At 38.5% G+C, this 135,614-nt stretch overlaps 6 protein-coding genes and 3 long non-coding RNA genes across 10 annotated transcripts in view; 4 read left to right on the top strand and 5 right to left on the bottom strand.

Moving 5' to 3' along the window:
- Window positions 1-5,111: 5,111 nt before the first annotated feature.
- Window positions 5,112-9,570, top strand: LOC124645446. The gene is made up of 4 exons (XR_006986230.1): window positions 5,112-5,281; window positions 5,361-7,309; window positions 7,393-7,667; window positions 7,762-9,570. It is a non-coding gene; the product is annotated as an uncharacterized LOC124645446 (long non-coding RNA).
- A 4,371-nt stretch (window positions 9,571-13,941) lies between these two features.
- On the top strand, window positions 13,942-14,908 carry LOC124645427. The gene is made up of 3 exons (XR_006986221.1): window positions 13,942-14,018; window positions 14,144-14,294; window positions 14,701-14,908. It is a non-coding gene; the product is annotated as an uncharacterized LOC124645427 (long non-coding RNA).
- Window positions 14,909-18,194: 3,286 nt separating this feature from the next.
- On the top strand, window positions 18,195-22,731 carry LOC124645426. Its single transcript, XM_047185230.1, has 2 exons — window positions 18,195-20,272; window positions 20,373-22,731. Exon 2 carries the CDS (start codon window positions 20,430-20,432, stop codon window positions 22,707-22,709), a length of 2,280 nt encoding a protein of 759 aa, XP_047041186.1. The 5' UTR covers window positions 18,195-20,272; window positions 20,373-20,429; the 3' UTR covers window positions 22,710-22,731.
- Window positions 22,732-27,668: 4,937 nt separating this feature from the next.
- On the bottom strand, window positions 27,669-80,664 carry LOC124645425 (laminin subunit alpha). Its single transcript, XM_047185229.1, has 63 exons — window positions 80,458-80,664; window positions 76,637-76,783; window positions 71,697-71,824; window positions 71,481-71,589; window positions 68,157-68,327; window positions 67,009-67,225; window positions 66,290-66,499; window positions 65,538-65,731; window positions 65,111-65,186; window positions 64,637-64,774; window positions 63,788-63,899; window positions 63,283-63,458; window positions 62,757-62,933; window positions 62,288-62,410; window positions 61,989-62,147; window positions 61,422-61,675; window positions 61,162-61,298; window positions 60,508-60,646; window positions 59,767-59,955; window positions 59,127-59,489; window positions 58,326-58,478; window positions 57,725-57,899; window positions 56,854-57,014; window positions 56,269-56,428; window positions 55,765-55,998; window positions 55,331-55,493; window positions 54,656-54,818; window positions 53,770-53,892; window positions 52,814-52,988; window positions 52,046-52,157; window positions 51,001-51,192; window positions 50,640-50,862; window positions 50,143-50,270; window positions 49,548-49,672; window positions 48,924-49,097; window positions 48,213-48,414; window positions 47,190-47,269; window positions 46,769-46,877; window positions 46,223-46,337; window positions 45,562-45,723; window positions 44,866-45,085; window positions 43,966-44,075; window positions 43,468-43,589; window positions 42,798-43,071; window positions 42,365-42,526; window positions 41,723-41,910; window positions 41,151-41,347; window positions 40,580-40,713; window positions 40,006-40,203; window positions 39,383-39,531; window positions 38,639-38,920; window positions 38,131-38,344; window positions 37,376-37,699; window positions 36,709-36,892; window positions 36,091-36,229; window positions 33,913-34,145; window positions 33,393-33,479; window positions 32,360-32,554; window positions 31,606-31,778; window positions 31,031-31,270; window positions 29,773-29,934; window positions 29,116-29,347; window positions 27,669-28,230 (listed from the first exon to the last, which is right to left on the bottom strand). The coding sequence occupies exons 1-63, from the start codon at window positions 80,656-80,658 to the stop codon at window positions 27,968-27,970; spliced, it is 11,031 nt and encodes a 3,676-aa protein (XP_047041185.1). The 5' UTR covers window positions 80,659-80,664; the 3' UTR covers window positions 27,669-27,967.
- A 4,318-nt stretch (window positions 80,665-84,982) lies between these two features.
- On the bottom strand, window positions 84,983-86,838 carry LOC124645351. The gene is made up of 4 exons (XM_047185159.1): window positions 86,834-86,838; window positions 86,354-86,475; window positions 85,196-85,690; window positions 84,983-85,053 (listed from the first exon to the last, which is right to left on the bottom strand). Exons 1-4 carry the CDS (start codon window positions 86,836-86,838, stop codon window positions 84,983-84,985), a joined length of 693 nt encoding a protein of 230 aa, XP_047041115.1.
- Window positions 86,839-95,136: 8,298 nt separating this feature from the next.
- LOC124645320 lies at window positions 95,137-98,252 on the bottom strand. Of its 2 annotated transcripts, none has more exons than XR_006986208.1 (3): window positions 97,433-98,252; window positions 96,007-96,139; window positions 95,137-95,265 (listed from the first exon to the last, which is right to left on the bottom strand). It is a non-coding gene; the product is annotated as an uncharacterized LOC124645320 (long non-coding RNA). The 2 variants fall into 2 exon arrangements; XR_006986209.1 differs by lacking the exon at window positions 97,433-98,252 and adding an exon at window positions 97,138-97,153.
- Window positions 98,253-102,163: 3,911 nt separating this feature from the next.
- Window positions 102,164-105,426, bottom strand: LOC124645348 (cell wall protein DAN4-like). Its single transcript, XM_047185158.1, has 2 exons — window positions 105,225-105,426; window positions 102,164-104,073 (listed from the first exon to the last, which is right to left on the bottom strand). The coding sequence occupies exons 1-2, from the start codon at window positions 105,397-105,399 to the stop codon at window positions 102,164-102,166; spliced, it is 2,085 nt and encodes a 694-aa protein (XP_047041114.1). The 5' UTR covers window positions 105,400-105,426.
- A 2,573-nt stretch (window positions 105,427-107,999) lies between these two features.
- LOC124645388 lies at window positions 108,000-113,412 on the top strand. Its single transcript, XM_047185190.1, has 3 exons — window positions 108,000-108,168; window positions 110,297-111,265; window positions 113,064-113,412. The coding sequence occupies exons 1-3, from the start codon at window positions 108,000-108,002 to the stop codon at window positions 113,363-113,365; spliced, it is 1,440 nt and encodes a 479-aa protein (XP_047041146.1). The 3' UTR covers window positions 113,366-113,412.
- A 6,010-nt stretch (window positions 113,413-119,422) lies between these two features.
- The window catches only part of LOC124645455 (transmembrane channel-like protein), a 17,375-nt gene continuing 1,183 nt past the window's right edge, over window positions 119,423-135,614 (bottom strand). The window contains exons 2-12 of the mRNA XM_047185263.1: window positions 134,254-134,425; window positions 133,424-133,568; window positions 132,881-132,985; window positions 132,335-132,523; window positions 131,550-131,782; window positions 130,300-130,491; window positions 127,899-128,147; window positions 122,309-123,680; window positions 121,050-121,646; window positions 120,575-120,791; window positions 119,423-120,160 (exon numbers count right to left, since the gene is read on the bottom strand). Coding sequence (XP_047041219.1) covers window positions 119,469-120,160; window positions 120,575-120,791; window positions 121,050-121,646; window positions 122,309-123,680; window positions 127,899-128,147; window positions 130,300-130,491; window positions 131,550-131,782; window positions 132,335-132,523; window positions 132,881-132,985; window positions 133,424-133,568; window positions 134,254-134,425 — 4,163 coding nt within the window. The 3' untranslated portion in view covers window positions 119,423-119,468. The remainder of the gene's footprint in view (window positions 120,161-120,574; window positions 120,792-121,049; window positions 121,647-122,308; window positions 123,681-127,898; window positions 128,148-130,299; window positions 130,492-131,549; window positions 131,783-132,334; window positions 132,524-132,880; window positions 132,986-133,423; window positions 133,569-134,253; window positions 134,426-135,614) is intronic.

Here is a 135,614-nt window from a genome sequence, read left to right as displayed (position 1 = left end):
ATCTATATCGGTTCAGTCGTTCTTGCAGAAAAGCTGTGGATTATAAGAGTCGCCTATTTCCTTCCTCGGAGTTTTATGTAGTCTGTTTAGTAGCTTTGTTTTGAAAGTTTGACAAAGAGACACAGTTACTTTCGCATTTTTAGTATTAGTAAAGCAAATGATAAGTTTTGTCAATAATACTTATCGGAATTAGCTAGGTACTCATATTTAAACCCAGGATACAACTTCGAAATTCTCTTCCTAGTCTCTCAATAGTCAAATTAATTCATTTTTATTATAATATTATCCTGTTGGCACTGTGGAGTTATTCGACCTTCGAGGGAGAACACCAGACTACGAGAAGTGCTGTTGCTTCGTTGACTGCTTGCCAAATAAGTATCTATGTATGTAGGTGCCAAATAACACTCGAAACATCTCAACTATTCACAATACACCTAATATTAAGGATAGTCTGAAATAATATAGTTTTATACTTACAAATTATAAACTAACCCTTTTTCCGCGGTTCCAGTCGCGTCCCGTGGGAACTACTGCCCGGACCGGGATAAAATATAACCTATGAGACTCGGGAAGAGTAGCTTTCCGACAGTGATAGAATTTTTCAAATCGGTTCAACAGTTTCGGAGCTTTTACTGTAGATACAAACAAACAAAAAAATCCTTCTATTATTAAAACAAATAATCTTCTATATATTAGAAAAGATATTAGACAAGTTATTATAGTAATGGAAAGATTCTCTAAATCTTTTTTGTTCATTAGTTCGATTCTTCTCATCGTACTTTTGATGACCTTAACATGTACCTGATTGCTAACAAAATAAAATAGTACCACACTATAGGTACATGCAATATTTGGAACATTTTAATATATCTGACTGAATAGAATAGAAAATAGCACGAATTTTCAATTTTGTACGAATCGTTTTTAAACGAAAATAGTTTTAATAAACATGTTAAATATTGAAAGAGAAAATTCGTGCTAGGACCTCAATCTCACACCTATGTCATACGCTGTAATAAGATTATGGAAGTTTAGGCCCGTATAAATATATCCCATTCACGAAATTTGCGAGTTGGTACTTCAATATTTGTGAATACTGAAGTTACAGCTAACGTACATAGAAAACTGTTCACCATTCAAGACATGGTTTCCACCCCAAATTAAGTAATTTGGTACCCCACTGATACGACTTCGTTTGTCATCTGCACACGCTGAATGAGCGATCTACACTTATAGCTAATGCCATTCACTCTGGGAACTTCCTAGGCTAAAAAACAAATGAACGTTTTACGTAGGTACCTATAAGGCATCGTTCAGACCAAACGTATTGTCGGCCGCTGACTGTGAGCGCGCGTTACGCAGTTTATTGCTTTTCCATATATATTGAAATTGTCGTTCACACCGAACCGACTATACGCTATTACGTCGTCTGTTGTCGCTGACTCTCAGTGGCCGATTATTTTACTACGCGACTATGCACGGCGGACGCGGATTGGCTACGCGGACGCAGTTGCCGAATAGCGCCGCTCCGCCGCGCCCGCACCGCCGCGCGCCTCGGCCGCAATACACTCGAGAAACAAACTTCAATGAGGACAGACGTGACACGTGACACCTCGCGATGTTCGACACCGAAAAGTTTATTGCAGAAGTACATTCTAGAGAATGTATTTGGAATGCGAATTCAGAAGAATTTAGTGATAGAAACTTACGAAGATGCGCTTGGGAAGACATAGCATCTGTTATGTATGAAGATTGGGGGGTTCAAATACTGAGCTCTTTTATGTGTAGAATAGTCAGCCGCTCAGCGTACGCATCTAGTGTGAACCCACACGAGCCTATTCTTTTGTTCACACATGTAGCGCATCGTACGCTATAGCTTATTGTCGGCTTGGTGAGTACGCGTACTGCAGATTGAGTCGACGTTCACACTGGGGCAGACAGTGAGTATACTCACAGTCAGCGGCGGACAATACTTTTGGTGTGAACAATCCCTAAATAAATAACAGGTACAGGGTGATAGGTGCCACGCAGAGCGGCAGAGAGCAGTCGACAGCGGCGACAGCAAACCTGATGGTATGGGGAGTACGCCGACGGGCAGCTACCAGACTGTAAGGGAGCGTCTACACGGTGCAAGTAGCTTGCGCATGTTGAGGCGCAGGTTAAAAACATGCGGGTCCAGCGACTCGCGCATTTACCAAAGCTGAATATCGTGCTCTTGTCACTTGCGCACGTTAACTTGCTCCAGCTACATGCACCGTATAGATGCACCCTAATAACGTGTAGGTATTCTAAACAAAAATGACGTTACATGAAAAGAATCCTTATCGCGTCTAGGAGCAAATATTTCTCTCGTTTACTACAAAACGTTGCCTGTAGTTTTCTTAAAGGCGCGTCTTCTTAATCTTTATTATGATATCATCTAAATCGGTTCAGTCGTTTTCGATGTGCATGAAGCATGTACCTCTATTTCTATGTTTAATTCTTGTCTCTAGAAGATGGGGCCCTGAACTAGACATGATATAATTAAGTGCCTAGAAATGACATGGTTGCTATATAATATGTAAATGCATTGCAAAAAATGTTGGTAATTATTGGCCTTGGATGGTGAATAAGACACTAAAAATATGACAATAATAAATATTCATATGGGCCTGAAGACAGGGAATCGGCCAAGGAAATTTTAAGCCTTACCTTGATACTTTTAATTTGTAGGCATGTTTGTTAACCTGGCAAGTCTTACTGATTCAGGTTTCTCAAAATCTTAACGACTTCTGTCGATGTTGCAGGAGAAGTCAGAGACTACAGAGCTTTAAAAGTTCCTTGGCAGAGATCGAAATATATTTCACTTAGTTAAGATAGCTGCTGCACCAGATACCGTGGTGATTGAGGTTCTACATGAATGTTCCACAATTTTGTTTTCGTTTGACTTGCCTGGCCGGCCGGACAAACTTATCATAACTAATTGTTGAACATTCACGTTGGCCTCGACACCTGTATTCATCGTGGGAAGAGAAGATTACGTGTCATGTGCACTACGAAGAAGCATTCAACCTACCAATCCTTAGGACGAGGAACTTTTACGCATTAAAAGTTTGTCGGATTTGTCGCAAAAAATGCACTCACAAAGTCTTAATTTGTATGTATCAAAAAGAAATTTGTTCCGCGGCCTGGGGACAATAGCGCTTTGAAGGTCCATGATGTTACTTAAACACTTTTTGATCATGTGTGTTCAATGTGTGTCATGGTACAAAATAATTTTATCTTGAATCGTTAACAATGTATGTATTATAGAGCTTTAAAACTTCCTTCACTGAGATCAAACTATATTTAGATAGCTGCTGCACCAGATACCGTGGTGATTGAGGTTCTACATGAATGTTCCACAATTTTGTTTTCGTTTGACTTGCCTGGCCGGCCGGACAAACTTATCATAACTAATTGTTGAACATTCACGTTGGCCTCGACACCTGTATTCATCGTGGGAAGAGAAGAGATGGGAGAGGAACGAAATCTTGACGGATGTATCTTTTGCAGTTTATTTATTTATATTGAATGCGCATTTACTTACTGTATACACTAACTTGTAATTTACCTAATTCTCGTATGTCTTTATTAAATTACACTAGTCAACAGCATTTTCGTATCCAAGGTGAAACATATAAATTTTTGCAGATTATCTATCACAGAATCGAAGTCTAGAACACTGGACTGCTCTAGCACGTCTAGTTTTGGAGAAAAACCAATCTGAAAATGCCTAAAAACGCTTTTTTAACGATATTTAAAGCCATTTTTCTACAGACACAATTTTTTTTTTCGTATTTTCTAACTAAAGAATCATTTAGTACTGCTCTTCTCAATTCAAATCCAGTTACTTTACATCATTACGAGTTTTCTTTCTCAAGATATACCATTTTACATTTACGGTGTATTTTGTCCATACTAAAATGTCAATTAGTAATGCAAGGAAATTCGTACGACGTAGCTGAAAAAAAATATCACGAGAATGGAAACTCGTACTGATGTAAAGTAAACTTCACCTTGGATACAATAAAAAAGGAAAATGTTGCGTAGTGTTATTATTTCTATTTGTAAGTGTAAAACATTGGCCTCCCGTGGTGCATCTCACAGTGTGGTAGTGAAGGTTGATGTAAATAGTTAACAAATTCATGCATACTTCGATAAATACGAGCCGTTTCCAAGTATTATGCCCCAAATTATTGTAGACTATTTACGTTGATCTCTGCACCCTGACATCGCGGGAAGAGAAGACGGCGTGACGACTTAGTGGAAAATGTATGTGTAATTGTATTTCTGTGACCTAAAACAATGTCGTAGGTTCTAACTGCTTACCGTTAGGATGTTGTTATGAAAAGGAATCTTTGTTGTTCTTTTGATGCTTTTAAATAATTACTTGGTACCTTGTTTTGTTGTATGGTGTTTTAATTTGTCTTTTTCAGATAAATTTGCATTTTTTTGAATAGTTTTGTGTGTCGTTTGTTTTAAAATATGTACAGGTGTTCTACGGAAGATGTTGAAAGTAGATTAGCAAAGAACAGAGGTAGATCCAGCTGTCAGATTGTGGGCACATCTTTCCGACATACTTGAAAATCACATACACCATTAACTTAAGGTACTTGCGTCAACACAGTGGCCGCTACAGTAGATCCAAACTGGCGAAGAGGAGAAAAGTAATAGTGTTATGGACGAAAGTACTATCATACTCATCTGGATGGAAATTTTGCGCATTACTCAAGAATGAAGACCAAGCTAAAAACTACCAATTCAAAAGGTGAATGTAACACTGCCTTTGGATGTTTATTCTGGCTGACTTGCAAGAAAATGCACCGAATGTAAATAGGCAAATATTTAAAAATTTGTTTTGTTTCTATTTGCAAAACTGTTTTTAAATATGGAAGGTAATGTGTCCCGCTTGCACCTCTGGTAACTGAGGTAAATTAGAACATAATGCCGTTTCTTGAAAGCATTGCAGGTACAAGATGCGGCATTTTGTTGTAAAGAGGTTATTAGTTTGGTAATGAGGTGTCAAGCGGTCAAGGTATCATGCTATTAGTTCAAGTGCATTTTCTTGCAAGAGGTAGTGTTCCATTCCGGTCATCTCTGATGGCACATTTTTTTTTTCGGTTGGCGAGTATCCTGCGGCAGTCGGCTACTCCAGGTCAGCGCCTAAGCGTCATATACGAAGGCCGTTCTTCGTCAACTTCACAGAGGACGTTGTGGCGTAATAAGTAGCAGCTTCATGATCTTCTCAAATAAAGGCTTGGTAAGACTAAATGGTATAGAATTTGCTATAAAATAGGTACCATTCGATTTCGATTTTTAAAATGCGATTTTTGTTTCAGGTTTTATAAACATGGGTCGCATTATTGCCTAAAAGTCCAAACCCAAAAGTCTAATTTAATAAAAAAATCCAAAAACCCAAATTGTCCACTTGATTGATCGTTAAGGAGCTTCCCAATAAAGCATTAGAATATTGGACTTTCTTTGTCATCTTTTTTCCAGTTTGCATTTGTTTGCTTTATTTGCAATGGCTATTGGGTAAGTAGGTAAAGGTATTTACAAAGAAAGTAAGTATCGAGTTTTTCTCAAAAATCGGCTCGAAGTATTTTACCATTAAAAGTACATGGGTAAGTAAAGCATTGGTAAGTTGGTGTATTAACAATAAGATGCGAAGTAAATAATTGGTAATAGGTATATTATTAGGTTATATGTATATAAAAAATACATTGGTAAAGAATGGTAAGTAAAACATTGGTAAGTAGCCTATATTAAAAATACATTGGTAAGTAAATAATATAAATAAATAAGTTTATTTTTACGTCATGTAAATATGTACATATATTTCAGTAAATAAAATGTTGTTTTGACGATTTAAAAATAGTAAATAATTTGTAAGAGGTACAGTAAATAAGTGTTTTATAGCGGTAAGTCCCTTGGTAATTAGAAAACAAAGAAAAACCATTTATTCTACACACAATTACTATGACTTCAGGTAAAGATCTAATATGAACTTGTTTTGTATTACAGAGAGGTCAACAGGTGTCGAATACGACGAATCTATGCTAAGATTATTTCGATTTCTTGAGAAATTATCACTAAAACCACATAAAATAACCAAACTAAATAAGCCTAAAATTCGTTAAAATTATAAATGCTTTGTAAATTGTAAACTATGTTGGTATTGCTGTCGAAATGTTGTCATAGGAGATTGATGTTCTAGAACTGTTTATTTCGTTTGATGGTTACGATTATCGGGGTAAATGTATGAACGTTTTACACTTAACTAGCGACCCGCTCCGGCTTCGCACGGGATAACAGTATTTCCCCACTATTTAATGTATGTTATTATACATACAAACCTTCCTCTTTAATCACTCTATCAATTAAAAAAACCGCATGAAAATCGGTTGCGTAGTTTTAAAATTTTTGGAGTACAAAGGGACATAGGGACAGAAAAAGCGACTTTGTTTTATATTATGTAGTGATGTACCTACTCTGAATGAAATATGTAGTGTATATACCCACCATACTTAGTACCTAATCATTGCGTATCATTTGTGCCAAAAACTAATTGATTATCGAGCACACGCATCCCTCTACATAACCGTAATTGCAATTAATTTTTAGAGACTTGGAACTAAAAGCTTTAATATTTATGCGAGGGATTTTTTTATGTTTCAGGTTAATTTTATTGAAAACTATGCTCTGCGAATCTGTATTATCATTTAGCTAGAATTCTGAGAGATGAATCTTCAGATTAGGTACAGAAATATTGTAGTTTCCTGGAATTCTATCTAAAAGGCACTGTTGTTATATTTCTTAAGCGTTAATTTTGTTTATTTTTATCGTATTTGTAGAGGTAGGTTATGTAACACCATGGCGCACCAAGTTTAAAGGCACAAAAGACAAAGTACATACACAATTGGCATTGCTAAGTTTTATACTTAATATCCAATCTTTCGTGGCTCCGGTTTGGACCACTGTTCATTAAAAACAATTCCCGCGAAGAATCATCAAATCATCTTTATGAATAAAATATAGTTAGTTACATACAGATACAGAAACACGGTTTGAATTTATTGTATTTAGTGAGCAGTGGTGCAAAATTACTAGCATTTAAGCAAGCCGGCCCTTGCTTAAGTGCTGGTAATTTTGGTTTTATTTCATAAAGGTAATTTGGTTGGTATTTTATTAGATAGGGGCCCGAACTGGCAATCATTGAAGGGAAACGAAGTACCAATGGACGTGCTGGGTAACAACTGCTATTTGAATACATTGAAATTAATGGGAGGTGCGTACGCAGAAAACAAACCACAGTACATATAATTTTTTACAGACATTTCACGTACCTACTTATTTTTTTCTTGTTTTTAGGAATGCTTGCCTAAGCAAATGGAAGTCAGGCCTAAACACATCAGCGGGGCGCAGCAGGGCCAAGGTCTGCCGGAACTGCGGGATTGTTCGAAACAGTTACCGCGGCCCTGATACATAAAAGGCCTACGACGGAACACGACGGTTTTTAGTCAGTAAGAGTCTGACACTCCCTCACCGCTGCTAACCCAGCGGGAGGAGTCATTTGATGATTATTGACGTCGTTAAAAAAAGACCTAAACACATGAAAGCAATATCTAAACAAATGAATGCCTCAGGTAAATATTAACAACTTCTAAATAAACATTTGACACTCGATGTTACTTATTATGTATTTATATAGCTTTATCATCGTTGCTAATTTGTTCACAGCAATTCGGGACATCTATACTAAACATACCAATAAACTATATACAACACCTTTAAAATAACGAAAAATAAGAAAAAAATTGAATCAGGTAGAAAACCTCGTGACAGAGAAGCCAAATAAACTATGTTTATAACAAATTCCAAAAACGTTACAAATATAATGAAACATTAAGAAGAAAATGGAACATTTTTTGCGTGACTACGAAACCAAGAAAACTAAGTTACAAAGTGTGCTGGTAAAGGACAAAACATTATATTATAAGTACGTACCTATCACAGAAGCTGAAACGATACCAATTTACCAATGTATTTTTCATTTATATTTTTATTTATGAATTTGATTAGATAATTACTTATTTTGTTATCTATAATTATCAGTAGGTTTGACATTCTCGGCTTTATGTTGATTTTGTTAGAGGTATATAGCCCGAACCTTTTGATTGTACATTGAAGTTATAAAACGTTAATTTCTGTGGTTCTTCTGTCGACAACGTTCTCTAACATTATTAATTACGGTTTAAATTATATTTATTTGACTATACTTATAAATAATAGTTATATGTAGCTATACACAAACTTGAAAAAAAATCCTATTCCATGGACTCTATGGAATATGGTTTTAATGACATAGACTAAATGGGTCAAAATGTACTTTAATTCAAGAAATGATGAGCTCGAGATTCGTTCTATATTAGGTACCTACGGGTCAAAAAATATTTTTTATAAAGGTTTTTACACTTAGACATAAAAAAAGAGTTAGTTGCACCATTTAACTATAACCCCGCACCCTTATACTTACTTCCGTAAAAATACGTAAGCAACTTCTGTAATTGAAAAAAGTTTTATCAAATTACTATAAGCGACCTACGAAGGGGTTATGAATTCTTAAATATATAAGTTATATAATTACTTAAGCTACTTACGTGAGTAAAAGTTACAAGTTTGGTCAAATGGATCATTTGACAACCGAAAATTTTCTGTTATCGTTGTAGTTTAATGGTGCTAACCATCGTAATATTTTTTATATTTTACACTGTTAAAATTTTTGATGAATAGTTAACATAATAGGGGTCTTGTGTACCATACAAGTGATTACTTATACACGACTCCTGGCCAAGTTTTAGCCCTTTGGCGACTTGTATAGGGCGACTGGTAATTCATCACCGATACTTGAACACATCTCATCGGAGAAATGAAATTAATTATGCCTAACAAGTAATTTCAGGTACAGAAAGTTGTTTGCTATGGTGATTAAGGTATAAAAAAAAATTAATGGGGAAAAAAATGTTTATAATCATGAGTAGAATCACGTTTTCAAATACCGGTCATTAATTACCAGTTTTATTTGTTTTTGTATGTTTATATATATATTTAGATTAACTACGCTCTGATAATGCTGCGCGCAGACTGTGATTGAACATATATTTTGAAAAATATATAAACTTTTGACTGATGTTTAGAAGTTGTTACAAAGTAAAGATATTTTTGATACTGATGTATTTTTATGTTCGTTTTTAATATAAAACAGACCGTTTTAAGGGACGGCATCTACATGTGATTTATATGTAATCATCACCTGCCTAGCCCTTTTGCTAAGCAGCTCGTGTTCGATGACGATATTTTTAAATATACCTACATTTTTGATATTGATGTTTTTTAACCCCTTTTTAGTAAGCACGAAGTAAAGTTAATTCAAGAAAAATGAATGGTTATTCCTCTCTTATTCCTTGGTGTAACTTTATCAGTGTTTATTAATAAGAGGGCAAGTGTATGTGAAAAGTTAATTTTACACAATAAATAATGTTATTTACAGCTCTTGTTATAAATTAAATTCACACCTTTACGATAATCCCTTACCGGAATCAGGTAAGCAGCCTTCTATTGATTTTCCATATACGTTCCCGTGCACTAATTAATTCATATATTTTCAGGCAAGACTGCTAACGCAGACGTACCAACGTTATGACCAATAAATGCACACTACAAGATTATAAAAGTGGATAGCCAAGATGACACCCTCCTGACTCCCGACAGAAATTAACTAATTGGTTTTAGAGGTTGGTATTATTTCTTTTTTTATATAAAATTTCCCGGCTTAACATTAACCGCTTGTAAATATTGAGGCAAAGCTAACTTTCTTAAACTTTAAATGTGTTTTTAGGCTAGACTGAAGATCGTGCAGCAATTCACTTTGGTTTTCAGCGGGTACCCTGATTACGTCGGTATGGGGTTGCCCAATGAATTATCCCTCCGACTAATCAGGCTTCCCGCTTTATACCTCAATTCATCGACTGGTGACGCCATCACCAGAAAGAAAGCTACCTCAGACGTACTGGTGTTGTTAATCCCACTATAAGATAAGAGTGGATAGCCAAGATGACTACCCCCTGACTCCCAATGGAAGAGGAGTAATATATTTCATTATTGAGACTTGGTTTTTAGTGGTTGGTACTTTTCCTTTTTTGTATAACATTTCTCTATTTAACATCAACTGCTTGTAATTATTGTCGATTTTTTTTTAAACGTGTTTTTTAGGCTACACCGAAGATAAAGTGCAGCAACTCACTCTGGTTTTCAGTGGGTACCCTGATTACGTCGGTATGGGGTTTCCCAATGAATTATCCCTCCGACTAATCAGGCTTCCCGCTTTAAACCTCAATTCTTCGAACGGTGGCCGCCATCACAGGATTTAGTAACATCAGCAGGCTTTACTGAATTTATACATTATTGAGTTCATAAGACCAATAAATGCACACTACTAGATAAGAGTGGATAGCCAGGATGATACCCTTGTGACTTCCATCGAAGAACAGCTAGTTTGTCGTGTGGACCCTGTACTTCCGGAGGACATTAGCAACACTATATTATGTACTCGGATGTACTGGTTCCATATTATAAACGGCATTACATCGAGCAGTCGCTGGACCTTTTTTACGTCGTTTTGGTCCGAAACTTCTTGGTTAGGGGTGAGTTCTAAGTAGGTACAGTCAACTTCAGGTCAGTGGTAACAGTTTTATAGGAAAATCGTACTTATTACTATTGAGTTAAGGTGCATGATAGTTACCACTGATGTGCAGTCTACCGTACGTTTTTATTTTTGGGATGATCTGTTGTTAAAAGATGTGCTTTTAACTAATCAAATAAATTGTTATCTTTACTTCCAGTAACGTAATGGTTATATGGTGTTCTATACATGTTCCTAATCTTCTTTAATTCGACAGATAGACGAGAGAAGTTCTTCGTCTTTCTACCTGGTTAATAACACGCACCCTGTATCTCCGAGTTCCAATGGACTTGAAAAATTGGACTTGGAGGTACAGGCTCCCTGTTATTAACGAAATCAGCACACGAGCAGCGACGACATCGTTCTTGTGTAAATTCTGTGCTTGTCTTGTTGGTAATCGGTTCTTTCAGTAATATACTATATCATAATCATCATCAGCTTCCTTATCATACTGATGCTGGGCACGATAAATTATATTGTATATCTATTTGTAAACCATGTCAACGCTTTCACGCTAGCGGATTTCCATTTCAACTGAGCTGCAGATTTTTCGGAATGTGACGCGCGTATAGATTTAGCTATGCACGAGCTTAATCCGCTAGTATGAAAGCGCTGAAAGACATTAAAATATATTCTTTTTATAATTTCTAATATAATGTTATCTTCCAATTAGACTAGTATGTACTCAAACTAGTATGTGCTAACCGACCGTGTGTGAAAAGGTGTCGCGACATTATTATGTCGCGACATTATTACTCAAGGCATTATGAAGAATAACGGACTATTGTGATGTGGTCCCTGTACATCCGAAGGTTATTTGATGCAGATATAAATGGCTTTGGCTGCACAGGTTCCATGTTATAAATAATTTGGTCTTCACATCAAAGGGGTTTCGGTAAGATTGAATAACTATAACATATTTTATTTAACGTAGGCAACTGATATTACCTACAACATATTGTGATTACTTGTGTATATTTATATGTACTATCTTTCTTAGCAATTGAATATTTCAGTAAATATGGTGTTTACAGGTCTCCAGGCCTGCGGTTGTGGACTGTTTGCGAGTTGGTCCTGTAAAAGTCATATAGGTGTATATTAAGTCAAAGATATGACCGTATCTCTACAGGTTCCTACATTGTGAACAGCGATGCGACCACTTCTACAAATACCTATGACTTTGTTCGTCAATCTTCGATAAACCAATAACCACACCCGTTTTGTTTTGGATGTTCCCATCGAGTTCAGTTCTAGTGTACCTACCTAATTATCTTACCTATGAGCTCGTCAGGGAGAAGCAATACATTTTTCCTAATTGTTTTAAGATGTTCGTAGTTCTTCTTTTCTGTATAAAATTCTTCTTAACGTCAACCGCTTGTAAATATTGACGCAAAGTCAACTTCTGTTATGTTTTTATTTAAACGTGTTCTTTAGGCTGGACCGAAGATATCGTGCAGCAACTCGCTTTGGTTTTCAGCGGGTACCCTGTTGTCGTCGGTATGGGGTTCCCCCAAAGAATTATCCCTCCGACGGAACAGGCGTCCCGCTTTAAACCACAATCCATCGAGTGGAGGCTCCGTCACAACGGCTTTACTGTATCTTTAAATATTATCGTATAATCATTCGGCAAGGATATTGAGCCCTGACCTTCACCTGTGCAGAAATGATCTATTGGTTTATTGCCATAAGTGTACAGTGCGCAAAGCGATCCCCACTCTTCCGCCGAGAGCTCATTATCCGTGCCGATAACTATACATAATGTGTAAATGTGTTGGTCTGCGGGTTAAAAATAAATGCTTTTTATATGCAACTTGAATTTTATTTGGTCTCAGTTGCTACTGCCGACTGGTTGAAATAGCCAACCAATCGAACGTGTGATTGAACAGCGTTGTTCAGTCAGAGGGCTTGCTGTCTGATTGGTCGACTATTTCGTTCCGTTGGCTGCGACGGCGACTTGGCTGCAACATAATAGGATCACTTTTCATTATTATATGAGTTGCATGTCTGATTATTTGTATTAAACAGCAACTTAGCTATTTTGACAAGATATGCTGCCACGGCGAAATACTTCTTGGAATATGGTTTTTAACATTTACCCTGTAATACCGGTACCGTATTAGCAATATGATAATCCCACCGGTCCTATAGGCAACATGTTATCAACTGCAATACATCATTCGCCGGCAGACAGATGCTATTTTTAAGTCTAGAATTGGTTTTATGTACATTTTTGCATGTAATTTGTATGTATGGATTGGCCAGATGATTTAATTAGCTGTTTCTGATTGCAGGTATACCTTATACATTGTGGCACTTCTAGTTCTCGTGATGTGGTCCCTGTAGCTATCCAGGAATATAAACGGCGCCAATGGACGCTATGCTACAGGTTACAGGCGTCAATGGCCAAACTGCGAGCGATGCGTAATAGTATTTTAAGACCTATATATGTAACCATTTTTCAAGCAAATAAACGATATTCTACTCTATCCTATTCTTACAATGTTCCATAGAAAACCTTTTTGATAACAGTATTGAAATATTATGATTAAGATGTAATTTTTTCTTGACCATTTATTGTAATATGTTTTACCTAACTAGCTCATGCTGTCAAGTGTAAACCTATATATGTATGTAAATGATAATGGTGTTTTTAATGTGTAACTTCGAATACAATTTTTAAGTAAACACGTTTCAATTGTTTGTAATAACCCATTAGAGTTCATGACATCATGAAACTTGTTTGGGATATTTGTTTTACCTTTGTACGTGTTACTTATAATATTTGCTGTGTATTTCAACGAATGTATGTACTATTTATACCTATACAATATTTCCGTGTGATTTTATAGCAGAACTGTAAAGAAAAAGTGTTCCCAACGTGGTCCCTGTAGAAATCCGGGTATGTACGTACCAGAAAATGAGTCATATATCCGTATTCCACAGGCCCCATGTTATGAACATCGTTACAACAACGAAAGCGGCGAGCAGCTAAATCTATTTATACTTTCTGTATTCAATGTACTGTGTAGTTACCTAACTATGTTATATACCTGCATGTAGGTAGTCGAACCGAAGACTACCTGAAGACGTATGCTACGTATTCAAAAGTTTTCAACGTGTACCCTGTAGGGCCATGTGGGATAGTTCTTAACACTATCCACCCGGCTGTACAGGTCTCACGTTTTAAACTACTAATCATCAGCTAAAGGCGGGAAGACGCAGTTAACGTGAAGAAATATATCCACGTTATCGCGTGGTGAGTTTTTTGCTAGACAACTGAATTACTAAAGTTTTATTTTGCAGTATTGATATTCTATAATCAATAAACTGAGAACGTGTATCTAAGCTATTGTAGAATTTTCCCATGTGTGTCTTCCTTAGGTACATGAAGGTATACCTACCGTTGCTGACCTGCCCGAGTCTGTCACTGGGCGACATCAGCTACTCGCCAGCTCCTTCACAACGGTAGCTTCGGAACCTAAACGAGGTTTACGTGAAACTAAACCTGGCCTTTAGATCACGTGCTAAGCGTGTAAGTAATCAACCTAATAATTTTATTACAAACTCAAAATGAATGTCAATCTATCTCTCTAATCTTCTTTTCTTTGGTCACCACGGTCATTTTCAAAATTAATATTTTTCCGTATAGGCTCTTAGGTATTATTTCTCCATGTCCTGAAAGAATACACTTCACAAACCCAGTAGTTTAAATATCTACAATAATAATTAATTAATAAGCAATTTGATTGCCTCGTTGGTCTAGTGGTCGCAAGTGCGACAGCTGTGCACGAGGTATCTGGTTCAATTCCCGGAATATTTAATTCTTGTAATTTCCTTTATGACTTTAGATACAATACAACTTCATAAAACATACACATATTTATTACACAATGCAAGCTTCATGAGCTCCTCGTATTAAGTGGATGTTTAATCTACAGGACAGACACCGATGTGGGTGTTCCTGCCGGCGGCGGTGAGAGGTATCTTGACGGGCGACTCTCCGATGACAATGTTCTTGATGCAGCCGGTGAAGCCGCGACGAGAGCGAACTCCGCGCACCCGGTGTAATGGCTTTTCGTGCCCGCCGATGTACAGAGACGACCGAGTGTCGGTGGAAGCGTACGCGCCCAGACCCGGCTTAAAGAAGTGCCCGTCGCACTGTGCACTGCAAACAGATAAATGCTTATTAATACAAAGTAAATCAAATAAATAAATGTACAAAATGAGTGTTATTTGTTTTATTTACCTACTCGCTTCCGTCCAAGGCTTCTCCGCGTCTTGTGTTGTGTCGTGTTAAAAGCTACCTATGTTTCAATCCAGGGTATCAGCTATCTACATAGGTACATACCAAATTTCAACCAAATCGGTTCAGGCGGTTTTGCGCATTTATAAATAATATTAGTAGGATAGTATGAGAAGGATAAGGCCTCCATTCTTCATTGCTGAAGGCGGGATAGTATCAAATGAATAAGCAATAAAACAAGCACACTTTCCCACGTAAATAAATAGTAAATCGTAGGTGTATCTTATCAAGACCATCTTTTTAAAATCGACTACTGTAAGACTACCCTGCTTGACCCATTTATCTGGTGTTAATAAACCATGCGATCGTGGTGACATCTTCGACAGTCTTGCAAAAATTTGGGTAGAGTGCAAAGAACTGAAATGAAATACAAGTCTCGCAACTGTTTAGTGAAATCTATAAACGTCTCGACTTTTAAATAAAAATAAAAGTTCCAACAAAGATAGTTTTGAGGCGTTTAAGTCGAGATCAGTAACAAGTATTTTATGTATAAGATTACAAACGGCTTCAGCATTTTATAAACATGAAGCGTTATACAAATTAGTTAATGAATGAATGAATCATCTAACATGTACTTGCCTTAAACATCAAAGACTTCATTATCTATTTCTATGGCAATAAGTTCCATAGAATTGCTAGAAAAATCTTTACATTTCACAAGCAGGGAAGTCACAGACTCACAATAGGGTATACATATATATATACATGGCGACAGACCGGCATAAAATACAAACAGTAGTGGACCCCTAATTTCTGTAAAAATAAGATACCAAACTTGAAAGCGACATCTGTTGAGTGTCACAAGGTTGCTAGCGACATCTATTGTACTACTTGTGAACAACGTAGCGATACTATCCGACTGACTTCTCCTGCCACCTGGTGAGTGTAACCGGAGAGTGTTGAGCGTAATCGGTTTTTACAGTTGATTTATATTTTTTTGTGGAGAGTAATTATGATATCGTAATACTATGCAAAAATTCAAATTTCTGCTATTTTTTAGGGTTCCGTACCTCGAAAGGAAAAAACGGAACCCTTATAGGATCACTTTGTTGTCCGTCTGTCTGTCTGTCTGTCTGTCTGTCTGTCTGTCTGTCTGTCTGTCTGTCAAGACCCTTTATCTTAAGAACGCGTGGACGTATCAAGCTGAAATTCACATAAAATACTCGGGTCTATTGTCCCTTTAGGCTGTGAAAATATCAAGCTTCTAAGCCAAGCCAATCAAAAGATACAACCGATTATGTCGATATTTTCAACAAATTCTCGACACTCGCAAAGGAATCAAAACCTACAGGGTACTTCCCGTAAACTCAGAATCTTGAAATTTGGCATAAAGCATTGTTATATAATGCAAATATAGGAAAAATTGCGAAAATCTCATTTTTTTTGTTATATAATATAATAAAAATATTTTAATAAAATGAAACTCACTACCTTATTTCTCACGAACGAATAAAGGTACCAAATTGAAATTTATACCAAATACCTAGGTCTATTGTCCCTTTAAGCAATGAAAAAATCAAACTTCTAAGTTAACGCGATCAAAAGATACAGCAGTTTTACCAACACCTTAGACGAATTTCCGTCACACGCTAGGGAATCAAAACCTACAAGGTACTTCCCGTGAACTCAGAATCTTAAAATTCGGCACGAAGCAACGTTATATAGTACAGATAAAGGAAAAATTGCGAAAATGATAAATTTGAAGTTACATAAAATATTAAAATATTATTTTTGCTTACATGACATAAAATATTTTTTTAATAATTATAAACTTTCCTACCCTTTTTCACATGAACGCGTAGAGATATTAAAGTTTTGAATAAAAAGTGAAATTCATATCAAACACTTCTTAAATATAATGGCCTCTAAACTGTGAAAAATTTTAAATCATTCAAAGGTCATTGGGCACCTTAGTATGAAAACCATACCCACGGCGGATACGAACGAAATATAGCACAGTATAATGATAAAGGCTCTGATTTACTATGGCATTAGTCGCATCAATGTGAACCATGGGAATCTAGAGAAAATCAGGTGTAAACATCAAATATTTTCCTCATTTCAATGGGGAATTTAAACGACCAAGTTTGACGGATTTGAGAAATCATTTCTTTGTAGTGAAAGAGTATACTCGCCGTTTATTTCCATTGTCATCAGGTCAGGATCTGATGATGGAAATCCTGAGAAATCGAGGGCAACTATCAGAAATTGTAGGCATGCATAGGATTAAAACTTGATTCTCAGATGTATGTCTGGTGATACTATCAAACAGTGAAGGTTTAGAGCTTATCTGATGATGGAGACGTGAGAAAGTCTCATCACCTAAAATAAGCTCCAACACAAGGTTACGTTATAAATTGTAAAGGAGTTCCCATAACTATATCTGATCTTAGCTGTCGATCCCACAATGGCAGTCAAACCTATCTTTGTGGAAAGTCTTCGCCAATACGAATAAAATAAGCCCAAACACGTGGTAGTTGCAACATACCGTTCGGGAGTTCCCTTGACTCTCTGTAGTCTGCATAATCAAATCAGCTCCAAACCTTCACTGTTTACCAGTACCCTCAAAAATACACTCACATGTCTGGTTATGACTCGATGCGTGCCTACAATATTCAAGAGTTGCCCTCGATTTCTCAGGGTTTCCAGATCCTCATCAGATCCTGGTCATCCGGATTGGCACCTTCCTTCTTTATGAAATGTCTTTAACAATAAAAACTAGCATTGCAACCTGTACAATCCTCTGAAACTGCTTATCTTTTATATTTTTCAAACGATCCTGGACATTCGTCTCCATGGAATTTTAATAAAATATTTATATTCAAAGAAACGTCATACCATTCTCTACGATTTAAAACTACTTTGATTCATGTCCGCCACTTTTTACAAAGCGGGTCAGATATGCCCCATGACTAGGGAATGCAATCCCGACTCGAGATTGCAAATTCGGGATCCCGCGGGATAAGAAATATCAATCCCGCGGGATCCCGGAATTTTCGGGATCCCGTCTAATTTAAAAAAAAAATGAATCCAGATGACTGAAAAAGCTAATAACTGCTTGTTTGTGATAGTGAGGTTAATTAAAATAACATATTACTCGAAGGAAAATAAAAACCTTTAAGGACGCGTTTGCAGTTTGAGCAAAATTAAGCTGTTTTTCGGTACATTTTGCGACTAAACCAAGCCAAATCAAATATGACAAATAACTCCTAGTTATAGCTTGGGTCTTCAACTATAAACGCGAGGAAGGTTTTTTTTGAAAAAATAAATTTTTGATATCATAAAAAAGTTATTTCGTAACCCCTTTCTACAAAATTCATGATTCCGGGTCAAGTTTAGGTACAATTTTCTACTAAGAATAAAGTAATTTAATATTGATTTATTTTTTGTAAATAGGCAAACATAGTCAAGATTAAATGTGAGGAAAAAAAATACAGTATTGTGCTATGAATAAGGTTAGAAAAAATAAAAACAAAACCAATTTTTTTCACATATTTTGCTACTAACGATGAGTCTTAACAGCTTGAAATAGGGGTTATTTTATTTGTATTCCTTCCGACCCACGATTGTGCGAAAGCCTCATTCTGAGTCAGTCTGCGCTCGGCCGCCGTCGTGAGAGGACACTGTATCGCTCGTTTCCAGCTGCTCGTGTTGAAAAAGATCGCTGTATAAATACAAAATATTCGACTAACCAAATTTGATCCTTCTAAGGTAAGATTATTGATTTTTATCATTACACCAAAATATTATGCAATATTGTAAATATTTCACTAAAAAATAACGTTTCATCGCACGTGATCATGAAGTACTTTGGTGACTGCTAACGTGGAGTGACCTGAAGGTATATCCTCGGTGTCTGCTACTGGAACTCCGCGACGAATATATCTAGGTGTACCGAGTTTGGGCTCGTTTTGTTAGCTATGATGAGACCTTACCACCGGACTTGATGGAGTGACCTGAAGGTATACCCTCGGTGTCTGCTACTGGAACTCCGCGACGAATTGAGTCAGATGTACCGAGTTTGGACTCGTTTTGTGTGTTATGAAGAGACTTTACCACCGGACTTGATGGAGTAACCTGAAGGTATACCCTCGGTGTCTGCTACTGGAACTCCGCGACGAATAGATCTAGGTGTACCGAGTTTGGGCTCGTTTTGTTAGCTATGATGAGACCTTACCACCGGACTTGGTGAAGTGACCTGAAGGTATACCCTCGGTGTCTGCTACTGGAACTCCGCGACGAATAGATCTAGGTGTACCGAGTTTGGGCTCGTTTTGTTAGCTATGATGAGACCTTACCACCGGACTTGATGAAGTGACCTGAAGGTATACCCTCGGTGTCTGCTACTGGAACTCCGTGACGAATAGATCTAGGTGTACCGAGTTTGGGCTCGTTTTGTTAGCTATGATGAGACCTTACCACCGGACTTGATGAAGTGACCTGAAGGTATACCCTCGGTGTCTGCTACTGGAACTCCGTGACGAATAGATCTAGGTGTACCGAGTTTGGGCTCGTTTTGTTAGCTATGATGAGACCTTACCACCGGACTTGATGAAGTGACCTGAAGGTATACCCTCGGTGTCTGCTACTGGAACTCCGTGACAAATAGATCTAGGTGTACCGAGTTTGGGCTCGTTTTGTTAGCTATGATGAGACCTTACCACCGGACTTGATGGAGTGACCTGAAGGTATACCCTCGGTGTCTGCTACTGGAACTCCGCGACGAATAGATCTAGGTGTACCGAGTTTGGGCTCGTTTTGTTAGCTATGATGAGACCTTACCACCGGACTAGATGAAGTGACCTGAAGGTATACCCTCGGTGTCTGCTACTGAAACTCTGCGACGAATAGAGTTAGGTGTACCGAGTTTGGACTCGTTTTTTTATTATTTTTTTTTTTTTTTTTTATAATAAAATGTTTGAGTACATAATAACTATGAATATTCAATTGTTGTTATAGATGCCGAGAAGTCGAACGTTTGGCAAAAGCTCTCGTAAACAAGTGCTTTCCAGAAAAAATGCATTGGAAAATATAAGACGGTAATCATTTGTTTATGGAATGCTCATCATAATTGAGAACTGTCAAATTAATTCGTTTGTTTTCACAGACTTCGAGAAGTGAGTCGCAATTCTAGTGACATAAGTGAGGTGCATTCAGAAGAAACAGATTGTAGTACTTCCAATAACAATGACTTGGAGACATCTTACGTAAGTTATCATATTTCTTTACTACGACTTGTACATGTACTATTATTGTGTTTTGCTAACGTCCTTTGGTACAAATGACAAATTAAATATTTTTTTCTAGACCGCTGTGGATGAAGAAAAAGTAACCTATCAGATTTCAGGAAGAAGGCTTATTGAAATGGCTTATTTTATGGAGCAATTACAAGGAATCAGCAATCATAAGTCTATGTTTAATTGTAATTTGAGTACAATTGAACTATTGAGTGAAAAAAGGTCTGGGCTTCACTCGACCTTTTCAATTAAATGCAAAATGTGTGGTGCTGAATTCACGTTAGAATCATCCAAAAAAACTGAAAATAAAATGGACGTGAATGAAGAAATTGTCGCTGGTATAATGACGATTGGTGCTGGGGTTACACAGCTTAATACTGTTTTGTGTCATGTAAATATGCCACCAATGTCAGTACGATTGTACCAAGCTAAGCATGACATAATAAGTCGGTGGTGGAAAAAGGCTGCGCAGCACTACATGATCGAGGCGGGTAAAGAGGAGAAAGACAATGCTTTAGCTATTGGAAGTGTAAATACAGATGGGTTAGCTATGATACCTGTATCGGGTGATGCATGTTGGTCCAAGCGCTCTTATGGAACCAATTACAGTGCTTCCTCCGGTGTTGGTGCAATCGTAGGCATGCACTCAAAAAAAGTATTATATTATGGTGTCAAAAATAAATTCTGCAATATCTGTGCACGAGCAGAAAATAAAGGGGCATTACCTAGGAAACATGCTTGTTTTAAAAATTTTCAAGGTCCTTCTACCGCTATAGAAGCAGTTGTAATAACAGAGGGCTTCAAAAAGTCCATTGGTATGCATGGACTTATCTACCACCAGTTTATAGCAGATGGTGATTCAAGCACTTATGCTAGCATTAGGAACGCAAGGCCTTATGATAACATAACTGTGGGTAAAATCGAATGTAAAAATCATTTACTAAGAAATTACTGCAAAGGCCTGCTAGCAATTTGTAGTAATACTTCTTTCCACATAAGGGGCCGAAAGATTCTGAAAGAAAATTATTTGCGTATACGTTGGGGCATTGATAGTAGCGTCAAATATTGGTCCAATAAAAACGTTGCTTTCGAAGAAAAGGCAAGAGGTATCAAAAATGATATAATAAATGGTCCCTATCATATATTTGGTGATCACTCCAACTGCGCAACTTATTTTTGTAGTGATGACGTCAAAAAACGCAACGTGAATAATATGGTGCCAGAACTGACAGCTTACGGGGTCTTTCAAAAAGTTGAAGATTTGGCCCAACGTCTTTCACTGCATTCCTGTAGTTTTGTTTACAATGAAACAAATAATGCAGTGGAAAGTTTTAATGCACGAGTTGCAAAATTTATAGGAGGCAAAAGAGTGAACTTTACCCAGCGGGGGTCCTATCTTGCTCGTTGTGCTGCAGCCGTGGTGTCCTATAACACGGGTGTCCTTCAGTCGGCAGTACACAAATATATTTTTGGCACAGATGCCAATCCCGAAATTGTTCGGCTAGAAAAATTACGCCAAAATTTAAATCAAAAAAGGCACAACAGAAAAATTAAAAAGAAAAAGAATCCAAAGCCATCTGCATCTAAAGATGCCTATTATGGTGAAAGTTGCCAAAAGGTGGACATGAACGAGGAAGAATTTGAAGAGGCCAAAAATAAATTTTTAAATGCATTAGAACTTTCGGAGACTGAAAAGGTAAATTTAGAAAGGGACACAGTTTTGCAGAGTGGCAGTACATTATGGCTAGAAACTAGAAGGAAACTGCTGACAGCGTCGTGGTTCGCAGCAGTCTGTAAACGTCGCATAACCACTGAGTGTGGACCACTAATAAAACAAATATTGTATCAGAAAGACTTAAGCAATATCCCGTCAATAAAACATGGCAGAAGCAATGAAGCGACTGCCATCCGCGAACTTGCAGCGATCTTGAATATGCCCATTGAAAAGTGCGGGTTGTTCATAGACCGAGAATTTCCCTTTCTTGGAGCAACCCCCGACGGAAAGTGTGAGATTGGAATAATAGAAATAAAATGTCCATCTTCGGCATATGGTTTGGAGCCAGACGATGCCATTAAACTCAAAAAAGTTGATTTTTGGTTGCCTAGTGATAATTTATTTACGGTAAACAAAAAACATAAATGGTATTACCAAATACAAGGACAGCTACGCATTACTAGGCAAGACACTTGCGTGTTTGCTATTTGGACGGGCCCTGGCAAAGTCAAATATGAGTACATACAAAGAGATGAACAATTTTGGAAGGAAAAAATGGAGATAAATTTAATTAGTTTTTACCAAAATTGTCTTCTTCCAGAATTGATTGACCCAAGAATGTCACGGAATATGAAGCTGAGGGTACATTCCTCGCACTTAAAAAAAAATATTCTAGGGCTGAAAAATTTGTGAATAAATTAAAATGAATCCAAAACCTTCTTTTATTTCACATGAAACCATCACTTGTATTAAATAAAATATATATTTATTCATTCTCATCATAACTTACAAAACGAGCCCAAACTCGGTATACCTAGATCTATTCGTCGCGGAGTTCCAGTAGCAGACACCGAGGGTATACCTTCAGGTTACTCCATAAGTCCGCCGGTAAAGTCTCTTCATAACACACAAAACGAGTCCAAACTCGGTACACCTGACTCTATTCGTCACGGAGTTCCAGTAGCAGACACCGAGGGTATACCTTCAGGTCACTTCATCAAGTCCGGTGGTAAGGTCTCATCATAGCTAACAAAACGAGCCCAAACTCGGTACACCTAGATCTATTCGTCGCGGAGTTCCAGTAGCAGACACCGAGGGTATACCTTCAGGTTACTCCATCAAGTCCGGTGGTAAAGTCTCTTCATAACACACAAAACGAGTCCAAACTCGGTACATCTGACTCTATTCGTCGCGGAGTTCCAGTAGCAGACACCGAGGGTATACCTTCAGGTTACTCCATCAAGTCCGGTGGTAAAGTCTCTTCATAACACACAAAACGAGTCCAAACTCGGTACATCTGAATCTATTCGTCGCGGAGTTCCAGTAGCAGACACCGAGGGTATACCTTCAGGTTACTCCATCAAGTCCGGTGGTAAGGTCTCATCATAGCTAACAAAACGAGCCCAAACTCGGTACACCTAGATCTATTCGTCGCGGAGTTCCAGTAGCAGACACCGAGGGTATACCTTCAGGTCACTTCATCAAGTCCGGTGGTAAGGTCTCATCATAGCTAACAAAACGTGCCCAAACTCGGTACACCTAGATCTATTCGTAGCGGAGTTCCAGTAGCAGACACCGAGGATATACCTTCAGGTCACTGCATCAAGTCCGGTGGTCAGGTCTCATCATAGCTAACAAAACGAGCCCAAACTCGGTACACCTAACTCTATTCGTCGCGGAGTTCCAGTAGCAGACACCGACGATATACATTCAGGTCACTCCATCAAGACCGGAGGTAAAGTTTCATCATAGTCATCATACATAACCAACAAAACCAGTAAAATTTTTATGGTTATCTAAACGCAGATAAGTACTTGAGTACATAAAAAACAAAATAAATTATCCAAGTTTCAAAATTTGTTTATTTGACTATATTCTTGCAGCTAACAATGCCTACATTTGTGTGAGTGGGCCGTGTCAATGTAGTAGTTCGATTTCATGCCTATCAATTTTGCAAACGCGTCCTTAATTCTTTAATCTTACCAACTAAATAATAATCAGGTTGTAAGGAAATTAACGTAGGTAAATTAGGTAATCAAAACAATAAGCTTATTTCAAGGGAATTAGGAAAAAGGGTGATTTTGAAAATGACTCCTTAAAAAACAAAGGGTATTAATAGTTTCATCTGCTAAACGGCATCTAATGTGCGTTGCAATGTACCCCGCTGCTGAGAATGCCCTTTAATACCGAAAGGCATTCGCGTTGAAGCGTTGACGCTGGTTGGCAACAGCGTGGCGAAGCAATCATATGCAAACTGCAAAAATCGCCCCCTTGTTCCTCCACACTCAAACAAATCCATTTCTTTTTTAATGGTAGATTCTAATTTGTCTAAGCTTGTGAACGTAGATATACGTGCAAAAGGACTTGGTTGTGTGTGTGTTGCGTCGCTGACCACTGCCGCCCAATCCCGTCAATCTCGAACGGGATCTCGTCATATGATGCGTCGGGATTGATCCCGAAAAATTACACGAGATCTCGCGAGATCGGGATCCCGTGGGATCGGGATTGCATTCCCTACCCATGACCTTTAAGACATAATTAGTTATTTTCAATCAGATTTCTGAATGATGACTATAAAATGTTGTATATAAATAACTTCAATAAAATAACTTTTACAAGGTACTGGCCTACTATTTTAGTTATATTATAAAATAAAAAATATTAACTATTTTGACTCTCACGAAATTACCATAACTATGATTGTTCTAAACTGAACGGTTGGCGCGAAACTCACTTTTTATCTATACAGCATTTGTACGGAACCCTCGGTGCGCGAGTCCGACTCGCACTTGGCCGGTTTATTACACTTAATTATATCTTCTACGTTACAGATCTACCATAGAAGAACAACTTAAGACTAACAAAGGTCGCTTACAGATATGCCGACCATATTTTTTTATTAGACGTGACAATTGTTTGTATAAACATCATTAGAGTTCATAATATACATAATATACATTTTGCACGACATTTGTTACTTATAATATTTGCTGTACTTACTGTATGTATTATATAATTATACCTGTACAATATACCCGTGTGATTTTACAGCTGAACTGCCAAGAAAAAGTGTCCCTAACGTGGTTCCTGTAGAAGACCGGGTTTATAGGTACCAAAACTGTGTCATATATCCGTATTCCACAGGAGCCATGTTTTGGCCATCGTTACGTCAACAAGAGCGGCGAGCAGCTAAATCTATTTTATACTTTTTGGCACTTTTTGTATACTTTATATATATATATGTAGGTAGGAATATGAACCGACGACTACCTACTACCTGAAGATATGTTACTTAGTCAATGGTTTTCAACGTGTACCCTGTATTGCCATACCGGGCTAGTTGTTAATTCTATCCACTTGGCTGTACAGGTGTTACGTTTTAAACTACGAATCATCAGCTGGAGGCGGGAAGATGCAGTTAACGTGAAGATTAAGAAACCATCAATTAAGATTATGTAGTTATACATTTCCAGTGTCTATTTCTATTGGAGATATATCCTCAGTAGCACAGTATGATTTTTTTTATAAAGGCCACTACACACATGCCGGCGGCAACGCCGCCGGGTTCATGCTGAGCGGCTATGCCGCCGGCAATACAAGCCGCACAAAGCCGTCAAGCATCATTCCGGTTGTGACAGTCACATAGAACGCTACTGAGTGAAGGAACTGATGCCGATAAGCCGACAAAGCCGGCGGCTTTGCATACCGCCGGGTACACGGCACTGTGTATAGTAGCCTTTAAACACGTGTCAATTGTTTGTAATAATACTAATAGAGTTCATGACATGAAGAAACTCTGCATGTTTGATTTTGTGTGGGATATTTGTTTCAACTTTGTACGACATTTGTTAGTTATAATATTTGCTGTACTACTTTATGTATTACATATTTATGCCTGTACAATATTCCCGTGTAATTTTACAGCTGAATTGCCAAGAAAAAGTGTCCCTAACGTGGTACCTGTAGAAGTCCGGGTGTAGGTACCAAAAATGTGTCATATATCCGTATTCCACAGGAGCCATGTTTTGGACATCGTTACGCCAACGAGTGCGGCGAGCAGCGAAATTATTTATACTGTCTGAATTCACTATACTGTGTACGTACCTTACTATGTTATATACATGCAGGTAGATGAACCGAAGACTACCTGAAGATATGCTACTTACTCAATAATTTTCAACGTGTACCCTGTATTGCCATACCGGGCTAGTTGTTAATTCTATCCACTTGGCTGTACAGGGTCTCATGTTTTAAACTACTAATCATCAGCTGAAGGTGGGAAGATGCAGTGAACGTGAATTTATCTCCGCGTTATCGTGTAAATTTTTTGATACCTGAAGTCTAAACTGCTGTTGCATTGTTCAATGTGTGTCTTCCCTTCACGTATAGCTACCGTACGTACCTACTATGTTATATGTAGGCAGATGAACCGAAGATGATGAAATGAGAATGCTGAGATGGATGTGTGGTGTTGCAAGAATGGATAAAGTGAGGAATGATTACATTAGAGGAAGTCTGAAAGTAGCGCCAGTTATAGAAAAGATGCGAAGTAGAAGATTGTCATGGTATGGGCATGTAATGAGGAGAGATGATACGCATGCATGCATGGAAGATGACAGGGAAGAGAGTTAGTGTCAGTATGACGATGCTAGGGAAAAATAGTAGAGGATTACTAATTGCGCCGACCCCATATAAAATTAGGAACAGGGCAGGAGGAAGAAGATGAACCGAATACTACCTGAAGATATGCTACTTACTCAATAGTTTTCAACGTGTACCCTGTATTGCCATACCGGGCTAGTTATTAATTCTATCCACTTGGCTGTACAGGGTCTCATGTTTTAAACTACTTATCATCAGCTGAAGGCGGGAAGATGCAGTTAACGTGAAGAAATATGTCTTCTTCAAACGTACTAAGGTGATATTTTGCAGAAGATTGATTTGAAATTCTACGATGGCTACAACTAGAATACCAATCTAATTGAAGCCACTGTAGCGTTTTTCAATACACCACGTATAGCTACCAGCATTCGTCCGTCGTACCAGGTTCAGCATTCGTCCTGAGATACTGTTTCATTTATTGTTTTAACTTGCATTTAGCTGACCTTCCCAAGTCTGTCACTGGGCGACATCAGCTACGCGTCGGCTCCTTCAGAGCAGTGGCTCGTAAACTTAAAAGCAAGGCTTACATAAAACTAAACCTGGTCTAAGGTTCACATGCTAAGCTTGTAAGTAATCAACCTCGTAATTTTATTACAAACTCAAAGGTATGTCAATCTATCCATCTCTTTTTTGGTCATCACGGTCATTTTCAAAATTAATATCTATCTGAATAGGCACTTATTATTTGTCTATGTCCTGAAGGAATGTACTTCACGCACCCAGTAGTTTAAATCATCGATAATATTTTATTTGACCATTCCGAATTGAATCTCAGTGGATTCTGTCATTCTACCTCGAGAGCTAAAATATGTAAGATAAGACCACAGATTATATAATAGTTACTACGTAAATAAGACTATAATATTAACACACTTTGAATGTTTTGTGTTCAGGTTCTGCATTCAAGGGTGCAGTTCTACGGTCAACGATGGCACTCTACTTCGGAAGCTACAACAAGAGGAAGAGGAGTGCCAAGAAAAAAAACTGATATATTGGTTTGTATGATTTATATTCTGATCTGATATTTTATAATGTGTATGGAAGACAGATTTACAACGTATAAAAGGCACTTGGGGTCAATAAAGACTAGTTACAAAAAAGTGGACATACACTTTCACCTAAACATTTATATTATGATATTACTGATTTTAAAATAACATTCAAAAGTCCGATTATTTGCCTATTTCCTTTATGATTATAGATATACGACTTCATAATACATAAACATATTTATTTGGTTCAAGATTACACAATGAAAGCTTCATGAGCTCCTCGTATTAAGTGGATGTTTAATCTACAGGACAGACACCGATGTGGGTGTTCCTGCCGGCGGCGGTGAGAGGTATCTTGACGGGCGACTCTCCGATGACAATGTTCTTGATGCAGCCGGTGAAGCCGCGACGAGAGCGAACTCCGCGCACCCGGTGTAATGGCTTCTCGTGCCCGCCGATGTACAGAGACGACCGAGTGTCGGTGGAAGCGTACGCGCCCAGACCCGGCTTAGAGAAGTGCCCGTCGACGCCCACCGATACTACGTACAGAGACTTCACCACTGCAAACAGACAAATAGGTATAATTAGAAGGAAAATCAAATAAATAAATGTACAAAATGAGTGCTGTTTGTTTTATTATCTTATCTATGAGATCAATATGAAAATTAAAGTGACTGCCAATGTGTTTTATTTACCTATACATAATGATAGACGAGGTCAACAATAGACTAGCTAATACATACATAATACATAAATAAATCTAAAGGACCTCCATTCTTCAGATGCTACAGAAAGCATGATACCAAGTATATTCGTACTGCGTAGGAGTATATAATCCAGACTATCTTGAAAATCGACGACGATGGAGAATTAGAGACCTTAGACCTTCTTATCTGGTGTTAATATATCCATGCGCTCGTGGTGACATCTTCGACAGTCAGCTATATCCGGTCAGACAGTAAGCCGACCCCCACATAGTTGGAAACTGGGCTCGTGAGATGATGATGATAGTATCATAGACTCATGTGGTGGACATTAATCAGACTATAATAGGTGTTACCGTGTCATTGAGCATCCTTGGCACTCGTTATGGGTAGTCAGAAGCTAGTAAGTCTGGCACCAGTCTAACCAAGGGGTATTAGGTAACTGGGTTGAGAAGGTCAGGTAGCGCAGTCGCTTCTTGTAAAACGCTGGTACTCAGCTGCATCCAGTTAGCCTGGAAGCCAACCTCAACATAGTTGGGAAAAAGGCTCTGAAGATGATGATGATGATGTCCTTTTAGCCAATTATCGGCTACGGCGGCTGTTCTAATGTAAGGAGATTAGCCAACTGCACAGGACATATGTGCACTCACTATTCCTTCACTCTCATAGCCCGATGGGATGGCAATCAGACACGACCGGAGGTAACGATGATGAAAGATGATGATGTATGATAGGCCTTACCGTGTATCTTGTGCCAGTTGCCATCGCAGAGCGCGAACTTGTTCCCGAGCGAGTAGCTGGCGCGGAAGGGTCCGTGGCCGTTCTCGACGTTGGCGACGACTTCGTTCTCGAGCAGCTCGAGCACGAGGTAGTCGCGCTTGCCGTGCACGCTCAGCAAGAGTCCCGTGCTGTTGCGGGGACGGATCTCCATGGAGATCGACACCTCATCTCCTACTTTGAAGTTCTCTAAGAGCTGGGATAGGAAAAAAAAGAATTGATGTAACAGGCGAGTTTGTTGCGAGATAACTCTTACTTGAGCGTAAGTGCTGGTAGGTAAAATGCATTGAATCTCGTTATCTCGTAATATCAGGGAGATGGCTTTTTAAAAATGATGGAAACCCAAGTGTTTATCGCTATACTTAATAATTATAAGCATTTTATCGAATATGTCTGAGTAGCAACAAATCAACTTAAGAACGACTGAACTGATTTGGTTGACATTTTTAGGGGATTTTTAGTTAGCTTAGAACCAGAGAATATGTTTGTAATATCTTTTATACCCATCTAGGTAAGGGAAGGTGAGTCCGACCAACTTCCGATGACAGTCTTTACTAAATAAACAATTCTAAGATTATTTCTACGCGATTAAGTGGTATGATAATTTCGTGAATATATTACCTTCAAATAGTTGCTCTGCATGTTGTTGGAGGCGCCGAAGTAGACGCCCTCCTCGACGGTGTCGGTACAGCGCAGGGAGTTGACGCGGTACGATACGTCCGTCACGCGCTGCCCATTCATCAGGAGACCCTTCAGGCAACCCTTGAACGGCTGGTAGAAGCCCTGTACACATAATTACACATTAGGTATATTACAGTACTGCAGGAAACTCCCGAGTTACTATCGTCATGATATTTGGTTATCCGATTATAGTTCGGCCATTCAGAGAATGCGTTCCTGACACGTCGCGATTGAACTGACGACGTAACTTTGCAATGGCGTTGCAGTTACGATAAAAATATTTTTGCTGGTTGTTTACCGTTTTAACAATTGAGGAGCATTAAAACAACATTATTATATCAATAATCAATGAATGTTATAATTCAGTCAGTTCAATCGCGACGTGTCAGGAACGCATTCTCTGAATGGCCGAACTATAAAAAGGAAATTGGATCTGATTAAATTGATACGTTATCGTTAGCTTTGTCCCATTCGCGCACGATGACTTCAATCATTCAGATTTCAGTATTCACTTTGATTCAATATAAATAATTAACGAAAGAAGGTTTTTTCACAACTGCCTCTCTCTCTCTCTTAGTGAAATAGAGCTTAAGAATTACACTATGTGAAGTCTTAATACTCAGTATAAGTAGCGTGTTCATTCGAGTGAGTAGGCCACGCTGGCTTCTCCAATAGACTGGAGTCGACCTAACCACATCCACACAGCTAAGATTGAACGTATCCCTTAAAGAGTATACAATATGTATTAAAATTACTGTCCGTCCCATGAACGGATGGAGCACATCGGTCACAAGGGCAAACAAAATCCTTGTTGTCTTCAAACATGTTGTAACTTTTTTTGAATTTACCCAATTTAAGGGCAGTCGTGATTATTTTGGGGGAAAATAAATCAAAATGTATTATTATTGTGGGGTACTTGTTACTATGATGAATAGATAAAGTGTGACATTTTATTGAGCCATGTGAATATCTGACCTGTCCTGTGTATTGTCATCCTTTCGGGACTGACGGGAAAATGATTACATATTGTATATTTACTACCTCGAAGTCGTATAGGGCTTAGTGGGTAAAGCACCAACCTCTCATGTACGAGTGTGTGGGTTCGATTCCAGATTAGGCAAGTACCAATGCAAGTTTTCTATGTAATTTCTAAGTACGTATATGTATCTTGGACAGGCAGTAACTGTATATTTATTACCTCAAGGTTACTGCTGATCTGAGCATCCAAGTCCCTGAGCCCACCGTAGTAGTAGGGTGCTGCGAGACCCGCAGGTGAGTTGCAGACCACACTGGTTTCTCCAACCAGTTCGGAGTCGACAGCGAGCTTCCCGTGGCCGCCGCTGCGGGAGAGAGTGACGCTATGCCACTCCGTATCATTGTACGTAGTGGAAGATGAAATGATAGCGGTCTCGCCACCGCAGTTGAATTTGAAGTGGAGCTGAAATAGAATATTTTAGATCAGAATATGTTGAGTACTCGACCATCATCTCCCGAGCGTTTTCCCAACTAAGTTGGGCTCGGAAACAAGGCTTTGCCAGATGGCGAACTTAATTTAGTGATCTATCAGACAGAAAGCTGTGTCACACGGTCGAGCGTTCTGCGTTCGAGCTCTACTACTACTTGACCGACGCGGTCAGAATGCCTCCTTTGTGAGATTATCTATGTAACGAAATATGACACAAAGAAGGCAAAACTGATCGCTTGAACGCTTGACCGCTTGACCCCGTCTGATAGATCCCTAAGAACTGCGGATGCTGAAACTAGTCAAGGTACCTTGGCGTCCTTCATGTAGAAGGCGAGGAACTGCGTGGGGTCCCGTTCGGCGGCGGCGTAGAACACGAGGCCGCCGTGCCGGTCGAACGTGCGCAGTGATATGCTCAGGTCCATACCCTGCAGGTGACGACCCGGCAGCTTCGAGTACTCGATGCGACTGTCGTTGCGGGTACCTGATAAGAATTAATAGTCATTAGATAGGTAACTTGCGACTCGCTCCGGCTTCGCATGGGATAACATTTCCCCACTATTTAATGTATGTTACTATACGCATAAACATTTTTCTTTAATCACACTATCTATTAAAAAAAAAACGCATGAAAATCGGTTGCGTTGTTCTGAAGATTTAAGCGTACAATGGGACATATGGATATAGTGATGATGGGGATTCGGGCTTCATATCTTGCGGGTATTGAGTGCACAAATCACAGGGATTTCATACTCAGCAACGTGTTGCTGCAATTTGAATTGCGAATGAAATTTTGTTAAAAACAAGTTTACTATCAACACGAGGCTTTACCCAGTCGTCTGTTTAGCAGTCATGCAATACTCAATACACAATATCTGATTGCACTCCATAAGCTTCATACAGTTGTCACATAGGTTATTTTGGACCACGTGGGTCACGACAGTGTAGAAGAGGGGAGGAATCTTGGTTTATAGAATACACGGTGCTCATTCGACAATTGGATCATCATTTACCGAAATTATAGGCCAATTTGAAATAAAATTTTACTTTGACACATTAGCTTACCGAATCTGTATCCGATATCAGGGTCTCCCGCTGTGTAGAAGGGATCGTAGGCGAGGTGACAGCCTGGCTCAGGCTTGGGTGGTGGGCGTCGCGTGGTGGTGGTGGGACGAGGCGTGGTGGTGGTGCTCTGTGGGGCCGCTGTAGTGTCCGGCTCCGGCCCTGGCAGCACCACGTTGTGCAGTAACGGCTCTTCGCCTGGACAAGATATATAACGTTGTGTTATTGTCTTAAGGAAATTCTTCCGAAACTTAGGTAGTGCATAAAAACGGATACTCTAGAGGTGAAAAAGTCGTGGTGGCCTAGTGGGTAAAGGACCAACCTCTCACGTATGAGGGCGCGTGTTCGATCCCAGGTCAGGCAAGTACCAATACAACTTTTCTAAGTTTGTATGTACTTTCTAAGTATATCTTAGACACCAAGGACTGTGTTTCGGATGGCACGTTAAACTGTAGGTCCCGGTTGTCATTGAACATCCTTGGCAGTCGTTACGGGTAGTCAGAAGCCAGTAAGTCTGACACCAGTCTAACCAAGGGGTATCGGGTTGCCCGGGTATAGGAACCGGGTCGGGTTGAGGAGGTCAGATAGGCAGTCGCTTCTTGTAAAGCACTGGTACTCAGCTGAATCCGGTTAGACTGGAAGCCGACCACAACATGATTGGGAAAAGGCTCGGAGGATGACTCTAGAGGCTAAACTCAAATTTTAACAACAAACCCACGATATTTTGAAAAATGTTTTTAATGTTTTATGATCAAAATCAAGATACGCCACAAATACCGATTTGTAAGTTGAGGCAACATAAACAATTGTTAAAGTTACTCAATTATGCATTATATTTTTGGCTTCACTAGAAACTAAAAGTCATTCGATTGCCGATCTATCTGATATTATATTCATCAACATCATCTCCTAGGCCTTTTCCCAACTGGGGAAAAGGGTCGGCTTCCAGTCTAACCGGATTCAGCCCAGTACTAGTGTTTTACTGTTAAAATGCAAGTTATTAAAAAGCTAGGTACTAATGTTGAGGGTAACGTACCGTGGCCCGGCGGCGGCTCCGTGGCGCCCGGCAGTCCCGGCGTCGGCAGAACGTCAGTGGGCGGCGTCGCGGCCCACTGCGCTTGATCTGAACACGAATAGTACAGTTAGTTGTTAACAAGCTCTATCATAGTAAAGATAGAAAGAGAAAGAAATAAAAAATATTTATTAACACAACACAAGATATACATAACATAGGAATAGAAAATACGAAAGTTACAAAAGGTTGCGCTAAATAGATCCAGTCTAGCGTTTTGCCAGACAGCTAGTGTCTGACGCTGGTTTTCAACTGGACCTATGAGGAGTTGCGGGTGTCAACCCCGTGCATCTTATTCGGAATTTGGTAAATATTAATAGTAGTTACTATAATAGAACAAACTGACAATTTTGTTTCGACGGCTTGATATGATAAGATAACCTCACAAGTATTTAAAAAAATGGTGAGCGGTCTCATAAAGTTATTTCGTACATAATGTCTAATTTATAAGAGTATAACATAAGTACTGTAAAGCTAAACGTACCTGGACTGACACCGCCAGTGGTGGTGGTGGCACCGCACCTTCCGAAGGTGGTGCTGCTATTGCTGTAGGGCTCCAGCAAGTTGAGCACCTGTCCGTTGATGGTGGCGTCGGCGATGCATCCAGTGAAGGGCGCCTTGGAGCCAACCTTCCCTCCCACCACGTACCCTGGCTGTACCCCCCCAACGAAGAGTACTCCGTCGAGGATATGGAGCGGAGCAGGTGCGGTGTCCGTGCTGAACAGATAAAGTAAAATAGAGCTGTTTGCAACAAAATGTCTTGTGTTACTGATCCATTAGGGCAGCGGTTCCCGAATTCTTTTGGCTTCGGAACCCTTTTCGTTTCACCATTTTTCGGCGGAACCTTAGCTTAAGTAAGAAGTAAACTAAAGACGTAAATACACTTAGGTACGGCTCATAGCGTGTGGTAGCGCACCAAATGGTTATATGGTTAGAGACATATTCAGTATACTCAGGCGTAGCATGGCTATCTGCCACACGGGCCAGAAAACAATTTAGCCGCCCTTGACTTTGTGCATTATGTGAATAGTTTTCAGTTTAAAAACTGACAAAGTAAACGCAAAAAGAAATAGATTGGGTTTGTACAGGTGCGAGGCGAGCGAGCGCGATTTTTTTAACTAAAAGAAGAAGTTCCAAACACCCGCTAGCATTGAAAGACATACAGTGGTAGCCAACATCGCGAGCGAAGCGAGCGCGAATTTTTTTTAGTTTTAGTATCTACACAAAATAAACAAAACCACTGTAAATTAATAAGGTCTCAAAAAGTATAATATCCACACAAAAAAGCAAATGCAAATGAATAAAAAGCAGAAGAAAGCGCTATTGCTTTTTCTGAACCAGAGGAATAAAAAATAAACATCAAAAGAAACCTCGACGGAAAAGCGCGAAATTTTTTCGGTGTTGGATACCTGAGCTATTAAACGAACATAAAAGCATCACAGGTAATATGGAGTCGCGAGCGAAGCGAGCGCGAAATTTTCGGATTCGCGGAGGTGCAAAAATTGGAAATAATGACACTTTTTGATTCATGGTAAAAATAGCCACTGGAAATACTCGTATGCCGTGTCATTTCACGTCCTGTCAAATGTATGAAAACGTATAATCCTGGCAATGAGATAAGTCCAAAAAAGGCGGTGATTTTTGGCCGACTCGCTTCCTATTTTTGCCGATTGCCGAAGACCTGGAGTTATTAAGTTAATCTACAATTTGTAAAAAACGGAATTAAATTATCTGCTGCTGTGGCCTTCCCCCGCCACTTGTCGTGAACTCGTACTTACAGTCCCGAGTGGTACCCACCTACATGGTGCCTAAATGGAATTTTGGAATGTATATTTAAAACAATTTGATTGAAAATGATTAATAATGTAATATTATCAAAAGTGAAACAATTTACCATATGGAAATCTTGAATTTTCCACGGAACCCCTGAGGGCCTGTCACGGAACCCCAGGGTTCCGCGGAACCCCATTTGGGAACCGCTGCATTAGGGTTTAAACAACTTCGTCAAAAGAAACATGAAAATATATTAGATAAGTGCACTCTATGATAGTACACACATGGCAGTCTTTGAATGAAGTTAATAATATAATAATGATAGTCTATCGGCCATTTCTATCTATCTGTTGTTTACCAGATGTTTTTCAATTTTAAAATTTAAATAGGAATTGACATAAGTTCCATGATGCAAATGATATTGTTAGACGGAATATAGAGAACAGCCGTCAGTTAAGATGAAGGGAGACATCCTGAGGAGTCATATTAGATTTCAAAGTGATTTATTTCATATGTAGTGTGGGGCGATAAGGCTGAGTTAGAAGATGGAGTATTATCTGAAGTGATGAAGGAAAATATCCTGAGGAGTCGTAGATTTAAAAATGATTTATTTCATACTAGTTTCCGCCCGCGGCTTCGCCCACGTAAAACGACTGCGACTGCAGGGAAACACGTTTCTAAGAGAACTGTTCAAAAGTCCGGGATAAAAACTATCCTATGTTCTTTCTCAAGGTCAACTCTATCTCTGTACCAAATTTTATTAATATCAGTTGAGTGGTTTAGACTGAAAGCGTAATAGATAGACAGACAGACAGAGTTACTTTCGCATTTATAATATTAGTAGGGATGTAGTGGGGTGATAAGGCTGAGTTAGAAGATGGAGCATTACCTGAAGTAGTCGAAGTCATCGACGACGAGCCGCAGGGCGTTGTTGTTGTGCGTGACGGTGACCACGTGCCACTGCGAGTCGTTGTACGTGTTCAGTCCCGTGTTCAGCTCCTCGCGCTGACTCATCAGCACCAGTGTACCTGCCGTAACGACCAAATTTTATCACCACAGGAAAATAATTACTTAATAGGAAGTTCAGGAATTGGCACTCGAAAGGCGTAGAATAAGTCGTAATCGCATTCTTATAATATTCCTGAACTTTCGGTGACTTATTCTACCAGTGACTAGAAAAAGATTCCATTTCGGCCCTAAATATTAGCATAGTCTGTAGTCAATCATTTATGGGCAGTTGAAAAAATGTTGACTTAAATATGTGGTCTTCTTCTTCTTCTTTAATTGAAGAGCCTACCTCTTGTCGGTTGAACTTCTTTCATGCACTTAGCTTTAATCATAAAACCAATTGCAAAAAAATTACTAGGAGAACTGGCATCATCATCTTCCGAGTCTTTTCCCAACTATGTTGGGATCGGCTTCCAGTCTAACCTGATGTAGCTGTGTACCAGTCTAGGAAAATCGGCATGTCATTTCAAAAAATGAATTGGCATATCAAGTGTCTCACCGTTGATAAGTGACAGGGAGATGCTGTCAGGCATAGCTGCGGTCTGCGTCCGGCTGACGTACACGAACAGCAAGCCGTCGGGCGCCGACGTCTTGAACTTGAGCGTGAGCTGCAGGCTCTGCGCCGTCACGTCCACGTAGCGAAGGTAGCTGTCCTTGCCTGATAGTGATACTAGCGATGCGAACTGGAATGTGTACAATATATTGTTAAATAAACTGGGTTACGAAAGAGCCAATATGTGTCACTGGGGTGTTTGTTTCGCCACTTCTTCTTCCCAGCAGAACACAGGAAGTGGTGAATCGTCTTTTGTAATTTTTTGATGTTTGAAAAGTGCTGTTTTGCAGCCAAGTTTGAATAAATGATTTTTGATTTTGAGCCTATCACTAGAACGTTGAATTTGGGGTCAATCTCAATACAAAGAAAGGTGGGGAGAGAAATGATCATAATGTTCCCTATATTCTGTCTATCTATTGTTTCGGTTACTGGAGAGAGGTATTTGTTATTACTTGTATGGGTCAATGGAAATTATCTCTAATAATTTCTTTTCACTAGTTAAACAAAAATCAACAGTTATATAGATAGAATAATTGGTACAGACGTGAAGAGACATATTTCCGCGGAACGGTTTATATTAGAACAAGAACGAAATAAATTCACAAAAGCTCACCTGACAACCATAAGCAACTCCAATAGACTCCATATTGACGGTCAAATCGATATTTTGGCCATCCATCACGATCTGTCTTATACATCCATCGAATCCAGTCCTCGTCACTTCCACTATGCCCTTATTATTACCACCGAAGTTCATAGTATCTAGAGCCATGATGGAATCTTCTCTGGCTGTTGATTCGCCCTTCAGAGTCTCTCGGTCTACCTTCAGAGAGCACTTGTTGAGGTTTCGAGCAGCATCCAGTCTGTGCCATTTGCCATCATTGTAGGAGTTTGCGGTTCCTATTATGAGAAGGTCATCTGTGTTGCCGAGTGAGACCTGTTGGAAATAGTGTGTGATAAGTAAATAAATAATAAATAAATCGTTTATGAAAAAGTAAAAGTAGATGGTTGGCTTCTCAAAAATGTTGTGAAGTAAATAATAATAGTAAAAATTGTGAACAAGGAGCTCGCTTGAGCTTGTGCTGGCGCCTAGTAGATAATAGGTACAATCTTATTTAAAGTAAGAGAAATTCATTAGAATTAAAATATTGTAACAAAAACTTAGCTCTATAAATAAGGTTTAAAGTTATGCATACCTAATCTAGAAATAAAAATGCAAAGCTAACAGATTTAAGTTGGGGACAACTGGTGTTAAGGGGAAGGTTAATACAGGGGGTATTGGAAGGAAGTCCTGATAAGGTGCAAAAACGTGATAAGAAGAAGTAAGTATCAGTAGTACTACATATATTATGTAGGTATAGCCCATACCTGCAAGAAGACTTTGCCATTCTGCATCTGGATAGAGAAGAAGGAGGCTCCTTCTCCGACGAGGTAGATGAGTCCATCAGGTGCATACGTCCTGAAGAACAGAAGGACTTGATTCTTCTGCGGCGTGAGGTATCGGCGACCCGGCATCGTGACGTGGGCGCGGCCGTTGAACCGGTACTCTTGAGGACCCGTCGGGTTCGATATCAACTTGTCTCTGTTGGGAAAATATTATGTCTTTATTTGTACCAAGCAATATTGTGCTTAGAACATAATAATATGTTGAAATTTACAAATATTGACTAGTAGGTTTTATTTGTAGGTATTAGAAGGAGTTTGGAAAGTCTCTGCGAATAGCGCTTGGGGGAGGTCAGTATATTCTGTGTCCTGTATAGTTAGTCCACGCTATAAGGATAAAAAATTGGCCTTATGACTAACTTTTGTAGTTTTTGTTAATATGACAGGATGCAACTAAACATATACAAAATTCCCTTGTAATAGTATATCTTACCTCTGTCGAGCTCCCTTCAAGTTCTCAGCACTAGCGAAGTTCCAGAGTCCAACAGGCGTGTCTCCAATCATGAGCTCTTCAATCTGTCCTTCGAACGCGGGGAAGCTGACTGACTGCAGCTTGGCATCTGACGGGGCTCCTCCTACATACAGCTTGGACTTCTGCCGGTCGAGGTTGAAGATGGTATGCTGTCCTGGTAGCACAGCCTCCTTGGAGTGCACGTAGTCGGCTGAGCCGTTGTCTAAGTTCTCCCGAATGGATAGCTTCACGTTGCGTCCGACCCTGTTGCCGTTGAAGTTGATAGTTATTCATGACATAGTATAAAACAAAGTCACTTTTTCTGTTCCTGTATCCCTATGTATGCTTGAATCTTTAAGACTACGCAACGGATTTTGATGCGGTTTTTTTTAAAGATAGAGTAATTGAAGAGGATGGTTTATATGCATTTGCACCCGTGCGAAGCCGAGGCGGATCGCTTGTTGAGAATATAGTATTGAAGGAAAATCACAACTTTTAATTAAGCGACGGGTATTGTTAGGTAATAATTACATAGTTATTGCAGGTAGTATTTGAGATTGAAGATCTAATCAGTTTCACACGACAATGATAATTATAATTATAATATTGTTTTTTTACTCAAAATCTTTTGGAAAATAATGTGACAAAAATATGTTCAAAACGGAATGATAAGGGTACTATTTTAGTTAGTTTTTTTTGTATATGCCAACAAAAACCCCGTCTTACCTGTCGACGATGACCTGGTACCAGCGGTTGTCGGCCACAAACTTGTCGCTGCCGATCCTGGCAGGCTCGCGACCTGACTCCGCACTGTCTCCGATGTCCATCTTCAGGTACGGGTAGCCGTTCTCCACGCCAATCACCATGAAGTCATCCTGGGGAATAGAATTATGTTAATTGCTTGTGCTTTAATGATTGTGACTACTTTTCAATAATTTATGTTAAAATCCAGTCACTTCATATTTTAGACGTGGTGGCCTATTGGTTAAAGAACCAAGCTCTCAAGTATGAGGGCGCGGGTTTGATTTCAGGTCAGGCAAGTACCAATGCAACTTTTCTAAGTTTGTATGTGCTTTTTAAGTATTTTCACGGGGGCGAAACCGTGGGGAGCAAATCCTGCTTCCTACCATCCTACTAATATTATAAATGTGAAAGTTTGTGAGAATGTATGTATGTATGTTTGTTATTCTTTCACGCAAAAACGGCTGGACCGATATGGTTGAAACTTGCTATGTAGATAGGTGATACCCCAGATTAACACATAGGTTACTTTTTATCAACCCATCACGCGGGCGAAGCCGCAAGCGGAAGCTAGTGAATTGATATTTTTCAAGGACATAGCTACTTACCGATCTGGTCCTTCTGAGCATGGTGTCCTTAGGATTGCCGAGGTAGAGGATGAGGCCGTTCTTCTCCTTGGTCTTGAAGTAGACGGAGACGTGCGTGGAGGTGGACATCTCATCCACAGAGTCCGGTAAGCGTGGCTGCAGAGTCGTCAGCCGGTCGAAGGTTACGCCAACTTGGATACGGTTTGCTACTGTACGGGCCTGGGGATTTACATAGACATTTAAAGAAAAATATAAATAATATATAGCTGAAATTTGAACGCGCTAATCTTAGTAACTACTGGTCCGATGTGAATAATTCTTTCAGTTAAATAAAACTACTTTTACGAATTTTATCGCGGTTATATGAATATTATTTAATCTCCACGTTTTGGATCCTTGACAGCATCCATGGTCACAGGCTGACATGGATGCTCGAACTAAAGGATCCAAAACGTCGGAATTAAATAATATTAAGGTAACATAACAGCGATAGAATTCCGTAAAAGTCGTTTTATTTAAATGTCTAATATTCGCGTAAGTGTCAGAAATCAATTGTGAAGTCTAGGTTCAAGAAGAATTAAATAGTCCAGTTCACCTGTTCGATGAGCTCTTTGAGTTTGAGCAGTTTCTCATCGGCCTCCTGACGTCGGTTCTCCAGGTCATCCTGTCTGGCCTTCACCGTGTGGTAGGTTTGAGTGATTGTCGGGTTCAGCTTGTCAATGTCCTTCACTGTGGTGAAAAGTATTCCATTAGTTACATGATCTGTACTAATGTATTAGAGGGGAAAACTTGGTATTTTTGTTTATGATGGACAATCTCAAAAACTACTAGACCGATTTTGAAAGTTCTTTCACCGTTGGAAAGCTAATTTCCCAATTACAGATCCCAAAGGAGAAGACCATTACTTGTAGGATTAGTGTGTCGTAAGAGTAGGAAAGCCGATCCCATGATAGTCAATGCTATCTGTAAGTTAAGTACCTAATCAAGTTAGTTCTTAGTTAATGCTATCTGCAAGATAAAACAGGCTCATATTTTTTTCCAGATAATGCTATCATTATGTTATAGTTTATTTGGAAGATAAGTTCTTGATAGGCTATCAGAGCTTTTATCAGTAACCGGTGGAATTGATCATGAATATGTTTTAACTTCGTAATTAATCTGCTTACCGAGGCTATCGACGGTGTCAGTCATCTTCTGTGCCTCATCAGCCAGCTTGGGCAGGGTCTGCGCCCACTCCTTGCTGGCAGCCAGGTCAGTGCCGACCTGAGACATCACGTCCAGGGTCGACTGCACCGTGCTGTTCACTCTGTCAGCTGCATCCACCTCGCTGTCCAGGGAGAACGGTGGCGGTGTTCGGAGGGAGCTATGGGAACAATAATATGGTAATATTGTGACGTGAAGAGAAAAGGCTCGGCATGATGATTGTGCAGACGACAGAAGATCAACCCAGCTTAATCTGCCAAATGGAAGGCAAATGTGAAGGACGGGCGCTTTGGTGGCTGTCTTTTATTTTGACGCTGTTTTACAGCCAAGTTTGAAAAAATGAGTTTGAATTTGCATTGAATTGGAAAAAAATTACAGAATCGGATTCTCAGCTGCCTACGGTAGGCCTGGAAGCCGACCCCAACAAAGATGGCGAAAAAAGGCTCGGGAGATGGATAGGTTGACTCACTGGAGTCTGTACTAAGAACCTTGAACCAAAAATCGACAGAAAAATGCTACAACTAAAATTACTTACAATTGAATAGCATTATTATCGTCATCCGCAGATCCCATCGTTTTCTTAGCATGCGCTAGTTTTTCTTCGGCCTTTGTTAAATTAGGACTGAGAGCCTGTTCTACTATGTTCTGGGCCTTTGTGGCAGCTTCTAGAAGATTCCTGGATCTGTCACGTGCTGGGACTACTCGGTCGTTCAGTGTGTTTGTCTGTACAAAAAAATAATTGTTAATTGACATGTGGTGATATATTTGTTTAACGATAATGAACAATCTGGATATTAAAATGCATCCTCACTCCGGTTAGGGCGGCACTTATTGATCAATTAAGCGTACCTAACTAGAAATACAACTGGTTTTAGGAAAGAAGAGCTCAGTTTTTTTAGGTAATCCTACTAATATTCCTACAAATCCTACTAATATTACTGATTACTAATATTATAATCGTGAAAGTTTGTGAGAATGTGAGAAATATTCTTTTACGCAAAAACGGCTAGACCTATTTGGTTGAAATTTGGTATATAAATAATTGATACCCTGAATAACACATAGGCTACTTTTTATCAACACACCACGCAGGCAAAGCCGCAGGTGGAAGCTAGCTGTCAATATGTTCGTAAAGCTGGAGTTTTTAGGCCAGAACCTATCATCTGAATAGACTTACCAGTTCAGTGATGTTCCTGACACCCTCGTCGGCGTCATCGGCAGCCTTCTTCGCGTCTCCAATCTCTTGAACTATGGACGAGTAAGCTGACGCTGCGGTGTAAGCGTGTTGAGTACGAGAATTGTTGTTCTCTCTCTCAGCTAGAGCTCTTAAATTATCCGCCTGTAATTCATTAAAGGGATTGCAATTATTTTTTTACTGTATTGTTGGCTTTTTTTTAATATTTAGGTTTTTTGAAGGGCTAATTGTCTTGGCGAATCTTTAACAATTTTCGTGAATATTTTAAAAACCTCCTGAATGCTGGTATTTCTATATGATAATCTGTTTTATGTTTAGCTCAACATAATCAATACACGATCCGAAATATTTTTTCCTTTTCTTCAGTCAAAATCCAAAAGACTTATCGTCACCCAAATATGATCACGCAACTTACCCTATTCCTCAACATATAAGTATGGTGGTTAGCCACTTCAGTCAGATTCCTCAGGTCCGGCAGCTTAACCTCAAGGTCTTCCAAACGGTCTATCATGTCCTGGTTGGCTGTTCTGATGCTGTCCAGAGCTTTGGTAGAGTTGTCTACGACTGTGGCGGCTACAAGATTGTAGAATGTTCCATTGCCGATGTCATAGCCAGCGTCGATGAGATCCTGCATAGCTGCTGCGTTCAGCTTTGTTACGGAAGCTACCTTGTTGCCGAATTTGGATTGCCTAGGAGGATTGAATATTGGTGAGGTTAAATATTCGCTAGTAAAGTTCACAGTCGTGGTAGACTAGTGGGTAAAGCACTAACCTATCAAATAAGAATGTGGGTTCTATTCCAGGTTAGTTTCTCAAGTACTTTCTAAGTATATTCTACACACCAGCGACGATGTACATCAAGTGAAGGAAAACATCTCGAGGAAATCTGGACTGTAAATTTTGTAATCACTAACTTGCACTGAGCAAGCGTGGTGATTAACTCTCTCAATCTTTTTCTGAGTGAGAGGAGGCCTGGGATGACAGAAAGGCTGATGGTGATGAAGTTAGGTTAAACACCATTGCTGCTAACCTTCTTATATTTATTTATAATATATAATTTATCTTTTCTCATATTGTTAGTTATACCTGTTCTTAGCGTTAAGGTTTTCAGCAGTGGTGGCGGTGTGCTGAGCTAAGTCTGTGTACTGCAGCATCTCATCCAGCTTAGTCTTGAGATCACGGGTGTCGTTCACCAGAAGGTGGAATTTCTAAAACAAAAACAAATAAGATAACTAATGATATTGAAAATGCAAATTCTGAATTAAAAGCTGTAATTGAAACGATGGGAAATGAAACATTTTTACAGATTCTTACGACCTAAATCGAACAATTTTGCAGTTTCAGTAGATATTAAACAGCATGGAATAGAATAATCAATACATAGTATAAAACAAAGTCGCTTTTTCTGTCCCTATAACCCAAGTCCCGTTCTATCATTAAATCTTTAAAACTGTGCAACCGATTTTGATGCGGTTTTTTTATATCTAGAGTGATTGAAGAGAAGGGTTTATACATACATTAAATAGTGGGGAAATACTGTTATTCCGTGCGAAGCCGGATAATATGATAAATAAAAATGTTTACCTTAGCCTGCTCATTGACCGGTTGTACGAAAACATTCATGCGCTCGATCTGTTTGGTAGCATTACTGAAGGCGATGTCGGCTTGCTGTTTCTTCGGCGCCAAGTCCTTAGCTGTGGAGACAAAATAATTTATTATGTACAGGTTATACAGCATGTAACTTAAGTATCATAATGTGGTATACAACTTAAATGCTTTAAAGTTAATGCAGGATATAAATAGGCTCTAAGTAGAGAAATGCATGAAAGTATGGTGAACTGATGATCTATGAAACTACCAACAGAAATAGAATGCAACGAGCCTGAAAACCAAAGAAGACATCAGATCTTATCAACAAACTAGTCTTACTACAAAAAAGTTAAACAGACGTTTGTCATGTCATAAGGGTGCATCTACACGGTGCAAGCAGCTTGCGCATGTTGAGATCACAGACCGCAGATCACGTGCCGAACGTCAATTTACCTTGCAGTAAGACCATAAAGATTAAACTTACCAGCGATATCAGACTTAATCTGCCTCGCTTCGGCCAAGGCACTGTCAAGTTTAGGTTGCTGACTCAGTTCTAGCCCGGTAGCCAAGTCGACATGTGTGACGAAAGCCTTGGCCTTCTCGCCGCTGTCGTCTCTATACAAAGCTTCTAAATCACGTGACAGACGTCTGTTTACCTTGCAGTAGGACCATAAAAATCTAACTTACCAGCAATATCAGACTTAATCTGCCGCGCCTCTGCTAGAGCACTGTCAACTTTAGGCTGCTGGCACAGTTCAAGCCCGGTAGCCAAGTCGGCGACATGTGTGACGATGGCTTTGGCCTTCTTACTGCTGTCATCTTCATACAAAGCTTTCTAAATCACGTGACGGACGTCAATTTACCTTGCAGTAAGACCATACAAATCCAACTTACCAGCAATATCAGACTTAATCTGCCTCGCTTCAGCCAGAGCACTATCAACTTTAGGCTGCTGGCTCAGTTCTAGCCCGGTAGCCAAGTCAGCGACATGTGTGACGATAGCCTTGGCCTTCTCGCTGCTGTCGCGAACTGAAGCCAAGATCTTGTCGGCGTCGGCGGCTAAATCGGCTGCCCTAGTGATCTGTTTGTCCGAGTCTGTCGCTGCGAATTCGGCCTGTGGGAATGAATTGGGTGATAATTATCATGGTCAGCGATTCTCTTTACCTACTGAGGAATAAGGACTTCCAGAAAATAGGGTCATATTTTTTTACTCAAAACTATGACTAGAACTCTCAGAAAGACGGAGGCCAGATTATTAATTAAAATTTTTTGCCTTCACATTGTTCTAAAAGGGATTTCGACCAATTGGGTATTTGACTAGGTCCAAAATAAAATACTTTATCATATTCATTTGGCAAAGCATCTTAAAATAATGCCATTGTTTTAATGGAAAAAATAAAGCTTGATGTGAAAAATCTGTGACGTCATATTTTACATTTTCATGCAAATTGCACAGAAAGTAAGTACCTAACCGTTATTGACAGTTCATTAAAAGTATTGAATTTGACTAGTTGTCAAGTACCCAATTGCGAACCTTTTTCTATTTAAAGATAAATTAAAAATAGATAAACGAGTTTTGTAGATACTTACGGATCGTAGCAGGTTCTTAGCGCTGTTCTCTAAAGTCTTGACGGCGGTTGTGACGTCAGCAACGTCAACGTTCTTCAGATCAGCCACCTTCGGCCGCAGCGACTGTGTCTGGTTCGCGATGTAGTTCAGACGCTGCGTTGTGAAGAACGAGTCCGCTTTGTCCTGGGAACAATACCATGTTTAAACAGTATGATAATTATCTATACTAATATCATAAAGACGAAAACTTGGTATTTTAAAAATTCTTTCACCATTAGAAAGCTACATTATCTGTGAGTATCATAGGCTATATTTTATCCCGATACAGGAAGTAGTTTCCACGGGACGCGAGTGAAACCGCGGGGAAATTGCTAGTATAACTAAATAGTACAAAACAAAGTCGCTTTTTCTGCCCTTGTGTCCCTTTGTACGCTGAAATCTTCAAAACTGCGCTAAAGATTTTCATGCGGTTTTTTTAATAGATAGAGTGATTGAAGAGGAAGCATTATATGCATAATAACATCCATTAAATTGTGGGGAAATACGGATATTACGTGCGAAGCCGAGGCGGGTCGATAGTATGAAATAAATCACTTTGAATCCTCAAGATGTTTTCCTTCATCTTAACTGACGGCCGTTTCCAATAATCTCTATCTATTGCTAGTTGACATTTGATACATACCTTAAAGTCTTTAGTTTCGTTAGCGAGTCGCTCGCTCATGTTCTCGATGGTGATGAGAAGGGCATCAGTACATGAGTCGCATTCCAGACATCCTTCATTGGGTATTAGCACCCATCTGAGGACAATATCATATTCAAGCAAATGACCAAATGTGTGTTTGATTAAAAAAACCGGGCACCTATGCGTAATCTTGATTTTAATGGCTTTATGTGTGTTTCAAATGGTTTTAAAGACTCTCCGATGATACACGGGTGTATCAAACACCAACTTTCAAGCTCCGGGCTGTTTATTAAAAGTTTATAAAATCCACAAAGCGATTTCGGTTCGACCCGGGAATCGAACTCGAGACCTCGTGCTCAGCGACCGTGCTTGCGACAGCTAGGCACCAACAAGGCAATTAGGTACCCTTTCTACATAACATAGTATCTATTGAAGAGCACTGGTACTCAGCTGAATCCGGTTAGACTGGAAGCCGACCCGAATATAGTTGGGAAAAGGCTCGGAGGATGATGATAACATAGTATTGAAGATCAACATAGCACTTACCTTTCCGGGCATCTATCGCATTTCTCTCCGACGACGCCGGGCAAGCACTCGCACTGACCGGTCGCGTTGCAGGTGAAGCCCAGTGAGTAACCAGTGTTACAGTTGCAATCTGAAATAGGAGGGTCATGAGTCTGCTTGTTTCGTAAAGACGTCCATAAGCTGAAGGGAATTTATACATAGTCACTTCTAGAGAGTTTTCAATTTTATTTAAAACTAGCCGATCCCGCGAACTTCGTATCGTTCATGGAACAACAATTCATTTTTATTTATATTGATAAGAAACATATCAATGGAAATTAGGGTAGTAGATAGAGTATGAATTAGAGAAAACGCTAGAATCACTATTAGGACAGAAGGAGACTACTATGGTTGTACGAGTATTTAATAATGGAATGTATAATTAAAATGTAATTTTACTCACGATCACATCCTTCCTTGGTGTAGTTCCAGTATCCAGCAGCACACTGCTCACAATGTTTGCCAGTCACACCCTTGGCACAGCTGAAACAAATTATCTCTATTATTAACCTGTTAAGTCACGTATGTTGGAACTTTGGAAGGTTTTTGAGGTTGAGGTAAAAATATCGAAGAACTAAACTGTTTTTCAAATAGTTTATATGGTTATATAAAACCTCGATCCGTCACTGAAAATAAGTACATCCTTCTTTACGTCGTGTTGCACAAGTTTATTCAACATGATGAAGAAATAATGATGATGCAGATATAGAATTGTTTACTCAAGTAGGTATTTAACTAGACAGATATTTAGATTTTTTTAAGAGCACACGCATCGGTTACGCCCGGTCGCATTAGCTAGAATGTTGGAGTACCTTGGAGGAAGGATAGATACCATAGTCAAGCGCTATCCTGTAGGTCAAGGAGGCGTGATCAGTTACTAGAACTAATGAACCGGTCGGGTTGTTTGTTAAATCAAAACCAATCTGTCAAAGATTGGTCTTGATTGTATTTTGAAAATAATGGGCGGGTTCCATAGAAGGCATGTCGGGGCGGAGCCAGTATCGTTCCTCGTCCTCCGAACACCCACTTTTTGGCCTGCTACTATCTTATATTATGCGTTATGACATCCTCTATACAAATCTCTGTGTACGTCTAAACTAACAAAAAACCGGTCAAGTGCGAGTCGGACTCGAGCAACAAGGGTTCCGAACCATTATTTAAAATGAGTAAAAAAACAACTTTTGTTGTATGGGAGCCCCCCAAAATATTTATGTTATTCTGGTTTTCAGTATTTGTTGTTATAGCAGCAACAGAAATACATCATCTGTGAAAATTTCAACTCTCTAACTATCACGGTTCATGGTTCAGCCTGGTGACAGACGGACGGACGAACGGAACATTTTACCCTTTGGCTACGGAACCCTAATAACAAAAAGAAATTATTATTTTATTTGTAGGTAATGCCTTAAAGTAAGTCTGTACTGACCTGCACTGGCCGGTACTGAGGTCGCACTGAGATGACTCGGAGGCGAGGTCACAGTCGCACGGAGTACAACCCTGGCCGCTGTTCAGGCCCCAGTGGTTAGGAGCACACTGGTCGCATCGGTCGCCGATGACTCCTGGTCGACACACGCAGGTGCCGGTCGCGGGATCGCAACGTTCCATACCGAATTCATCGCAGCTACATGCTGTTGGCGAACATTACACAATTAAAGGAAGACGTATTTCAATTGTGCTGGACATACGTGGTCAAGTCTAAGATAAAAGTGAGATTAACAACAACAAAACAATAAGCTAAGTTCCAAATGATTATAAAATTGACCCAATTTGTCGTCTTAGCATAGTAGACTGTTAATTTTTTGGGGAATTGCAGGTGCCAACTGTAATACATAGTTTCCTATCCATTCCTAAGCAGGTTGAAGGTAAGGCCTCACCAACATTACACAAATGGAACATCATCTCACACTCACACCGATACTCGCATGTACACTAATTAATATGGTGTATATGGTGTGAGTATATAATTATACTCACACCAATTAGTAATAGGTAAGCTTCTGTTAAACTCTCCAACTTCTTTAAGCTGTGCCCTATAGCCGAGTCCATATTGTTTCTAAAGTATAAAATATCCACCTGTTTAACATATGGAATGCTAATAATAAATAATGTAATAAAACAGATGCTGTATGACACTTACCGGTACAGTTCTTGGAGAAGATGGCGTCTCCGTAGAAGCCAGGAGCGCAGAGGTTGCAGGCGTGGCCAGCAGTGTTGTTCACGCACTTCAGACAGTCGCCATTGTGGCTGTCGCATGATCCCGGGTCATTGATGTTAATGTTCCCAGAGCAGTTGCAAGGCTTGCAGTAATCACCTGAGGAATACGTGGTTTTTAATTTTTGTGTAGGTACAGATAACATGACATAGGTATAACCAAACAATTTGAATATTGTAGGTACGTGTAGTCCTCCTCACTTGGGTGAGACCGCAGCATGCACAATAATTCTTAAGTGGGTGATAGACGTGCGAGTAAGTATGCGAACTTATGGCTCGACGACTTTTTTCGCTCGTGTGTCACCCTAAGTACGCGTACTTTAAAACCGTCAGTTCGCCGGCGATCCAACCGGTTTGCCGGCTCGTAGCTCGCACGTGTACACTGAAGGTGTGCGCGTCCATGAACAGACAACACAAAGCAGAGCCGCGAGCCGGCAGAATTTAGTTCCCAAAATAGGCCATCCTTCAATAAAGAATGGCTTATGTAATCATTAAATTTCTCTGAGTGCGAGGGTTAGATATTTAAATGCAGTGATAGTGTAGTACTTACCGATAACTTCAGGTTCGCCATAGTAACCAGCGGCACAGAACTCGCACCTCGCACCCCCGTACCCAGGCTTGCACTGACACGAGATCAGAGAACCGTTGTCACTTAGATCACAGCCGATGGCGAAGCTGAAAGGGCAATATGTATTAATTAATTATAGATTTTACGATTAGTGGGAAGACTCAAAAGATCGAAGAGGTGTGGACACAAACTGGGGAGGCCTTTGCCCAGCAGTGGGACAATACAGGCTAAAACAAATAATAACGATTTAACAAGATACTGCTTTAACTAGCTAACGATTTTAACTTCAATGTAATTTTTAAGTTCAGGCATGTAAAACTTCATCAACATTTTCTTTCTGCCCTTGTGCATTTTTTTTATCTAGGAATTACAATTCTCTCGTAATTCTCTGTCTGATTTTGTTTCGCAAGTAACATAATTTCCAGCTTTTGATACAAATTGTACGTCATGGCGGGATAAAAATGCGAATGCCACCCATCGCTTTCTAGGGATTTTATATTTGTGGAATTTAAAATTATATCCATATTCATGGAAGATATTATAAGCATTATCAGGATTGATCCAGCTGTCAACTTACTTGTTAGACACGTAGGGCATGGGGCAAGCACAGATGAGACAGTCCCGTGGAGTTCCTTGCAGAGCGTCGCCATGGTAACCAGGAATACATTGCTCGCAGTGGTCACCCATCGTGTTGTCTGTGCACTCCTATATAAAGAAATATTTAGACAAATTGAATTGGTCTGCAGTTCTAGAAAAAGTATAAAGATCAATCTATTCCATTCTAAAATAATCATATCCAGACTGATTCTATGCCAAGGCGGCTCCTCTCTAACGGCCGTTCATAATATTTTATCGATTTGTGGTTTTGTTTACTAGAGATAGGAATTTGACTTTATTTGTGGTGCTAAAAAAGTGCCAGTCAAAGTTCTCTTGTGGGCAAATCAGCGGCTGGACTGATTTGGTTGAAGTTTGGTATGTGGACAGGTGATACCATGGATTAACACATTTTATCAACACACCACGCGGGCGAAGCCGCGGATAAAAGCTAGTAAATAAATATATAAATAAACTCACCAAACAGACTCCAGTGTTAACATCGCACTCTCTGGAATGTCCGTTGCACTGGCATGGCACACAGAAGCCGGAGCTGAGCCGGTAGTAACCCTCAGCACACTGCTCGCACGAGAGGCCGCGGTAAGCCTTGGGACATTGGCACTCTTCGACAGAAGACGCACGTTTAGCGTCAATGTACTCCCCGTAGCCTTCCACTCCGATGTCCAGAGTTACGGCTATTAGGCTGCGGGAAAAAATGGAGTTTTTAAAATTCATTCATTCTTATTAAAATGTATTTCAAGGATTTACTTTTTCTTGAACAGGGGGACACAAAATATATATGGAAAGACGCAATTGTTTGACTTTTGGCTTTGCCACTCACCTAGTTTCAACAGACTGGTCCCAGTAAGTAGCCCGGATGTAAATGCTGGTAACATTGACGAGTGTATTCATGAACTGTTCTCTGGAGACTGGTGAGCCGTCTGAGTTACTGAACTCGTCCTCGGACAGTCTGACCGCGTGTGTCCATTCTACCTTCGAAGGTGGTTGTTCCACGCTGTTGTGCACTAAGTAACTGTGGAAAGTAGAATATTGTTTTAAGTATATCGGGTGTGTCGTTTATAATCACATTAAATGAAATGCGTTAATATACTGGTTAATATATGTCCATTAACACAAAGAAAAAAGAAAAATACGTAAAAATAAAAAAATGAATTTTTCAAACAAAGTAAATAGAATAAAAATGTGCGAAAATTAGAACACCATATAAAAGTCAGTCATTACAAACATCTGTAATTCTCCCTTGAAAACTGACAGCTGTCAACTGATCAAAACATTCGATATTCCTAACTTTATCTCTGCTTTACACATGATGTTGTAAATTATAAAAACGAAAAATGACTCCTGTGGCTAAACCACTGAATGGATTAGGTTATTTTTTACAATTCGTCATAGAATATCATAAAGTATATGCGATAGAATTTAATGTGATTGTGAACGACACACCCGATATAATGATAAAATGTATCTAACGATTTACTTGGTAATAAGTGTGATGCACTAAACTGTATTTTTATTTCCGAAATTGAAACTGATAATGAAGATGTATCAGAAAGTACATTATTAAATGAAGGTAGTTGCAGATGGATACATTCCATAGAATCCTCCTAGCTGCAAAGTAATTCAACCACCATGCTTTGCTAGACAGTGAGCTGATGGCAGGCACTTACCCCTAGTTCCCTACCACTTAGTCTGACACGTCTTACCGAGGGGTATTGGGTTGCCCAGTTAACTGGGTTGAGGAGGTCAGATAAGGCAGTCGCTCCTTGTAAAACACTGGTACTCAGCTACATTCGGTCAGACTGGAAGCCGACTTCAACATAGTTGGGAAAAGGCTCGGAAGATGAAGGATGATGGCAGGTACTTACCCATCAGAACCGCCGATTATGACGTCAGCAGCCGCGATAGCTCCGCCGTCGGGACCGGTCTCGTAGAATATCGAGTACGTGAGGTAACCGCCGTAAGATGTCAGCCGTTTACCTAAACATAAAAAATAACATAAATAAACTTGGATTGATTGTGCTAATTTTAATTAGGCAACATACGATAGACATTGCGCTATTTATTCTTTTACATTAACGTTTTTATCATTTTCTGTGATTCAATAATGCCTGCCTGCAAATGATTTAAGATTACAATAAGATTGCAGAGCAGACTACCCTGTAGACGAAATGCATTGGTACTTGCCTGACTTGGAGTCGAACTCATGATCGAGAGATTGGCTCTTTACCCACTAGGCCACTACGTCTGTCATACGTAAGACTGTCATAATCATTCGTAATACATAATAGTTTGCTACGCTTTCTCGCAAAAACTACTTTTCTTGGGGGTACTATAATGAACATGATATTTTTACCAAGACACTACACGGGCGAAGCCGCGGGCGGAAGCTACTTCATAATTAAATTAATTGAATCACTACATAGTATAAAACAAAGTCGTTTTTTCTATCCCTATGTCCCTTTGTACGCTTAAATCTTCAAAACTACGCAACCGATTTTCATGCGGCATTTTAAATAGATAGAGTGATTAAAGAGGAAGGTTTATATGTAAAATAACATACATTAAATAGTGGGGAAATACTGTTATCCCGTGCGAAGCCGGAGCGAGTCGCTAGTTCAAAATAAAGTGCTTACCAAGATAATAATCCGGGGCTCCGAAGTACACGACCTTCTGTCCGCTGTCATCACCGACGAGATCAGCGGTGATGGTGGAGTCGTTCCTCATCACCGGGGGCAGGGTGCGAGGGAAGATGTTCAGAGTCCTGTTTGCCTCAACGTTCACCAGGTACCAGTCGCCCATGCCGCTGATCTGGTGATGAACATTGGAATTAGACGTAGTGATGTATAAGGATTTTTTTCACGATATTTAGCACTAGCCGTTTTCCCGCGGTTTCACCCGCGTACCGTGGAAACTACTGTCCATACCGGGATAACATATAACCTATGGCACTCAGGAACATTGTAGCTATCAATCAGTGACAGATTTTTGGAAATACGAACAGCGGTTCCAAAGATTACCCCTACATACAAACTTAAATAATAGTATAGATTTCTTGCCGGTTAGTATACCTACCTACTATTAATCCAATACCGAAGTGATATACTAACATAGATTGAAGTTTCTATAACAAAGTAGAACGGGAGAACTTGAAGTAAGTCAAAAATCTTTTGCAATTACATATCGCACGTCGTTATATGTTCCTAAGCAAACCTCCATGTTTGTGTCAGTTCTTAAAGGCATATGTATAATTGTATATCTATGGGCCAAAGTAGCCTTAAAATAACGGTAATTTGATTTTTGATATTTAAAGCAGGGTGGTGAGTGTTGTATTGGAAATAAATCAAAAGAACATTTATATTGATATCTATACCTACTAATATTACAAAGCTGAAGAGTTTATTTGTTTGTTTTAACGCGCTAATCTCAGGAAATACCGGTCCGATTTGAAAAAATATTTCAGTGTTAGATAGCCCATCTCAGCCTACAGGCTTTTTAGCCGGGTTCGTGCAGAGGTTCCCACGAGATGCGGGTGAAGCCGCTGGTAGAAGCTAGTTAAATTATAAATATTATGTTAATATGGTATACTCACGCTAGCCCAATATAAGTAGGAGCTGGTACAACGAGTGGTTCTTCCGAAGCAGTAACATTTGGTGCATCCCTCGGGGTTCGAAGACTGCAGGTTGAAATACTCTTCCACGCATGTGTCGCAAGCCTAAACATATAAGAGAGGTTAATAATGCACTTTATTTAAGTTCTCTTTTGATGCCAGCTTCTTTGTTTGAATAATCGAGGATAGAGTTCAGATTTCAAATAATCGTCATAAGCCAGTAAGTCCGACACCAGTCTAACCAAGGGGGTATTGGGTTGCCCGGGTAACTGGGTTGAGGGGGTCAGATAGGCAGCCGCTCCTTGTCAAACACTGGTACAGTTCCCGGCACGTAACTTGGTAAGAATCGTGAGATGAAAACAGGTCCTATTTTTTTCAAGCAGATATAATTGCCAATACATTGATGACAATAACCATATAATAAATGCACAAGCTATAACAGGGATCACTTTTTTGTATCATTTAGTGCACTATGTGCAAACTCACACTTATTAAAGGACTCAAATCCTTGCCAAGTTATATGCCGGCTACTGTACTCAGCCGCATCCGGTTAGACTAGAAGCCGACCCCAACATAATTGGTAAAAAGGCTCGGGAGATGTGTGAAGTTCTTAGGTAAAAAGATAAGACAAAAAGTCATTTATTCCAACTAGACTGAAAGTCAGCACTTTTTGAAGGTCGAATTTACAAAAGACAGCCCCCAAAACGATTTCCTTCACCACTTCCTATGTGTTTTTGCTGGGAAGAAGAAGTGGTGGAACAAACTCCCCAAGAACACAATTCTGTCTGTATAATTTAAAGAACCGTATACAAAATATTAAACCTATCATTTTTGTTTTTAATTATAAGAAAGGAGAAATAAAACTCGCCTGTCCAGTAACATATCGCTTGCAGTAACACTGTGCAGTGCTTTGGTCGCACACGTCATCGGTAGTGCCGTCTCTGTCGCACGTGCACGGGACGCACTCCGGGAACGCGTAGTGTCCGGGAACACAGTGGTCGCATGTACGGCCTATGACGTTCTCGCGACAACTGAAGGAAGGTGATTTTATTGTAGTACAAAAATAAGTCTAATAAAATAAAGTAAGAAAAGACAGTCAATAAAATACAATAGCAAATGGATATCTAAAAATCTTCTCTCTTTCTCTCTCTGTAGAATAGTAGATAGATTGGCAATCTAGCGATTCACTACTTCTATATCACCCAGGGAAAGTATATATTCCCAACAGTGTCAGAAAAGAAGAATGAACAAATGTCTGTGGAATTTTGTTTAATGTTGTTGCGCAACAAATCTTAATCTATTATAGACTAACTGTTCTTTGTACACTATTTATTGATTATATTATCGAATAAAAGTGTTCATTTTCTTTTATTATATTATCACGAGTCTTTGGCTAAGGGCTTATACTTGTGTAGGGCAGTGTAGCTGGATTTATGAAACAATCAATCAAACCATTTTCGGCAAAAGTTAACATGTGCAGTTCTAGAAGTGGAAAATATTTCTCAGTTAGTTTCTTATTTTATTTTTTCAAAGATGTACTCACGCGCAGTTTCCGCTGTCAGCTTCACATTGCAGTCGGTTGTCGACAACTCCAAGCGGGTTGCAGTTGCAGTCGTCACAACCACGCTGCACGTCGAAGTTGAAGGTGAAAGGCTTGCAGCGGTCACAGTTCTCGCCTTCCACGTTCTTTGGGCAGATGCACATACCTAAACAAACATTTTACGTCATATAAATGCTAGAAAATTTCCTTAAGCTTGAGAGCTCTCAAAATACCAGCCGGCTTAATTTCTTTCATTGATTTCATGTAATATAAAAACTATTTTATCATTGGTTAGAAATGACAAACTAAATCTCAACTCGTAGAACTCGTTTCGTAGCCATTATACCTCTGATAGCATCCTGAACTGTCAGGGCTCTATAGCTGTTCCTTTCGCATCATACATCTTAGTAAATTAAATTGAAACAAGAGAAACTTACCATTATCATCACAGATGGCCGTTGAAGGACAATGGCAGGGCCTGCAGTTAGGGAAGCCGTAGTATCCAGTGCGGCAGGCACTACAGGACCTGCCGATGACGTTGGGCTTGCAAGGGCACTGGCCTCCGAAGGTGTTGCACTCCAGCTCGGTGGAGCCCATGAAGTCACACACACAAGCCAGGGCACCGCTGTTGTACTCCGCCGTGATGGAGAACATCGCGTCACGACAGAAACCTGAAGAGTTTTGGTTGAAGAAGTTCGCTAACGTCGTCATCATTCGCCTGCCGTTTTAGTGGGGGCGGAAGATGATGATGAAGTTTGGTAACAGTGATATAAATATTTTACATAAGAGTGAAAAATATTTTGATTTGACAGATACTGTAATTAATCACATTACCAAATCATTGAATTAACGAAATATAGAAGTCTTTTAAAAACGCAGCAGATTCGAGACAATTCAATTCCATTCAACTGGACTATAGAAGATAATGAAAGAAAACTAACCAGTCTCATTGGAACCGATATGGTAGTGGTTATTGGCACACTTCTCGATGAACTCCCTCGTGTAATCCACCACGTTTGCTTCAGTGAGAGCAGAGTCCACGAAGTCTGGTGCCGCGACCACGAGCACGTAATCGATCCATAGACCCTTGCTGTTGTTGCCCTGGATAACGAAAATGGCGTTTTTAAATCTTTAAATGTTTTTGAAGACTTTCTTGTCAGGAATTCATGATAGATAGATAGAGGCAGTCAAAAGTGTACTATAACAATTAATAGTTTAAAAAACTTAAAAACCGCTTGTGTATTGTCATCAGAACTCAGAGCGTGTGCAAAATTTTTTCTTAATAGAAGACCGGGAAGTGGGTCAAATTAAGATTCCAAGATTTTCTTACATACACAGTTACAAGTTAAGCTAAGTTTTAAGCGCGTTAAGATTGCATAGTCGAGGAAAAATCGATGATGTACAATGCCTTCAGTTCTATCCGCTTAAAATTTATCGAGATGATCTGAATCTCTGTGACTATTTACTTTACACTGCAAACTATCGAAGACCTTTCCCGTCACCTTAGTAAAAGCACAAATCCTTACCCAGAATGTAATGGTGAAGTTATCAGCTACGGGGAAGTGTTTGGTCCCGTCGGGCAGCTTGAGAAGTGACCGACAGCCGGTGCTGGACGGACAGTGCTGGACAACCATGTTCGTGTCAAACTGCTGGGTGTCAGTCTTTACCGCTACGTTGATTGTACTTTCTGGAAGGTGATGAGTATTTTTTACTAGGGTGTACAACAGGCACCTAAGTTCTAAACACAGTGCCGCCGGGCAAACCGCCGCCCAAGCCACCGTTCACCCGGCGGCATACAAAACCGCCGCTGCTTTGCCGCACAAAGAAGCCGCCAGCATGACCAACCAATAAAAAAAAAACGATTTTGTACCGCTTGTATTGCCGGCGGCATAGCCGCTCGGCATGAAACCGGCGGCATGTGTGTAGTAGCCTTAAGAAAGCACTTACTTATAAGATCTTTTGTTCGAGTTCGTTTTAGTTCGCAATAAAGATTTTGTGTTTGAATTAAGCTAACTTTTTGTACCAGCTTTATCTACTGGACCAGGTTGTTATATTGTGAAAAGTGAATGAACTGGGACCAGTTGTTCACTATAGACTTACTGTTTATTAGAACAGAGATACAAAACTACATATCACTACATATTATATATTATATATCACTACATATTATAAAACAAAATCGCTATTTCTGTACCTATATCCCTAAGGCCGTTTGTACGCTTAAATCTTCAAAACTACGCAACCGATTTCCATGCGGTTTTTTGAATAGATAGAGCCATTGAACAGGAATGTTTATAATATATGTCAAATAACAGGCATTAAATTGTGGGGAGATACTGTTATCCCGTGCGGAGCCGGGGCGGGTCGCTAGTAATTACATATAATCTACCAACTTACCGGGATGCACGGGCTGATAGTAATGCACCATGAACATGTAGTCTCCAGCCGCTGGTATCTTGGACTCGATCCTCACGGGTTCAGCATCAGGTATCAAGTATATTACTGCCGTCGCGTTGTCGAGGCTCGGGGGCCGAATGTCTCGGTCACCACCCGTGCCGGATTCGATTTCAATCTGTGGGAAAAATGTTATTAAAGTCAATGTTTCACTCAAAGTCAAAGTCAAATCATTTAGACCTCCACAAGCACTTATGAACGTCAGCAATATAACTAAGTTCGATTCTAGTTCACTGTCTTTCAACTGCCCTTTCTGGTCAACCCTGGACTATATTTTTTACTTCATATTAACTAACACGTTAATCATCATCAACCCTTTCGTTGTCCTGCTGGGCACAGGCCTCTTCTCACACTGAAAAGGATTGCTGAATGCTATAATCCAGGTTTTCTCGAGATGGAAAACCCTTCAAGATAAGAAATGACATGCAAACTTAGAAAAGTGGCACTGGTACTTGCCTGACCTGGAATCGAACAAGCGCGCTCATACTTGAGAGGTCTTGGCAACTAAATGTAATCGGAAGAGATAACATTAGATGTTATTTACCTTCTTAGAGTCGACAGAAGCAGCAAAGTTGGCTGGTTCGCATTTTCCGTTGCGTCTCAAACAGTATGGTCGAGGAGTTATGTAGTCTAAATGCCATTCAGTCTCTGGGATCGCCACAATAGATTTAATGCCTACTAAAGTATCGCGGTCGCCCTGAAACACACATAAATTATAAAGGTTTGCATCAAAGAACTATTGCTAAAATATTTTTAATCATTCTTTTAAATAAGGAACAGAAAATCGATAAAAACTGTAAATTAAAATTAATTGGCTTCCATTAAAATAACCGAAACAAAATATCATGTAACCTGTGATGAAAATGTTGCAAATAAAAACAAATGAACGCTAAAAGCAAAAAAAAGGTGATTTGAACTTTTTTTCAGCCAATTACATGTGCCCCTCGTATCACAGCTGAATAAAACCTGTTTGCACTTCATCTTTTTTTGTTATTGAATTGAAATTACTTTTAGCTATATTTTTTTGAAGTTTTACTGTTACTCTGTAATGTTGCACGTAGATATCTTGTCTTGTTTTTAATAAATAAATAATACAAAATGGGTAGTAAAAAATAAATAAATGTAACGTTTCTACAGTTATGTTACAAATGGGTACATTTTTATTTAGCTTACTAAGGATTTATTTATATTATATCTATCACTAAAATTGTTTACTTATGTTTACGTATTTACAAATTCATATTTGTTATATTTATAAAACACTTCTAAGACGTGACAACTTCTGCTTACGTTACATGAATTAATTAAATGAAGAGATTTTTATAGGTGCCAAAACAAAACTTACCATCAAATAAATGACATTGTTTGCCTCTTGAATATTGAACACCTGTATCTTAGACAGATCATCTACAACAGCCTGTCGGCAAGCCGCCGTGTACGGACAATCATTGAGGTTCACAATCGCATCAGTCTCCTGCTGGTCTCCGGACTGGAATCTAACAGTGATCGGTCCTCGCGGTGCGAAGGAATAGCTGGTATTGTAGGCTACTTCTATCTCGTTAACACTTTCGGCTGTACGGTTGATAGGAGTCACGTATTCGATGATGAGAATGTAAGGCCCAGGAGGGTCTATCTTCATGTTGTACTGGATCTCGTCATTGCTTAAGATTGGGATTGATTCCGCTGACGCTTGTAGCTCGTTAAGTTGCTGAAGAAAGAAAATCATTGATGATGAAAGGGTTTCAGTTTTATTGTACTTAGTACCTAACACTTCAAAAGTATACTTATTAGTATTGTAAAATTTACATGACAGAAAACAAATTAGTTCATTCGTGTCGATAATTTTCTCCATTAATGAAGAATGACTTTGCTGTTAATTTTTATGAAAAACTTTAAAATAAGGCAAAACAACCAACATTAAAGCACTTTCTTTTTTTCATTAAAAATATCAGTTTACAGATGTTATAATATCCAGTAGTACTAACTTCAACATCGTCGATGTAACCGGTAACAGAGGTGCTGAGGCCGCTGACGTCAGCGGTGGGTCTGCCAAACAGGCTCGGATAGGCGAAGTGCCTGCAAAGCTTCTTGTCGCCAATCACACAAGGCTTGTCCACCAACTTCGTTAGAACCGTCGCTTCGTAGTACGCTTCGGGAATCAGCACGAAGTAATCCTGGAAAAAGGAGGATTATGTCAATATGTTTTTGGAGTTTCCATCAAAGAAGGTATTCTTAAACTGCAAGGTATAGACAAGTGGTCCTGTCTTTAGAATATACAAGCGGAACACCAGGTATAGGATCCGTAACTCAGTCCGGCCGAGGGTATTGTGTTATCTGGTAAAGTCAAAGAGACAGTCGCTCTATGAAAGATACTGGTACTCGTAAGAAAGCGTTCACAATGGAAGCTGACCCCATCTTCAGTAAAATAGGCATGATGACCGAAAAAAAAGTAATTAGTACGTCTTTTAGATAACGTTTATTTTCTCTCACAAACAAGAAACACGATTGAATTTTGAGTTAGGTACGTCACTTCCAAGTACATATCTGACACAGACGTGACGTCACTAGCTCCCACTCTCAATCTTTGTTTCGTTATATTTTAATTTAAAAAAAAAACGTGTCTAATATTGTTGGCCAATCTAAAATGCGGACTAATCAGAATCACTATTTTTTAACCCTATCAACATGCATATACCTTGTATAATTATTATTAATCTCATACTCACAATCATGACTTCTTTAGTGGTCTTGATGGTGATCATCCAGCTACCAGGGTTCATGACGAAGGGTGATGGAGCGATGCCCTTATCACCAGCTACAGTCACCAGTTGCGGTTTGTTTGTTGGCCGCAATGCTACGTTGAACCTGTGGAATATTTGATTTTGTTTTTATATCCAGTTCAGTTACATATTTGATACTATACAATCAGGGATAAAAGCTTATGTGACAGCAGGACCGATGCAGAAACATTGCTAATAAGAGACATCGGTCGAAATGGTATGCGTTGCATTTGTAAGGCGCTTACCACACCCAAATTGACTCGTCTCAAACATTTTTTTTGCCAAAAAAAATCAAAACACGTTCTCGAAAAGTTTTCTCGATACAAAAAATTGTAAAATTGTATACCTCTTAAAATGATCTTCCACCAAAAATATTTGACTACTCAACTCATTTTAAAACTACTAATTTATATTATGTTACAGACGTTACGAACGTCACGTCATCAAGCTTCTCTTTCGTAAGTATTTTGATTCGGGTGCTGTCAGCCTTTTAATCTACTTATCTATTTCGGAATGAATCTATCTATAAGCGCTTGGTATCACCAGCAATCGCTTATGAGATTTGTATGTATGTCTGAGTATTAAGCTAAAAGTACTTACTTCTGCTGAATATCGCCGATGCTGTCCGGGGTGACGATAATGCTCGCAATAACAGTGTCTTGCAGAGGGTTTGCGTATTTCAGCACCATGCGATACAAAGACGATTTGGGAATCAGTACTCTATTCGTCACCTCGTTCTAGGAGAAAAACAGTAACTTCAGTAATTGGTCGATGCAAGATTATTTGTTACATTGATAAATCGTCAAGGTTCATTGTTCCCATTTATGATGATGAAGACTTTCCTAATGAAAAGCACTAACCTGGAGCATAGAGAACACGACGTAACCCTTCCAAGAGTAATTAGGGAAGACTTCATCAGAGTTTCTGTATCTCACTGGTCCAGACTGCGTGTATCCTTCTTCTACTTCATATTGGAACTGGTGGAGCGTTGGGAAGTAATGGGCACGGATGGGTCTGTCACAGCGGCGACCTTCGACCCTGGAGTGACAGCGGCACTGACCGGTGTTCTTGTCACAGATGTTGTCGATTGAACCTCCGATGTCGCAGTCACATTCTGTGTTGATGGATAGTACTTATTAACTGGCGTTGAGGCCTTCATAATATTAAGCTGAATTTCTTATTTAATTTCCTACATGACCTATAAATCCGTTAATTTTAAAAGTTTCATGTGACAATACAAATCATAAGTTTTAAAAATATTCTGATAACTTACAAAAACCAGAAATATTCCGACGATCGCTAAAAGGTTCTGGGCTAAAACGTATACTCGACAAAGCCCATAATATTATGTCAACAATATATAATAGTATGTAATTATGTATAGAATATAATAGTATATATAGAACTTAAACTTCGGATTTTCTTACCAGTACATCCATAAACGTTGTTCGTATCAAGTTTGTAGAAGCCATCTTGACATTGGTTGCACTGGCGGTCTCCCACGTTCATTTTACACCTACATTGTCCAGATCGAGTGTTGCAGGACCCCAGCCCTCCCAGAGTACCAGCCAAGTGGCAGTTACAATCTAGCGGGAAAATAAAGAATTTTATGAAATACTTTAATACGATTTCAACTTATTTCAATTAATACGCTCTTTGAAGTAGATACCATTAAATATCAAGGTTGAAGTTTTACGGTAGTACTGATCTTTACAAGCTTACGTACCTTCACAACCAAATGGATTGTACTCTTGCAGGTTCCAGAAGAGAGGCTTGCAGTCATTACAGATACGCCCTTGCACTCGATCTTTGCACTGGCATAGTTCACCAGCAGGGACTGAGCCACAACCTGTGAAAATTATAACAAAAATGTGTTGCTGCGTACTTAGAGAATTTCAGGAGGTTTGATGAAATTCTTTGCTCCTCGGGGTTAAAATAATCTTCGTGTATATAATTACGATCGCATAAATATAGAATTTGCACAACAGACAAAAAATGGTACTGATCATGTAGCTGTTTCCAGTTACGCGTACCATGATAAAATATGTAGCTAAGGCTAATAAAATCCATAGCCTAGATTACAACTAACTTGCCTTTTGAAATGACTTTTCAAATGATGATGTGATCAAGGGCAAGAGAGATTCCTTTTCATACACGTACACAGGTAACTGTGAGTACTTAATCAGCTCACTTACCAGCAAAGCTAGCAATGACTCCTCTAGGGTCACAGTTGCACTCCTCACAGGCGGGGTAGTTGTAATACTGTTCTTTACACTTGTCACACTTGGCGCCATCGAAGTTCGGCTTGCAGTGGCATTGTCCGTTATCATCGCACGTCGACCCGATGGAACCAGACACGTCACAGTTGCATGCTATTTCATGGAAAAGTAATTAGAGTGAAGGTACAAATGAAGCATGGAAATCATTCCTATTAATCCTATTACACCATATCAATGACAATTGCATGAAAACGTTCAGGCTTTTTTATAGCATGTGATATACTGACAGAAAAATATGGCTAAAGTTGTAAAGTAACTTCTAAGGATTGAGTTCTGAATTATTTTTGCTACTGAAAGTTATTCCACCAGATATTACTAGACTCTTCTTAAAAATTATTTGGTTCAGCTTGTTTAAAAAAAATTGAAAAGAACGAGGTATAATATCAATATAAACACTACGGTAGACAAGCATACATTTGATAAAATAACTGGGTGTACTTACGCAAACACTCAGGGTACTTATAATACCCTGGGGAGCACTGATCGCACTGCTTCCCACCAAAGTTAGCGAGGCAGTTGCACTTTCCGTCGGCTGAACAACTGGTCGAGGTGGACCCGGTGGAGTCGCAATTGCAAGGCACGCAGAGACGCTCGCGGTCGCGGACTTCCATGTAGAAGCTATTAAGGAATTCATATGTATCTGTACCTGGTATCTCTGTCATGGAATTTTGACAAACGATGCAGTTATGCAGGTTAGCCTTTCTGCGTAATAAGTCTTTGTGATAACAGTATGGTAAACTATAGTCAGTTTTTGGAAGTCAGGATATGATTTTTTATGAATTTAAAGGCTAGGCTTCACATCGAATTCGTATAAGATTTTACACATTGGTAATTTTTTCAAAATTTTCAATCGTATCTTAAGCAAGGAATACCTATCTAGATCTGCGATTCCTTGAAGAATAAGAATAACAATAGATTTGATATTTGGTGATATTGTAAAAACTTACCCATTCAAGCACTGATCACACCGCGCACCTCCGAAGCCAGTCTTACAGATGCACGTGCCGATAGTGTCATCACAGATACGAGCCTGTGTTCCGCTTACATCACAGTTGCATTCTTGAAACAGGCATAGCAATTAATATTACATTTTATGCAGTTGGTTAAAAATAAAAAGAAATATGTAGTTAAAAAAAAACTGAAAAACACGCTTTTTGCAACGTTTCTTACGTCATGTAAAGTCATCAGAACTCGGAGCGTGTGCAAAATTTCATCCCAATCGAAGGCTGGGAAGTGGGTCAAATTAAGATTCCAAGATTTTCTTACATACATAGTTACAAGTGAAGCTAATATAAGCGTGTTAAAAACGGAATAAGTGAAAGATCACTGACATAGTATTGTTTAATTTACGTTTAAAGCCCGAAACGCGACTACATCTTGCCTAAGCTTAGCTGGCCAGGGGTAACCGGCCATATGCGGTTATACTTGGTTGTATCCGCTTAGATTCGGTGAGAACTAGATATAACCATCATCATGGCGGGTACACCAAGTACAGTGGTAAGCAAAGTGAGGTCTAACCTATTTCTTATCGGTTAGAGTTCGGGCTTCGTTGTACATAAGGGTACATAATAACTAATCTAATATATAATCCATTATAAATCATTTTAAAGTTCCTAATGTATTACCCCTATATATAATTAATTTCCTTATGAAGTAAATCATATAGTACCCCTGCGTGCTTTCTTATATACTCGCAAACAAATGGACAACGGCGATATCGGTTATTGTTATCCGCACTAAAAAGGAATATGATTGAGAGAATTATGGGATTTAGAGAAGTAAATAGAAATACTCACGTTTGCAAGTCGGGTAGTTGTAATATCCAAATTCACACATGTCGCAAGTCCTTCCACTGTATTTGCTCTTGCAAGTGCAGTTGCCACTAACCTTGTCACACACAGGTGACACCGAGCCCACTGAGTTACACTCGCAATCTAGTGTCAAAGATATAGCATTAATTTTGTTAAATCCATCTTGAAATCTAAGACATTACTATGGACTTTTCATCTTCCTTAGGGTCCGTTCAAACAGACCGGCTCGGAGAGCATGCAATCGGAGCCAAACGTCAAGAAAAAGTACGCGATCGGAGCCGGTCGGCTCCTCTTATTATTTCACACCGAGCGCCTTCGAGCATTCTTAATGACAAACGCAGTGCACATCCAAAAATAAACCTTACTACAAATACTAAGTAGATTTTCAGCGCGTTAAGAATTTGCTCTTCTCTTCGAGCCGGTCTGTCTGAACGGACCCTTAAGTTAAAAAGTACTTACTTTTGCATTCCGGTGAATAATATCCGTCAGCACAAATCTCGCACGATTTCCCAGCATAGTTGTATTTGCATGGGCACTGTTGGGAACAATAATGTGTTATCTCTAAAAGTATTCCTGTATTGGAAACTTTTCACAAATCAACATGCAATTGAATTATTGAATTGGCAATAAAGACAGATAGATTTACGTCAAGCCAGAATAGACCTGAATCAAATATTTATCCTAGGTTTCATAAATAAATGTACATATAATTCATGGATACTAATATTATAAAGCTAAAGAGATTATTTGTTTGTTTGAACGCGCTAATCTCAGGAAGTACTGGACCGATTTGAAAAACTATTTAAGTGTAAGATAGCCCATTTATCGAGGAAGGCTATATGCGTTTTATTCGGTCGCTGGCAGAAGCTAGAAAAAAATAACTAACCAGTCCATCAACAGGCGTGCACTGCTGACCGTCAGTGCCGTTGAGGTTGCACGTACAAGGCTTGCAGTTAGGGAAGTCGAAGTACCCGTAAGCACAGGAGTCGCAGTTAGGGGGCTTGAACTCTACACGACACTCGCACCAGCCGGACAAGTCCTCACAATTACCGGTTGAGAAGTGTAAGTCACAGTTGCAGGCTAGAAACGTGAAATGATCATCTTTTAGGATAATCCTACCAATATCATAATTTATATAATTATAAATGTGAAAGTTTGTGAGAATGTATAGATGTATGTTTGTTATTCTTTTATATTCTTGGTATGTAGATAGGTGATACCCTAGATTAACACAGACTTTTTATCAATACGCCACGCGGGCGAAGCCGCGGGCGGAAGCTTGTTAGTACATATTTTCGGTGCTCGGAAGTACCTAACTAATGATGCTGTCCAAGATTTTAAAATAAATTTGGGCAAAGATTGCCATGTTAAATGTTTCCAACCTTTTAAGTATGGTCGCAGTAGAGAGTTCACAAATGCAGCGGAGTGTTTTTTTTTATAAGGCTATATTTAATTATGATTATGTTTAATTATTAAGCTGAATGAATAAACATAAAATTCGAAATGTTCATGGTTTTTTTACGTGACTTAAAACTAATTGAATTGTTCAACTAGCTGGGATTAAAAACAATGCCTTAAAAGAACCAACCGTAGACTAGGCTGGCTGAAAAAAAAGTCTTTAACGTATATAATACTTACGCTGGCAGACATCAGTTTCATTCCAACTCTTTCCTTGTGGCCTATAGAATGTAGGCATGCACTGGTTGCAGTTGATGCCTTGCGTATTATGCTGACAGTTCTTGCAGACGCCACCGCCTTCGTACTTGCCGTAGATGTCCAAGGACAGCTTCTGTCTATCCACTTCAGGGTCGTACTCGCATTCCGTTGAGTGGTTGTGGCAGTTGCACGCTGAACAAATAAACTTGTTAGTCATAAGATCGCTAAAGTCAGCAATCGAGCTTGTAAGGGCTTTAGTCGGGGTGCGTTATTGTCAGAGTAAAGTCGTAGTTAAAATTAGTTTCTTGTCTCTATAATTAAAGAGTAAAGGTAGAATTCCGTGGATCGCGGCTGTCGCAGCCGAGCGCGGCCTACGACAGTCATCAACCGCGCGCGACAATAGTCAACCTATGAAAATGTATGGCACCGCTGCCGAGGCCCGCGACAGTCGCGCGCGGCCGACGAATTTCGTAAGCCGCGCGCGGCATTGTCTTGAAATTAGTAGATTTTGTTCGTTCGTTCCCTCTAGTCGAAGTGCTAATTGATATTGGGTTGAGGGGGTCAGATAGGGCAGTCGCTCCTTGTACAAAACTGGTACTCAGCTGAATCCGGTTAGACTGGAAGCCGACCTCAACATAGTTGGGAAAAAGGCTCGGAGGATGATGATGATGAGTATAGCAGAGGTCGTGAATACTACTCACGTTCACAAGTAAACCTGTCCCAGTGCTGTGAGATCCTCCACTTTTTCTGCTCGAAGCCTCGACAGCACTCGGCGCACTGAGGGCCGCACGTATTGTGTTGACACACACACTCCAGAATGTTGCTGTTGGTGGCCGGGTCGGCCGGCTCGCACGTGTCCGCATGACCGTTGCACATGCAACGACCTCCGATACTGATGTCTTTGATACTGTAGAAGTACTGAAATTAAGTGAAATTAAATTTATTTATCTGCCAGAATATAGGTACATTATTATACGGTCGATACAATAAAAAAATTGGGTCTCTCTATATTCGACTTATAATTTAGTCATGCAAATATTTTAAGTTCTTACAGCCAGTTTCTTCATCAAAAGTAAAAGCCAAAGTAATGACATAAAGTAAAAGAAACGGTCAAATTCGTTTTTTTCTATTAGTTTTGCTGTTACTTTAGACTTGAAAAAACGAATTTGACCGTTACTTTTACTTTATGACATTACTTTGGCTTTTTTACTTTTGATGAAGAAACTGGCTGTTATAATCTAATAGCTTATATTATAAATCTATTACTCCTCTAGGTACTCTTTAACTGTATAAAAACATTTATCAATGAGGAACTTCTTAAATATGCTCATTGGTAGGTCTTTAATGTGAGATTTTAACTTATTGTACACTAGCTTCTGCCAGCGGTTTCACCCGCATCCCGTAGGAACTACTTCCCGTACCGGGATAAAAAGTAGCCTATAGCCTTCCTCGCTAAATGGGCTATCTAACACTGAGAGAAATTTTCATGAGTTTTAACTCATGTCGTTGAAGAATGAAACAATGAGAGAACGAAACTGACAGGGCCAGGCCTAAAATAGTATTTTCAAAAGGCACGTATTAAAAGTTGAAGTCTCAGTGTTTGGCTATAAATAACGGGTAAATTACAAGTTTTATTTGGAAGAAACAGAAACAATACCAGTACGATTGTTATTGAGAATTTGATACCTAGTGTGTACAACAAGAGTAAGTTTTTTAACGTCAAAAGTGTATGCATTCGTTTTGATATTCACTGTAGTAATTATCTCAATTTGAGTCGTTACAAATAAAACTCGCATTTTTTTATTTACCTAAGACCGTATAAAAGTTTTCAACAAAAAATTGAACTCACTCTTCGTGTTACGGTGGGATCTTGCCTCGCCACTGACATGAGGTGTCCGAGCAGGTTCTTAGTCCTCAGCAGACGCAGCCGAACATTGGTGGCCCTGGTCCACTCCTGCAGCACTGACGAGTTGAAGTATGTGTTCGCTGATGGACGGTAGTTCAGTAACGATATCGGGATCTGAAAGGGAAGAATAAATTAGCTTGGGGATGAAGAATTCTAACGGAGAATATCTTGGCAATTGAGTGAGTTGTGAGAAATGACTTCGTTGGTTTTCTCACTTCGCGGGAGGGATGAGATGAGATGAAGACAGTTGCAGCCCAAAACTAAGGCCTCATTTACGGTGACGCGGGGCGTCTCGCGTCGCGTGTGGCGTGGCGTCTCGCGGCGCGTCGAACGTTTTTTCTGTTTACGGTGGGGCGGCGCGTGAAGCGGCACGCCTCATCGCACGCGTAAACACAAACTTATAACAATATACGACCATGTTCATAGAGAAGCGAGACGGGAAGCGTGGCGGTGCCCGCCGCGGCGCCCGCGACTAATCCTCTAGCGTGGCATCGCGGCGGCGCACGCTCGCCTCGATCAAATCTAAATAAATAAGACTGACAGAAGATTCCGCCCCGGACATAGCTTCATCGAGAATTGCCGCTGCGTGCGCCGCCGCGATAAACGCCGCGTGTGATGCGTCGGTGCCATCGGCGGGCTCGGCCGCAAAAAACGCCCTAATTCAAACAAACGCGTCTAAAATCGCTTCTCCGTAAACGCACTCATACAACGCCATATATGTATTTGAATTCAGTGCGGGCTGCGCCGCTCAACGCAACGCGCGACGCCCCGCGTCTCCGTAAATGAGGCCCAAGGGAGTGGCGTCGTCTTCTACTACAGTCATTTTTCTTTGTCTAAAAAGAGATTACGAATGTAACTTGACAACGACAACAATATTGAATGATTTATTTTTATTGAACACCTAATTAAAATGTATTTGAGAAGCGTGCAATATACACTGGTGACATGGCATTCTGCCCAGGAGCAATTTATTAAGATTTCAAAATTTTTACGTGATGCAAAAATGTATGTCGTATTCAGGTTGTAATTGACACCACCGATTTTTGTTGCACGGTCCATCAACGAACGCTCTGGTTGCAGGCAAATATGTAATCAATACGAGCTTTTATTATGTCTCGACATTAAGTTGCTGCATTGTAAATAGAATACTTAGTATGCGTTTAAAATGATGAACAAACGTGCTAGTTGATATTCTAGGAAATTGTTATGCGCCTCTTAATGGGCCGTTTACTTTGGAAGCATCTTCTAGTCAGACATGAGAAATGTTGATAGTACACATGCTACTTAGTACCTTACTAAATCCAAAATTAAAAATACTTGAGCACAAAAATTTCATCATCATCATGAGATCTTTACATATACGAGAACAAAACAGAATATAAGAGAGTACATAAGTGTGTACATAAGAGAGTACATAACAGGAGTACATAATATGAGAATATAAGTGAGTACATAACAGAGTACATAGGATGAGAATATAAGTGAGTACATAACAGAGTACATAGGATGAGAATATAAGTGAGTACATAAGAGAGTACATAACAGGAGTATATTTAAATAGCACATAAGAGAGTACATAAGTGAGTACATAAGTGAGTACATAAGTGAGTACATAAGAGGAGTACATTAGAGAGTACATAAGAGCGGTCAGAGCTATGTACAACTTACGTGGTCGTGAATCTCTTAGGGAACTGTTTAAAAAAATTAATATCATGACCGTACCTTGCCAATTTATTTATGAAAATATCATGTATGTTAGGAAAAACTTACATTTGTTTGATAAAATATGTGATAGACATAATTATAACACTAGAAATAAAAATAAGTTAGCTATCCCGCAGTTTAGATTATCTAAAGTACATACATCTTTCATGGGATATTGTGTCAAATGTTATAATAAAATACCAGACAACATTCTGGAATTGAATGACTTGCGGTTTAAAACTCATATAAAAGCCACACTTTGTAAGCAAGCATATTATAAATTAGAAGATTACATTCAAGATAAAAATGCTTGGAAACATGCTGGTCCTGCTCCATAGGACATACTGACAATATCTAATTAATTAACAAATTAAAACTACACCAGCAAATAAAATTGTATTCATCTTTTGATTATTAAAATTTGTTTGTAACTTTGTACCAAAATATAAACCAATTTGTAAATGTGAACACCATGTAGCATTTTAATTGTCACTTTATCCTCATTTGTCTTTGCGATTCTACATGATCTTCGCATGCTTTTACTGTATGTATCAATACATACAAACTGTAATACTATATTATTTTTTAAAAAAGAGTAACCATGGAGTTTCTTGCCCGTTCTTCTCCATAGGAAGCTACTTTTGGAATGGGCAACTAGAATCAAACTTAGTTATAATTTTGACGTTCATAAGTGCTTGTAAAGGCCTAAATGAAATAAATGATTTGACTTTAAGAGAGTACATAACGGGAGTACATAAGAGAGTACACAAGAGGAGAATATAAGTGAGTAGATAAGAGAGTACATAAGGGAGTACATAAGAGTAGAGAACAGGAGTAGACAAGAGAGTAGATAAGAGAGTACATAAGTGAGTACATAAGTGAGTACATAAGAGAGTACATAAGACAGTACATAAGTGAGTACATAAGGTGAGTACATAAGAGAGTACATAAGAGTACATAAGATGAGAATATAAGAGAGTACGTAAGTGAGTAAATAAGTGAGTACATAAGAGGAGTACATAAGTGAGTACATAACAGGAGTACATAAGTGAGTACATAAGAGGAGTTCATAAGTGAGTACATAAGAGAGTACATAAGATGAGAATATAAGTGAGTACATAAGAGAGTACATAACAGGAGTACATAAGTGAGTACATAAGAGAGTACATAACAGGAGTATATAAGTGAGTACATAAGAGGAGTACATAAGTGAGTACATAAGAGAGTACATAAGATGAGAATATAAGTGAGTACATAAGAGATAACATAAGATGAGAATATAAGAGAGTACATAAGATGAGAATATAAGTGGGGATCACGAGTAATGTCTATTCAAAAATATTCAGCTACTAGTTTCTAGTTCTGTTATATCCAGACTATATTGTTCTGTAGTCGTAGCAGTTACTTATGAATGATAGTGATCAGGTATTTTGTAATTTATTGGAGTTTTGATGCTAGTCATTCTTGAAGTAAAACTCATTCCGAGTGAATCAGCCATTATTGGTTTAACGTGATGCTAGTTGAATTAAAGTTCTTAATAAACAAAATAGTGTTATGGCTTACCTCTCCACCCTCAAGAGGTACAATTTTGGAATACTCTGTGCTGCAAATAACCGAGTCATCTTTGGTGATGGGTTGAAGACTCTCCTTGCCGAAATAACGCTCACAATCCCTGCAGAAAAACGTAGGAGAGTTAGGATCAATAAAAACATTTTAGATAAGTGCTTCTCAGCCAAAGTGCCGTATGTTCTTTCTTAGTTCCAGCTATTTGTTACTTACTGAGGCGATTCGGAGAAATACTGCCAAGGTTTGAATGTTTTCCCGTAATCCGTGGACTTCTCCAGCATCCAGAGTCCAGGTCTCGGTGAGTTGCCCATTTTCACGAACACGTATGCTACGTGGAATTCCTGAAGCAAATCATACAGTACTCGTTAGATCTGTTCAGTAATACCATAGAACCTTTTAGGAAATTCAAATTCAAACGTTTAGAATGTACTTTTAGAAATATAGTTAAAAGGCTAATTCCTTTAATTAAAACGAGTGATGAAATTATAACTATCAACGGATTAAATATCCAATTAAATATCAATTTCGTTTGAAGTCTACAGGTACCGATTATGGTAAGCTATGGCATGATCATTAACAAAGCACAAAGCTAATCTTGATGATGATGGGACTTTTTTGAATATTTTCGGCTACCTCAGCACCCATTAAGTTAAGATAGCCTAGCTTGGCCTAGTTCCGCACTAATTATCCAATATCCGTACAGCATCATAAATACTTAGGTAGTTACAATAGTAAGGTGAACTGCGGCTATGTCATACCAATTTTTCCAACATGTGTCACAAAATATTATATAGTCCATCATAAAAAATATATTATGTACATTTAACGGTCCATTACGTAGGCATGTATCGTAAATATCTCGCTATGAACTAATAACCTCGCCCTTTGGGTGTGTAAAGTTTTTTTATCTCGCCACACGAGTCACATCCTCTCTGGATCATGCGAACAGAGTGTGATAAGTTCCTGTATTAGATAAAACCATTTTATTTAGAATTATACCTACCTAAAAGCGGTTCGCGCGTTTAAGTGAGACCTGCGCATGACAATCGATCATGAGGTTAAGCTACCATCTCATCATGACGTGTTCCTCGTTAAATAATGCTCGTCAAACTGGTGGGTTCCATCAGTCATTTGAACAACTTTAGTAGTCGTTACGGTTTGGCAGAAGCCTGAAATACCGATGCCTTTCGGTAAGACATACCAAGGGGCTTCGGGTTGCCCAGGACAGATATGCATTCGTTCCATATAAAACACTGGTACTCAGCCGTATCGAGTAAGACTGGAAGCCGAACCCAACGACGTTAAGAAAAGGCTAGGCCGATGAAATTATATTAGTGCCAGGAGTTATCAAAATCCGTATCTGCGTGTACCGTTCATTTATACATCCAAACTTTTCCTTTTATAATATAACTAGCTTTTGCCCGCAACTTCGTTCGCGTGGAATAGTGACTACCAGCAGATTTTTGATTTGACCAATAGATGGCGCTATATGTCCGGAATAATTTTATTTTTATTTTTTTTTGTAATAAAAACTATCCTATGTCCTTTCTCAAGTTTCAAACTATGTCTGTACCAAATTTCACACAAATCGGTTCAGTAGTTTAGGCGTGAAGAAAAGACAGACAGACAGACAGACAGACAGAGTTACTTTCGCATTTATAATATTAGTTTGGATTGTGAGTGTTTTGCAGATTTCGGTTTCCATGTAAAGTACTGGTCAGTTTAACGTAAGAATATAACGTCCAAGGAAAAGTGAGTGACTTTTGGTTACCCTAAAGATTCTCATAGTAGTATATATGCACACAGAAAAAGTTATGCGCTTAACTGTTTTAAAGCTAAACTGGATTCCAACCTTCAGAGTGTTATGGCTGGGCAATAAGGGGAATCCCATGAGCTTAGAACAACATAAGCAATAGTAATGACTTGCAGCATTTGTCAACTGCACCACAGAATGGTCGGAGCATAGTCGCTTTATCATGTATGGCACAGCAAGTGATGTCAGGTCGCAAAGGCTGGTAAGTAGGTAACAATAGCTTTCTAATATAAATATAAAATCTCGCATTGCATTAAAAATATCACAATATTAAAAACCCCTTTATGACTTTATTATTTAACTTTGCCCGTTTATTCAAAGCTTTTCGATTTATACCGGATTCCTTATTTTACCGGACCATTGTAAATCATTTCGGATAAGTATCGACATCTGGCATCAGATGGAGCACAATTTATTGAAACTTTTGAAATGCAAACAGTAGAAAAGTGCCAAGTTTTGTCGCACATGAAAGCACAGTTTTCAACATAATTATATACTTTATATATACTTCGCGCCACGAAATAAGGACAGTAGCGCCAGTAAAGTTTTTTTATCTACATTTGAATATCGTGAAGGCACTGTGGCTTGGCAACCTCGTTAGTGGAACTCCCATGGTTCATGTGCAGAGGATAATATTACTGTCATGTTAGCAAGGTGAGTTCCCGGCGCCTTAAAAAAATATCTTCAATGTGAACGACGACAAGAATCTAGAGAACTAATATTATGAATCTGAAGAGTTTGTTTGTTTGAACGCGCTAATCTCAGGAACTGCTGATCCGATTTGAAAAATTCTTTCAGTGTTAGATAGCCCATTTATCGAGGAAGGCTAAAGGTTATTTATTTAGTAGTTCGTGCAGAGGTTCCTACGGGAAGCGGTTGAAACCGCTGGCAGAAGCTAGTATTCCAATCAAAATGATAATAAAAATATTGGGCATATTCTCTCGTCCATAGTAGCCATCTTCGAAGCGGCTAAATAATTAGGAGAGACAACTATAAATGTGTGCGAAGACACGTTCCAATTTCATTACCTGCATCTGCAGTTCGCCTTAATAAAAAAACATTCGCTGAGCATAAGTAGACAAATCGCAACGCCAGTTAATCAAATTTCGCATAGTCATCATGCAATACATACTAGCAAACTTTATAATGATAAACAAACATGAAACCGCATTAAAAGGGCAATTGCTTATTCTCTGACACAGTCATACTTTATAACCAGAATTCAGATACCTGTTAAAACTGCATTATGCGAATCAATGAAATGAGAAAAGTCACTCGCGCATTTCGTTGGGCGTTATTTTATAGATTTTATGGCAACAAATCAGCTATTTTTTAAGAAATAAAGCTGAAGTTATAAGACAAAGATTCTCGTTAGCGTAAACATTCGACTAGGATCGTAAATGTGTTCTATAATTATTTGAATGTCCCAACATCGCATGGAGTCCGGGTCGTTGCACTCAAACGTCATGTTATTCCTGGAGTGTCCTGAATAGTCCCCATTGGACATATGGCTCCCGTACATCAAAGCTAAAATAGTATTTGAGGGAAACATAATGTTCGAAATCCAGTATTAGATCTGTATTAGACCGACTATAAACTGATTGAATTCACGATTTTCTTATAAAAAGTTATTAAAAGGAGCGACCTAAAATACCTAAAATACTACGCTCCATTGCTCTTTGGCAAACCTTGAGCTTGGACTTCTGACACTCTGTGAGAGACCAGGTTTGCGCACCGTAGGTTAGGACGGGCAAGATACACATGTCGACTAATTTTCGCTTGAGTGAAAGGGGAAGGTCCCCTTTCATGTAGTGTTTCATGGACCAGTAGCTTTTCCAGGCATTCTCGATGCGGCGATCGATTTCCCTTTCTAAAGATCGAGAGGTGTGGAAACAAAATGGGGAGGCCTTTGCCCAGCAGTGGGACAATAAGGGCTAAGAAAAAAAAAAAAAAAGGAGCGACTTTCGACCGATTAAAAGTTTGTAGTGTGTACTCTAAATAGAACACTAACCGTCTTACCACAAAAACTTTTTAACGTCAGTTTAAGACTTGTCTAAAAAAATGACAAATTATGACGTTGACATAAGGTTCATTTTGGAGACACATTTTTTTTAGCCAAGTGTAAAACAGTTGTTAAAGTTTTTGTAGTAAGGCCAAACATGTTTTATTTTTTAATCCACCAATTCAGCGGAGTACAAATCTGCTGTAAGCTAGTGATTATAACAAAATGGCGGATAATATAAAAACACCAGGATGACGCGATGATGTCACCGAATTCCACATCAATATTATGGAAACAGACACATGTTTGATAGCCAACAACGTTACACGTTTAAACTTACATGTTTTTTGTGTAATGTGGACTAATTTTATAGAAAAATAATAAAAAAAACCTTTCGTAGGATTCTAACAATATCGACCAATCAGATGGCAGTGTAGATATTATTTTCCTATTTTATGATTGGTCTTACCGTCTAGAATCTTACGAATGAATATTCGTTAGTTTATAAATTTACCACGAGACGTCGCAAATTGCAGCTGAGTACCAGTATATTGCATGAAGCGACTGCATATCTGACCTCCTCATCTTGGGTAACACGTTACCCCTTGATTAGGCTTGTAGTCACACTGTCTGGCTTCTGACTACACGAGTTCCTCTAAAGACATTTTACGTTTGATTCGTGGAACTGTTGAGTTTTGTTTGTATTTTCTTAAGTCCCAACAATTGGCAATAATTCGAGTCCAGAACAATGCTTTAGAGTTAGAGGCAAAATGTATTCAAAGGAAGGACTTTATAACTGTTGTCCGTTTCTCTGGGTCGTGACCGCCGAGGTCCATCGTGGAATTTGACTTCATATCTCAAGGATTGTAAGGTACGTATTTATTAAAAGATTCATTCAATTCTATCCTGTGATTTAGAAAACCCTCATTATTTTTTATCTCGAGATGGGAGGGTCCCGAGAGCACTTATTTTAACATCTGATTTAAAATAAGCGTACATTGCCTTCTGCTTGGAGACAGTTACCCTGTTTCGCAACACATTTCATATTCCTTTTTAATATTTAAATATAAAGTACAATTATTAAAGCCTTCAAGTGTAATTGCTTAAAACAGTTAAAGCTCAAGTTCACTGATAACATGAACGCGTTAAGTCGCGTTTAGGCGTTAAGGCGTTAAGTCCGCCTTTGTACGTTAATTTTATTTCTTTTTGTGAAATACTTAAATAAATAAGTAAACAACAATTTTCTTAGAACAACAGTATACTTACTATGAATTTTCACGTGCAAGTTTGTTGTCGGAGAATTCGAGTCTAAAGTGACTTATGACAAGTGCTACGTACCTGTCCAAGATCGATGGTGAGGTTGACTTCATTGTACTTCATGCCTCTGGAGAGAGGGGGACTCTGCCACCACGTCTCCGAGCTGTCCACGGCATACTCCGGAGGATGCTTCTTCGCTTCGTTCGTGGCATCACAGATGTCACACACCTGTACAAAGCAAAATATTTTACTTACAATTACACTTACACGTTTTTTCTGTAAATTTAGACCTCTTTTTACACGTAAAATCTTCGGTAGTTGGGAATTTTGAATGTTATCTACATAGAAAGGTTTTGTAGATCTCGAATGCTGAGACTAATTTAAGCATCTTTATGAAAGCAACTTTAAAAAAATATATATAAAGTAGTATCAATGTGGAAGTATAACAAAGTTTGGGTAGAAGTGAAGATAATTTAGAAAAAAAGAAAATAGAGCCCAAATTACAACTTTAAACCAAACTTAATGTCATTCTGGCTAGGAACGTGGGGAATTATGGCATAAAGAGCTATAGGTATGATGCAAGGAAATAACACGCATGCGCGATACCATCGACCAAAAGGGCTACAGTCTACAAAATTAACAGTTTTTAGGAATAAAATCCAGTTAATATTAACAAGATAACATAATTAACTGATTCTACAAAATGATGACTAATGAAACTATGTGTAATTATTATGGCATGTCAAAGACCCTTACACTTCTATGCGAATACGAGACAGACTTATAACCTTCGTAGCGGCATCTCCTTCACGCAGTGCAATCAGGATGATTTTAAAATAATAACTGATGCGCTCCAGCTTCGCTACAAGATATGAAAGAAAGATAGTATAACGAAGTGTTAGTAAGTAAGACCCATTTTCACTGACGTAAAATTAATGTGTAGTTCCCACGGGAGGCTGTTGCAGAACTAGTAATGACTATAAATATATAATCATCGAATCTTTGTTGTTTTGTTGAGTTCACAATTCACAGTCCCACAGTACACAACGAACATTTGTATTCAACACCATTCACGAAATGTCTAATACAAAAAAAAAATGACGAACAAAAACACGCTGCAATTGAAACTATTGTTTTTACAAAAACAAAGGGTCCAAAACCTGAATAGGATGCGCGCGAGCATTTGGCCGCCATATGTCCGCAAAAAAGCCCCGAGGAAGGCTATTTTTTTTAATAGCCGAATTTCTGTGAATTGGCCAAAGATGCTTTTAAATTAAAGAAGAGACAAAACGAAGAATATGGTCACGTGTTTGTGATTATATAGGCTGAGTTAGACTGAGGAATTAGTGGCCATGCAGAAAAAAATGACTAGCGGAGATGCCAACGCAATATCTCCTAAGAAAATGCGGGTGTTCGGAGGACGAAGAAGTATACTAGTTATGCTAGTTCCACCCTTACACGCTTCCCATGGTACCCGCACATTACTTTCTACAATCTTTGGCAGATTGGTTTGTCAAGCACTACGTCTCGCAAGTTTAAGTAATTGATTGGAAGCAACTAGCCATTAGAAAGATGGTCCCTTGAATTATAAATCCATATTTTTTTCTTGGTTGGTTGGTATGTTTATTACTTAAGTCTTTTGAAAATATTGTAAACCATACACTGGCATGCAATGATGTATTCGAAAGAAGACGGACCTTACTAAAAACATTATTAGAATTTTAGAATAAATGATTCACATAACAGTAACAGTAAATTAACAGAATCGAAATTAAACGTTCATTCATGAGATAGACAGTTCAAAGTTTAAAGATAACGTTTGTATGTAGCTACTGTACCGTTAGTTATCTTTACCTAATTTTAACTTGAACAAAGATTTTATTTTGAATCTGTTAATTGTTAGATAGGATTGACACATTAACAGAAAACAAGTTATAATTATTAAACTAGCTTCCACCCGCGGTTTTAACTGCGTCCCGATATTACTGTCTCCCGGGAACCTATATCTTTCTCGGGAGTCCAGCGGTTCAATGGCATAGCTAAAGGAACTGGGATTCATTTTTTATATAGTTATGTATATTGATAAAAGTTTCTACGTTTCAGCAATTTAATATTAATTGTCCAAGCATGTTGTAATGTGAAGCAGTGAGGTTGAAATTGTCAGTTTAGAGCTTTACAACCTACGTTGGCTTCGGCCAGATGTTGTTTACATCACCCAGCGAGAACGCAGAATATACTTAGTTATAACATATTCTGACTAGGAATGATTTTGTTAGGGAACAAAATGTGAAACAATTGATCATCATCCTCCGAGCCTTTTTCCCAACTATGTTGGGTTCGGCTTCCAGTCTAACAGGATGTAGCTGAGTACCAGTGCTGTACAAGAAGCGACTCTATCTGACATCCTCAACCCAGTTACCCGGGCAATCTAATATCCCTTGGTTAGACTGATGTCAGACTTACTGGCTTCCGACTACCCGTAACGACTGCCAGGGATGTTCAATGATAGCCGGGACCTACAGTTTAAGGTGCCATTCGAAACACAGTAATTGATGTCTAAGATACACTTATAAAGTACATACAAACTTAGAAAAGTAGTTGCATTAGTACTTGCCTGACCTGAAAATGTGAAACAATTGACTGTTGATAATTTAAACTCATAAAATATGTTTTGCACGGGAAAACAGTAGGTATTTTCCCACTATTTAATGATATTATTATGTATACTATCATTCATTATAAACCTTACTCTTGAGTAACTCTATCTATTAAAAAACCGCATCAAAATCCCTTGCGTGGTATTAAAGATTTAAGCGTAAGACAACGAGACAGAAAAAGCGACTTAGTTTTATACTAGGTATGTAGTGATTATAATCACTAGGAGCGGATATGTAGTTACTTGCCTGAGAACGCAAGCAACTCCGCGAGTTGGCTCGTAGGTACTCTAAAAGCACCCAAATGGTACTATTTCGTAAGTGCGTCATGGATCACATGAATTCAAGAGCTTTTAGCTACCAGAGCATCGAACTCGTTATCAGGCGGACGCTGTGCCAACGGAACGGAGATAGCTTATCATTCTCTTATCAACGGGTTACTGCTTGTTCTACTCTGTACAATTATAATTACTAGCCTATGAAGTTTAAGCTTGTGGCATTATAAATGGAGAAACCATTTCAACCATAAATTCCAAAACTATACGACACTTATATCGTATCATCGCAGAATTGTATTTGGAGCCATTGACAAGTACATTCATCCAGTTACATGTCCATGTTGACCGATCTACGTGCTGTTGGAAGTTGCTAACTAATAAAAAACCCGAGAGAATTCTAAAGACTTACTAGGCAAATACTGTTATTTAAATCCTAATAAAAATATGTAACGAGGGAAAGCAATACATTTAAAATGTGTACATATTATGTCTCGGAAACAATAATAGAGAATTGCAATAAACCCTGTTTTAACTGCGACCTAAACACAACCGCTAGTTTTAAATGTGCAATACGCGATTAGGCCCTGACTCCTTAATATTGTGGTGCATTACTTTGTTGCACTGCTTCAAACCACGCCACAAATGTATGCAATAAAGGCTAAATTAAGTTTAGAGAGAGACCAATAATGGATGACCAATGTGTGCGTAGACGCCGGAAGGGATGATTATAATATCACACAACAACAAAATGCAGTGTAGCAGACTCAACGGAATTTCCAACAAATTGGGAACAGTGAACAAGTTTTACGAAGCATGGTCTAAATGCAAAACCAAAATTCATATTAAAACAACCCAGGAACGCATTGCAAAAACACTAAAACTTCGAAATTAATAAGTAGCAAAACCGTTGTAACTGAAAGTGCAGTATAAACTCATTCACAGAAACACAAAAATATAAACAATTTCTCACCTGTCCTTGAATGACATGCTCGTCGTGGTCTGCGTTTGCGCCGACCAATTTACAGTATAGCTCTGGTCCTTCATCTCCGCAGGTAGCCGTGGCCGTAATCTTCTTTTTCGACGCTAAGTTGAAATACCTCGGAGTCAATACTTCTGTGTGTACGAGAGCCGCGTACACTAATACTATTAACGCTACGTGTGCGCCCGCCATGTTGCGCGGACGACGGCCCGGCGCCGAATGCGGCCTGAGCGCGAAGGGTCGCATCGCTTTTTTTGTTGAACGAGGGATACTCATCTCTGCTTTGAGCTTGATTCGGCGATTGAATGTTTAAATAAAACGATTGCAATAAACCCTTCAATAACCTAACCCTAATTTTGAGTTTGGAGGATGTCTCATTTTTGAATGACTCTATGCTAGAAATTTGGACTTTGATTTGTATGGAAACTGCTAAGACAGCCAGAAAATGGATCGATCAAAGAATTATGTGATGTTATACCTACGAAAGGATGGATTTACACAGTGCAAGCAGCTGGCACATGATAAGGCACATGCGCAGGCTACATGCATTTTTAAAAACGTGCGCGTCCAGCCACTTGCACATGTACCAAAGCACAATACCCGCCCGCTTGCTCTTGTCACTTGTCACTTGCGCATGTTAACTTGCTCCAGCTACTTGCACCGTGTAGATGCACCCTTAAGTTTGGCAGTTAACTCTGTGAACAATACTGAAATATCGGCATTATTACCGTATTTAAACATACCCAGCAGGCCCAACATAGGCCAACATAACTTTGTACAAGTGAATAACGTAAGCCACCATCTTGATTTATATTATCTAGAAATTATTGGTACCTAGCCCTCTTCATAATACACTGAAAGAAAGACTCATCATACGTAAAGATCAGCTATCAAAACTGGGTGTGCAAATACTAACTGCACTAACGCGATAATATTGATAGCATTATTAAATAGCTAAATTCATCATCATGTGCCCAGATTTTACCAAACTAAGCTAGAGTCAGTTTTCAGTCAAACTGGACGCAGCAGAGTACTAGTGTTTTACATACATCGACTACTTATCTAACCTCCACAAACAAGTTACGCGGGTAACTCCTTGGCAAGACGCTTTGTTAGACCTTTTTGCTTCCGACTGCTCGTAACGACTACCAAAGATGTTCAAATGGCAGCCGGTACTTAAAATTTTATCGTGGCTTCCGAACTCGTACTGACAAAATGCTCGCCCATTCACGGACCGAAAGCGCCATGCGTTCCTCGATCGATCCGCCAGGGTTTGATTTACCCACGAGCTCTTCCGTTAAATAACTCAATTAAAAATATAAACTCCTCATTTTAGTCACATGATTTATTAAACCTCTGAATAACAGTCCAGTGTGAAACGGATTATACAAAATATTCTATCACAAGGAATACAAAAACACGTTTTATTAACCCAATCAATAAGACTTTTGACATCATAAAAAGAGCTGAATTTTGGTGGAGACCTTGAGCTCACCATTATAAATAAAATATCAGAAGTGTCCATCAGAGGTCAAGGCTTTGGCATTTTTCCTTTTTTCGAAAACAGGAAGTTTTATCAATAATGTCAAAGGGACCGAAATTGTAGATAATTAAATTATCTACAAAACGAGCAATATATTTTTTCAATGTGGATACATTTTTTCTCCGATGCAAGAGATAATGACATAAATTGTGTCATGTCTCTGAAAATGTTTTCAATTGATATACAAGCTGTTGATTTGCATCCGTGCCATATTCAAGGACGTAATTATGCTAATGATTCTCGACCCAAATCAACAAAAAAATTGGTACGTAATTTTTTTTTTTTTTTTTTTGGAATTCCGTCAATGTCATCTAGCCGTATTTAAACTTGGCGCGTGTGCTACTGGCCTTAACCATGCTGCGCCCTCACACAAACGCACACACAAAGCATACGCAACGATTATTCATAAATTTCATTCATAAAATTGGATTACTTCTGAAATACTACGACATTACAATGACAAAAAAGCAGTGTATACTAGCTATTTCCCGTCTACTGTAATTCCAATCGATTATTTACGTATTTTATGTCCTCCTCCTGACGTATGACACAAATGCAAATGAACACCTTGTATATAGGTACGTTAGGTCAAAGATTTATCCAACCATGTATGAGTTAGCTATATAATTATATAATTAGGCAGATACAACTTCAAGAAAGAGGTCAACTACCGAATCCAACTCGGCTGGGCAGCGTTCTGGAAACTGCGCAATGTCTTTTCGTCCGACATACCTCAGTGCCTCAAGACGAAAGTCTTTAAACCAATGTGTGTTACCAGTGATGACTTACGGCACCGAAACGTGGTCTCTCACTATGGGCCTCATCTCAAAGCTCAACGTCGCTCAACGAACTATGGAGAGGGCTATGCTCGGTGTTTCTCCACGTGATCGAATCCGAAACGAGGAGATCCGTAGACGAACTAAAGTCACCGATATAGCCCACCGGATTAGCAGATTGAACTGGGAATGGACAGGCCATATTGCTCGCAGAGCAGATGGCCGATGGGGTACCCTACCCTTTCAAAAATTTTATCATCACATATTTTAATGGCTTTAATTAAAAAAACATAAATCCATGAATAACGGGTACAAGGGGAAGTTAGACGTAATCTGCAATATTTATTCACAATTCATAGGTTTAAAACAAAACTTTCTGTTTTCGAAACAGAGCCAAAGGTCTGGACCAGCATTCAGCTCCGTGCGAATTTATGTTATTTAAGCAGCATTATATTTTTAATGTCTAATATTGACTGGACTATACGCCCATCGCTGTAGTGAGATACTTACGAAAAGAAAGAAATCATTTAAACTATGTGTCCTTCCTTACTGATCTTCTGGTAAGGATATGCCTGAAAGTCTCTACGAATGGGTACCTCTCACACAAATTGTTGTACAAAACACCCGCTGCAAGGTACCCCATAAACACAGATAGTGCAAAGAATTTCGGATACGAATCTTAATATTATAATTAACATTAATTTTACATATAAAATAACGCTAGCTATCTCATGATACATTCCTCTATGTCGTCACATTCAACGTACAGTTAACTACAAAAGTAGCTGAACAAATCCAAATCTTCAAAACTGCTAAACAGGTGTCGTACAGAATATTTATCCACTTTTTTTGGGTGGGTATGGAAAGAAAGAAATGTTAAGTAAATGGCGTTTATGTTGTTAAGAAATGATAACCCTTTACTTTGCTAGGACTTTTGAAAATAGAGATAGCGCAGCCACTTTTGGTTGTTGTCATTGAAGTGATATATGTAACAGCTTGATCGAGACTTGTTTTTGCTTCTTATTAGATAGTAGTTACATAAATATTCTTAATGATGATGCTAAAAATAGTGAATAAATATAATTAGGACATAAAGCTCCGCTCTGGTTACAGTAGTCACCGACACACACACATACGTGATATCTAGCATACAGGGTGATAGCTCTGCTGAAGGGTGTCAGTGAAGCGTGAGGGCTCGACACGCAGCCCTCAGTCATATAGTGCATAGATTTTTCTAACGCACTGAATCTGCTGGACGCGAAGCTCTTACCCCTGAGAGGATTCATGGTTCGGCAACCTCGCTCATTGTACACCTCGGCACCGATATCAAGATAACGCTTGAAGCAACCTCCTGAAAAGAAATTCACAATTTCTTTTAGATCCTGCTGTCGCGAAAACTATATTATCTATTATTACTATATATTCTCAAATTGTACCTATCTATAGTTCAGTAAACAAATGCGTGAGCGCAACATTTTGTTACTAAGTAAATACAAAAACACGCGCATATGTGTATTTTGAAAGAGCGAGCAAAGCGAGCATTTCATTCGTCTAGCTAGTGTCTCAGAAAACCAGTCACGAGACAGAAAATGCGAGCGGAGCTACCGTAACTTTTTGTTATTATTTAGGATTCAAAAAATAACAAAAAGATTAAAAATATTGTAGTCCGAACATAGGTATATAAGTTTTTGTTGGCTGGCAAATTCACAAGCAAGGGGGCATAGCTTCTGAAAGCGCTACCGAAGCAAGTGCGACTTTTTGTACATATTGGAACTCAAAATGAAAACATTCGATCACTAGGTGCCCTAGACTTATTGCCCTAAGCAATTGCTTATGGTCTAATCCAGGATGGCTTAGGTTACTCTTAATGGTTGCCTTTAATTAAAAAGTTATTTAATGCAGTAGCGTTTTTCTCCAAAAGTACGTTCAATGGTAGGGTTTCCTGCAATCTGCGCGGTTGACGGATTTCCTTCTGTTTGAACAAGTCCTACATAAAAGAAAGGATATCTGAAAAGATAAGCCGTATTACCTTTGAATAATTTATCTGGAGACGGGTCAAATTTAGGGGTTCCTTTACGCTTGATAGATTTTTTTATCTCACAAAATACCATGTAATTTTTTCTTAAATGATAATATTTGCGATCTGGGTGTTCAAAAATGTGGTAACAAGTTGGTGTGTTTGGAATTTCTGTTACGTTCAATCCGCATTGATAGCAATGGACAGATGGTGGTTGAGTAGTCGTTCGTTTTGTAGTAGCAGTGGTAGTACTAGTAGTAGTGGTATTACTTGTAGTGGTAGTAGTACTAATATTATGTTTCTGTCTAAGTATTCCGGGCGTCATAAAAATACTTTTTTTATTCACAATTTCTCTACTCGTTGGAATGGTGTGAATAAAATAATCAAAATCACTCATTAACACAGTGTATGTCCTTAAAGTTGATTGTGGATTATCTTCAAACTCTTCTGTTTCTATATTGTCTTCTTGTTCCAAGTGAGCGCTATCACCGGTAGTCTCAAAATTAAGAGGAATCCAGTTCATGCCTACATCATTATTATTCAATATCTGTTCATCATCTTCGTCCTCATCGCTATCATTCAGATCAACAGTTTTTTTTTGTATGGTTATGTTAAGCGGGGGAAATAGACTTGCAAAAGTTCTTTTTATTTTTTTCTGGGTTGTCGTTGTTTTGGTACTAGATAAAGCTAGTACTACTTTTGGCCAAGCCTCCTCGTGATCATAAAAATTGTGCCAATAAGACTTTTTTGTAGGAACATATATGGGATGGCGTGATGAATGCTCTTCATGTTGTTGTCTTTTTTTCGTTGAAGGTTTCGTTTGGGAAGGCAATGCACTTTCTGGTTCTGGTTTCGTCGTGCTGGTAGGTTTCCATAACGTTCTGTGCCCTGTAAACAAACTCGTATACACAAATTACTATTTTTAACTAACTACATAAATAAATGCAATAATTGTAGGTGCTGGTAAAAAAAACGCTAGTCATGTATTGTCATCAGAACTCAGAGCGTGTGCAAAATTTTATCCTAATCAAAGACCGGGAAGTGGGTCAAATTAAGATTCCAAGATTTTCTTACATACATAGTTACAACTGTTACAAGTGAAGTTAATATAAGCGTGTTAAAATAAATCATACATCCAAGTGCGGGTGACGGGGGACAGGCCTTACCTTTGATCCTTGACGTGATTACGGTCCGTACACCTCAGCCGAAACTTAGGGTAAAGAAGAAGGCATCGTACCTTTATACCAATTCATCGTGGTTAAGTCATGATTGTGTATCAATATAATTATAATGCCCAGGAAATCTATTGTCCCGTGTTCTGGTACATGGAAAACCACTTTTAAACAAAAGAGCCACTTCGTCTGTCGCAGTGGGACCCTGAGACCCCTGAGATTGTCAATCTCAGACCGATCGGTAACCTTTTTGTGTTTTTGAAGTCCCTTAAAGCAAGGAGACGTGGTGCCACTAGCGGAAGCTGCAGCCCCCAGCAGATAAATGAGCAAAATATCTGTGCATCATGAACATATGAAACTTAAAACAATACATAGTTACCTCTGTAAGGCTCGTATCTGTATACGTTCTTTGGCAGAATGTACGATAAAGTGGTGCCAGACACATGTTCCACAGGGTTCTTAACACGTGAAAGTAATGAGCCGTCAATATAAGACAATACACTAAAAAAATAAAATAACTCAAAATAAAGTTGAGATAAAATATTTGTAAACATTATAAAAAAATATAATGCGTTTAAACTGACGTGGCGTACACCACGTCACCTAAGTGTATATATTGTAGTCTTTGCACGTCACTTTATAAGGGAAATATAGACCGACCGATAAGGATCTATTATGAAAGCGGCTGTCATAGAGGTCAGTGGGCTGTCAGATAAACTAATGCAAAGGTTTTCAATGGAAATTGTCGTTTGAAGCGTTTGATGTACTACATTTTGGGGGAAGCCTATAGCATTATAGCCTAGCCATATCATTTACGTATTCAAATATTAAGGCAAAAGCTTCTGGTTCAACAGATGACCCCATGTTTAATGGTATTATCCAAATATTGAACAAAACAATACGCCCTAAAGAAGGCATTTTGGTTGATTGTTACACAAGCTTGCAGTTTCAGCCCTCATTAGGGTTGCTAGATGGCTGGGAAATCCGGGAATGTCCCGGAATTACGTGTCTTGCAGTCCCGGATTTCGAAAGCAGACATACACTAGCTTTTTTCATTATGTTACTAGTAGCAAGCCGCTTCCCTTCCTTTTTTAACCCGCCGAACCTGTAAAATCTCTTAAATTTACAAAATCAATACGATCGTTCGTTCTAAAGAAGTGAACCCATATTTCTCAAATGTTTTGGAAACAGTCTTCAAATACTGTTTTCGCAAGTGCAAAAAACGAAACTGGTGGTCGAGAATCATTAACATATCTGCATTATCAGTAAAAAAGTTTTTTTCATTTTTTAATCCGCCCTAAAATCAGCAAAATATGGATACCAACTATTCTTACGCGCTTGGAGCAGCGCTCGCGTCAGTAAACCGGTTTCGCGTTGCCGCCGTGCCTACTATGACGACTGTGACCGTACAATCGGTTACAAAATAAACATCTTTCTCTATAGGCCGGGTCAAAATAGACATTTGAAATAAGAAAAATTTCCCAGCTGATTTTTGGTGGAGAGCTAGATTTGATCATTATAAATAAAATACTAAAAGTCCCCATCGATCCCATGTGTGCGTCAAAAGTTATTCGAGGTCAAATGTCAAAATTTTAGGTTTTTTTGTTTTTTTTTTCGAAAACGGTAAGTTTTTTCAAAAAAAGACATCAGACCAAAGTTGTAGATCTCTCTATTTTCTACAAAAATGCCATTAACAGTTTTCTCCTAAATGTTACCATTCCTGAGATATCGTGCTTCAAAGTATATTCCATACATGACATGCACACATTTCCACGCCACCTGTGAGGTAGTGTACTCGGCGCGTTTTTTACCGTGGTTTCCCCTGTAGGCCTACTCCACTAACTGTCGTGACAATTTTAGGATAGTTTAAGGGAATAATTGCCGTCAAGTTCTAACCACCCATAACAAAAATGTGAAAGGCTACCAAGTTCGATAATATGGGAATGCTTCGGCTATAAAAGAAGTGAGATCTGAATAAGTACCAAGTTCCATACACATACTTCAGTTAAAAATAGTTACTTTTTAATGATGTTACTTGGCAAGTTTCCACACACCTTATTATAAACCTACTAAACGCAATGAATCAAGTATATAATTTCTATTAAAACTTGCCAACTAACATCAAGGTAGTTAGAAGCCAGTAAGCCTGACACCAGTCTAACCAAGGGGTATTGGGTTACCCGGGTAACTGGGTTGAGGGGGTCAGATAGGGCAGTCGCTCCTTGTAAAGGACTGGTACTTAGCTACATCCGGTTAAACTGGAAGCCGACCCCAACATAGTTGGGAAAAGGGCTTGGAGGATGATTGCAAAAAATAATAATTGCAAAAAAAATAATTGCAAAAAATAATGTCAGGAGTTTTTCTAGAGCAAGTGGGAGTAAAGTTTTAATAGGTTCCAGATATTATGTATCAATTTCCAACCTCAGTCTTCTAGATAAAAATAGAAATGTCGAAGGAAAATAAGCGTGCGATAATTTTCTACAACTTTAAAAGCGGATTGTCGCGACTTCAGCGCTTTAAAAAAAGTTCTGTCTTTAGTGATGCAGAACCATGCCTTAGGACTGCAGTACGCTGATATTTAGGATTTAAAAGTGGGCAATCTAGCCTTAGTGACAAGCCACGTGAAGGTAGTTCAAAACCCGATATGACCCAAGATAATATCGAGGCTATGCGGCAGTTAATTGTCGCAGACCAACATGTATCGTACCGTGACATAGATCCGTGAGCATAACGATTGTTTTACATTCCCCAAAATTAAGTAAAGTCTTCGTGGTAAACGTTTCAGCACACCTGAAAAAGCTGTTGACTCATACAAATCGGCCAATTTGACTACCCCCACTTCAGAATGGAATAAATGTTTCAAGAACTGGGTTTAATGCATGCAAAAGTACATTAAATCATCCTCCGAGCCTTTTCCCAATCATGTTGGGGTCGGCTTCCAGTCTAACCGGATTTAGCTGAGTACCAGTGCTTTACAAGAAGCCACTGCCTATCTGACCTCCTCAACCCAGTTACCCGGGCAACCCGATACCCCTTGGTCAGAATGGTGTCAGACTTACTGGCTTCTGACTACCCGTAACGACTGCCAAGGATGTTCTTTGTGAGTGCCTTCCTTACGATGAGTCCGACAAAGTTTTCGAATGCGCAAATTTTGGTGCCGCTGCGTTTTTTAATGCTTGACTCCTGGAATTGTCGATATGACGTCACTATGACTCATTGTTTCATTTTTTGAGATTCGTTTAATAAAGTTAACTAGAAAATGGTGGTCAACTTGTCCGATAAATATCGTGCTGCGTTTGGAGTGTCCACCATCCTGAAAATGTCGATATGACGTCACTATGACTCTTCGTACATACCTGTTTCATTTTTTGAGATTCGTTTAATAAAGTTAACTAGAAAATGGTGGTCAGCTTGTCCGATAAAGATCGTGCTGCGTTTAGAGTGTCCACCATCCTGAAAATGTCGATATGACGTCACTATGACTCTTCGTACATACCTGTTTCATTTTTTGAGATTTATTTAATAAAGTTAATTATAAAATTGTGGTAAGCTTGTCCGACAAAGATCATGCTGCATATGGAGTGTCCACCGTCCGGAAAATATAGATATATTTTAAGATTTGGTATAAAGTACTGACAATTGGTGTGAAGTATGTTAATAGTAAATGTTGCATTTAGAAAGTCGTTTCGAATGATATATGTATCATTACTACAGGAGGGATTTATTAACTCCCAATCTAACCTATCGATAAAATAATCTTATATAAGCTCTAGCTTCTGAAATACTAACTAGTTGAAGTTGTTTTAATATGAAATGTTTATATTAAACGTCTTTTGAATTATGTTTAACTCATTACTAGAGATGGGATTTATTTAATTGAAAACCTCTATCAACAATTATAATTTTAAATAAGCTCTAGCTTCTAACCTACTAACAATTTGTCGGAAGTATGTTAACACGAAATGTTTGATTTGGAAAGGTTTTTCAAATAATATGTAATTTGTTACTAAAGAAGTAATGGATTAGCTTGACAGAACCTACCGATAATAAATCTTAGAAAAGCTCTAGCTTTTAAAGTACTAACAATTTGTCGGAGTTATGCTAATACAACCTTGCGCTTAAAAAGATCTTTTGATTGAAATATGGCTCATAACTTCAAGTGAGATGTTATTCCTTAACACAATGTAAAGTATCAATAATATGCCTTAGGTCAGTTATGTCTTCCAAAATACTAAGAATCGGTAAGCGGTATGTTAAGACGGAATATAGCGCTTAAAAAGATCTTTCGATTGACATATGGTTCATACCTAGAGATGGGACATTATTCCCTAACATAGTAAAACCTATCGATAATACGCCTTATTTGGGCTATATCTTCTAAAATACTAAGAATTGATCAGTGATATGTGGAGACAAAATGTTGCGCTTAAAAAGACCTTTTGATTGATATATAGTCCATTAAGAGATGTGGGATATTATTCCTTAACATAATATAAACTATCAACAATACGTCTTAGTCAGGCTACTTTTTTTAAAATAGTAATTAAAATTGGTAAGTAGTATGCTAATTTAATATACTTAAATAATGCACGTGAATATTTAAGTCAGAAATTGACAAAAAGAATAAACTTCTTCTAATTGTAATATTTTTTTCTCATTTTCTTGTCGAACTGACTATTTAACTCAATGTATTTGTCGGACAAGTCCATATTTGCATTTAGAATAATGTTATCTATCATTGTTATTCTTGTCCGACATGTATGTATGGGGAGATACAGTGACGTCATATCGACATTTTTCGGATGGTGGACACTCTAAAAATTTTCTAGTTAGCTTTATTAAACAAATCTCAAAAAATGAAACAGGTATGTACGAAGAGTCATAGTGACGTCATATCGACATTTTCAGGATGGTGGACACTCCAAACGCAGCACGATCTTTATCGGACAAGTTGACTACCATTTTCTAGTTAACTTTATTAAACGAATCTCAAAAAATGAATCAGGTATGTACGAAGAGTCATAGTGACGTCATATCGACAATTCCAGGAGTCAAGCATTAAAAAACGCAGCGGCACCAAAATTTGCGCATTCTAAACCTTTGTCGGACTCATCGTAAGGAAGGCACTCACAAAGTCTTAAATGTATATGTATCAAAAAAAAAATTCTTCGCCGGCCTGGGGACTATTAGATTTTTTAAAGTATTTTTTTTGAAAAAATAACTTAAATAAATCCTTTCTTATCTGCACCTTAGGCAACATCAGGATATTTTTTTCCAAATTTCAAGTCTTCACTTCTAGCAATGTAGGCTGTACATTGATCCACCAGTCAGTCCGGACAAAGGATTTTATATACACTCTTTTGCAAAAAAAGCGGGCTCCTATACGATATCTTGGTTTTAAGGACTTCACGTGTATTTCAAAGGGTTTTAATGAGTGTAATATATTAGTAACATCAAAAGGGTTAGCCAAGCATGCGTGTGAGTGTATTCTAAATTTTTGAAGATTTGCTAAGAAACTTGTTTAACCTTGTTTTGGAATAATTCCTGGTGGAAAGTTCGTCGGCGTTTTGAAAAGTTTTTGACATGATTTTCAGAAAACTGATAATGCAGTTTTAATTAATTGTTAATGTACCTTTCTGTAAAATCGAAATATTTTTGAAAAACTATGCGTATTGGATAAAATTTTCACCTGCTCTAAATGGTCTATGCTGACGATGAAAGTCCGCTATTTTAACGCTCAGATTCATAGATCTTCAGAGGTCTACGGGGTTCCCAAAAGGCGAGGATATTTAATAATCAGTGATTACGAGACCTTAAGACCTCGTGCTCACAGTCTATGCGTTATTTTCTGTATTTTTTAGAATTTCAAGATTTTTCAAAATGTCAAAGTGTGATAGAAGCCGACTTGTAAATGGCACTGCTAACTTTAAATTGGATTGTCGGAGCTCAAAGTACTGATACTCCTCTAAATTGTGTTTATCTATGAGAAAGGGATATTTTAAATCCCGTCATGGGTACAATATCTTAACAATAGAACGCTTTACACTAAAATACCGAAACTCTTAACATTGCCACCAATCATCAGCATAGACCATTTAGAGCAGGTGGAAATTTTATCAAATATGCACAGTTTTTCGAAAATGTTTAGATTTGACAGAAAGGTACATTAATCATTAATTAAAACTGCATTATCAGTTTTCTGAAAATCACGTCAAAAACTTTTCAAAACGCCCACGAACTTTCTACCAGGAATTAGTCTAAAACAAGGGTTAACAAGTTTCTTAGCAAATCTTCAAAATTCAAAGGACAATGCCAGGGTCTGGGCTCATAGTTTGCCCAGCAATGGGAGTAGTTCCAGGGGGTTCCTTAGTGCACTCTGAACACGTAATGCAAATATTTTTGAAATCGCTCCCTGGGGTTCCGAGGAAAACCGGTTCAAATATTCTCCATGAAGAGTCACTTTACAAGGCCTGAGCCATTTGCCCAGTAGTAGGAGTGGTTGGAGTAGGTTCTTTACTTCACTCTTAACACGAAATTAAAATATTTTTGAAATCGGTCCCAGGGGTCCCGAGAAAAACCGGTTCAAATGTTCTCCTTAGATAGACACTTAACAAAGTCTTTGGCATTTGCCCAGTAATGGGAGTGGTCAAAGTAGGTTCTTTACTTCATTCTTAACATGAAATTAAAATATTTTTGAAATCAGTCCCTGGGGTCCGGGTGAAAAACCGGTTCTAATATTCCACATGAACAGTCGCTTTACAAAGCCTATGCCATTTGCCCAGTAGTGGGAGTGATTAAAATAGGTTCTTTATTTCACTCTTAACATGAAATTAAAATATTTTTAAAATCGGTCCCAGGGGTCCCGAGGAAAACCGGTTTAAACGTTCCACTTGAACAGTCTGTTTACAAAGCCTATGCCATTTGCCCAGTAGTGGGAGTGGTTGGAATAGGTTCTTTAATTCACTCTTAACAAGAAATAAAAATATTTTTGAAATCGGTCCCAGGGGTCCCGAGGAAAACCGGTTTAAATGTTCCACTTGAACAGTCTGTTTACAAAGCCTATGCCATTTGCCTAGTAGTGGGAGTGGTTGGAATAGGTTCTTTAATTCACTCTTAACAAGAAATAAAAATATTTTTGAAATCGGTCCCAGGGGTCCCGAGAAATTAATCTGATAAGACTTTTCTGCCAAATAAGTCTTACTCATATGTATATTGTCAATCTCAATGCTCACGATCTCGCTGTCAGGATCCAGTACTGGAAAATGTTGGAATGGGTTATTTTTTTTTACTGTGATTTTCAAATAAATTCTAAAAGCGTTGGATTCTAAAAAGAACTGACAATGATTTTCTGAAAAAAAGGCAATGACCGGAATATTTTTTTGAATTTACGGTTTAAATCTACAAGGCGCCTGCGCTATGAGCTATCTTCTAGAAAAATCTTATCAAGACGAATAAAATAAGCTCGAACATGAGGTAGTTAGTAGATACCGTTGAGGAGTTCCCTCGTCTCTCTGTCGTCTCCATTGTCAGGTCAGATCTTAACCTTTACAGTTTTGTGGTGTCTGAGACATATACCCGAATGACAAGGTTTTACTCGATATGTGTCTAAAATTTTCGAGAGTCACTCCCGATTTTTTTAGAGATTCCATCACCAGACCCTGGGCCGGATGACAAAGGAACCATTGAGGAAGTAAGCCCTTTCAAACAATAAAATAATTGTTGAAATCGGTTGGTAAACAACGGAGTTATGCACGTACAAACGTAAAAAGAGTACAAATGAATTAAGAACCTCCTCAATTTTTGGAAGTCGGTTAAAAAAAAGTATATTGTATTTGTCAATGAATATATCATTGACAAATACGAGGTCTTGTACACGATAAGTTTTTATATTCATTTCAATTAAGGTAATAAAAGTGGAACAGTTAAGAGTTCGTAAGCTTATTTTATGTAATATTGAATAAGAGTCAAACCAGTTTTTCTCAGGACTCCCGGGATAGATTTCGAAATGCTTTGGTCTAGGACCTAATATAAGCCTATGGAACATAATACACTATGCAGTTACTGTGGGCAACTCTTGAGCCCAACTTCCATATAAAGAATAGCATTGTCCTTTAGAATACACTCTCACGCATGCTTGGCTAACTCTTTTGATGTTAGTACCATACTACAGTCATTAAAACCCTTTGAAATACACGTGAAGTCCTTAAGGTTAAACTAGTCGCGGGCTCGAACTCACTCAGGGGCGTGGCCAAAAAGCGCGCTGTCTCATCTGACATCGTGTGCGACAGAGATAGCCCCAGTGATGAGCAGTTAGACGCTAGTCTATTTGCACAATGCGTTTCGTGCAAACAAACACGCATACAAACACCGTTACGAATCAAAACGACATTAGACACACATACATACATGCTGCTGTGTACTGCTCGCTACCGAAAAGTCAGCAAGCTCTTACTAACTCGTACTAAAATAATAGATACTGTTATCATTTTATAGTAGCCGTTTTCCCGCAGTTTCACCCGCGTCCCGTGGGAGCTACTGCCCGCACCGGGATAAAATATAGCCTATGTTACTCGCAGATAATATAGCTTTCTAATGGTGAAAGAATATTTAAAATCGTTCCAGTAGTTTTTGAGTTTATCCATTACAACCAAACAAACAAAGTTTTCCTCTTTATAATATTAGTATAGATTTCATAGAAGTTGCTTATTTTATGAGGTACCGACTAGTGATGCTCGCATGGATTTCAGTAATTGTCCCAAGGCGTAGGTACCTAATAACATTTTTTATGATAACACAATGTAAAATCAGTTTGACTGGCCTGTTGGTCTAGTACTTAGTGATCTTGACTGCTATGCCGTAGGTCGTGGGTTCGATTCCCACCCAGGACAAATGTTGTCTGGGTGTTATTTATCTATAATATGTATTACATGTATTTAGAAATCAATTTTATTGATTTTATTGAACATTTTGATTTTTTTAAGCAGTAACACAGTTATTTTCGTGTCGAATAGCGTTTCTCATTTTTTTTAGTTGACATTATACATACGAAGAACGAAGAGAGCAGTAGAGACATGTAACTCGATCACAATTTTTGTAACGAATATGAAAGATAAAACAATAAAATAGGCAAAGCGGCTTTTACCAAAGAACGGAACAGAAACATATAAAAATAATACTTTATTCCTTTAGAAATAAGGTTGCTTTCTTCTGTTTGTTTACATTCTCAAAAACGCCGACCGCGGTGTTTGCGGCAAATGCGACAAAGGCGGCGAAATTGCTTCTTGAAGTGATCTGAAACAAAAAATGGGGATTTATATAAGCGATACCCACTATAAGTGCTTATTTACGGAGATGTGACGCGTTGCGCGGCGCGTTGTCACCCAGGTTGTCGTACATTACCTTATGTGCGATAACGCGGCCCGCTGCTGAACGAACCCCCAAAACGCCGTGTAACGCATCGCGTCTCCGTAAGCACACTAGTACTAAGTCCACTAGTCAGTCACCTTACACTACCATAGTTATAAAACCTCTTCATTTTTTTTAACACATACATTTATTTAGTATAAACTAGTTATTGACTGCAATCCCGCCACTCATGATCGGGGTTGTGCTTTGTATAAACATCATGTCCCGGTGTGAATTACCACTGGGCCTTTGCAAGAACGCACAATTTTCTAGCAGCTACTTTAGTCGAAATGAACGTCTGCGTCAGGATCCCTGTCACAACTCTCAGATCCTCTCGAAATACATATAGAGAGTTGCTACCTAATTGCTACCAGCTACCATTAGTTGCTACCAATTGCTACTCTCGTGGTTTTGAAGATATTCAGCATCTAAAGGTGATGATACTTCCGAAAAGCAGGAGTGAAGGTGAACGGGCTCCTTTTAGCGATGAATAGACACGCTTGTGTTTTGGCATTATTGTATCCTACTTTGAGACTGCTAAGACATTCAAACGCTCTATCATAGTCTCTCTTACCTCATCTACGTGAATGTGAGGAAATGGCAACGGTGTAAATAAATCGTACTTACTGTTGGAACGTATCATGCACTGGAGGAATATTTTCTTTATTCATGAAATATCCTCTCGCTGATCTTTTGAGCTTCTTCCTGCGGGCGCTTAGTTTTAGACGCCCTTTTTGCCCCATTCGCCAAGTTTTTGAATCTGTTCCACAAAAATAACATTATAATTATACCAAGTTATAATTACACGGTATCATATTTTTTTTTAATAAAAATTGCATATGCCAGCAACAAACTTGATTCAATTTGAAAAAGAACGTATTCGTGTTTTTTCAAATTGTAATTGTTCAATTATTATTGTTTCATTTTAGGTGGAAGTAAAGATTTGAAAATACAGTATTTGTATAAATGTATTTTATTCAAAATCAAAACTCATTTATTCAAACTTGGCTGCAAAACAGCACTTTTCGAACGTCAAAAAAAATATTAAATATAATATATTAATTATAAAATATTTGTCACAAAAGTACCTAGAAAGTATGTTTACCAAAAATAAAGTACGTAATAAAGTATATAATAAAAATATATATTAAAAATATAAAGTATAGGTATAATAAAAAAGTATGGTTGGCAACCCTAGTCGCGTACCTACTCACGGAGCCCACGCGCGATGACCACAATATAAATATACCTAGGTACCTACAGCGTGCTCGAGCAACGCTCACAGAGACACGGACATCACACGATGTTTTGGCGCAATCGGCGCTCTCGCACTCAAAGTTTGAACAGTACAGACCTACAGCCACAAAATATGTAGACTGTAGACTACACTTTTTATACCTACTCACAGTTTACACACACTATTGACCGTTCGAGCGGGAACTGTTGGACGCGCAAGCCGTAAGTGAGTCCAGAGTTGAGGGCCTCAACTTGAGGCACAATATCGTGTCCGTGACTGGTCTTTGAGCTGTGTTTATGGATTTTACGATAAAAATTATCGTAAACCTCAAAACATTTTGTGATAATACCTACCATCTTACCTACCGATAATCAAAATAGTTCATTTACAAGCTTTTATGTAGGTACTTACCCGCGGCTTCGTTCACGTTAATTACGAATAGTTAAATAATTACATAGCGTACGCGGCAAGTTGATATAAAATGGCGATCGTTTCTATGGTTACATTTTGGTTCAACTTACGTGCCGCGAATAATAGCTAGGTACCTACCTAATAAATAATTTACGATAGTGCCATCATTTATAGAGCAACTGGTGTACTTCTATCCTACCTACCTATCGACACCACCGGAGGCAAAGTCCCAAGTCGTGTGGTTCAACGGTAAACCAGAAACGTACCTATTAGCTTTAATCGTACTTACCTACTTTGATTTATGGAAAAATAATAATAGTACCTAATTTAGGTATATATGATAAGTAGGTAAGAGGTAAACCTATCTAATAAGGAAGCTTAGGTATGATAACTTGTACTACTTACCCATTGTTTCTTGTTTCTTATTGTTTTCCACACGTGTTTTGCACTCAATGAAAACCACTTCACTGAAATAGTATCCACTATTCCACTCAAACCAACAATTCCAATCACAAACGAAAATACTAAGTCCAAAGTTCAGTGCCAAGTCAAACAGATAAAGAAGGTAGTATCGAAATCCAGAGTTTTAGCCGGGGGTCAGTGTAATGTTTACGTACGATAAGCGCTAGGAGAATAGTCTACACACATACGATACGAAAGACGTGGGCCGCAGCAGCAGACTGAGCCCAAAACAATACAAACAAATAGTTGCACTAAAATTTGCACAGTTGCACGACAAAATATCGTGCAAAACGTAAAAATTGTGGAAATAAGCATGTGTGTATAAGCGTCTTTCTCCGCTCCGCCCCGCGCTTCTGCCGGGGGGAATGCTATTGAGTGAAATGCACGACAATTCATCGCAAAACGAGTACGTAAAAAAAGACGAAGAGTGCTTCAGAAAAAAGCGTTTTCTGAAAAAACTACTGTATAAATCAATTTGAAATAAATTTTATAGAACTCTTTAGTAATTGAGCTATGTCGGAGCGGACTTCGTTTTGGAGATTTTACATGTTTTATGGGACTTTTTAACACTCAAAGTTGCGTTAAAATTGTCTAGAAAAACGGAACTTTGTTGGCTCATAACTTTTTACTGGGATTTTTTTATTTTTTTTTAAATCCGTACAGACAAACTTAATAACAATATAAAACGATATCAAGTTTAATTTTGAATGTATTATGTCACAATGTAGAGTAAAAGCACTCCGAACTTTGTATGGGAAAAATATCGACTAGTGTAACCTTAAGGCCGCGAACGCACAGGCAGGTGGCTTGCTTAGCGCCTAGTGTCTAGCGAGTATTAGTGTATAATCTATGTTCTAGCGCGTCACCTAGCGAGTAGCCCAGTAAAACGAACGTTCTAAAATGAACGCGACCGGCTGCACTGCGCGCTTAGCGCCTAGCTAGTCGAATAGCCAGGATGAAAGCCGCTAGGCACTAGGCGCTTAGCAAGCCACCTGCCTGTGCGTTCGCGGCCTAAAACTAAGCGCATAGGTGCCCGCTTTTTTTGCAAAAGAGTTTATGTATAGAGACTATATAGAATTTATTGGTGCCTAGCCCTACGCCCTCATCATAATACACTGAAAGATGGACTCATCATACGTAAAGATCAGCTATCAAAACTGGGTGTGCAAATACTAACTGCACTAACGCGATAATATTGATAGCATTATTAAACAGCAAAATTCATCATCATCTGCCCAGATTTTACCAAACTAAGCTAGAGTCAGTTTTCAGTCTAACTGGACGTAGCAGAGTACTAGTGTTTTACATACTGCGACTGCTTATCTAACCTCCACAAACAAGTTACGCGGGTAACTCCTTGGCAAGACGCTTTGTTAGACCTTTTTGCTTCCGACTGCTCGTAACGACTACCAAAGATGTTTAAATGGCAGCCGGTACTAAAAATTTTATCGTGGCTTCCGAACTCGTACTGACAAAATGCTCGCCCATTCACGGACCGAAAGCGCCATGCGATCCGCCAGGGTTTGATTTACCCACGAGCTCTTCCGTTAAATAACTCAATTAAAAATATAAACTCCTCATTTTAGTCACATGATTTATTAAACCTCTGAATAACAGTCCAGTGTGAAACGGACTATACAAAATATTCTATCACAAGGAATACAAAAACACGTTTTATTAACCCAATCAATAAGACTTTTGACATCATAAAAAGAGCTGAATTTTGGTGGAGACCTTGAGCTCACCATTATAAATAAAATATCAGAAGTGTCCATCAGAGGTCAAGGCATTGGCATTTTTCCTTTTTTCGAAAACAGGAAGTTTTGTCAATAATGTCAAAGGGACCGAAATTGTAGATCATTAAATAAATTACCTACAAAACGAGCAATATATTTTTTCAATTTGGATACATTTTTCTCCGATGCAAGAGATAATGACATAGAAAATGTTTTCCATTGATATATGTATAGGTACGTTAGGTCAAAGATTTACCTAACCATGTATGAGTTAGCTAGGGCAAGTAGTCCAATTAGGCAGATCCAACTTCAAGAAAGAGGTCAACTACCGAATCCAACTCGGCTGGGCAGCGTTCTGGAAACTGCCCAATGTCTTTTCATCCGACATACCTCAGTGCCTCAAGACGAAAGTCTTCAAACCAATGTGTGTTACCAGTGATGACTTACGGCACCGAAACGTGGTCTCTCACTATGGGCCTCATCTCAAAACTCAACGTCGCTCAACGAACTATGGAGAGGGCTATGCTCGGTGTTTCTCTACGTGATCGAATCCGAAATGAGGAGATCCGTAGACGAACTAAAGTCACCGATATGGCCCACCGGATTAGCAGATTTTAGTGGCAATGGGCAGGTCATATTGCTCGCAGAGCAGATGGCCGATGGGGTCGAAAAGTGCTGGAGTGGAGACCACGGACTAGCAAGCGCAGCGTAGGACGTCCGTCAACAAGGTGGACAGACGACCTTATAAAGGTTGCCGGTAGACGCTGGATCGCCCTATCCTTTCAAAAATTTTATTTTCACATATTTTAATGGCTTTAATTCAAAAATTTTGAATCTATGAATAACGGGTACAAGGTAAAGTTTGACGTAATCTGCATATTTATTGACAATTCATAGGTTTAAAACAAAACTTTCTGTTTTCGAAACAGAGCCAAAGGTCTGGACCAGCATTCAGCTCCGTGCGAATTTATGTTATTTAAGCAGCATTATATTTTTAATGTCTAATATTGACTGGGCTATACACCCATCGCAGAAGTGAGATACTTACGAAAATAAAGGAATCATCTAAACTATGTGTCCTTCCTTACTGATCTTCTGGTAAGGGTATGCCTGAAAGTCTCTACGTATGGGTACCTCTCATACAAATTGTTGTACAAAACACCCGCAGCAAGGTACCCCATAAACACAGATAGTGCAAAGAATTTCGGATATGAATCTTAATATTATAATTAACATTCATTTTACATATAAAATACCGCTAGCTTTCCAATTCAAAAATTCAGCTTTTTAATTCAACGTACAGTTCGCTACAAAAGTAGCTGAACAAATCCAAATCTTCAAAACTGCTAAACAGGTGTCGTACAGAATATTTATCCACTTTTTTTGGGTGGGTATGGAAAGAAAGAAATGTTAAGTAAATGGCGTTTATGTTGTTAAGAAATGATAACCCTTTACTTTGCTAGGACTTTTGAAAATAGAGATAGCGCAGCCACTTTTGGTTGTTGTCATTGAAGTGATATATGTAACAGCTTGATCGAGACTTGTTTTTGCTTCTTATTAGATAGTAGTTACATAAATATTCTTAATGATGATGCTAAAAATAGTGAATAAATATAATTAGGACATAAAGCTCCGCTCTGGTTACAGTAGTCACCGACACACACACATACGTGATATCTAGCATACAGGGTGATAGCTCTGCTGAAGGGTGTCAGTGAAGCGTGAGGGCTCGACACGCAGCCCTCAGTCATATAGTGCATAGATTTTTCTAACGCACTGAATCTGCTGGACGCGAAGCTCTTACCCCTGAGAGGATTCATGGTTCGGCAACCTCGCTCATTGTACACCTCGGCACCGATATCAAGATAACGCTTGAAGCAACCTCCTGAAAAGAAATTTACTATGTATTTAAGGGTTGCTGTTTGCATATGCGGGCCGGCGTCATTCGGCACTTTGGGCGACAAAACCGAATATATGAAGATGTTCGGGAATCTCTATGCGCTCCGAATCTCAAGAACCGCAAGTCGACGCATACCGTTCGGCTTTTAACGATCAAGGTAGTTCTCGATCCGCCCAAGCCGACGAAGTGTGGTAATTGCTTTGGATCGGATTTTTTGTTTGACATATTCTACCGAACTGACAATGCCGGGCCCGCTTATTATAATTGTCATTTTACGCATAATATAGTCACTTTTATTTTCGAAATGCACCAAACTCAGCTGACAGCGACTTGGCCTTTATTAGTTTTTTTCAAGTTATAATATTTTACATTTATATAAAACATATTTTTTTACTATTTGTTCACCACTTGACCATCCTTTATCCAATTATATATGAGTTTCTGACCTTCCAGCCAAACAGGACGCAACCTAATACCAATGTTTTAAAGAGGGCGGGCGATTGTCAGTTGGGTAGCTTAACTTGGGCAGCTTAACCATTCGGCTATTAAGGGTCCGTTCCGATAGACCGGCTCGGAGAGCATCGGCGCGCAGTTTTCTTTTCACTCAGACCGGAGTCGGCTCCGATCGGCTGCGTGAGATGCAATCGGAGCCAAACGTCTGTCTTAGTTGATTTTACAAAAATCTCCTGCCTGGACTTATCCCAACTAAATTGGCGTCGTCTCGTCTATCCGGATGCAGTGTTTTACGAGGAGCGACTGCCTATCCGACCTACTCAACCCAGTAACCCGGGCCACCCAATACGTTTATCAGACTTTCTGGTTTCTGGCTAATCGAACCGATAGAGTTGATTTTAGAAAAAGTCAAATTATTGTAAATCAATAAACAATTTTTAGTTATTTGTTTGTTATCTAAATTGTTTGTTTTTAATATAACTTTGTGCACCCTTATCTTTAACCTGATAATGTCATCAATACTTCTAAAATTATTTAACTCTAGCGGCGATGGGGAATTTTTCCTTCTGTTTGAACAAGTCCTACTTAAACGCTAGGATATCTCAAAAAAGAAGCCATTTCACCTTTGAATAATTTTTCTGGTGACGGGTCGAATTTAGGGGTTCCTTTGCGCTTAATAGATTTCTTTCTCTCACAAAATACCCTGTAATTTTTTCTTAAATGATAATATTTGCGATCTGGGTGTTCAAAAATGTGGTAACAAGTTGGTGTGTTTGGAATTTCTGTTACGTTCAATCCGCATTGATAGCAATGGACAGATGGTGGTTGAGTAGTCGTTCGTTTAGTAGAAGGAGTGGTAGTAGTAGTTCGTCTCTTAGTAGTAGTTCGTCTCTTAGTAGTAGTTCGTTTCGTAGTAGTAGTTTGTTTCGTAGCGGTAGCGGTAGTGGTAGTAGTTCCTTCAGAACTTTCATCAGTACTAGCAGTAGTCGTAGTAGTATTAGTATCATCATCAGTAGTAGTAGTCCGTGTCGGAGCAGTAGTGGTAGCAGTTCCTTCAGCACTGTCATCAGTACTTGCAGTAGTCGTAGTAGTGGTAGTACTAGTAGTATCATCATCAGTAGTAGTAGTCCGTGTCGGAGCGGTAGTGGTAGTAGTTCCTTCAGCACTTTCATCAGTACTAGCAGTAGTCGTAGTAGTGGTAGTACTAGTAGTATCATCATCAGTAGTAGTAGTCCGTGTCGGAGCGGTAGTGGTAGTAGTTCCTTCAGCACTGTCATCAGTACTTGCAGTAGTCGTAGTAGTGGTAGTACTAGTAGTATCATCATCAGTAGTAGTAGTCCGTGTCGGAGCGGTAGTGGTAGTAGTTCCTTCAGTACTTTCATCAGTACTAGCAGTAGTCGTAGTAGTGGTAGTACTAGTAGTATCATCATCAGTAGTAGTAGTCCGTGTCGGAGCGGTAGTAGTAGTAGTCCGTGTCGGAGCGATAGTGGTAGTAGTTCCTTCAGCACTTGCACCTCCACCATCTTCATCATCACTAACAGTAGTCGTAGTAGCGGTAGTGGTAGTGGTAGTGGCAGTGGTAGTGGTAGTGGTAGTGGGAGTGGTAGTGGTAGTGGGAGTGGTAGTGGGAGTGGTAGTAGTAGTGGTAGTAGGAGTGGTAGTGGTAGTGGTAGTGGTAGTGGTAGTGGTAGTGGTAGTGGGAGTGGTAGTGGTAGTGGTAGTGGGAGTGGTAGTGGGAGTGGTAGTGGTAGTGGGAGTGGTAGTAGTAGTGGTAGTGGGAGTGGTAGTTGTAGTGGTAGTGGTAGTGGGAGTGGGAGTGGTAGTGGTAGTGGTAGTGGTAGTGGGAGTGGTAGTGGTAGTGGTAGTGGGAGTAGTAGTGGTAGTAGTACTACTATCATCATCATGCCCTTGCTTCCTAAGTATTCCGGGCTTTATAAAAAAATACTTTCTATCCATAACTTCTCTAGTCGTTGGAATGGTGTGAATAATATAATTATAATCACTCATTGAAATAGTGTATATTCTTGAAGTTCTTTGTGGATTATCTTCAAACTCTTCAGTTTCCATATCGTCTCCTTGTTCCAAGTGAGCGCTGTCACCGGTATTCTCAAAATTAACAGGAATCCAGTTCATGCCTACATCATTATTATTCAATATCTGTTCATCATCTTCGTCCTCATCGCTGTCATTCAGATCAACGGTTTCTTTTGGTATGTTTTTGTTAAGCGGGGGAAAATAACTTGCAAAAGTTTTTTTTATTTTTTTTTGGGTAGTCGTTATTTCAGTACTAGATAAAACTAATACTACTTTAGGCCAAGCCTCCTCGTCATCATAAAAATGGTGCCAATAAGTCTTTTTTGTAGGAACATCTATGTGATGGCGTGATGAATGCTCTTCATATTGTTGTTTTCTTTTGGAAGTTTTCGTTCGAGAAGGCAATGCACTATATGGTTCTGACTTCGTCGTGCGAGTAGGTTTCCACAACGTTCTGTGTCCTGTAAACAAACATCATCGCATACATAAATTATTATTTTTAACTTACTAAATATTTGCACAGATATTTCAAATAGTTCAATTAATGCAAGCTCATTAGAATTCTTTATCAGCTCTATGGGAATTTCGTCTACACCAGGGGCTATATTATTGTGTAACATAACATTTGACTCTAGGTGTTCCGCTGATATCAAATGCCGAATAGCAATGGCCAAACAAGATTTTACAACAAGAATTTCATAAGGACATACATCTGGTGCATTGCGTTGTACGGTTTTAAACTTGGACGCTGACTAAGCAGGATATAAGCAGATTGGAGGCTTTTGAGATGGGATGGGATGGGTGCTGGAGGAGGATGGAGAGAATTAGCTGGACGGAAAGAATTACTAATGAAGAGGTACTAAACAGAATAGGAAGTAAAAGACAACTATTGCAAAAATAGAGAACAGGAGACGAAAAATGATAGGACACCTTATACGTCATGACGAATTTATCAAAACATCGTTGAAGGAAAAGTCGAAGGAAAGAGGGGAAGGGGTCGTCCAAGGTACGGCTACATCAAGCAAATTAAAGAGAAGGAAATTTTGACGTATGAGGAAGTTCAGGAGTTGGCGCTAGATAGGCGTAAATGGAAGGAGCTGCCGACAAGAGCTGGGCTCTTAAATTGATGATGATGAATACATAAATAAATGAAATAATTTTAGGTGGTTTTCGTGATGATTTAAAAAAAAAAACATACACCCAAGCGCGGGTGATGGGGGACAGGCCTTATCTTTGATCCTTGACGTGATCACGGTCCGTACACCTCAGCCGAAACTTAGGGTAAAGAAGAAGGCATCGTACCTTTATACCAGTTTATCGTGGTTAAGTCATGATTGTGTATCAATATAATTATAATGCCTAGGAAATCTATTGTCCCTTGTTCTGGTACATGGAAAACCACTTTTAAACAAAAGAGCCACTTCGTCTATCGCAGTGGGACCCTGAGACTGAGACCCCTGAGAGTGTCAATCTCGCACCGATCGGTAACCTTTTTGTATTTTTGAAGTCCTTAAAGCAAGGAGACGTGGTGCCACTAGCGGAAGCTGCAGCCCTCAGCAGCAAAATATCTGTGCATCATGAACATATGAAACTTAAAACAATACATAGTTACCTCTGTAAGGCTCGTATCTGTATACGTTCTTTGGCAGAATGTAGGATATAGTGGAGCCTGACACATGTTCCACAGGGTTCTTAACACGTGAAAGTAACGAACCGTCAATATAAGACAAGACACTAAAAAAATAAAATAATACAAAATAAAACTGAGATAAAATATTTGTAAACATTATAAAGAAAATATAATGCGTTTAAAACTGACGTGCAGCTGACGTGGTGTACACCACGTCACCTAAGTGTATATATTGTAGTCTGTCGTAGTCTTTGCTCGTCACTTTATAAGCACTGACCTCTATATATACCACCTAAATATAGAGGTCAGTGTTTATAAGTGATATAATATAGACATTATATAGACCGATAAGGATCTATTATGAATGCGGCTGTAAGATAAAGAAGATGGATCAAAATTGCCCCACGTCCTATAACGATGTGACGTATCTCAAAAAAAAGATAAAAATGTTTTAAAAAAATATGGCATACTCTCTAATCTTTTTTTTTTACACCTTCATACGAAAAAAAAGCTTTAAACATTGTTCAGGCACTGTTATGAAAACATCGTTCAAAGGACTATTTATGGACTATTTTATTAAATGACTTTTTTGTTTGATAGGGTATACCTCACAGGTGGTCCCATAATCATCAGGTCAGGATCTGATGATGGAAACCCTGAGAAATTCAGGGCAACTTTTGAAAGTTCTAGGCATGCGCAGGATCTTGACTATAAGGTGTATGTCTTATAACACTATGCAACAGTAGAGATTTGGAGCTGACCTGATGATGGAGACGAAAGAAGGTCGAGGGAACTCGACAACTGAATATGTAAACTACCTCGTGTTTGGGCTTATATTATTTTTATTGAATAGATCTTTGCAACAGTGAAGGTTTGGAGCTGACCCGATGATGAAGACCAGAGAAGATCGAGGGAACGGGATGAATATAGGACATGGGGCAATTTTGTATGGATTCTGATCCGTCTTCTTTATGCAAAGGTTTTCAATGGAAATTGTCGTTTGATGCCTCAAAATTCCCTTCCAAAAAGTTATTAATTTAAATATGGCTAGGCTATAATGCTATAGGCTTCCCTCAAAATGTACTACATTTACGTATTCAAATATTGAAGCAAAAGCTTCTGATTCAACAGATGACCCCATGTTTAATGGTCTTATCCAAACATTGAACAAAACAATACGCCCTAAAGAAGGCATTTTGGTGGTTATTTAGATACGAAACTGTTAAAGTATATGTATGTTATGCCTCTGTTACAATAATCTTTCTTTTCTAGAGGTATATTTGAATTAATTTATTGTATTTGAATACTTTTGTAACATGTTGTAGGTACATCGGTCGATCGAAAAAAATGTGTGTTGTTATTGTAATGACACTCTCCGGCATGCGATGCATCATTTGTGGGCTACAGTTTGCGGAGTAAAATTGATTTATATTCCCCCCCCCCCCTCCCACACACACCAAATTTTTTGGGTGGTGCCACAGAACCGCACGGAGTGACATAGTGCGTAGTGAAGTGTTACTAACGTAGATTTAAGTTTTTTATATACTAACAATGTTTGTACAATATAATATGTATGTTAGTCTTTAAGGTATTTATCTATGGGCCTTTGATGCCTGATAATAAAGATGATTTGATTTGATATATATAGGTACTCTGTGGTATAATTTTTATTCTGTGTTAATGTATGGATCATAGATGTAATATAATAAACAAGATTGCGCACGCTCAAAATATATATTTACGAAAATGAACTCTATTCCAACGCAATAAGGTACTAAATTTGTTGCATAATACACAGAGGCAAATCCGAGCCGAGAGGGATAGTTAGAACGGAGGCCGTTTGTCTCTTTCTAACACCTTGCCAGCATAAAAAAATGTTGTGATCAACAGTTTTGTCTTCCCAAAAAAACAATTGAATCACATATATTTTTATCTTATTTTAACAATTGTAAGTCAACAAATTAATAAAAATCGCATTCATTTATTATACGAATAAATTATTTATATAAATTATTATTCTTAAAACATAAACAAAACATAATTTTTTATTTTGTTTTTTTTTTCTAGCGGTAATCCTGAACATTCTTGGCGCGTAATCAGCATTTAAAATTTTGTTTATATTTTTTGTATTAAATCAATTTAAACTATTTAAATTGTGAAAAAGTGTTGCGTTTATACTTGTAAAAGTGAATCCTATGGTGGTTGCAATATATCGTTCCTCAGGTTAACTAATAATAACATTTTCGTAAACCAAACATCTAGGGTGCCCATGAATTCTTGTAATGAGTGAAAATATGGGTGATGGATTTTAAAACTGTTGTACTATTGTTATAGCTTCCCAAAAAATGAAGAAAAGCGACATAAATGGCTCAGCAGTCTATATATGAAGTAGAAATACAAAAAAAACAGTCTTCACTTCGAATCTTCCTGCTTTTATACTGCTAATTCCCGCTAATTATTAAAAGCCTTTATATAAGTATCTAAAGGTCACAAACTGCGTAAGTTAAAACTTCAATACCAATCTGCGTTTAATAATCTTAGCAAATTCGGATTTGTCTCACACAGCTTAATCTCATAGTCACCCTATTAGAAAGGAACAGACAGCCTCCGTACTAACTGTTTCACTCGGCTCGTTTTTTGGGTTTACGTGCGCAGTCTTGTTTACTAATATTATGTCTATGGTATGGATAGTGTGTACATGTCACTAATGACATCAAAGAGAATACAATACAATACTACATTTACATCGTAATACATATGTGTAAAAATATTTTATACAAGTTTTATTTCTTATTTATATGCAATGGACTTATATACACTGAAACCTCGTTATTGTCACGTGTCAAAAATCCGTTGGAGCATTTTTCGGAGACAACTGTCTCTTTTATATTGCCAAAAAACATTTACAGATATGAACCTTATCGAGGTAATGTATTATATTTTTTGTTGCTGTGCAATGGTTTGGTGACAAAATTGTATTGATTATTATTTTCCTAGAGTGAAACAGTTGTTTGTGCATAGAAACGTTAAAATGCTTCTAGTACCCTAGTACCATTTTTTTATGACGCCAAAATCATATGATCCCTCCCGCTGTGGGTTAGCAGCAGTTAGGGAGTGTCAGACTTTTACTGACTAAAAACCGTCGTATTCCGTCGTAGGACTTTTATGTACCAGGGCCTCGGTGTCTCAACCAATCCCATAGCCCCGGCAGGCCTTGGCCCTGCTGGGTCCCGCTGTAGTACCCTAGTACCTTAGAATGTGAAAATTCTTTTGTTTTGCTTAATTAAAAACCCGTATATTTCAGGTTCTCTGTAGCAACGTCTCAAAGTTAGTTATAACATCAGGTCAACGTCAACCCAGTTACAGTACAGTACTCCACTATGACACATTTTTGTATAATTTTTGGGATGATGATGATGGGATCCTGGGAGGCCATGTAGAGACTGTTCTTCAGGATTTCATTAATTTAAAACATAAATTTCATTCCATCGGTTCAGACCGAAATTGTTCAAAATGTGAATTATTTATTACTGACACGACTGGCAGATAAAGACAATATCCACATTTCAATCATTAGCACCACAGATCAAAATTATAGATAAACAGTCTCTCCGCCTCCTTGGGGCTCCCATCCTAGACCAATCTTTTTCCACATTTATTTCAGAAAAAAAATGTTAGGTAATTTCAATGTTATTTCGGAACGTCTACAGAAAATTAGTATGCATTCGGTCATCATTGTTATTCGATACTGCTGTTTTGGTCCAAAATTCACATATTACCTCCGTTCTTCCCATCTTTTTCATTTGGATAATATATATAACTAGCTTTTGCCCGCGATTTCACCTGCGTCCCGTAGCCGGATGGTGACAAAAACTATCCTAAAACCTTCTCCCGGGTCTAAGTTACCTCCCCTCTAATTTTCAGCCAAATCGGTCAAGCCGTTTTCATGTTATGTCGTGACAACGGAAAGCGCGTTATTTTTATATGTATAGATATTATATAGATATCCAGACTTATTACTTTCGCTGTAACATATGAATGTGGCTTCGATTCCAGGTCAGGCAAGTATCAATGAAACTTTTCTAAGTTTGTATGTACTTCCTAAGTATATCTTAGATAATAATGGCTGATAAAAATGTGAAGGAAAACATTTCGAGGAAATCTGAACTATAAAGTCTGAAATCATCAACCCGCATTGAGCAAGCACGGTGATTAACGCTCAATCCTTCTCCGTTTATGCCTCAACTCTGTTTATACCTCATCACTGTTCGTGCGATTAATTTTCCCGAAAGTCTTATATTTGGCCAGGTTCTTGTCATATTTAAATAGTGGCGTTGCTGACACCTATGCCATGAAATCACTATCGAAGTCTACACGAGCGACGTTTCACTCGCTGGCTATTCCATCTTCATATAACATGATAGAGAATACCCAGAGCGCCTTTTCTAATCGTATCGTACATCTCGCGATTCCGCAATCTCGCAATATCCAGGGCATCAGTGCGGTTTACGTACTGTGTATGTTTCTGAAGTACGCTCGAAATCTCTAGTCTTCAGAAGATTCCAGAGACATTTTATATATTTTAGTTTGTACTTATAAACCTCCTCCTCTTCAATTTCTCTTCAATCACTCTAACTATTAAAAAAAACCGCATCAAAATCTGTTGCGTACTTTTGAAGATTTAAGCGTACAAAGTGACATAGGGTTATCGAGTCAGAAAAGGCGACTTTGTTTTATGTAGTGACTAGCTTCTTGACTAGCTTCTTGCTCAGCTTTGCCAAAAACTCCTATGTCCTTCTCCTGGCTCTAAACTACCTCCCTGCCAATTTTCAGCTAAATCGGTTCAGCCGTTCTTGAGTTATAAGTGGTGTAACTAACATGACTTTCTTTTATATATATATATAGATTAGGTAGCTGTTTTTATTAACTAAATAATGAGTAATAAAACATATTGCACGAGTAGAGACTTACAACTTATTCTTAGTTAGTTGCTTCAATTGTTATAATTGTAAGTAGGCAACAGGACCGGTATTCAAACTGTTATTTCTCTACAGGACATAGAACATTGTGGAAACCCACTAATAAAAATACTGGTACTGCAAAACCAGATAAACAAAACTCGAGACCAACGGTAAAAACTAAATTCCACACGCATCAAGTATTACTGCAAGACAAGCGGGTCACTACCAAAAAAACTTTTTGGCATCACTTTGATGAAGATGACGAGGCTTGGCCAAAAGTAGTATTAATATTATCAAGTACTGGCAAAACAACTACCCAAAAAAAGATTAAGAAAACTTTTGCTAATTATTTCCCCTACGTAAACAAAAACACACAAAAGCAAACTGTCAATCCCAACGATCTAAGCAATACCATTGTAGACGAAGCTAGTGAAGAGATGTCGACAGATTATGATCATGGTAAAAACTGGATGCCTGTAAATTTTGTGAACACAGACGAAAGTGTTCACTGGGAAGAAGATGATACCATAGACACAACTGAGCCTGAAGTTCCAGTAATGTTAACTCTGACGAGAGAAGAAGTAGGAAGTCCAGAAATTACGACTGTTACGACAGAAGAAGCAGACAATCCGGAAATTACGACTATTGGTATAGAAAAAGCAAAAAATCCAGGAATTACGACTCTTATGAGAGAAAGAGTGCAAAATCGAGGAGAGACGAATCTTAGTGATCTTCCTGGCAGGCCAGTTGGTCGGGAATGGCCAACACTGCCAACACCACAAAGTACAAAATCATACACACGCAGAACGCGAACGACTCAACAAGGAACTGCACAAGAAGATTATTATGAACACGTAGAGGTAAAATGTTATCAATGCGGATTAAATGAAACATCAATACCTAGAGCACCAGGTTGCCACCAAGCTTTTACGAGCAAAGAACGTATTTATAGCTATTTGAGGGATATATTCAAAGTCACGTGCATCGGTACTGATCAATTCTCTGATATACCTAAGAACGACCCTAAGTATTTCTTCACATTACCAAAGAGATTGTACAGAGGTATAGTATTCACACTTTACGCTATTACGAACAGTATTCAAAGGAAAATGGGTAAAGGAGACGGCAAAATTTTCTTAGGAAAAAGAAAAAACAGAATCGACAGCAATTAAATGTTTACCAATTGGGTTCATTATGATAGACATTTTGATGGTGCCAAAAAGAACAACCTGAAATCCATGGGGTATAGGAGCTACATCATATTATTACAAAAATAGGTTATGTTGAATTTATGTTGATTTTAAAGATTATTTACATCTAGGAACATGAAAAAGAGGGTACACTTACATTATACAAACCAATAGTAATATCCCCATAGTTACAGAGTTGGCCTGTCAGGTCTTGAGTTTGACCTCTACACATTGCACTATTGACATGAACCAATCCAGATACGATTAAGCTCCTTGTGCAACCTTCTGAACTAGCATGGGTTAGTAAAAAAAAGCTATTTAGAAGTCGTTTTTTTTTGGGATGTTTTTTTTTTTTAGCTTTTTAGAGACAAACATATATCACTGTCCACATTAGTGGAAAGTTCTTGTCAATACGAACAATGTAAGCCCAGGCACGAGGTAGTTAATATTTACCGTTGCCGAGTCCCCTTGAGCTTCTCGCTTCCTCCTGCACTGTTGTATAGTGTCATCAGAGATACACCTGAGTGCCAGGGGCCCGATTCTCCTAAGTTAATAATGTCAAAATCGAATAGAAATCGAATCGCAATATGATCGCAATAGCAGTTTTAACCATATCGGGCATTCTGCTACTAATAAAAGACCAATCGTATTCGATTGACATTTCATTGGTGTGCGATTGGTCCGCTATTTCGGTGATTTTGGTCTATACGGTAGTTTGCTGTACAATCATTTTGCAATCGTAAATCATTTGCAGACAAAATGATTCATTATTGAATGACAGAAAAGGATAAAAACGTTTATTTCAAAGAAAAAATAGCGGAATGCCACATACGCTTCAATCGTAATCGAGTCGGGATTGGATCTCAGTCGAATCGAGTCGAACGTGAATCGTATGTCGCTTAAGTAAAATTAGGTGAATTTATCCTACACCTACCCTACACCTGCCTACAACTTTCGTAAGTTGCCCTTGATTTCTCAGGGTGACCACCTGGAAAGTATAGGTACGCTATCAAACAAAAAAATCATTTTGCAAATACACAAAAAAAAACCGTGAGAAGCTTCTTCTTTTTGGGAAGTCGGTTAAAAATGCCACTCCAAGTTCAACTTCTAATGAACAGTAAACAAAGTTATTTTTTTGTGAACTAAAATCTTTATCGAAAAAACGTCATAAAGAGAGAACCCCATGGTTTTTAGATGATATTAAATACTTATTTTAATCCACACATACTGAATCCAATCATACATTAGAAGTTTCTGTCGACTCTGGGTGTTTTTTAGACATCTCCTTTCTATAGACCCTGTGCTACCAGCGGCCAGCGATGATTCTGGTACCAACGAATGTATTATGGGCCCATTGTGGTTGTATGTTTTCCATCCACGTGGCTTACTTCAAAACCGAAAAAAATGCATTTTTGTTTCTAAACTTTTCAACTTTTTTGGCACTTATGCCCGTTTTTTTAAGCCCTTAAATCTACTCCTAATTTGTCTCCTAAACCAAAATAAGGGACACTTAACGCAAGTTTTATGCGATTCACCAGTAGCCCATAAAATTTAAGTGTCTCCTAAATCACAATAAGGGACACCTAAGGCCGTTTGTTCACCGCCACCGTCACCGGACCGTTATTAATGACCGTTGCACGTGATAATGAACATTTATTTCATTTATTCAGGGGGATGTTTCAAGCGTTACCTTGATGTTGGTGAAACATATGATGAGCGAGGTTGCCGAACCATGAACCCTCTGCGTGGTAGTAGCTATGCGTCCATGAGATTAATGTCGTTAGAAAAATCCATGCATCACATCGAAGAGGGTTGCGTGACGAGCCCGCATGCCTCGCTGACCCCCTTGAGCAGATCCGTCAACCTGTATGCTAGATATCACGTATGTGTGTGTGTCGGTGACTACTGCAACGAGAGCGAAGCACTACGTCCTAATTATATTTATTTAGTATGGCTCTATGTATTTCTTTGAAAAGGTTTTTAACTATACACGTTGATAAATTATGATTGATTTGTTTTCATTGGCGTTTTATTTGTTGTTATACATTGCTTAGTTGCAGTGAAGACACCCTGGACATGTAAGTTGAATATGATTCTTGGACCTGGAGTCTATGGCATAGAACCTTTGATATTGGATAGCTCGTCTTCAGTAAAAGCAAGATTCTTCCTATAAGAGCACTTTTTCATGATTTTTGTTTTGTTTTTATTTCAAACGCAGACATTTACCTAGTCGAGTTAAAAATAATGGAAAAATGTGATAAAAGATAATTTTTAAGAAAGGAGAATGGGCAAAATGTTTGTATGGTGGTCTACTTTCCCTCTAATTTTTAATGAGTCGTATATCATTTGAAAGGTAAAATACTTCTTACCAATTTTAAATACTTTGGATGTTAGGTGATCTTCACACTGCCCCGCATCACGCTGCATCTTGCGTGTCGACGCACCTACGCGCGTTCCTGCGGGAGTGCAGATCTGCATCATCGTGCGGGTTTTTCACGCACTCACGCGCGTAGGTGCGTTTTGTAAATTCACGCACAGCGAGTTCCATTTTCAAATATACACGTCACGCCCATTCAAAATCACGCGCGGCATTGCGGGATTCAGTGTGCCATACCTTGCGTCTCGCCCCGCACCTACGCGCGGGGGTGCGTGTTTCTCCGCATGTATGTGCATGATCCGCATGAACGCGCGTGGATGCATTTTCAGTGTGTTGGACTATGCGTGTTTTCCATACAAACGGAGATATTTCCATACAACGGAAAAAAACGCATCCACGCACTACGCTGCATCATGCGGGGCAGTGTGATAATCGCCTTAGGGCATGTCAAAGGTTTTTATCGTTAAGAGCTTTCAAGTATTGAATCATATATTATTTATAAGGTTTTTTGAAGGGTCGTATTATGCATTATACACTTCTCACCAATTGTTATTGCTTTAGAAGTTAGAGCACACATAAAGCAGTACTATAGAAACACGTTTTAAAGATAATGTACTCCACCTCTAGTTATGAGTCATATACTTATCAATTAAAAAGTTTTTTTAAGCGCTGTATTCCATCTAAACATATTATTTACCAATTGTTAGTATTTTAGAAGATAAAGCGAAACTAAGGCGTATTGTCGATACTTTATATTGTGTTAAGGAATAATATTCCACCTCTAGTTATGAACCACATAGCAATCAAAAGGCCTTTTTAAGTAACTTACCACTGACCAATTCTTAGTATTTTAGAAGATATAGCCACACTAAAGCAAAGGAATAATATTTCACCTCTAGCTATGTGTCATACTGTTACAGCCTTTTTATCGTCCCACTGCTGGGCACAGGCCTCCTCTCACATGGAGAAGGATTGAGCATTAATCACCACGCTTGCTCAATGCGGGTTGGTGATTTCAGCTATGTGTCATATATCAATTAAAAGGTCTTATTATGCGCTATATTCCATCTAAACATATTATTTACCAATTGTTAGTATTTTAGAAGATATAATAAAACTAACGCGTAGGTATTATTGATACTTTATATTGCGTTAACGTTTACGAACCATATATTAATGAAAAGGTATTTTTAAGCGCAAAATTTCGTATTATATAACGTACCTAAGACGAATTGTCAGTACTTTAGAAGCTAGAGTTTATTTAACGTTATGTTTGTCGATAGTTATTTTCAAGTAAATAAATCCCTTCTCTAGTAATGACTTATACTATATAATGTAATGTATATCATTCAAAAGGCCTTCTTAAATGCAATATTTCATATTCATAAACCTTTGATGAATTATTATTATTTTAGAAGCTAGAGTTTTGATAAGATTATATTATCGATAGTTGTTTTCAAGTGAATAAATTCCTTCTGTTCCTTGTCCCTTCCAAGCTGAAAATAATAAATATTAAAATCTGCGAATAACTAAGTGGTTGAGCTCATACAATTCTAATGCAGTAATATGCCAGTATTTTCTCTAAATGTCCCACAATAATTCATTATTACAAGAGATAAGGAATTATTTTTGCTATGGGCTTCATCCTGCGCTATGGCCGATTTCCTGATTGACCGCCGAATATCGCTCATTCCCCTCTTGCGCTCAGTATTGGCGTCATCATCATCATCATCATCAGCCTATCGCAGTCCACTGTTGGACATAGGCCTCTCCAAGTGCACGCCACTGAGATCGATTTTCAGCTTCTCGCATCCAGCTCCTGCCAGCCGTCTTGCGCAAGTCATCACTCCACCGTTGCGGACGTCCTACACTACGTTTGCCGAGGCGTGGTCTCCACTCTAGAACTCGTTTACCCCAACGGTTATCGGTTCTTCGGCTAATATGGCCAGCCCACTGCCACTTCAGCTTGCTGATTCAGTATTGGCGTATTTTCTGCTAATTCTGGCGATACTGAAATTTATTTCGGAACACAGCCATATTCATATCTTCTGACAGTGACAATCCTTCAGGAGATTATTTTCAACTGACAATTTGCAATTTATCATACAAATATTTTTATAGTCATGTGATTTTCACTATTTTGATAACTTTTTAACACATTTACGTTTTACGATTTTATAATGATATGTGTTCTTAACATTATACTCTGGGTCTCATTTTGTGTAGAAACTGCACCAGCAGCCCATATTTCTAAGCTTATGGATCCATACGTGTACATGGCTACAACAGACGTGATTGTACTGCCTGAAGATTATGAGAACGACTTTAGGAATTTGGAATCAACTTCAATCGGTTTACCTGAAGATGTTTATTATAACGCAGAGACAGAAATAGCATATGAAGCTTCAGATGATACTTATATTAGTGATCATAAAGAAAAAAAATCATTCAAAAGGAATGAAGATAACTTTTATCACCTAACAAGAACTTTACGGCACGAAATAGATACCGTAAGTACAAAAAAACTTTACGACAATCCTGGAAACATGGACATTATTACTATTTTAGGTAATATACATGATCCTTGGCCTAACAAACCACCACGTTACATACTCACTGGCAGCACTACAGAATATTTAACGATGCCTCAATCAGATTACTCTTCCAGAAAAATTACGTGGAAAAATTACTTTCCCACGAGGATGCCCACTGAATTTAACATTCTTTATTATAAGCCAACAAGAAAATCAATAAGACAGGAATATCGATATGAAGAACACGAAAAAAGTACACTGGATTGGCAAATATACAAAATGTTTACACGAGTTCCAATTGTAACCCGATTTGGAAACCATTACTATTCGGAGTTGGAGGAGTTTGAAGAACATCACGCAACACAACGTACTCACTCTAAGAAACCTTATTCTGTAAACAGAGCTGAAGACAAAATGTCCCGTAATCTTACCACTAGAGTGGAGACCAATGAAAATAATAAGCTAGGCGTGGTGAAGATTAGTACAGTTTATCCTGAAAATAAAGCACATGGTGAACCCCTCACCGAAATCATGTATGAAGGAAAAACCTCTCCTAAAATGAAAATAATTATGAATGATCTTAAAGTGAATGAAACCAAAACTAAGTATTTTTCAGAACAATCTTCCAAAAAAGAAATAGCAGTATATAAAGAAACTTTTACACCAGAAAAAACATCTAGTAGAAAGCCATTTTCAAAAAAAAATATGATGATCAATAAGTTCCATTCTTCTGTCAAAACAAGCTATAGAGAACCGGCTACAGAAATGGTAGATTTCATGAAAACTTTCACTGTAGAGAAGACATCCTATAAGAATCCCAAATCAGATGAGATAACTGAGAGTCTTATTTCTACAGAAAGACCACACCATGAAGAACCTGCTTCAGAGATATCTGGACATGAGATTACTTACACCACTGAGAAGAAGACATATCTTTCAAATAAGACGTATACGTCTGAAGAATCAAATGCAGAAACCTCGGACTTTGATAAAAAACAAATTGATGATCTAGAACAATTAGTTCCCTCAGAAAAAGCATTTTATAATGAACACGTTTTTGAAATGTCAGATTATGATATCCCTATTTCTTCAGAAAGGTCATACTACAAATATAATTATTATAAAGATTTGGAAGAATTCAACAAACATAACTTATCAGATGAGGTGCAAAAGGAACCTGATTTAGTCATAAAAATGTCTGGCTATGGTAAATCTTATACCCAAAAGCAACCAAACTTGCAAGATTTGGAAAAAAATAATAGAATTGTAGATCCAAATGAGCCAATTAAGGTAAATTTATTGGAGACAGATGTCACACGTCAATATTACGAACCATACGATCAAGAATTTAGGTCTAAACAAGGAGGCAACAAAACTAACGTATGCTATCAATGTGGTTTGGATGAGTCAGGTATGTCTACAGATAAGTGCTATACAATATTCAATAACCCTTCAAGGACGCACATGCACTTGAAGAAAGCATATAAAACTAAATGTATTGGTAAAACTTTCATAGGCGGCTGTTTTAGTAGGTTCTTGGATATTGGTTTTATTTATAATGAGAGGGGATGTAGACATAACCCTCCAATGACTGGACGTAGCCTTGCCTCTAAGAGATACGCAAGTCTAGAACGAATGCTTCATGGGATTGGAGACGGATGCACGGTGAGCCCACTGTCTACGCTAGTGCCCCTCAGCAAGCCTATATCTTTGTTCGCCAGATTCCATGTCTGTGTTTGTTTATCTTATTTGTGTAATGATTCCTCGACAATATCAGGAAGTTTTTATATTTTAGTATTTATTTTTGTATATGTATTTTTAAGTAATCACTATTGATAAACATTTTTAAAACAAGTAAATTGATTATTATTTTTCAATCCAATCCAAACCATAATTTGGAAAGACCTCACCAGCACAAAATAGAATATGCCCAAACGCAATCGAGATGCTATGAACCTTCCAGGAGTTTCCTTAACTGCGCTTTCCCTTCATTTTCAGGTCTATAACATGTTTCGGTGAAAATATCACGTTATTACGAATGAAATGAGCCAAACAATTGATAGTTGCTTTATACCGATGTGGAGTTGCCTTGATATCGTCTACAGCATCATCTAAGGTCCAAACCTTCATGAGCATATAGACTCACTTGACGTACATGTTACAGCCATAGTGATTAAATAGATATTATACATAATACCCATATTGACTAGACAATGTGATAAATTATTCACTTTATCTGTGTATTATTCATAATAGCTGGTCAAAGTTAACCAAAGTAATAAATATGGTATAATTATGGTGTACCTAATAAATATCGTGGAATTATTACTTACTAATTCTTAAAAACGGCACAAGTTGTTATCGACTTTTTTATGATAAATCATCAAATGACTCCTCCGGCTGTGGGTTAGCAGCGTGAGGGAGTTTTAGACTTAAACCCACTGGGGTTTGCTGAATTTCTTTGAGGGGCGCGTGGAACAACGTGCTCCGCCGAGACGAGTACTTGTATCCTACGAGACAGAAGGACGATAAGCCACCTGAACTCACCGCTCAGGCCACGCCTACGGTGGCCGGGAGTCGTCTCTCGACACCCGGCCTAGTTTTCCGGCCGATCAAGTTTTTTAAACTATTCTTTTTACTTTCATTTGATACCCATACCGTGGGGGTGGATTTAAAATAGCAAGCCATTTTGGGGAGGCCGCCATATTGGCTTTAATGCCGTTTTTTAGTTAATCATGTATTTTCATCAGAACTTAGAGCGTGTACAAAATTTTACCATAATCGGAGATCGGAGAGTGGGTCAAATTAAGATTCCAAGATTTCCTTACATAAGTAGTTACAAATGAAGCTTATAATATAAGCGTGTTAAAAAGAAAACGCGTAGGCTGAAAGCTGAAAACAGAATATGTCTCAAAATACAGTTGTATCTTAACAAATACGAGGTTAAGTACCATCTAGTGGATGTTATTATGCTTTCATCTGCTCACTATACTATACTGGAATGACTAGTAATTGATTTATCGAGTGGATATTTTCATGTACTTAATAGCAATATCATAAAGATTATCTTTGTTTGTTGTTTAATGTTAACTTATAAAGATTGAAATCAAACAAAAACTTAAACTACAAAGTTAAACATTTATTTGTATTAATACTACGATGAATTACAGGGAATATTGATATTTATGACCATCATCTTGCGTCTTGTCTTGAGACGGTTTGTTTTCACTAATGCTTTCCACACTACTTTGTCGTCGTAGGGATTTCAAATCAGGAGTTTTCCTAGATTTTCCGTCGCGTTTTATTTTCTGACCATGTTGACCATTATTCTCTTTTTGTGACAGCACCTCTTCATCACTTTCTGTGGTACTGATAGTTATAACGGGTATAACAGAGCTAATAGAATCAGACTGCTTCGACTGATTACTGGACTGCGATGTCTGCTTTTCATTGAACTTCTTCCCATCACACTTTTCTTTGGATATTTCTTTCACAATTTTGGCTTTAGTTGCTTCTTTTGCATCTTGTATTTGTTTTTCAATAACTGCTTTTTTTTCAGTACGATCATCAATTTTCTCAAGCTTGACTTTCAGACCTTTATTAAATATTTCATTCATTTTATATTTTTTCGCACCATCAGTTTTGAACTCCACACTAGTCTTGGCTTTCTGATCCGGTTTAAGTATAAAAATGTCTTTTATTTTCAGTACGTCTCGAGGAAGGGTTTCATGAAAATCTGTATCTGTTTCGTCGTCAGCATTGTTAGGCAAAGGGGAGGGATCATCCACTTCGGAAACGGCTCCTACGTCAGTTTTTTTATCAAGTGCCATACCAACTATTTTGGCGAAAATACCACCTGAAACAAGAACTGCTTTAAAAAGAAAGGTTTAGATCAGACCTCCGCATTAAGAATGTCGCCTGTATTACCGCCGTATTTTTTATACGACTTTTATGTTATTTTTGCCAGGATAGGTATTCCAATCTTATTTTTTTACACCGGTATTCAAATTATATAAACCACAAGCTTCCGTCCGCGGCTTCGCCCGCGCCTAGTTCGGTTATATCGAGTTTCCAAGAGAACTCTTCAAAAGTCTGGGATAAAAACTATCCCTTGTTCTTTCTCAAGGTCAACTCTATCTCTGTACCAAATTTTATTAAAATCAGTTCAGTGGTTTAGACGTGAAAGCTTAACAGACAGACATACAGACACAGACAGATAGACAGAGTTACTTTCGCATTTATAATATTAGTAGGAATTGAGCATACTTACCTTTTTTCTTAGAAATCTTAATAGGTTCGTTCATTTCCTCCGTCAGAGTCTTTCGGTCATCTGAATCAATTGATTTGCTCATTGGCAATGAAGGTAAAGCCTTTTTCCATCTTGCAAATGGCGTATTATCCATAGCTGAGGAACCAGCTCTTCTCCTCGTATCAGCAAGTTGAAACATTTTCCTGCGCTCTTCAGTTCTTTCACGGCGTAATTGTATCTATAAATAACAAGCCTTGAAAATCTTTGCAAATTTTTTCCAACATTATCTACATCAAAGTAGTTTTTGAAAGACTTATAGTGAGTTGCACCCTTTAACTTCAACGATAACAGAACCATTCCCAATTGTCAAATGGCTTATTTGATCAACGGGCGGCAGTTTCATGGTTGATTATAGTTTGGTTATCGTTATAGTTCAATGGTGCCACTGGGTCTTATATGGAGAATTTATTAGCAAAATGCCAACTGTCACCCTTACCTTCAAATCATTATTCGCTTCTCTCAATGAGTTTGTCAGTGATGTTAAATAGTAAATTATCAATATTAATAATACAAGCAGAGGAATAACTATTGCAGGTGAAGCTATATACTCCAGAGCAAAATTCAGGCTATTGGGTAATATTTTGTATATATTAATTGTTAAGATATAATAAATCTTATCGTATTCGGAAAAAGGTCCACAGTGCCACGACGGCTTAACCCAAACTATGGTGTATCCAACTGGAAGTACGCAGAGGAATAACATCGTTAGCAGTAAGGCTAAGTAGAAGTTATTGCTTTTGGAAACTCTAAAGACGACTGCGTGAGGGACGTTACAGGTCATCACTGCCCAGGAACGTAAGTACATCATGATCATCAGCTTCACAACATTCAGGACAACTAGTCCTGGGGAAAAGAACATTCCCATCCAGACCATTCCCTGGTTGTTTATAAGATGAAGAATATTTTCGGCAATTTTAAAGTCTCCGTATTCAGGGAATTTCTTTTCGAGGTCCCAGCACCAGCATCTGTTCATGTATCGAACAAAGAGGGCGCGAAAGAAATCCATGAATAGTGTACCAAGCAGGACGAAAACCTGAAAAAGAGAATAGATATCAATAAAGTTAAGAGTGTGTAAGCAAAAGTATGTAGTAATCAAGAAGTGTGTCTCCGAAGCTGTTGTGTTGAATTTATTGCCTGATACTCGTATGAGCTTGCTATTAAAAGTGATTCAAATATAATTCTCCTTACCCCATTCCAATTTTTATGGCCTTACCATGACAGCCATTTTGTCACTTTCCTCTTATACAGGCTGTGTCGTTCACAATTACATTAAATCCTATCGCATATACTTTATGATATTCTATGGCGAATTGTAAAAAAAAAATAACCTAATTCATTCAGTGGTTTAACCACAGTTTTATAATTTACAACATCATGTATAAAGTAGAGATAAAGTTAGGAATATCGAATGTTTTGATAAGTTGACAGATTTCAGTTTTCAAGGGAGAATTTCAGATGTTTGTAATGACTGACTTTTATATGGTGTTCTAATTTGACTTTACTTTGTTTCAAAAAAATTTACGTATTTTTCTTTTTTCTTTGTGTTAATCGACATATATTAACCAGTATATTAAATCATTTCATTTGATGTGATTGTAAACGACACACCCGATATGTACAGTTAAAAAAATAACTAAAATATTGGGATTTTACAGATTGGCGTAGCTTGATGCGCTGGCGTCTGTATTAACTTACCAGGTCCATCATTGTCAACTTTACTAGCTCTTGCCCGAACATGGTTTCCCAGCATAACTTGAGTAACTTTTTCCTGGTAGGCACAGATAAATTATACATCTTCCTGTCTTTTTCAATATATACTATATCTATAATAGTCACATTTGTACCATTCTTTGAATTCACCATATCGTTTATATTGGAAGGACACAGTTTTACGTAGCAGACTCTTTTGACAATAGTACAGTTTGACATGAAAAATACTTGTTTGATATTGCTTCCATTACAGTTTACTGTACAATTGAATGTAAAATCAGGACAAATTTCGACGGTTGCAATCGTTGTAGTTTTCAAAGTATTGGTCACTGCAGATTGAATTGTAACCTCAGTCGCGATATCATAATTTTTGGCCTTGTCGTGAGCTTTTGTAGGTTGTAAAGTGGAATATGGAGTAGATGTTTCTATAACATCGTACTCAGTTGTATATTTAATCGTACTGTCTGTAACGTCCATACTAGTAGTTGTATCTATCGAGTACGTGGAGTCAGTTACACTGTTTCTTGTCGTCTCGGTATTTTCTCCAGTTTCTAAACCTTCAATATCACTGGTCGTTTCAAATATGTTTATATATGATACAAATTCAGTATCAGTGACCGTTGTTTCACTATCTGTGGTAGTATCCATGCCATCACTATAATCATTGATGGTATATGTCATATCGGAACTTTCTGTAACTGTAGAAGTTTCAGTACTAGTATGTTCATTTGTATTAACAAATTCGAATGAATTGTAATCAGTTACAGTGCTCGAATATTCATCATATGTAAAATTATTGAAGGTGTCCGTTTTTGCTGCTGTGGTTGACTCAGCAGTGTCATAGAATGTATATTCGTATTCATCTAAATCTGCATTAGTATCATTGTCATTTGTAAAATTGAGCGTTTGTTGAATGCTTATGTTTCTCAATCTTTCCAGTTCTTTTATTCCCAACAATATACTGTCAATTGTAGTAGTTTCAATATTATCAAAGTTGTCTTCTTTTTTGGTGTTTGACGCAGAAGTTACAATTTGGCGAGGACGTCTCAAGAGTATTTTAGGAGCCAGTTTTTTTGGGAATGGCGCTGAAGCTGTTTTTAAAACAATCCCGTCAGCTAATTTCACCGGTAATGTAATCTGTATGTCGCAGGGCCCACACGAAATTATCTGCTCAACGCAAAAGTCTGGTAATCTTGTTGTATAAGATTCACTTAGATTCAATGTTTCATTCGGTGTTATAGTTGCATTTAAATTAAGTGTTGGTTTTAACGAATCCAGTTCCTTGCTCATGCCCTCAATTTTGCTGAATAAAGCAAATATAAGGGAGTAAAGATTGAGGAGATTCAACAACATGATCCTACAAGAAAAAAAAAATAATTTAAAAACGTATTATACCCCGCGCGGCGAATGATGATCCCTATGACAGTTCGTTAGCGCTTAACATTGTAGTGACGGCCTGTCACAACAAATCCTTAACAGGCCCATTAAAAATTCGAAAAAATCATAATTGTGTACATTTGTAAATTATAAATATGAATATTAAGAAATTATTGCGTAATGTTCGGAAATAATGGAAAAAAAACTCAATCGAAATGTACATGGTACGTGCTGCAAAAGTTACGTCGTCAAGCTGTTATCGAAAAAAAAGGGACACATCGATACACAAAATATCGATAATTTGTTGGTACAAATGCTTTGAGTAAAAAAAAACACAGTATATTTGTATTTTATTTTTAATCAATCTGTATCAGATACAGGGTCAAGTGGATCCTCAAAATCTGAGTCCGAACTGCAGCTATCTGTGACGTTTATTAGTAGAGGTTGGTCAATAATATTGTCGAATTGAACATCTCGATCCCATTTTGTTGTTCACGAGCAAAATAGTCTCGCAAACGAACTACAAACTCGCGAACTTCAGTGTTGAGAACAGTTTTCCGCTGTCTTTTCGGCATTTTGCAAAACCGAAAATCAACAAATAACAGCGAAAACAGAAACAAAACTCAGCTAACAAAGAAACACGTGGCGCATACAAGGCGTTAGAGCACTCGCAAGTAGTCGCAAGCAGACTGACAAGACATGATATGACTGAATTAAAAAAATACGGTAGGTCTATGTCCACCTTTTAAATATTTTTCCATGAAGCTGAAAATTATGAATTCTTTAAAATTAAATTCAAAAAGAATTCTAAAAATTCTTCTCTTTAAATTGTGCAATTTTAATAAAAATTAACGTACAGTAAAATAAAATATAATAAAGCCGTTGAATGACTTGGCTGAATGACATGACCTTTGCCTAACAGAATTTTATCGAAGTTTATTTATTTATTTATTTAGGCACACCAACAACTTATTTACAAATACTTTCACATATATAAGTTTACTATTGTAATAAGTCCTGCGTAAATATGTTAATTACAGGTGCGCACAACGTTCAAATTAAAAATAACTTAAATTAAACTAAACCAAACTATGCATAACAAAAATAATAATAAAAAAAAAGAAGAAGAATCGATAGAGGTAAATGACAAGGTACTATTCAAATTGGTCAATTTTGTGCAAAATTTAATTTATATGAGGCATTTACATTGCGCTTAAATTTATTATAGGAATCATGGAAAATGTCAAAATTGTCCGAGCTCCCGCACAAAGAGTTATATTCACTGCAAATTCGTGCCATAGGCGAGCGTTTACCAACATTGGTTCTGTAAAATGGAATGTGGAATGGTTTGGTGATTGGGTATCGCGGTATTCTGGTGGGAACAGCAAGTTTAATGTGATGAACTAATTCGCTACAATCTGTCTTTCCATTAATGAGTTTGTGTAAGAATTGAATGTCATGAATTTTGCGACGATTATGGAGAGTATTCATTTTAAAGAAATTTAGTCTTTGATAGTATGGGACCCTATGTGAAATTCCGGACGAGATATACGCCAGATGTCTGGTAAACGCTCGTTGGATACTCTCAATCCTCTGAGATTGCACAGCATATATGGGACTCCACACTTCAGAGGCAAATTCCAGATGACTTTGTACAAGACTATAATATAATATTTTTTTTGTCCGTATAAGACGAAACTCTTTGGTATTTCTTTTTATGAATCCTAACATCCGAGCTCCTTTTTTTGCTGCCGCGTTAATATGTGAGGAAAAGGTTAATTTACTGTCTATAATAACACCCAGATCTCTAATTTCATTGACTTCTTGCAATATTGTTCCATCAATATTGTAATTCGAGTGTATAGGAGCTCTTCTTTTTGTGTACTTGATGTGGTAACATTTAGATGCGTTGAGAGTCATTGAATTTTTTTGACACCAGTCTCGAATTCGGTCAAGGTCTTTTTGAATAAGATCAACATCGGATGTAGAATTTACTTCTCGATATATCTTTAGATCATCTGCGTATAGGGACAATTTTGAGTGTTTAATTTGATTCGTGATATCATTGATAAAAACAGTGAATAAAGTGGGTCCGAGATGAGAGCCCTGCGGCACGCCAGACCTGGCAAAGTATATTTCTGAGTCATACCCCTTTACTGATACTGTTTGTGGTCTTTGGAATAGGTAGGATTGAAACCAATTTAAAAGACTTCCGTGTATGCCAAGGGATTCAAGTTTGCTCAGCAAAAGGGGATGACTGACTTTGTCAAAAGCACTAGAAAAGTCTGTGTATATAGCATCAATTTGTTTCCCGTTGTCAACAGCCACAGACAGATCCGACACAAAAGACACAAGGTTGGTTTGAACGGAGCGGCCGGTTATAAAGCCATGTTGTGCAGTTGTGATGATACTATTCATGTATTTTGTAATGATAGGACATAGTAGGGACTCACACAATTTTGAAAAACAAGACAGAATGGAAATAGGACGGTAATTCTTTACATTATTCTGATCTCCTTTTTTAAAGACAGGTACGATTCGAGCTTTTTTCCATTCATCCGGAAAGACGCCATCCTCAAAAGAACGATTGAGGATTAGGCAGAGCGGTAAAGCAAGATATTGTCCACAACGTTTGACAAATAAAGGAGGTATCATATCCGGACCCGCGCCCTTCAGAGTATCCAATCTTTTGATTTTATTTAGAACTTCTCTTTCTGTGAATCTAATACGGCCAAAAGAACTACTTGATGATGAATTTATGACACAATGTAATGTTTGATTAGAACAGGAACAGCTGTAAACGGATGAGAAATGACTTGCAAAGAGATTTGCTATACCAAGACCATTATCCTCAGTTAGCTCGTCAGAATGCATAATTCCAGGTAGTGATAGATCTCCCTTGCGCTTACTGTTTACATAATTCCATAAAAGTTTGGGGTTTTTAACAATGTTATCTTCTACTCGGGTGATATACTTATTATAACATGCCTTCAATTGTTTCTGGCAACGGTTTCGCAGAATTTCGTACTCAAGCTTATCACGAGGATTTTTGTATTTCATGTACTTAAGTCTCTTAGAATTCTTTTCTGAGAGAAGCTTTCTAAGTGCAGTGTCAAACCAGGGTGGAAACTCAGACAACCTTGCCCTCCGTTTAGGTACATACTGTGCAATAATATCTCTTAACAGTTGGTAAAAGGTAGATAGCATATCATTCACAGTTACAGATTCCAAGAACGCAATGTTCCAGTTAATACTTTTTAGTTTTGTTATTATTTTTTTATAGTCGGCTTTAAAAAAGTTAAAGTCGCATCTAGGATTTGATTCCAAGTAACTTTGCGAAACATGTGAAGTGAGATTAAGAAGAAGGGGAGGATGTTTTAGATCCACTTTAGTGACTAGACACTAGAAGGCATCACTACAGTACTGTCAGTATATTTGTCAGAATTATATCTAAAAAATTACCGTCTACATTACTTATGGCATTTACTTGTTTTAAATCGTTTTCTGTGATGAAATCTATAAAAGAATAACCTATTGTAGAATTATAATTTGACGGGATCAGATAATTAAAGGACTCTTTGGTCCATTTGATAAAACTTAAGTTTAAATCGCCCATGATAATTATGTCACTAAATAACATGGTTCATAACATTAGACGTATTATCGAGGAATTTGCTAAGTGATTCCAATCGGACAGGTGGAGGTAAGTAGACGACGCATAAAGCATCGAAGTTTCGCATCACTATTACTACTGTCAGTTGAAACGTCATACGGATCATGATTCGCCGCGCGGGGTATAATTGCTCGAAAAGCGATAAAATAATCATATAAAGAACAATGTCAGGTTTCGGCCCACCCAAACAACTTTTAAAACTAAATTCTCACGGACACAAAGTTCTTTACTACAACAATTTAAATATAAAATACTAACTTATAAAATATTTAATTGTTATCTAGAACTTTAAAAAAAAAAAAAAAAACATTTTAATAAGTAATTATTTTGTTTATCGAGTTCAGGTTTTTCGTTTTAATAATTTGGAATAATTTGGTTTTGAGAAGTTCAATGCAAAAGTGGAAACATAGAAAAGCTTCTGACATTAAACTACACCAAAAAACTGTAAGAATTTTCACTGTCCATGAAATATTTTTATTGAGCCTAAGTTACTATGGCCGTCTGACATTGTTCTTTAACTATTACCTGGCTAGTTGTAACCTGAGCTGCTTTCGTGGGTGATAATGCTCCAGGAATCCAAGCAGTTCAAAAAATACAGGAAATGTTATGGAGATAACCGTGACAACTATTGTCGTTTCGTTCTCTCGCCACCAGCTTCTCACCAGCAAGTTATCGTCTGAGCGATAGACGACGGTGACGACGGCGTAGGCTGACACTGCCAGCAGTATGACGACGCACACATTCACCAGCGCACGCAGGGATATGATGCGCCAGCTGAAATAACGTGAACAGGTTAAATACAACGTGTATCAAATATGTGTATACTACTTATTAGGGTCCCGTACCCAAAAGGTAAAACGGGACCCTATTGTTTTCGCTCCTCTGTCCGTATCCGTGTCCGTAGGCTGTATCTCATGAACCGTGATAGTTAGAGAGTTGAATTTTTCACAGATGATGGTATTTCTGTTGCCGCTATAACAACAAATACTGAAAACTAGAATAACATAAATATTTTGGAGGGCTCCCATACAACAAACGTGATTTTGTTGCTTATTTTTGCTCGACATCGATAACGGCAAAAGGTAGATGCTTGAAAGAATCAGAGAATATGGAATGTGTTATAATTATGGAACGTTTTCTTATGTAGTGGAAGAGCTCGTGGCTAATGGATAATAATAATGGTTCCGAAAAACAAATTAATCTCCAGCGATCTGTGGCCGACTATTATTCTAAATAACCAGCGTTATAATGAATTACCGACAAAAAATCGAAAACATAAACGACAAAAAATATCAATTTTAACTACAAATATGAGCAGGTTCAAATAACTTTTTCTCCTAAAGAAAATTCGATCTTCGAGTAATAAAACTAAAGTTCCGACTAAAATACTGAACTTCCGACAAAATTACTAAGTTACCGACAACAGAGGTTTTGACAAAATAATCATATTTTTACAACTTGCATGAACTGTTATAATTTCTATTGTTGGTTATTAAATTTATTTTTTAACTCTCAACAATAATGAAAATTCCTCAACAGTTTGGCACACGCGATCGGGTTCGGGTCGCGTTCAGCTGTTTTCGTGTGCAAGTTTGAAAGATCCGAGCGCAGTGCGTTTGCAACGACCGATGCTTGCATGTAACGTCTGTTTATGTTAAGAAAATAAATAGTTTTTTGTTGCTTTTGCTTTCATATTTTGACTATTATAACTATTAAATGTACTTATGAAACTACTAACTTACTATCTATTAAGGAAACTTAGTATTATTACGAAATATGGATGAGGTACCCGTGTACCGTTCTGGATCGGAGGAAGAGGAGGGAGCTGGTTCAAAAGTTGGGTGTTGATCAAATGCCTACAACTTTCGAAGGTTGCCCTTGATTTCTCAGGGTTTCCTTCATCAGATCTTGACCTGATGACTATGGGACCAACTGGCAGCTATTCCGCGTCGAACAAAAAAAGAATCACGTAAATCGGTTTATAAACCTCGGCGTAATCGATGTACACACATAGAAAAAAAAAACATACCGGCCGAATTGAGAACCTCCTCCTTTTTCAAGTAAAAGTTATTATTACAAGTACATTTTTATATTTTTTAAAAGTATTCTTTAACCATTGAGAATAATATTTTTAGTATAATGTTATAGTTAAAATGGCACCAAGTCTATGAAATATGAATTAATAGTAGGCAAGTAAAGATTAAAAAATACAAAGCATAGTTTTCAGTACAACGTAATTTATACTGGTAGAAAAGTATTATAGCAACAAACAGTGATGTTTATTTTTCGAAGACTTTAGTATCTCATTCGGTCGTTTCGTAATTTTTATTCGGAGAAAAGTAGTCGGAAAGTCAGTATTTTAGTCAGTAGCTTTAGTATTTTGAGTATGGGCAATTCTTATTTTTTTGTCGGAGCTTTTATTACTAGCCGAGCGGGTCGATTGATTATAAGGTTAAGCGACCATTGTCGCGGTCGGTCCGTGTGTGGGTGCCTATCTTGTAATAACTTGTTCTTCCGTGTTTCGGAATACACGATAAACTAGTGGGTTCCGGCTGTATTTTGAACATCTTTGGCAGTCGTTACGGGTAGTCAGAAGCCAGAAAGTCTGACAACCAGTCTTACCAAGCGATATTGAGTTGCCGGGGATTGCGGAGGTCAGATAGGCAGACAGGTAAACCAGTACTCAGTTGTATCCAGTTAGACTGAAGGCTCACCTCAACATAGTTGGGAAAAGGCTAGTCAGATGCCGACTTATTTATTTCACGATTAAGGAAAAAATCTTCTACTCAGAGGATATATTTACTGGCAAATTAATGACTTTCGTCTAACTGTTACTTTAAGCCTGCATTGAAAATATCAGAATTCTGTCAACAGATTCAAAAGAAAATATTGTGTGATTCAAATGAAATATTATGGCCAAACTTACTTCCTCAAATCTTTTTTCTTTTCGGCTTCTTCCAGTAAAGCTTCTTTGAATCCTAGAATGACGGATGCAATACGGTTGTGTGCGGTCTCCGTATTGCCGATCATGAAGTCCCACCCCGTGAAAAGTTTCCATGAAAATATGCATTCGTCTTCCTTTTCCGATAATTTTGACATTCTTGAGTTCTCTGCCATCCTGTGAAACATTTATTTGTGTAACACCCAGAAATTGGGTGTTTCTACTTTAATCTTTTATCGGATTAGAGCCCTGCCTCACTAAGACGCCATGGCGACGTCGCCAGCGGCGTAGGTCTGGCTACTTCTGTCATCCGCAGGTCGCCAAGACGAGTGGCCATGGCGTCTCGACAGTCAGTTGTTTAAATCAAATAAGTACTATATTTCGAGTGAGCGTCATAAAATGGCGGCTGACTGGCGACCACAATGTCGACTGAGTGAGGGAGGTGCGCTTTTACCGTGTACATTATAGTGGCAACCGTGGTAGCGTCGCCAAGTTGCCACGGTAGCCAGAAGCCACGTAGGGAACTGCAGCTCGTGGCCACGCCTCCAATTTGGCGACGTTGCCAAACTGTCGCCAAGTTCCATACATTTCAATAATAACTGCTTGGATACGTAGCCGGCGACGTCGCCATTGGCGTCCTAATGAGGCAGGGCTCTTAATTTGATATAAGTTGGCGGTTTCAGCCCCAAGAAGCGCGAAATAACACTCCCATCTCTATAATGATAGTTCAGTCTTTTCTTCGAGAAACCTTGAGGAAAATCAGTTTCGCCTTTATCATATAAGTTTCCAGCGGTTATATGTACCTAGTTACTGAGGAAACTGCTTTCCATATCCAAATAAAAAATTAGTTATTCTGATAATAAGCTACAATACGACCAACTTTCTTCATGATGTGAATTCCTATAAGTGAGAAAACACATTGCATGGTTGTGTTTGTAATTTTTTTTTTGTATGAAGTGTTGTGTATTTCTTGTTGGAATTCCTAATAAAAAATAAAAAAAAAACCGTTCAGCCGTCTTCACACATGCAATCACACACACACGCACATACCATCTTCCTCCTTTATAATATTATTCGTGTGATAGTGTGAAGTCGTATCATTTGTTTAAAATGATAGCGTGATAAGCTAAATAATTTTGCAAACTTCGGTTTCCCTGCATGCCCATAAGCATCCAGAATTCAGAGCTGCAGCTGGCATACGTTACACTTGTCTCATAAAATCCAAAATAACTAACTTTCTCAGTATGGCCACGAAGCTATAAATATAAACGGCGAGTCCCGTCAGGAAGTATGCGAGAGGCATGCGGTACTGAGCTCGTTCCACGTTGCTATAGTAACCGTAGAAGATGGGCGAAAATTTCAGGACACCCTCGAACTCCCACAGAGTCAAAAGATTCGTAGCGTTTTGTTTCTCTTCCTCCATGATCGTCTTCCTTTCGCCGTCTTGCTGCGGATTCGCTGTTAGATACTGAAAATGTATTTTGATGTTTAATATGAGACGAGTACAATAACACACAACATAGAAAAAAAAATTAATGGGTTTGATAAAATATCTGATTTGAAAGCTTTATATGGATCATTCGTTATTGAAGTATGACTATCACTACATAGTATTAAACAAAGTCACTTTCTCTGTCCCTATATCCCTATGCATGGTTAATTTTTATAAACTACGCAACGGATTTTGATGGATGATAGATAGAGCGATTAATGAGGGAGATTTATATGTATAATAAGATCCATTAAATAGTGGACTATTGCACCCGTACGAAGCCGGGTCCCTAGTTTATAGTATACTAGCTTTACGCCCGCAGTTTCACCCGCGGACCGATTTAACTGCTTCCCGTAGCCGGATGGTGACAAAAATCCTACGTCCTTCTCCCAGGACTAAGCTATCTCCTCTCTTATTTTAGCTTAAACGGTTCAGCCATTCTTGAGTTATAAAATGTGTAACTAACACGAATTTCTTTTATTTATAGTATATTCAAGTGTGTGGGTACAGTACAGATACTTTGCATACCTCAGGTACAATAACAAAGACGAGAAGCACGAAGCCGATAACCAGGTTAACCCAGAACAGCCAGCGAAGGAAGGTGAAGTACGAAGCCACCACGGAGCCGAAGTGTGACTCGATCTCCTTGATGCGCAGCTCCCAAGGAATCAGCAGGTTCGAAGTGTTTGCTGCCTCACGTTTCATTTGTTGCCAGTACTACAGCAAAAAATAATCATTTCTTGGCGATTAATTGGTCTAGATCATCTACTTGGTGCATACGCGCAAGTGACAAGGGACCTGTCCCTTGACAAGAGCACGCGGGTGGGTATTTCGCTTTGGTACATGTGCGAGTCGCTGGAATCACACGTTTTGAAAATGCATGTAACCTGCGCATGTGCCTCAACATGCGCAAGCTACTTGCACCGTGTAGATGCACGCTAATTAATTTATTGCGAATTAGATTAAAAATAAGATGGTTTTTTTAAGAGGGCCCCAAAATGTTACACCGTTTGAATTGGTGAAGCTATAGCACTTTCATAAGAAAGTCGTTTGTTACATATAATGTATACGTACCGAATTCAGCAAGATATTGAATCTGGCGTAGATGTCTCTCGTGCTCTTCGACTGAGCCAGCCTTTCTTGGAGTTGGCCCTCATGACGTTTGATGTATGCTTTGGCCTATAGACAATAATGATGCTGATATATTGGAAAAAGATAGCAGATGTTTAGGTTGAAGATGTAAGGTTCACCAAAGATGACGTCAAAAACACAATGAACATAAGATATTTTATCATTTATTTACAGATAGGTTGTCTGGTGTCACACACTTACCTCAGGTACTGGTCTGGATTGATAATGATTTCAGTTAATGAGGAAGGCTAAGGCCAGTAAGTCTGACACAGTCTTTCCCGGGTAATTGGGTTAAGAAGGTCAGATAGGCAGTCGATCTTTTTAAAACACTGGCACTCAGGCAAAGCCGACCCCAGTATAGTTGGGAAAAGGCTCGGGAGATGATGATGAGGAAGGCTATGTAGTTAAAATAGTGCTCGGTCCGCGGGCTGAACCTACGAGGCTAAAATTCTAGTTCCTCAGGTTAATTAAACTTTGTTGTCTAACCTGATGTACGATCTTGAGTTTCCTTCGCATTCCGAGGGGCTGCTGCTTCACGGAGCCCAAGACTTCCTTGTGCAAGTGAATGTTCTCGAAGATTTGCTCCTGCGTAGCTACCGCCAACTGGCCGTCCTCCATCGATATGGCAGTGCTGAATATTGTGTTGAAGTTAGTGTTAACCTAATTGTCAACTTGAATACAATATAACAAAGAGATGTCAGCAACCCCAGCGGGGCCCAGTAGGGCCAAGGCCTGCCGAGGCTGCGGGATTGTTCGATAGAGTTACCGCAGCCCCAAAAAGGACATAAAAGGCCTACGACGGAACACGACGGTTTTTAGTCAGTAAGAGTCTGACACTCCCTCACTGCTGCTGACCCACAGCGGGAGGGGTCATTTGATAATTTTTGAAGTCGTTAAAAAAATATAATGAACCAGCTATCACTTCTAACTTGAACCAAACCTCACTTTAATGTTGTTTAATGCTTTTGTAGTGTGTATGAACTTATTTTTTATCATTGGCGAAAAGCAATATCTCTGACTTTAAAATTCAACCCTTGACCTGATACAGATTCAACCTGGTAAATATAGGTTACTCAGCCTGCAGTGTTAATACCCTCCGAATATTTTAATCCCCTTTTTGTTGAAAACTGCTGCCTGATAATGATTAAAAAAAAAACTTTTTTTGACGTATTCGATTATTTTATGTATTTTTCTTCGCTATATTTTGCGCTTCTTGCGCATCCGCGGTCTGATTAGACCATATCTGGGAACTCTGGAAATGATCCCAACACAATTATAATTGACAAAAGCCAGGGCTTTTATGGCCAGACACTTACTCCCCAGAGCTGGTGGTGAAGACAGAAGACCGCCTACGAGGCCTGGTTTCGTCGGCGAGGAAGGGTGAAGAAGGCCGCCTCGCTCTGCCCTTTCGTGACCTCCTCACGCTAGCTCTTCGCTGACGCAGCACTGCGCTAAGGCTCGCTGAGTAGTCCTCGTCTTCCGAACCATCTGCGGAAAGTTAGTGTTCCTATATAGTTGCTGACGCTTTCTTTATCACGGGTAAAGAAAAAATGGAGATGCTATAAGGAAGTTAGGCGCCATCTTATTTATTTATTTGGGAAAACAAACAGTAGTAAATTAAGTAGGTAGGAATACGGACAGTAATAGCCGTGGTAATAGCGTAGACCAAAGCTTAACCAATACACTACATTACAATAATTGTTAACGTTTGATACTCACAAATAAGATATGGTAAGCATATTAAATGGTTATAGGTAACATATTTGCGAAAACACAAATAAAATAACAGAAAAATAAATTATGGATCAATTGATCACGTAAACAATAATATTATGTCAATATATGACATATCCTATAATGATGTCCTATAATGACAGGATTAGCAAAAAAAATACGCTGTTCCGTTTCAAGAAATCACACCAATATATTCTGGAAAACATATAATCAATAGCAAAATATACAATCGATACAGACGTCACTAATCAACGTTTTTTTAATTATTACATAGTTATTTACGTATTTACATTATTATAATCAATATATATATAATGTCGTGTTGGCCTAGTGGGTGAAGAACCAACCTCTCGAGTATATAAGGTTCCAGGGTTCCAGTAGGTGGGTTCGATTCCAGGTCAGGCAAGTACTAATGTAACTTTTCTAAGTTTGTATGTACTTTCTAAGTATATCTTGGACACCAATGGCTGATAAAAAGGTGAAGGAAAACATCTTGAGGAAACCTGGACTGTAAAGTCTGAAATCACCAACCCGCATTGAGCAAGCGTGATGATCAATGCTCAATCCTTCTACGTGTGAGAGGAGGCCTGTGCCCAGCAGTGGGACGATAAAAAGGCTGTAACAGTAACAGTCAATATATACACTTATTATCGAACTTATTACCTAAAAATAAAAATCCCGCCTGCTGGAAGCGTACCCAAGAGGCTGGCAGCATTGCCACGTTGGATTTTTGACCAAAATAAAAATAAACAAACTTGATCCATACTTACTAACTCAATACTAAATAACTAAGAAGGATGCTTCAAAACCCAATACCACCTTCATAGGTATATATGTAATTTAAACATACCCAGCGGCGAATGTTCCAGAAATTACCTGGATTTCTTAGAATAGTATTCCGAGATAGCTACTGTGAAATTCTACGAACAATCCTTACTAAGCA

Source organism: Helicoverpa zea, chromosome 31 (assembly GCF_022581195.2).
Source record: "Helicoverpa zea isolate HzStark_Cry1AcR chromosome 31, ilHelZeax1.1, whole genome shotgun sequence".
NCBI lineage: Eukaryota > Metazoa > Arthropoda > Insecta > Lepidoptera > Noctuidae > Helicoverpa > Helicoverpa zea.
Note: the sequence above shows the minus strand (reverse complement) of the source record. Positions and strands in the feature narration are given on the sequence as shown.

Coding starts and splice junctions, on each gene's coding strand:
- LOC124645388 (XM_047185190.1), top strand. CDS start 108,000: ATGTGTAAAAATATTTTATACAAGTTTTATTTCTTATTTATATGCAAT. Junction 108,169..110,296: donor CAGATATGAACCTTATCGAG/GTAATGTATTAT, acceptor ATTTCTCTACAG/GACATAGAACATTGTGGAAA. Junction 111,266..113,063: donor ACCAAAGAGATTGTACAGAG/GTATAGTATTCA, acceptor TCATTTATTCAG/GGGGATGTTTCAAGCGTTAC.
- LOC124645348 (XM_047185158.1), bottom strand. CDS start 105,399: ATGTTTACAAATATTTTATCTCAGTTTTATTTTGTATTATTTTATTTT. Junction 104,074..105,224: donor CAGATACGAGCCTTACAGAG/GTAACTATGTAT, acceptor GTTTGTTTACAG/GACACAGAACGTTGTGGAAA.
- LOC124645425 (XM_047185229.1), bottom strand. CDS start 80,658: ATGGCGGGCGCACACGTAGCGTTAATAGTATTAGTGTACGCGGCTCTC. Junction 57,015..57,724: donor CTATCAGCCCGTGCATCCCG/GTAAGTTGGTAG, acceptor ATCACCTTCCAG/AAAGTACAATCAACGTAGCG. Junction 28,231..29,115: donor CAACTGGCACAAGATACACG/GTAAGGCCTATC, acceptor GTCTGTTTGCAG/TGGTGAAGTCTCTGTACGTA.
- LOC124645351 (XM_047185159.1), bottom strand. Junction 85,691..86,353: donor CAGATACGAGCCTTACAGAG/GTAACTATGTAT, acceptor GTTTGTTTACAG/GGCACAGAACGTTATGGAAA. Junction 85,054..85,195: donor GACATACACTGTGTTAATGA/GTGATTTTGATT, acceptor CACTACTACTAG/TACTACCACTGCTACTACAA.
- LOC124645426 (XM_047185230.1), top strand. CDS start 20,430: ATGGCTTATTTTATGGAGCAATTACAAGGAATCAGCAATCATAAGTCT.